General features: G+C 41.4%; 2 protein-coding genes across 3 annotated transcripts; one reads left to right on the top strand and one right to left on the bottom strand.

Moving 5' to 3' along the window:
* Positions 1 to 45851: 45851 nt before the first annotated feature.
* ISLR2 (immunoglobulin superfamily containing leucine rich repeat 2) lies at positions 45852 to 77029 on the top strand. 2 transcript variants are annotated; one of them, XM_072147851.1, is made up of 3 exons: positions 45852 to 45900; positions 55756 to 55837; positions 68864 to 77029. In XM_072147851.1, the coding sequence occupies exons 1-3, from the start codon at positions 45898 to 45900 to the stop codon at positions 70894 to 70896; spliced, it is 2118 nt and encodes a 705-aa protein (XP_072003952.1). In that variant the 5' UTR covers positions 45852 to 45897; the 3' UTR covers positions 70897 to 77029. The 2 variants fall into 2 exon arrangements, with proteins under 2 accessions (XP_072003952.1, XP_072003953.1); XM_072147852.1 differs by lacking the exon at positions 45852 to 45900 and adding an exon at positions 54113 to 54131.
* A 3769-nt stretch (positions 77030 to 80798) lies between these two features.
* STRA6 (signaling receptor and transporter of retinol STRA6) lies at positions 80799 to 143550 on the bottom strand. Its single transcript, XM_072147847.1, has 18 exons — positions 143433 to 143550; positions 140823 to 140944; positions 140388 to 140454; positions 139243 to 139328; positions 139010 to 139149; positions 138169 to 138335; positions 137321 to 137440; positions 101604 to 101671; positions 98976 to 99046; positions 98804 to 98865; positions 98546 to 98708; positions 96100 to 96175; positions 94286 to 94419; positions 94054 to 94171; positions 91451 to 91546; positions 90175 to 90338; positions 89456 to 89572; positions 80799 to 84432 (listed from the first exon to the last, which is right to left on the bottom strand). The coding sequence occupies exons 2-18, from the start codon at positions 140921 to 140923 to the stop codon at positions 84269 to 84271; spliced, it is 1914 nt and encodes a 637-aa protein (XP_072003948.1). The 5' UTR covers positions 140924 to 140944; positions 143433 to 143550; the 3' UTR covers positions 80799 to 84268.
* Between the last annotated feature and the right edge of the window lie 629 nt (positions 143551 to 144179).

Genomic DNA, 144179 nt, shown 5'->3' with positions numbered 1-144179 from the left:
AATGATATATTCCAGTCACTTAACCAATGTATTGGTCATACATGCACAGTCTATATGACCTTTATGTGTGGACACTGCCTTAAAGCAATAGATGACTTTCAGTCTATTATGTCCTGGAACACAAGACTGCAAATGTTATAATCCTATTAAGGTAATCCCTTAATGGCTACCGGTAAATAGAACAGACCTGATCTTCAGTACTGGTATATAAAGCTTTATCTAGTCCACAAATAGGATTGATACAGTGTACGTTATAATATATACACAAGACCAAAACTATTTTAATAGGAAAAGTTATGAATATAGAATCACTCTCACTTATATGACCCCAATATAAATTCTTCCTAAGTAATATGCATCCCCTCCAAGCCCTAATACTGCATCCATTAACAGACATCTACGAGACACATGACACATGGGCTAGCAAACAAAGAAATTATACAGAAAGGATAGAAGCTATTTCACCAAAACTCTCATCATTAGAATTGATGCTTTGTCATCGAAAATTTAAAGAGGTAAAAATACAGTGGTTTTAAGTCAAATAAATAAAGTGTATTATATATATAACTAATTGCCTGTCAATCTGTACCAAGAGGCTGATAGGATAATAAAAATGTTGTATCTAATCCACATCTGCGGGTATGGATGATACTAATACAGAAACTATGAGCTTGACCAGAGCCAGCATAACAGCTAGGGGCTCATATACAATCTTTTTATTGTTTGTGTCTAATTTCTGGTTCATGTACTCTACTTATTCATAGTTCCATGTGTATATAATATGGCAATGTACAGAAGACTGCAGGTGTCTAGACATCAGATGAGTGTAGCAGCCCTGGAAGTCAGCTCTGATGCTATTTCCTTCTATGCTTAGGAAGCAGCTTTCTTCAGGCCGCTCTTATCTCCTGTTAGTAAGCAGTGTGCTGTACTGATAACATGGCATTAGCTGGTACTGGAACTTCTAAGTAATGTACTGTATTACAAGAAGTCAGCTGAGTCACAGAGTAAACAGGGTAACAGAATGTGGCTTATAGTATAGAAAAGATTATTACCTGTTTACTTTACTCTAACTCATTTAAAGGTGTAATACTAGCACATGTTTTGCCATTTACAGTAATATTGCAATAGGGTAAACTTTTTTCACGTAGGCGGTTTGTACCATAAAATACTAGTGCAATATCCTTAGAAAGCTTTGCAATATCCACAATTTACAAATAACCACCACAAAGAAAACATCAGAGTTCCCCAATCAGGTACCTGTATTACAATATACCTACTTACAGCTACAGGCTAGGGTTTTTAAGTATATAGAACTAGGGGCATAATTGTGCCAATACATAAGCACTGGTAAACACAGAGGATAACTACTAGCTGCCAGGCTATATGTGATATTTAAACAAAGTCAAGTATAGGCAGTTTCAGTGGTTATTCAGCATTTACCGCTACAAGGATGTATAATGTGTAAGGGGTGACTACAATGCTGTCTTCATGGCAACCTGAAATATTTTTATACCAGAAGAAGAGGACTGTGGAGGAAAATCTATTGTGTGCTGTCTAGTCTAGGCTGCTGAGGTCTCCTCACACTTTGGGCCCTGTGGCAGCTGTTATGGCTATAACAGTGGTAGTGACATGCTAGACATCTAGCAAAGCTTAATTTTAACAATATGGTGCCCTGGATCCTGGACTAGTACCTACTTCTTTCTCTGGCAATGCTTTACAGACACAGACATATAACTGCATCAGACACTCAATGACCAAAGCAGAGACTTTTTACAGTTACAGTTTTTGCAGTAGTAGAAGATTGAAGAAATCAGGCATTTCCCCTGGCCAATCCTAGTCAGGGCTAGTAGCTACGGGCATTCATTTGCCGGATTGGCTGTTTGGCTGCCAACCCAGCAATATGGCCAGGGGGCTGAACCTGAACACTGAACCCGAACTTGAACGTCGGGTCTGCTCTTCTTTAATGTTGTGCTTTGATCATTATTAGTTCTCTTCATCAGACATGATATCCGATTAATTGAACTAGTATTCTTGAAAGCTCAGCATCAAATATACTTAATTAGGCTCCAAAAGGTATAACCTGATTAGTTGGATTCTTCTCACAAATAGCTCTTCCTATTTGCACACTGCAGTGCTCTCTGGCTTCTGCCCCCTGTATTACAAGACCAGTTCAGTCACAGGCACTTTCTGCCAGCAATCTGTGTGCAGAGACTTACTCTACTAGCTACAGACAAGATAAGGTCTTTATCCGGGAGGGAGTCATATAGCAGAGCTGATTCTTTATGTGTTATAGGAGAGTTAGCAGAGCTGACTGTATGTTTTATTGATTAGGTGAGTTAGCAGAGCTGAGAGTGTCATTGTGTTTTATGTCCATCTCATGGATCTATTCATCTCTCATCTCTGATCTGTTTTATCTCTCTAGATACTAGTAGAATGTTGATAAGCTAAATAAAAGTGTAGATTAACCCTGAACCACGATAATCTAATCACATTGTCAGCACACCGCATCTCATAGCACAGTGGAATCATGAGGTGTCTGCATAGACAAGTCCCCGCTCACACTCTGGAATTTTACACTGACCTTTACTAAAATTATAGGGGCTAAAACAGCAAACCAGTAAAATTGTGAAGTGAGGGGTTAAAGATGATTATTCTTTAACTATCAGTAGGGGATTAAAATCTGAGAACTTTCTTTCATGGGCAAACCCCTTAATAAGTAGGTAGCTAAATATTTTTTCATGGCCAGGAAATCCTTTTAACTTAGCATTTTCATATTTGAATTACAAGATAAGATGTCAAGGATTTTTGACATATAATGTAGAGTGCATTTGTGACATTGAATGGGATAATCTTATCACTGTTTACGCTGAGCATTTCCTAAAATTAGCAGATTTATGGTAAGCCTTCACTTTCCAGACATATATTACGATAAAGACCACAAGAGGTATGGAAGGAAATGATTATAATGCCATTGCAGAAAGACATTGAAAACATAATGGGGCACATTTACTTACCCGGTCCCTGCGCGATTCTCGAGGTGCGTTGTCCGACGAGGATGGAGGTCTGGCGCGATTCAACAAGATTGTGCGCCCGATATCCTGCATGTGTCGCTTCCCCAATCAGGTACGCCAGAGTTCACCTTCTTCTTCCCGGTGTATGTGAGTGCATGTCTTGCGAAACAATTTGAATTTGAAATCCCACGTTTAGTCCAAATCAGTCAGGTTGTGTCGATTGAAAGTCGTCACGATTGCGCCAAAATCCGATCACATATGCCAAAAACCCCTGTTAAATGCGGCGCAAAATGGAAATAGTCGGGAAACCAGATGGAAATGTGGTCCGCGGACCCTTAGTAAATTTTCCCCAATATGTGCAATAAGATTGGTGCTGTGTCTACATTCTAAATGTATTAATGCAGTCTGAACACACTGACAGGTTTAACAATTAAATTGCAAAGTACGAGACTACATTTACACGTAGAACAGGGCTTACATAGTATAAATATGGAAACCATGGGGCAGATTTTCTTACCCGGTCCATTCACGATCCAGCAGCGCAGTGGATTCGGGTCTTCCGGTGATTCACTAAGGCAGTTCCTCCGATGTCCACCAGGTGTCACTGCTGCGCTGCAGTCCGCCGAGGCCCACCGGAGTGCACGATCCTATACTTGGTGAAGGTAAGCGCATGTCTGGCGACACATTCTTTTTAAAAAATGCGGCGGGTTTTCTGAATCAGTCGGGTTTTTGTTCAGCCACGCCCCACAATTTCCGTCGCGTGCACGCCGGCGCCGATGCGCCACAATTCGATCGCGTGCGCCAAAATCCCGGGGCAATACAGGGAAAATCGCCGCAAAACAGAAAAAATTTTGTAAGTCGCCGGTAAAACGCGATTTGGGCTCTTAGTAAATGACCCCCCATGTGTTGCAATGTTCCAAACTGACCACTAACTAAAGTAAGCAAATCACTTTCTAAGGATCCTTCACAGCTCAGCCAATTGTCATATACAGCTGAATACCATTGCTTCTCGTTGGAGCTCAGATACCAGGATGCCTGAACCGCAGCCAAAAATCTTTACAGGCAAATTGAAAAAGTATCGGCCCCAGCTCCGTAATTAAAAATAGTAACTTCCTTTATTATGGCATGTTAAAATTTCAGTTCAGCGTTTCAGACAAAAGAAAAAACACATGTCCCTAGTCAAAGGCAAAAGAAAAATGCATCCCGAAACACGTCAGTTGCTTACTATGGATAATTTTGTTGCTGTATTTTAACATACCATAATAAAGGAAGTTACTATTTTTAATTATGGAGCTGGGGTCAATCCTTTTTCTATTTGCCTGTAAAGTAAGCAAAGATACCCTCCAGATGATGTACAACAAACTCCCACCGGGTAAGCATTAATCGCTTTAAATGGTTGTTATGGGCAATAAAGACATGAATCTGCCCCCTTTACTTTATTGTGGCGTAGCAAAGCACAGCATAGCTGCTGACAAGCTGTACAGTAAAAGTATGACCATGCAACAGATGTGCCTATAATGAAGAATATATGTTGATGTCATCCATGATCATCTAGAAGGTGGTCAACTTCCATCATTCTAAAAAAAGCACTCAAAAACAACACCTTCCCCCTCAATAATCACACAAAAATGAAAAGGAAATTGGGGACCAAAAATAAAAATGTGGCTCCTTAGACTGAGCACTCAGATCAAGCCATTTGGGCGCCGGCAGGGCGCGGCAGATTCATGAAGACCCTGCTCCTGTCTTCATGTATCTGGGGCACTCTGCAGGAGAGTGGGGCACTACTTCCAGTTTGCCTCACTATTAGCAAATCTGGCGCAATAAGTTTAGCTTTTCAGCTTTCATCTGTTACCAACACAAACTTTGCTCATTTATATGTACACAATAATTTTACATTTTCCTCTTACACTAACAGTGTGGTTAAACTATACCCATGTATCTGTACACAGCAAAATATTTCCGGCAATGTCTCTTGATGATGCTTCTGGACATGTTACTGCTGTTTGCTGGCTTTGAACATAGCTTATTGTGAACTTGAAATAACATGCTTATATTGATAACCCCTTGCTGTTCTGAGATCATAAGGCAGGATGTGGTTAAACACGAGAAAACACAGGAAAAAGTGACATCTGGGTCATATGCAACCCCATCTGTAATAATGTGAATGTGTATCTCTGACCTAGCAGTTCATGATTTTCAACTAAATAAAATATCTTTGTAAAGTCAAGGCAAAATAAGTGTTCATGAACGTCACAACCAACTTTCATCTTTATGGGTGAGGAGTGTAGTCCTTCATATAGATAGTAACTTAGTGTGAGAAGAGACCTATGGTTTAAACTGATGTCATCTGCAATTTTGGGTGGAGACAGATACAAATATTTTAGGCTCTAATAAACTTTGGGAGAGGCTGCATCAGTAAACAGAGATATCGCTCTTAGAGCCATGGACTCTGTTAAGCATGAACCAACTAAGTGTACATCTTATAATTTGAAGTTTGTAAATTTATAAATAAATCCTAAAAACATTGGGGGGAGATTTATCAGAAGTGTCAGAGGTAAAACTGTTCTAATTGTCCATGGAAACCAATCAGAGCTTTGCTTTCATTATATAAACAGCTGTGGAAAAATGAAAGTTGTGTTCTGATTTGTAGCCATGGGAAAACTAGAACAGTTCTGCTGTCAGACACTTCTGATCAATCTCCCCAATAGTTCCTTTATACAGAATATTATTGAAGATGCATGGAGGCTCAATATGGACCTATAACATGGACAGAGGTGTACTGGAAAATGATCCATCTAGTGCTTTTATATATAAAAAAAATAGCAGGACATGATGTGGATAGGAACTAACAGCAGAAGGGTATGCTATAATAAAAGTATCATAAGGACCAAGTAGTTCCAAGAGCAGTTGGCCCAGAATTCCATGGAAACATTTCTGCCATGTTCCCTGGACATGGATCCATTTATAGCCACCTTATGTGAGGGGAATAAAACATGTCTTGATATGAAGATACTTGTTTAAAGGATTGTGCAAAACCACTTTTAAACCACTGGCACTGCCACACATATAACATATAAATATCTTATGACACATTGAAGTCCCAAACATTGGTAAGTAAACGTTACCAACTCACGTAAAAGCGCTGTTTTTGCACCTCTGGTGTTGGCTGTGTTCCAAGAGCTCCTTACACTCATTCCTGTTTAGTAACCCCCCTCATATATTCTAACTTTCCCTCCTTCAGCCCTGACATAGCAGGCATGGTCTACTCTGGTCCGCTGTAATGAACTAATGTGCATCTGCCTGTTGGTGTTGCACCATCTAAATCATTTGCGCACAGGCATCAGTTGACGGCCAGATGAGACTGTCAACCCCCAAAAGACCCCCACCAAATATGTCCCCCATAATCCTCCCAGAGCCATATTCTATCAATGACATTTAAAAAAAAAAAAATTTAGGATGGCAAAGTTAGTTTTAATCGATCCCACCAAATATGAGGTCGGATCCTCGTATCCTGGGCGCTGCGGTCGGCTGTATTCATGAGGGGGCCGACTGATAAACCCTCTCCCTGTCAGGGGGGACCTGTAAGAATAGCCGGCAGCAGGGCATATATTGCGCAATCGTTGTCGGATCTCTGCGATACGGCCGCAGAAGGGCTTATTCACAGTGCTGCCCGAATATATATAACGTTCGGTGAATAAGCACCGCGCTGCCGCATTGCAGGGAGCTGGCAGCGATTGTGCAATATATGCGCTACCGGCAATACTTACAGATCCCCCCTGACAGGGGCGTGAAGGGGGTGTGTAGCCCGGCCACCTTATGAATAAGGCCGACTGCCAGGGGACAGGATACAAGGATCTGAACTCTTATTTGGTAAGAGGTCGGATCAATTAAAACTATCTTTGCCAACCTAAATTTTAAAAAAAAAATGTCATTGCTAGAATAAGGCTGTGGGAGGATTATGGGGGACATATTTGGTGGGTGTCTTTTGGGGAGGTGACAGGTCCCCCTTTAACAGAATGTTTCCACTAGTTGTGATATTTCAGTTTTTCTTGTTTACTAAATTAGCAAAAATATCTACATTTCTGTTTTTTTTCATCAAGATGGGGTGCAGAGCGTACAGTCATAAGGAAAAAAAAAGAACTTTTTTGATCTGACCAATTGGCTGCAATGAAACAAATAGTGAAAAATGTAAAGGGGTCAGAATACTTTCCGTTTGGGTATGGTTGAGATGATTCTTTTGGGATGGTTTGTGGTTCACTTTTGTATATTGTTTATTGATGGATATTTGAAGAAAAGGGTTCATCCATTTATGAAAAACATGGTTGTATCTTTTGAACAAATATTAATAAAAGTTTTAAAAAAATTAAAAAAAAACTTTTTGTGCAGCAGCACCTAACGCCTCCCAGAAACTGTTCAATGATGTTCTTGCATCTAGTGCTTTCAGTACTTGCATCCAGTAATGGCAATTAGTACTTGCTTCCATTGCTTTCAGTTCTTCCTTCCAGTGCTTCCATTACTTGTATCCAGTGATTTCAGTAATTGTTTCTAGTGTTTCCAGTACTTGTTTCGATTACTTACATCCAGTGCTACCAGTACTGTACTTGCTTCCAGTGCTTCCAGTACTTGCATCCAGTGCTTCCAATACTTGCTTCCAGAGCTTCCTGTACTTGCTTTCAATACTCACATCCATTGCTTGCTTCCAATGCCTGCAGTACTCATATCCAGTGCTTCCACTTGCATTCAGTGCTTCCAGTACTTGCATCGAGTGCTTTCTTCCAGTACTTGCATCCGGTGCTTCCACTGCTTCCACTGCTTCTTGAAAATGTCTTCTAAAATTAGCATTAAGTTTGGCAGTTTTTTTAATCTTTAGCAAGAAAAAATTGCATTCAGGGCTTCCTGTACTTGCTTCCTGGACTTCCAGTACTTGCATCTAGTGCTTCCAGTACTTGCTTCCAGAGCTACCTGTACTTGCTTCCAGTACTCACATCCAGTGCTTCCAGTACTCACATCTAGTGCTTTCTTCCAATGCTTCCACTACTTGCTTCCAGTGGTTTCAGTACTTGTATCCAGTGGTTCCAGTACTTGCAGTTTTCTGTTGTCAAGGTTGAAGTCTGTACCTGATCTAGCAACAGCTCCATACATCTGTCACTCTCATCTTATCAATCTATAAAACCCTTTTAAAACATTGGGCCACATTTATCACTTTTGTGCGCCTAAGTGTAGTAGTTGCGCCTAAATTCGGGCGCACTGTTTTGCCAGAATTATCACAAGCTACAACCAACTGTGATAAGTATATTTTCTGCCTCTTATTAATCACTTTACTTTAACACAGTTTAGGCGCAGTTTAGGCGCAATGTTAGATTCGGGCACTTACATGTCATCCTGCTACGAGCTCCTCTCTGCTTCTCCCACATCCCAGAATGGAGATAACACTCACAGCAGCACCCAGGTGTGTGACACCCAGCACCCAGTGACCTCCTCAGCAGTGGCTTCTCCTGGAGGGGATCCCCCAGTGCTGGTCTCCTGCTGCACCCCTGTAATTCTGCACAATATCCCCCTCAGACACTGTGCAGAATTACATGGGGGACACTTGTTTTTAGTATCTGCAAACTTGTGCAAACTTCTCTCTCTTGCTGTGAGCTCCGCGTTTTGCAGAATGTTTTGTAAATAGAAGGTGATGAACTGTAAATAGTCTGCAGCTCCTGTCTGTAATGTATCTAATGTATCTATTAGATGTACCAGTGTCTGGCTGAGCTCTGCTGCTAGAAATGAGCTCTTCTGCAAAGGGGCTCAGTGCTTTCTTCTCAGATAACGCCACCTTCGGGCTGGAGTGTTTTTGCGCCCGTTTTTGCGCCTAAATGCAAAAGTCGCACGTGATGAATATCATTAGGCACAGCAAAACATCTGGAATTGAACTTTTAGCTGCGCAGCTAATTTGACGTTTAATCGCAAAGATGGCGCAAAAACGGTGCGCCTAAACGAAAAGGCTCAAAAACAACAGAAAAAACAAGTGATAAATGTGGCCCATTGCTCCTTAGATTTTCCTTTGCCCAGACCTGCTTTTAACTTGTGCCTTCTTTGGCCACTTATGCAAAACTTTAACCCCTTACCGACATGTGACGTACAGATACGTTGCGGGTGATTGGAGAGGGCTCATGGGCCCAAAGTTGAAAATTTCATTTTTTTGCCATTTTGAAAAATATAAAAAAATTCAATAAAAAGTGATAAAAAGGCCATACAGTCCTAAAAATGTTAGCATTGAAAATGCATCAAAAGTCGCAAAAAATGATACCACCCACAGCTCCATACACTGAAGTATGAAAACGTTATTAGCGCCAGAAGATGGCAAAATAAAGGATTTTTTTTTGTACAGGAGGTTTTCATTATTGTAAATGTGTGAAAAAATTATATAAATTTGACATCATTGTGATCGTACCAAATAAAGTAGACATGGCAATTGGGGGCCTCAGTAAAAGCCTTAAAGGGGTGTTCTCATTTCAGCAAATTAGTGTTATTGTTAGTATAATGAATAGTTATGCAATTTTCAAATATACTTTCAGTATCAATTCCTAACAGTTTTTTAGATCTCTGCTTGCTGTCATTCTATAGAAAGCTTCATTGATTACTTCCAGTGGACAGAAATCTGACCATGGTCACACAGGTGCACGGCTCGTTAGTATCACACACTGATATATACTGTCTGTGATACTAAGGATCTGTGCACCTGTGTGACCATGGTCAGGTTTCTGTCCACTGGAAGTAATCAATGAAGCTTTCTATAGAATGACAGCAAGCAGAGCTCTACAAAACTGTGAGGAATTGATACTGAAAGTATATTTGAAAATTGCATGACTTTTCATTATACAAACAATATCATTTATTTGCTGAGATGGGAACATCCCTTTAAATCCAAGCACACAAGAAAAAGACGCAAATGCATTTTCTTACCAATTTTCCTGCATTTGGAAATTTTTTTCCCTCTGTCCAGTACACAGCATGGGATATTAAATACTGTCGCTATGAAGTTCAATTTGTTATGCAGAAAACAAGCCCTCATACAGCTTCTTACATTGAAAAATAAAAAAGTTATGGATTTTTGAAGGTGGGGAGAGAAAAATGAAAATGCAAGAACAAAAAAGAGCCTGGTCATTAAGGGGTTAAATGATAAGTGTTTGACACTTATAGGGTACTGTGCAGTCATTACTATCTGCATGCCCTCACCATCATAACCACTCTAATAATATGGATGACCATATACTTACACAGTTAAAGTTTTAATTAAGAGTCCAACCCCTTTAACGTGTGATCTAGTTATCTTGATACAAGAAATAATCCATTTTACAGAAAATGTAAACATTCTTAATAGGAAATAGCACAGGTTTGGATGCCTTTAGCCTGTTTTCTACAAATGACTGTATATGAAATGGCATTGTCGGAGTTAAACTAGAGTTCCCAGCTGTGCTGCTTTTGAACAAACAGATTAATTAGATACTGTTAGGGGAATATAGCACTAATTATGTTTTTATGTAGTACCTGATATCACCACTAGGAAGCAGCAGATATCTGCATTTCTTCAGTACTCACCATCCATTGTTTTCTATGGTGCTTTACGCTGAGTTTCTTCCATATATAACCACTAGAGGCTTTCTCAAACATTTCTGTAATATATTGTTCTTTAATTCAGATTGTTGTGAAGACTAATCCTAATCTAAAACTGTGCAGTATACAGTCAGAAGCTATGTAATTTTGTTTTGTGTAACACATCTGTACTGCATTGCCAGGGCAAGGGTTAAAATGATCGCTATTATATAGTGAGGTCAGCGTGGAGCTGGCAATTTAAAGGATTCTGTGCCCCTCACAACCCTAGGGGCTTTGCATCAACAAGCTCATTATAAATGCAGAATGGAAATTAATTGGTGTAAAATTCTAAGATGCTTTTTGTGTTGCAAATAACACACTACTTAGTGACTGACATTGTTCAAGGTCGTAGAGACATTTGCTAAAATGTTTCTCTTCCCATTGAAGGCCATATTCAGCATGTGCATTTAGATGAATGCAGTTGTGTATTTAAAGAATATTCACCTAATGGATTATAATTTTATTTTACATTACCGGACTGATCCGCTTTCACCTGAGGTTGTAACCTCTAACCTGATTCTGTCTGTGCAGTGGGCTACATCATTATGTTCTATGAGAGCGAAGAGTTAAATGTCATTGGTCTTTTCCTGGGTGTGTGCCCTGAGTTGACCCTTTGTGTCTTTCTGAGGCATCCTACATGGAAACGTCAACTGGCATTCATTAATATATTATCATTATTTGCGTGAAGGCCAGACTCTAACATGTTTCTTCGTCTGCACATTTTACGGAGCAGGGCTCTGACGTTAGCCAATGGGAACGGATGAATTTATATTGTTTCCTATTAAATATGTGTTTTTTTCCACTATGATTTTCTTTGTGGAATTCTAGTTAGTCTCGACTATTGTTTTGGAGTTAAATAAAAATTAATATTTGTTGATTTACAAAATAGTTCATTCTTTTTAAAATCAAAAATACAATGATATTGTATTCTTATGCAGCATTTATTAGGCATCCTGTAAAAACTGATTTTCAAATGTCTTTCTGTAATATCTATTTAATCTATCTATCTATCTATCTATCTATCTATCTATCTATCTATCTATCTATCTATCTATCTATAATCTATCTATCTCCTATCTATCTATCTCCTATCTATCTATCTATCTATCTATCTCATATCTATCTATCTATCTATCTATCTATCTATCTATCTATCTCCTATCTATCTATCTATCTATCTATCTATCTATCTATCTATCTATCTATCTCATATCTATCTCATATCTATCTATCTATCTCCTATCTATCTATCTATGTATCATCTATCCAAACAAACTGATAACCCTACACTGCGTTTATCTAATTATTCATGTAATTTGTCAATCTATATAAATTTCTATTATTTTTAATTTATCATTTCTATGTATCTTATACATCTACAGTCTATACATCTATCATCATCTCTCTCCTATTATCTATCCACCCATTGTGTCTATCTACTGTCTATCACTAATATGTGCTGCAGTCTGCGTAAACTACAGAAAATCCTGGCAGACAACAGTCTATTTTTTCCTACATATATTCCAATTAACACTTTTCACCCTGAGCTCAGCATCCCACAGGAAAAGGGTTGGAGCACAGGCAGGATGGGGACACAGGAAAGAACAGCTATTAGATTAGAGAAAAGGGAGATAGATTAAATTAGAAAGCTATGTGAAAAGGAAGAAGAAAACAGAGAAAATGTATGCAAAATTGCAATGTTTGAATGAGATGAGACAAATTCTGATATTAGTTGGATCATCCAAACCTAGTATAAAGTGGTTTATTAATATATGCATGGCAGGATGCCAGTCCCTGGCTCATATGCATATGGTGGGAACAGTGTGCGTTGTCTTTCACTGTCCTTTATCTTTTAGCAAACTTTGATCTTTGTACACATGTAAATCTATACATTACAAATAATATTATAGTAAAAACACAGGATAAGGGTACATAGAGACACATTGGGCAGACACAAAGGATAGATATATTAATATCTGGACATATTTACATAATTAAGTATTGTGGGGAATGGATAATAACCTTGCACTATGAATAACATTGGGATACAATGGAGACTATTGGCACCCCCGAACCTGGTGCGCAGTGGTTGGTGATCCAGGTGGGGGCAGGGAGGGAAGTTCTATAGAAGCTGTGGCCATGTTTCACCACAACACCTGGAGCCAGGATCACGACTACCATGATCAGGCTCCCGCACACTGTTACCGTTTACAGTTGTCACGGTAACAGTTTTGTGTAGGACAAAAATGCCTGTCCAGGTGCGAGAACTACCGCCGATTTGGACGTACATTTGTGTCCATGGTCGGCAAAGGGTTAAGATTTATTTTTTGTTTTATACACTGTATAGCATAGATAACATGTTATTTATGTTTAGTCAGCACGATTATAGCAATATCCCATTTACATAACTTTATGTTTGACTAATTTGCTGAATAAAATCGCATTTAGAGAGAAAAAACACTTGTTTTTGCATCGCTGTCTTCTAAGAGGATGAGCATTGGTCTGTTTTTTATAATTTTTTTAGGGTGTTCACTGTACAGGTTTAGTAATGATTTTATTTTGTACGGGTTGTTACGGACATGAGAATATGATAAATGTGCGGTTTGTGTCATGATTTTCACTTTTTTTATATGTAGGAGTTTGGTCATTTATGGGGCATTTAAGGGACTTTTATTACTTTTCACTTTATTTTTTATTTGTACATATATTTTTTTTACTATTGTTCAAAGAAATACACTGACATACTGCTGTATGGCAGTGTATTACAGAGTCAGCAGATACATAGGATGACACACCCAATGAAAAATCCTGTCTTGACAGGATATGTCATTGTGCTGTTGAAGGCAGCTCTGGGGTCTAGGTCCGGACCCCGGGGCTGCCATAGAGACAGGAACCCGGCGCGGGGGATGGGGGTTGATTGGGACTGGGGCAGACCCTGAAGCCCTGTAGACTCTGCGGTCATGTATGACCATGGCATCTAATGGGTTAAACAGCTGTGATCATAGCTATTGGGATCTCAGCTGTTACCATGGGAGCTAGACTGTCATATACAGCCGGGCTCTAACACATCTGTCACCTTTGACAGTTGTCAGGGTGACAGCAAAGCAGCAATGTATGTCCAGGAGGGCAAACTAGTCGCTGACCTGGATGTACATTTTCGTAAAAAGGGGTTAAAAGACACATACTGAAAAATAATCAATATAACACAAAGTATGTAGCACATATAATTACCTACACCTGTACAATACAAAACAACTAAAATTATATATACAACATGCTCAGAGAAATGGGCGAAACTCAGGGTCTCGTTTAAACATTAATGGTTGTAGTGTCTTTAGTGCCCAAATCCACTTCGTTTTACATTGGGCTAAGAGGATGGTTACTTTACCCCTTCTTAGAGGTAATACAATCGATCCCTCGTACTCTCAAAAGAGTGGCATCACACGAATGGTATCTTTTGAAGTGTCTGGGAATTGGTTTTAAATCCACATAATGTTCCACATCTTTTGCTTGTTTAAAGGAAACCTACCATTTGATTTGATGCATTATGAAGCAAACATACATTGAGACTGCTATAGCTACACTGATGCAGGATCAAATCTTGGTTAATCCCTGAGATCAGTGTTTTGCTGAAAAAACAATTATAACATTCAGGACCTTGGAAAAGCTGGATCAGCATGGCTGTCTTGATCAACACTGAGCTTATAATTATGAATGAAGGTTAGTCAAGCATGAGGAGTCAACCTGAGCTTGATCACTCATACACAGCAGCTGGGGGATGGTGCAGCATTTGATTATTCTGTCTAGCAAGGAGAGGAGTGATTGCATCATCTTCTCCTGCAGAGAACAACTCACCTGCTAGGACAAGCGCTGACAAGCGCTGAAGGAGCCATAGAAGGGACAGAGCTTCATTATCATAATGGTTTATCAGCAAAACCACTCAGCTCAGGGATTAACCAAGATATGATCCTGCATCAGTGTAGCTACAGCATTCTCAAGCTATGTTTGGTTCATACTGCACCACATCAAATAGTAGGTTTCCTTTAATGTCCCCTATGTGTTCCCAAACTCAAACTTTCAGTTCTTTTATAGCAAGAGCAACATAAATCTTGTCACACAGCCACATCACAAAATATATGACAGCCCGTGTTGGCACACAAGGTTCTTTTTTAATCCTTTCTCCTTTCCAAGTCATACAATTCAACTGCTCTTTCCATATTTGGACATGCCATGGATCTTCCTCATGGGAAGAATCCCAACCTTGGTCCTCTCGAACCAAAAACATTAATCGGTGTGTCCAAAACTAGTGCAGTCTGTATTATGTGCGGTTTGCCTGTGGCATGTGCAGAATGCGCCAGATTAATCTAAACTGGCGTACGGCCTTTATTAATCTGGCGGCCCCGCCACTGACGGGAAGTGTGCACCATTTTTTGGGCGCACTTTGTTCATGCGGCAAAATTTTGGCACAGACAGAATTGTGGCGTGCGTCAATAATAAATGTGGCACACACTTCGACTAAGCACTAACACAGCCCCCTTAAGTGAACATTTTTTATTTTTATGCAGTCATGACACAAAACTGGCGCAGACATTTTATAAATACATGTGCAAGTAGTTTGCACTTTCTTTTCAGTGCAAAGTCAGAAAACTGGTGCAAACGCTTTAATAAATGTGAACCAATATATGAAAACAATGGCTTGTATAACTCTGCTACAAAGTCCTACATAATATTGTCACACAGTGACCCTTGTAAGAGCATACTGTACCAATATAATAGTGCTGATATCATTAATAAAATATGTAAATATCATTAATAGGATTACAATCCACATATTTGGCATAGTATTGGCCATATTACATACTTCCATCTATATCGCCATCTCACCCTCTCATATAATAGCTTCAAAATGTTTCCACTTTAAGCCACTGTGGATACAACCTCACCGATTTAACCTGTGGTCATAGCTAAAAGCAGTCCCTGGTCCTTACTTTTCATTACAAATGTAAAATTGTAAATAACAAGAGTATCTGCCATTTCCGGTGTAAGCAAAACACAGATGTAGAAGACAGTGACTAAAGAGATTTAGGCAGGCATCGTATATAGTATTATTTTTGCTACCCAAATACTTTCTAAAAATTAAGGTTGATGAAACTCCAACCATGTGGGGACCAGTTTTCCTAGCCTCAGCAGTGCCCTAGGGAAGGGCCCCAAACATCTTAGTTATAATAATAATAATTTATATAGCGCACACAGATTACGCAGCACTTTACAGAGTTTGCCACATAGGTCCCTGTCCCCATGGGGCTCACAATCTAATCAACCTACCAGTATGTTTTGGAGCGTGGGAGGAAATCAGAGGACCCAGAGAAAACCAACACAAACGAGGAGAGAACATACAAACTTATAAATGATGCAAGGAGTCCCTGCATCCGGTGAAGATAATATTATAGTATGACACTGTCAGGGCCGGCTCCAGGAATCAGTGGGCCCTTGGGCGACAGAGTCTCAGTGGGCCCCTTAGCAGTAAACTCATGTGGCGGCATTAAAAACACACAAATTAATGAATAAATAATCCGCTGGTCCAAGAATTAACCTCTTAGCGCTCTACACCGTACATGTACACATTGTAACGAATCCTATGTAAAAATGCCATATACTGCAATACAGTAGCATTGCAGTATGGGGTGGGAGTGATCAGGCCATCTAGGGTTAATTTATCTACAACTGATATATAACTGAGTAAACAGTAAAAATCCTAAAAACAGGCATCACTGCGTCTCAAAGTCAAAGACAGTAAACCCCATAATGGAAGATAGTGCCTAAGTATCCAAAACGCCACTTTTACACCATTTTACATCACATAAAAATTTTTACAAAAAGTGATCAAAAAGTGGCACAGTCCTCAAAATGGTAGCGATGAAAACGTCAGCTCATCTCGTAAAAGATGACACCACACACAGCTCCTACACCATAGTATGAAAAAGTTTTCATTTTTGACAATGTATTAAAATACAATAAAACCTATAAAAACTGAACACACAATAAAGTGACACAAATGCATTTTTTCATACAGTTGCTCCATGAATTAATATACAGCCCCACAAACTTGTGTCAACTGTGACAGCCAGGCTCCGTTAATTAAGAATATACATCCCCCTGCCCCATGAATTAATTAAATGCACATAAAGTACCATATTAAGGGCGGTAGAAAAATAATAAACATTAACTCACCTCATGCACGCAGGTCCAGGGCTCCATTCCGCGCTCCACTTCACCTCTTCTGGGGCCACCGTCTTCAGCGCAGCTTCTACTGTGCGGCAGCAGGGACGCTGGCGGCGTGAGGTCATGACGTCGCCGCCCGGCATCCTGCACAGTGAGCACAGAGGCTTTGCCTGTCAGTGCCCCTGCGATCACCTTGCAGCGCCGCTCCCCGTCACCCACGCCAGCACGCCGGCTCTCAATTACATCGGCAACACAAGGATGCCGATGTAATTGAGTTTTGTGATCGGGCCAGCATGTGCCGTGGGCCCCACTGGGAGCTCTGGGGCCCCGGCACTTGCCCGGGTACGCCGGGTGCTGACGCCGGCCATGGACACTGTTGTACCTAGGGGATGAAGTTACTGCTTGTGTTATGCTTGGACAGTTTGGTCAGTGAGAGGCGGTTACAATGTATTTCAACAACTAACATGTTCTTCTGAAACAAGCCTTATGCATTTTGCCACCTTACATTGAGAGGTGCTCGAGCTTTCACTCCGTTTCCTTCTGAAATAATACACCTTTCTTTGACTACTTCTACCACATGCAACCTTACTATGAAATAAATGAGATTTTACTATGACATGTCTTTCTTAGATATCTAGCAGACCCAAGCTACAGAGAATGTTATCAATTGTACATCGTAACATTTGCAATTACTTTCTCAGTTTTCAGGTTATCAGAAATGAATTTTAGTGCTGTAGGGGATAATGAGAACATCACATTTCATCTTCCTTTCTTCCAATACCCATGAGTAATCATCCTAATGCTTGTAAAACTATTGCCTGATGTAATATTTGCCCTCAATTTGAAACCTGAAAATTTGGGATTTAAAAATAGAAATCAATTGATAAAAATTATGTTTCAATTAAATGTCAGACATCAATAAGCTAAATGGAGAGATTTATTGGTAGTGCACCAGGGTATGATGAAATCCCTGCCCCTCTGTTGCAGCTAGATATATCTGCGTCAGGCTGCGCAGTGTATATATTACTATTCCACGTCCTACCAGGCATATTAATATGCCGCAGCCTGCTAATTTGTGAAAATTCCATGGCTGCAGCAAGTAGGTAGGACGCGGACAGCTAAGCCCCACCAGCCACGCCCCCTGCGTGCCCCTTCACACCCCCTTGGCACGGAGGTGGCTAAAGGTGGAAATAATCGCGATGATTGTGATTATTACAGGTAAAGCCATGATAAATCTCCCCAATTGTTTACATTGATGGCATTTGTGATCTTGTGATGTTGAAAGCTTTGTGTGACCCATTGGCTGCAAAATACATCCCATATAGATTTTGAAAGGTGTTTCTTCTGTGGATCACCCTTATCAATTTTGGGGGGAAAATTCCAACTGGGGAACAAACCACATGGTCCTGGCTGTAGGCACCATCTTTAAGAATTTTTTTTCTAATTTCTAGGAACTGATAAAATGTCCTGCAAAGAATGCAGGTATTTGTTACATTTCATTTACACTTTTGGTGGCTTTTTTTTGCCCTTAGCAGTTCAGGTGTTTTTTTAGTTTCCCATAGAAAAAATACAGGTGAAGAAATCTTCATCTATGAAATTCTAACAAAAAATGTTTGAAAAGAAAGTATGCGTTTCATGCCCGTTTTATAAGTAAAAAGTGACCACAAAAATTGTGTCTGTAGCAAGCCTTACTATGAGATTGCCAAATAGATCACAAAGCATTTAAGCAGAATATCTTGTCCGTATATAATAAGAAGTCATCAATAATACATAGGTTGCCTCATACAGGGTTGCTCTTATGTGGCACAAACCAATGGTTTTATCCAATTAGGAGGAATGTACTACGTCTGAAAGCAAACATATGGGAAATGGAAAAGACTCTTCATCTCAGCAAACTGTAAATAGATTTGCTTTGACTTCATAAAGGTAACTTATGCTTTTCAGAAAATGGCATTATGGGAGAGGATTAAGGCTCATTGCTTTTTGTCCATTGATGGCTCAGATATTTTATAGTTGATATACTTTTAAATCCTAGATGTTTTAACCCCTTGATGACCAGCCCCTTTTTAATTTTTGTGGCTCCATTTTTACTCACCACCTTCAAAAACTCAAAAACTTTTTTATTTTTGTCTTTTTCAGATGCCATCCAATGTTTTTTCAGTATTTTGTATTTTTATATCTACATGGCAGCTATCAGTCCTTTCTAAAAAGGGCGACAGAGTGATCTTCAAATGAACACAGAGAAAACGTACTGTTTCTATGCAGTGCAAAGGATGTAAACCTTGGGGGACCAACTGCAGTGGTTGGTTCTGCAGCTTGATTAAAAAAAAAGATTGGTAAAAATGTAGTGATGAGGACTGTGTGAGTGTGACACCTCTGTTGACCCCCTGCTTCCAAAAGGCTAGTGATGACATGTGTGTTTGTCACATGGCTTGTGTACAGCTCACAAGCTATCCTTTCCCCATTACCAGGCCAAATACCCTGTTGGAAAGGGGGTGGGTGGGGGGGACTCTTCTTGTATACTAACAAGTTGGCTCAATTTATCCAGGTTTTTTAACATTTTTTATCATTGGAAACTTGGGTCTTCCTTGGTTGAGTACTTATAACCCAGTTTTTGACTGTAGTACAGGGGATTTGATTTAATGCAACCCAATTTGCTCCTTCCACTGTACTTCATTACTTTTGTCTGGATGTCAAATGGAGGAGACCAATCTGAGTATGTTTCAGATTTTGTCAATGTCTCCAGCATTGGCTGTACGACTGTGGAATTCAACTACTTTCAGGGTCTAAATACCCTAAGGGATCTTCAATATATCTCCTCCAATTCAAGAAGGAAAAAGGAAACAGGAAAGAAAACAGGAAGAATGGGGGGAAAAAAGATGCCGAAAAAAATGTGGATGTGTGTTAGTGGTTAATATGGCAAATATTCATTATATCCTGGCATCTTTATGTTAGTGGCCACAACAGATCTAGTGCTTCCATATAATCTTAGAAACAACCAATAGTACCCCTTGACATAAGGGGAAGGGAAGACAACATTAAATGAATGAAGCTATACCAGTAAAGCAAAATATGACACTTTATTGTCTTCCCTTCCCCTTATGTCAAGGGGTACTATTTGTTGTTTCTAATATATCTCCTCCTTACAGTGCGGCTATGCAATTTTACATTCGGAACAGTTTCCTGAAGGGGCACATCCATTCTTCTAACTCTCTTTCAAGGTAAGGATGCTTCTTTGTGGCGAATAAGGATGGTGGGTTCAGACCCTATATCAAATATCATTGATTAAAAACATTATCCCCTTCCTTTCATCCATGATTAATCCCTGATTTGTTTCATCAGGCTGTGGGTACCTGCTGATTCTCTAAAATGGATTGCTGTGGGGCTCACAATCTGATTTGGATCAGAGAGTGGGATGAACGGAAGAGATTGTTTAGCAACCCGGAGGGTTGTGTTGATGCCTTTGCATTTGATCTACTGGGTCAGTGCATAGTAAATGCTCCCAGGTATAACTGCCCATTCAAATAATGTAGTACCGGGCATACAGGTGGAAGGAAAGTGTGACCAGTGGTGGAGGGCTCCCCTCGCGTATCATCATCAAAAGACGTCTTCCTTAGGGGTAAGTAGACCGCTGGTCATCCTCCACCACTGGTCACACTTTCCTCCCACCTTTTATAACTTAAAATTATAGTATGGCATATCTATGTGTTTGGGAAATAATGTCTGCCTTAGGCCCGTTCCACACTTGAACTCAGCATGTCAGTTCACTCCCGCGGTGCAGAGTTCGGGCCGTGCGTTCCCGGCAGCATGCGTTGCGAGTGTGATGTGAGTTCATCACACTCGCAAATGTGGAACGGGCCTTATTCTTCTTAGACTGCATAATGCCCTATATTCTAAGCCTGGCAAACAGACACATCTAAATATTTAGTCACTAGCATGTAGCTTGTGTATAACATGACATATTGAGGAAGCATACAAGGAGGGTGGGTAACTCTTTACGATTTCAACGTAAACTATTTTTAATATACTGGCAGTCCCCGACTTAAGAACACCCGGCTTGCAGACGACCCCTAGTTACAAACAGACCTCTGGATGTTGGGAATTGAATGTACTTTAGCCTTAGGCTACAATAAACAGCTGTAACAGTTATGAAAGGTGTCTGCAATTAAACTCTAGTGTTTAATTAAACTCTAGTAAACTCTAAACAGGCTTCAGGAGCGAGACATGGAAGGAGTTTGGGATGCGCATAGTGGGAGGAAAAGGGAGTTAATAGGCCACAGGAAACTTGGACCAAACTTGTAGCTGGGAATCTTCAGCCAGATGTATTTGGATGATAGCCACACCTTGTCACCTGGGAAGAAAACTGGAGGAGACCTGCGCTTCTTATCAGCTTGGATCTTGGTGCGGGCCGATGCCTGAAGCAGTGACTGATGTGTCTGCTCCCAGGTCGATTTGAGGTCCTGCACCAACTCTTCCACCGCAGGAACATCTGAGGGAATGGACAGAGGAAGAGGTGGGCGTGGAATTTGTCCATAGACATAAAGAAAGGGGCAGCATCAGCAGACTCAAAATCCAGGGAGACAAAATGACGAAGGTAACATCCCAAAGTTTGGTTAACTCTCTCTACCTGTCCATTTGACTGCGGATGGTGGGCAGATGAAAAGTCAAAATTCACTTGAAGTTTATTACATAGTGATAGCCAGAAGCAGGAGAAAAACTGGAGCCCTCGGTCTGAGACAATGTGCAGCGGACGTCCAATAAGCCGAAAGATGTGAGATTAATAGCCAGAAGTTCACAATCTGGCCAAGAGAGGACGGAAGCAGAGGAAAAGGCAGACTTTAGCTTGGAGAAGGCTCCTTCAGCCACCGGAGGCCAAATCTTCCGATTAGAATCTTTTTTAGTCAATGCCACAATGGGAGAGACCAGAGAGGAGAAGTGTGGTATGAATTGCGATAGTAATTTGCGAAACCCAAGAATCTCTGTACAGTACAAAGCGGGACTAGCATTCAGGGCCCCAGCAAAGAACCTCTGCAGTCTCCCCGTCGACGACAGGTGAGTGTTGCTGTAACCACGGAAGTCCCAATAGAACGGAGGATGTGGAACGGGGAAGTACATAGAAAGACAGTATCTTTTTATGCAAGGCACCAACTTGCAAACATAGTGGTTCGGTGCGATACTGGACTGGGTCAGAGAGCATCTGCCCACTGACAGATGAAATAACCAGTGGCTTCTCTAGACGAACCACAGAGACCGGAGACCAGAGCAGGATCCATGAGATTCTCTGCAGAGCCGGAGTCCAGGAAGCCTGAGGCTTGAACCAGACCACTGGTTCCAAATCTGAGCAAAACTGTAACATGCAGGCCTGGAGACGCTTTGTTCTCACCTACGGAGGCTTCTCCCAAGAACCCTAGGCATGCGTCTTCCTGGATGCTGAGGACGGACAGGTCAAGTCTCCAGAAAGTGTTCTGGACTAGCCAATAGAGGCAGAGAGTCTCCAGACGTCGTCTTGTCCATTCTTGGGGAGTCAGCCATGCTCTATCCACCTGCATGAGTTCACCAGAAGGAGACACGGAGGAAGATAGAGGTGGATTTTGAAAAAACTGAGCCAGGCGAAGAAGGAGTTGAGTCCTGACCGGCGCTTGATCAAGACATTTCCCTGGATGATTGACTGGATGTCTATCTGAGTAGCCAAGGAGATAAGCTCATTTAGGGAAGACGGCAGGTTCAGTGCAGACAAGGCATCTTTGATCTGTCTGAAAGGTCCTTTTTTTTAAGGTAGCAAGTAAGGCTGCCCCATTCCAGTCCAGCTCGGAGGTTAAGGTACGGAACTGAACCACAAAGTCACCAACAGAAGAGTTCCCTTGGCATAAGTTCAGCAGAGTAGTCTCAGCAGATGACATTCAGGCTGGTTCCTAAAAGACGAATCAGAATTCTGCGAGGAACGTGGGGATGTCAGCCATGACCGATTCTCTCCTGTCCAAGAGGGGCGTAGCCCATGCCAGAGCTTTCCTAGATAGAAGGCTGATTATGAAAGCCACCTTCAACCTCTCTGTGATGAACTGCGTGGGCAAATGAGAGTACTGCGTGATGAACCCCTGGACAACTTGGGATCACCATCGTATTTGGATGGTATGAATAGACGCAGTCTGGGTTCTGCAGAAGGTAATACAGCTGCAGTAGCGGAGGGTACCGCAGGAACCGGATGCAGCTGCTGCCACCGGGGTGACAATAGCTGGTGTAGCATGATGGAGACTTGTCCGAGTTGCTGACCTTGCACGGCAACTTGCTAAGTCTGCTGAGCCTTGATGGTGGTAAGATCAGCCAGATCAGGTAGCGGAACCTAGGCATGATCCATGCCTGGATCTGAAGAAGTGGATCCTCTGTACCACTTAGAGCGATGGTGTAAGCCAACTCCTGGGAGTGGAGTCTAAGTGGCACCTGGTTTTCACCAGAGCCCACAGCAAAGAGGGATGGACTTGCTGCGGCAAGGTACCACCAGGTTGCTCCACAGGCGCTACTTTGCCTGCATTTTTTAAGGGTATTGTGAAAAATATGGCCAGGTCATCAGTGTTGGTACAAATTACCTCTTCCCTCTAGCCCCATCTTGATTTGCTTAATTGTGCTAGGGTGTCATCAAATCTCCAGTTGGTAGAAATACAAAGGATTTCCCCAGCCCCAGCGGCTCCAAGGATCTCTCAGAGGCTTCCCTTCATTTTGTTTGACAAAGGGTAATAAAAATCCGAGTCCAACATGTATGTTATGAACAGTTATGGAGTTATGGTCCATCTCAGCCCAAGGGCAAATACATTTTTGGAATCTATATCACAAGGGGAATGCATAGCTAGGACTCACTAGATTCTAGCATTCTTGTACACGGAGATACAAATATCTCTAAATGAAACCATAACAAATGGGTCAGGTTTGCTATCAATGTGATCTAGGGATTCACCCAGATCCAATGAGACCAGAACCCTGACCCTATGACTTCCGCTTAAGATACTACAAGTTCCCAAAGGTTTTGGATTTAATACCAGGTAGGAGGGTCCATAAAGCCCTCCTGTGGGTGTGCAGGGGGTGCTGAACCTAATATAATTATAGAGGCCCAGGGTCTTTGCCTGGAGAAACAATTCACCATCACAAGCACATGAAGGATCTTGAAGTGTGGCCTATTGGTTTCTATTAGGCCCACACTGGGTAACTAACATACTGTACTGATACTTGTGTCCTTCCATGTATTTTGTACTCTTAACTGCTTAACGGTATACATCTTTTGTGTATACAGTTTGTCTATTGTGCCCCAAGAATCCCCACATCCAATTCTCAGTTATATACATGCTACCGGGTCAGTTTCTCAACCTATATAATCCCGTTATGGAACGTGCTTATATTAAAGGAGAGCTGGTGGCAGCTTATTTGGGTTGATAAGGTTCTTTTTCACTGAGGCTAGTGAAAGGGGTCTTTCAGCCATTCAGGGTTGTGATTTATTGTTGTTCCATGAGTGTGGACAACTCAAAATAATTTCCTGCGCCTTCCAGGAACCCTTGCCTTCTGGGAGTGTCTAAATGATGATCAACTGACCTTGTGTACCCGTCAGGGGTCCAAAATGGCGCGTTTTCTTTTACAGGTATTAATAAAAAATCATCTTTTTCTCTTTTTGGAGTTTGTTTTTATGCCATAATGATTCTGTTTTATTATGCATGCTTGCTGACATTATAGTATCATAGTATCATAGTCATAGTATCATAGTATATAAGGCTGGAAGGAGACGCAAGTCCATCAAGTCCAACCCTTAAGAATTAAATAAATGTTTTATCCCTGTAACCCGTGATATTTTTTCTCTCCAGAAAGGTATCCAGGCCTCTCTTGAACATGTACATAGAGTCCGCCATAACAACCTCCTGCGGCAGAGAGTTCCACAGTCTCACTGCTCTTACAGTAAAGAACCTTTGTCTATGTTGATGGTAAAATCTTCTCTCCTCTAAGCGTAGAGGATGCCCCCTTGTCCTGGTCACAGGCCGAGGTATAAAAAGATCTTTGGAGAGATCCTTGTACTGTCCGTTCAGGTATTTGTACATTGTAATGAGGTCTCCCCTCAGTCGTCTTTTTTCTAATCTGAATAATCCCAAATTTTTTAATCTGTCAGTGTATTCTAGTTCCCCCATTCCCCTAATAATCCTGGTTGCTCTCCTCTGCACCCGTTCCAGCTCTACTATATCCTTTTTATACACTGGTGCCCAAAACTGTACACAATATTCCATGTGTGGTCTGACCAGGGATTTGTATAAGGGCAAAACTATGTCTTTATCATGAGAATCTATTCCTCTCTTGATACATCCCATTATTTTATTTGCTTTAGCAGCAGCCGCCTGGCTCTGGTCACTAAAATTAAGTTTACCATCCACCAATACCCCCAAGTCCTTTTCAGCTTCAGTTTTACTAAGTAATTGACCGTTTAGAACATAATTATACTTTTTGTTTCCATGGCCCAAGTGCATAACTTTACATTTATCTACATTAAACCTCATCAACCATTTCTCTGCCCATCCCTCAAGCTTCCACAAATCCCTCTGTAATGCTAAACTATCGACCTCAGTATTTATTACTTTACACAGCTTAGTATCATCTGCAAATATTGAAACTTGACTGTGTAAACCCACTACAAGGTCATTAATAAAAATATTAAAAAGAAGTGGCCCCAATACTGACCCCTGTGGCACTCCACTGGTAACATCAACCCAATCTGAGAATGTGCCATTAATGACCACCCTCTGTTTTCTATCACTAAGCCAATTACTTACCCAAATACACAGATTTTCTCCTATTCCCAGCAGTCTCATTTTATATACCAACCTTTTATGTGGCACGGTGTCAAATGCCTTTGAAAAGTCCAGATATACAACATCCACAGCGTCCCCCAGATCCAGTCTTGAACTTACCTCCTCGTAGAAACCAATCAGATTAGTCTGACAGGAGCGATCTCTCATAAACCCATGCTGACGCTGGGTTATAAGGTTGTGCACAGTGAGATACTCCAGGATAGCATCTCTAATAAACCCCTCAAATATTTTCCCCACCACAGCAGTTAGACTCACGGGTCTGTAGTTTCCCGGATCGCTATTTGATCCTTTTTTGTATATTGGTACCACATTTGCTATGCGCCAGTCCTGTGGAACATAACCAGTCCTCAGTGAATCTTCAAATATTAAAAATAACGGTTTGTCTATCACCGTACATAATTCATGCAGAACCCGGGGGTGTATGCCATCTGGCCCAGGTGATTTATCTATCTTAGTGGTTGCGAGGCGGCGCCGTACCTCTTCCTGGGTTAAACTGTTGACATTATAAAAAGAATTAACATTATTCCTCATTGTGTCTTCCACCAGGGGATTTTCCTGGGTAAAGACAGTTGAGAAGGCGACATTCAGTAGATTGGCCCTTTCCTCATCTCCTTCCACCATGACCCCCATGTTATTTCTAAGGGGACCCACACTCTCTGTTTTTTGTTTCTTATCATTTATATACTTGAAAAATAATTTGGGATTATTTTTGCTCTCCCTGGCAATATTTCTCTCAGTCTCTATTTTTGCGGCCTTTATCTGCTTTTTACAGGATTTATTTTTCTCTCTATAATCCTCTAATGCCTCATCGCTACCTTCACGTTTTAGCACCTTAAACGCTTTATCTTTCTCGCTTATTGCTTTCCTTACAAGACTAGTTAGCCACATAGGGTTTTTCTTGTTCCTTTTATGCTTTTTCCCATAAGGTATGTGTTTCTCACAGGACTTTTTCAGAATATATAAGAGAAAGTCCCATTTTTGGGGTGTACTTTTGTCTTTGAGAACATTATCCCAGTCTATGCCTTTAAGGTTTTCCCTTAGTTGCTGAAGTGTGTAGGCCTCCATCGGTACACACCTTGATGTCAGTGAACGGCTGATGTAATGGTGCATATGGCAGGAAACAGGGACACAGAGCCAGAGCATCGATTAAAAGAAGAGGAATTGTCAGGGGTCGTCTGATTCTGAGACATATGGACATAAAATAGTCTATGTCTTCTGTTGGTCATCCAATTTTACTATTAGAAACAAGAACAATAGCTACCACATATTTATCAAAAGTGTCTGAGGGCAACAATATTGTAGTTTCTCATAGCAACTACCGTATATACTCGAGTATAAGCTGACCCGCGTATAAGCCGAGACCCCTAATTTTACCACCAAAAACTGGGAAAACCTATTGACTCGGGTATAAGCCGAGGGTGGGAAATGCATTGGTCACAGACCCAGCCAAGTATATAGCCAGCCCCCTATAATATACAGCCTGTCCCCAGTAGTATACAGCCTGACCCAGCCTGCCCCCAGTAGTATACAGCCTTCCCCCAGTAGTATACAGCCTGCCCCAGTAGTATACAGCCACCCCAGCCTGCCCCCAGTAGTATACAGCCACCCCAGCCTGCCCCCAGTTGTATAGAGCCACACTAGCCTGCCCCCAGTTGTATACAGCCACCCCAGCCTGCCCCCAGTTGTATACAGCCACCCCAGCCTGCCCCCAGTAGTATACAGCCACCCCAGCATGCCCCCAGTAGTATACAGCCACCCCAGCCTGCCCCCAGTAGTATACAGCATGCCCCCAGTAGTATACAGCCACCCCAGTCTGCCCCCCAGTAATATACAGCATGCCCCCAGTAGTATACAGCCCAGAATTTAAAAATAAATAAACTATTTACTCACCCTCCGGTGGTCCCGATGCGCAGCGCTGCTCCCCCGATGTCATCGCGGCTCCTCTTCTGGCTTCTCGGCTCCTCTTCTTGCTTCCGCGCCTTCTTCTGTCTTCATTAACATCGCGTTGGGCACCGCAAGTGTTCTCTCCCGTGCGGCGCCTAGTATGACGCGCCGCTGCTGACGGCGCCAAACGCGATGTTAAGGAAGACAGAAGACGGCACGGAAGCAAGAAGAGGAGCCGGGAAGCCAGAAGAGGAGCCGCGATGACACCGGGGGAGCAGCGCTGCGCATCGGGGCCACTGGAGGGTGAGTAAATAGTTTATTTTTTTTTTAGTCCATTTTTAATTATTTTTTTTACATGTATTGACTCGTGTATAAGCCGAGGGGACGTTTTTCAGCACATTTTTTGTGCTGAAAAACTCGGCTTATACACAAGTATATACGGTAATCACAGATCAGCTTTCATTTTCCCATAACAGATTATAAAATTAAAGCTGAGCTCTGATTGGTTGCTATAAACAACTAGAAAAGTTTTGCTGTAAGACACTTCTAATAAATCTCCTCCATATTTATGGAATGCAGACATCTTGATAGTTGCAGTAATTAAAAACTAAAACTTGCACCTAAATGGAGGTTTACACCTCACACCAGCTCAATGTATGCAAAGTTGATGTATACCGCAATTCTCAAGCTCAATAAAAGCTAGTATTCTCGAAAACGATGAAACAAGTATTATGAAATATGTGTTATCCATTGAAATCATATACAGCAAAACACTAGGTATTTTGCTACCAAAGCCTAGTTGTCTGAGTGTGCACAAGAAACACTTGATCATTTTTATGATGCAGCAATGATGAAGTCTTTGCATATGTGGTTCACATGAGCGATTTAGAGCATTTATGGACCAGTAATTTCTCAGAGGAGTAATAATTAGTGATTTTCCAATGCTTGTCAAGTGTGAAGGATACAGCCCCTATAGGTGCTATATATGGCAGCCGTATTTCAATGATGGCACCATGAGGGCAGCTGCAAGGAACTTGATTTTTACAAAACCATTTTACCCAATTGTCTTGTAAAAAAAAGCTGAAAGCTGGACAGGAATCTCTGTGAAAGCAATTCCTTAATGTAACATTTGGAATGAGGCTTTTTTATATGTCCTTTAGTGTTCCCTAGAAATTTTAAGTTTATGCAGGTTTTATTGTTTTACATTGAATTACAAGGCTTGCATGCTAACAGTTCATTATAAGATTGTACATGTAGATGCTTACTGGTGCATCCGTTTCAATTACCAAAAACATTGCTTTCCTTATGAGATAACGGCAAACAACATTCTTTTATTCAACAATCTGATTTTTTTAATAAGGGGATTTCCTGGATAGTCAACAGTCATCATATCCTATTTATGTGAGAAAAAATAATGTGTGATTGTGCATTTCTATTATGGGGCATGTGGAAAGTCAGCCTCGTGGCAGATAAATTATTAATCAGCTCATAAAAAAGCAGTTTTGTTTCTTTTGATCCACAGCACTTGATATGGCATCTTCAAGTCTTTTTGTTTCGCATTTGGACTATTTCACATATAAATTAAACAAACATGAATAAGAAGTAGATAATTGAATGGTTTGGAAGAGAATGGGATGAGATGAAAATTTTAGGCTATTTTATATAAGGGCTAACAAGGTCACACATATATATATATATATATATATATATATATATATATATATATGGACAATCCTCTAGTGCGCCAAAGTTTTGACTCAATAGAGTAGAGCCAAAGCAGAGCCCATTATGTTTACCATAATACAAGCCCATATGATATGATACTGATTTATGTCACTATACACCCTGAGGTTTTCTGGACTGGCCGTGATCCATTCCTTTAAGGCAGAGCAAGGCCATCTTCGAGTGCCTTCCTTAACTTTTAACGTTTTGCTTGTCCAGCCTCTTTTGACTGCTCTGCATTGAAGACATTTCCACCATTCCTCCTTTTTTTGTTTTATTTTTTAATGCTTTTTTCAATATTATTGCTTTTGTCAGTAGTCACAGCTTGGCCTACTTGGCGTGACTGATCTACAAGGACATGTAGCCACTGAGGCATGGTGTTGGCATGCAAGTAATTAACATGGCAAGGTTCCCCATATAGTACTATCATTTGTAAAATGGAAATAAAGCTGTGGTCGACCCCCCACAATTATTTATCCTATACAGGTGTAGAGTCAATACTTTTTTATCAGGTTTTAGACCACAATCCTGTTTCGTGCCATTTGTATGACTTGTCTGCTGCTGTGGACTAATTTTTTGTCAGATTATTTTACAGAGGGTTTATTAGTCCATATATATTATGTACAATTAAAAGTAAATATGGAATTGAATATCATGATCATTTCTTGCGAGATAAGAAGTATAGAATTTAATTCACCATAATAAAATGAATAATAATCAATGATGGCCTACTATGTCTAATAATTTGCTGAAAATATGCAAATATTTGAATAGAAAGGGTATTCCCTATAGGAATCAGTGTAGATTATTGATCCATCTTTCAGGCCTTTTACAGTGTCAAGACATTGGTGATCTCATAATGCTTTCTTCTTTAAGTATAGTTGTTGACCTGTTGTGTTACCTTTTTTTTGCTTAGTATTATTTATTGAAGCCCTTCATGACAAACCCATGTAATTTTATGAAACTGTAATAAACACATACAGTATATAACCTATTGTCATCTTATCTCTTCATATGCGTTTTTTTTATTAGGGCAGGCATTGCTATTAACTCAAGATTGCCCAAGCAATGGATACACTGGATTCAGGTGGTTGAGCAGGATTTTGTTACATATTAATTACATTGATTCTCTAAGCTTTCTGCCTCCTTGTCTTATTGTATTTGCATGTCCCAGGAGTAGCAATGGCAAAGTTGCCATTTCAAGACATTTAGAAAGAACTGCTTAGACATTCAATGAGAAATGTGTTACAGTTGTGTATATCTCAGCCCTGCACATGTAGAAGGCTTATATTATTAACCATTTTGCTGTTGCTTTTTATTATTCCTGAGATCTCAGTTCAGGGGCCTGGTTGTAGAAATCTCAGGCTTTGTTTCAGATTTTGTAGCTTTTGCAGAGCAGAAAAGAGAGGTGGGGGATATGATTGTGAACAGAAGGAGAGACAGAAGGAGGTACGGGGAGAACAGAGGAGGTGTGATTGGCACAGTAGACAGCTATTATAGGAAAGACAAATACAGAGGAGGGAGCTCTGTGTAGAAAGTCATTAAAAAGTAAAAATAAAAGATCAGGAAATTATAGATCAGATTTCTTATTGAATAGTGATTGTGCTTACAATATATAGCAGAAATGAAGGTGTTGGAGGAGTAAGAAGACAACGGAGGGGGAGGGTCAGTATGGTGTCCTTGAGGACAGTCTTATTCAGCACATTCACTGGTGTATCTCTTAATATTTAATTTCTAAAGGAGAAGCTTCAAAGAGAAGTGAAAGAGGAGGAGGGTCATTCCCGGCTAGTATACCACTGGACACGCCGAGGGGGGAGAAGGCTGATTGACATTCTGAGCACTCCAGTATCTGACACATAGCAGAAAATATTGATCTCCCAGAGACTACAGTCTCAGCCGATAAATATTGAACAGGGCAAGACCCATTGAATTAACATTACCAGAGTGTGATGAATTGGGGATATTTGAAATTGTAGAAAACAAGGAAGCCGTATGTTATTTGAATGCAAAAATGGGGAGAACCATTATGTTTGGCAAGTATAAATATCTATCTGAAGCAGGTTAAACAAAATGAATCAAGTCCTATGTGCTTATGTGTTCAGTTCTGCAGATTTTGCTGTACAGAATTTAGCTTCCTTTGAACTAAAGAAAGACTGCATATATGTTATGTGAATTTGTTCTGATGGAAATGTTCATTAGTCTCTGATGGTTTGAGACATTTCTAGATGTAACCTAGGCTTTACATGTTCTAGGAGCTACTGTCCAATAACTATATATAGAGAAATCTTTAGGCCTGGTCAATTGTGCCTGATACTTTGCTTGTTTGGGCTAGAGACCAATAGTGTGCTGCCAGAGAATGTGGTTGTCATGGCTATGTTGGCACTGCTGGCAGAGTAACAGGGAGCTATTTTCTCCACCATGTATATTTGTTTGATGAATTTATAGGATATTTTAGTTTATTATTATGTATTCACTGTGTAGCACTGTTATTTTATTGGTAATTGATACTAGCGTTTTAAGCACTCAGATACAGTAGGATTATGGGGCTTATGTTTAACTCTTTGTGACCGAGGGTCATTGATGCCTGAATGTCCAGGTCAATATTGTAATCATATTTACTTTTTACATTTTTTTCATGACATCTGAGACTTTAACTTCATATGTCTTTCTTTCTTCTACTAACTATGCGGTCAGTGTGCAACAATACATAAGAAGCTTATCAATCCCAATTGGGCTGACTTTCTCTTCTCCATCTCTACCCACCAGCAATACGGTGTCTGAAGAAGGTCTAACATAAAAATTATAAAAACACAGTGCAGCACACTTCCATACCACAGGAGCTAACACCACAGTCCGAGACCGATCCAACAAGTCCCCTTTAAACAACAAAGAAAGGAGTATAAAAAAACTCTGACCGGAGCTCCCAATGATTCCAATACGGCTGTTGTTCAAAATTCCTTCAAAGATCTTCAATTATATTCTACCGATGAGGAAAGTTTTGCAACAAGATGTAGGCCACTATTCAGAATGTCCTTAAGGTGCAGTTTTCTCCCTAAACTCACTCAACAGTGTGGTAGCAAAAACTAAAAGAGAAAGTAGGCACCAAATCGCATAGTACGTTCTTAAAACCTTGGATTTTATTCTTAAAAGTTATACTCACAAGAGTATGTTTAAAATGTGCATAAAACAGTATACAAAACGCATTTTAAACATACTCTTGTGAGTATAACTTTTAAGAATAAAATCCAAGGTTTTAAGAACGTACTATGCGATTTGATGCCTACTTTCTCTTTTAGTTTTTGCTACCACACTGTTGAGTGAGTTTAAGGAGAAAACTGCACCTTAAGTGGCCTACATCTTGTTGCAAAACTTTCCTCATCGGTAGAATATAATTGAAGATCTTTGAAGGAATTTTGAACAATAGCCGTATTGGAATCATTGGGAGCTCCGGTCAGAGTTTTTTTATACTCCTTTCTTTAAGGTCTAACATAGACTGAAACATTAACCCCTTAACGACATGTGACATAATAATACCTAACATGCCGTGTGCGGATACATGGATAGGGCTCATGGGCTGAGCCCTCTCCATAGCCGGTAAGACATTGCTGCAAAAAAAATCAGCAAAGACTTACCGGCAACACTTGTAGTTGGTGCAAGCACTGATCACAGGTTTCTACCTGCTGATCACTGCGGACTGCTTCAAAAAAATGGGCGCCGCCATCTTGCCGAGGATCGTCGATCCCCGTGACGTCATCGGGGAGCAACGATCCATCACTATGACAGCCTCAGGTCTTTTGAAGACCTGAGACTGTCTTGTTTTAACCCTTTCATTACAATGTGCAATCATACTGTGGTCCCACCAGTACCGGCGTTTAAGCTGCCTGGTACGGACATTGGACATGAATACCAGTATCACTTTTGTTAGGATCACCTGCATTTTGGCAGCCTGGTGTCTCCTTTATACTGGCACAAATGGCAACCTGGAAGAAAAACCGGCATTCTGTTGCCCTCAACTAGGAGACCCAAGCTGCCTGGTGCAAGTGATCCCAACTGGTACCTGCACCAGGAGGAGGTGGAGGAAGAAATGGTGGCTGCATATGGGCATTCCCAGGTTCAGAAGCAGCCTCTGCTCCTGGTGATGGTTCCGGTCATAGTGCATTCCGTGGCGTGATCCCCGTTTTGGCTGCAGGTGTGGTGGTTGCTGGGTGGGTGGTTCGGGCCAAGCTGAGCAAGTTCAATGCTTTCATCCCTTTGTGTGATTTGTACATTGCTCTCACCCTGTGCACCTTTGTTGGTGCTACAAGCAGCTCCATGTGGCCAGGGGCACTCCTGCCGGAGGACAGGCCAATCACATAGACTGTTGCTGCCTTAATGTCCTCCACAATGCAGGTCTTGAGTGACGGGACTGGATACTGCCACTGTAGGCTGGGTCCAGGAGCTGGTTCAGGCGGTGGTGCAGGCATTGGGCTGGACAGCGGTGCAGGCATCGGCCGGAAGGCGGCGCAGGCATCAGGCCGAGGGGTGGGGCAGGCATCGGGCCGGACAGTGGTTCAAGCTTTGGGGGCGGGCGGCCTTGGGTGACGGGGCTGGATACCGCCACTGGTGGTGTAGGCCCGGGTCCAGGCTTGTGTCTCTTGCTCCTCGACCTGCCAGATACTTGTTTACTAGAGATGAGCGAACACTAAAATGCTCGGGTACTCGTTATTCGAGACGAACTTTTCCCGATGCTCGAGTGCTCGTCTCGAATAACGAACCCCATTGAAGTCAATGGGAGACTCGAGCATTTTTCAAGGGGACCAAGGCTCTGCACAGGGAAGCTTGGCCAAACACCTGGGAACCTCAGAAAAGGATGGAAACACCACGGAAATGGACAGGAAACAGCAGGGGCAGCATGCATGGATGCCTCTGAGGCTGCCTAATCGCACCATTATGCCAAAATTATGGGCAACAGCATGGCCATGACAGAGTGACAGAATGAAGCTAGATAGCATCTAAAACATCCAATAATTGACCCTGACACTATAGGGGACGGCATGCAGAGGCAGCGGCAGCAGGCTAGAGAGTGGCATGGCGACATACCCTAATTGGACTCAGGCTTCAAACCAATGGGTGGCAGAGAGGAACCAAAGGAGGTGAGCAAGAAGCGCTCAAATAATATCGGTACATGATAAAAGTTTGCCAGTATATTTTGTGGATTACACAGCAGGGTGGCGACAAAGTTAACATGGAAGCCATGAAAACAACCCAAAATTCTGCCTGACACAGCTCGTTTGATAAGGGGACCATGTATGCTTACAGTTCATGCCAGTCGCTGCACTGGCTGCCAGTCTCCTTTCGAATACAGTTTAAAATAATAATAACCCTCATCCATAAAGCTCTGTATAATGCTGCACCCCCCTACCTCTCCTCTCTTATCTCAGTCTATCGCCCAACCCGTGCTCTTAGATCCGCCAGTGATCTTAGATTAACCTCTACCCTAGTGCGGACCTCCCACTCGCGTCTCCAAGACTTCTCTAGAGCTGCACCAATTCTATGGAATGCTCTGCCCCGGACTATCAGACTAATACCTAACCTCCAAAGTTTCAAACGTGCTCTTAAAACCCATTTCTTTAGGCAAGCCTATAACACTCATTAACTGCATGAAGTTTTAACTCTTCTACTAACCCGTCCTGTGTCGTCCTCCCATCTGTTATCCAGCAACCAACAGGCACCAGACTTCTCTGCAGTCCCATTCACCCTGGACCTGGTATATAAGATGACGGCTGAGTGGTTCAAGCGACAGCAATTCCATTTATTATATTTTTTTCTATTCCCTAAGAAGAATGGCTTGACCATTAAATATTCTTTTACCTCGTGTTACCCCATCATCTTCATAAACCGTAAGCTCTGGCGAGCAGGGACCTCACTCCTGTTGTTCCATACAAATGTTGTGCTCTGTTACATTACATTTGTATTTGTTTCCTATGATTTGTAAAGCGCTACAGAATATGATGACGCTATATAAATAAAGATTATTATTATTATTATTATGGAGGCAGTGAACTAGTAGTAGATTAAAGGTGCTGCAACTATGTTAGTTGGATCTTGGGATGGAGCTGGCGCTCTGCAGCCAGGCGAGCTTTCGCCAATCCAAGCCCCTGTCTCTAGGCTACTCCCCAAACAGCACTTCTAAGAACCTTTTGTATAAGATCAAGTGTAGTAGCGTTCTTATAAGTTTAGGATATGGCGGGTGAGGGGAATGTAAACAGATGCGCAAGAAGCGCTGAAATAATATCCCTAAATGGTAAAAGTTTGCAAGTATATTTTGTGGATTACACAGCAGGGTGGCGACAAAGTTAACAACTTTGATGTGGAATGCCCTGTAATAGCTCTTGGGCGGTGTGCCTTTTATCGCCTAGGCTCAGCAGTTTCAGCACCGCCTGCTGTCGCTTAGCGACGGCACTGCTGCTGTGCCTAGAGCTACCGACTGATGGCGCCATGCCCACGGATGGTAATTCGGAGGAGGAGGAGGTGGAGGAGGGGTGGGAGGAGGTATAGTAGGCCTTTGAGACCTGGACCGAGGTAGGCCCCGCAATTCTCTGCGTCGGCAGTATATGACCAGCCCCAGGGTCAGACTCGGTCCCAGCCTGCACCAAGTTAAGTGTAGTAGCGTTCTTATAAGTTTGGGATATGGCGGGTGAGGGGAATGTAAACAGATGCGCAAGAAGCGCATGATGCGCATGGAGCTGGCGCTCCGCTGCCAGGCGAGCTTTCGCCAATCCAAGCCCCTGTCTCTAGGCTACTCCCCAAACAGCACTTCTAAGAACCTTTTGTATAAGATCAAGTGTAGTAGCGTTCTTATAAGTTTAGGATATGCCGGGTGAGGGGAATGTAAACAAATGCGCAAGAAGCGCTGAAATAATATCCCTAAATGGTAAAAGTTTGCCAGTATATTTTGTGGATAACACAGCAGGGTGGCGACAAAGTTAACAACTTTGATGTGGAATCCATGAAAACAACCCAAATTTCTGCCTGACACACCTCGTTTGATAAAGGGACGATGTATGGAGGCAGCTATATGGACGACTTTTGGAGGTAGCAATGGAGACAACGTGTGGAGGCTGCTATGGAGACAATTTAATTTGGATAGTGCCTGTATGTGGCAGTCCCAAACATTTTTCAAACCAGAGGAGCAGGTAGGTGGCCCTCCAGTAAAATGGAATAGATTGAGTGCCTGTATGTGGCAGTCCCAAAAATTTTTCAAACCAGAGGAGCAGGTAGGTGGCCCTCCAGTAAAATGGAATAGATTGAGTGCCTGTATGTGGCAGTCCCAAAAATGTTTCAAACCAGAGGAGCAGGTAGGTGGCCCTGCAGTAAAATGGAATAGATTGAGTGCCTGTATGTGGCAGTCCCAAAAATTTTTCAAACCAGAGGAGCAGGTAGGTGGCCCTCCAGTAAAATGGAATAGATTGAGTGCCTGTATGTGGCAGTCCCAAAAATGTTTCAAACCAGAGGAGCAGGTAGGTGGCCCTGCAGTAAAATGGAATAGATTGAGTGCCTGTATGTGGCACTCACAAAAATTGTTTCAAACAGAGGACCGGGTAGGTGGCCCTCCAGAAAAATTAAATGCATGAAGAGCCAGTGGGCCCTGTCAAAAAATAGCCATTTTCCTCTGCTTTACTGTACAAAGAGGAGGAGAAGGAGGAAAATGAGGAGGAGGAGGAGTGGATCAATTATTCAGGTTGAGCTTCCTTCACCTGGTGGAGATTGGAAATTCTGAGAAATCCAGCCTTTATTCATTTTAATAAGCGTCAGCCTGTCAGCGCTGTCAGTCGACAGGCGTGTACGCTTATCGGTGATGATGCCACCAGCTGCACTGAAAACCCGCTCGGACAAGACGCTAGCGGCAGGGCAGGCAAGAACCTCCAAGGCGTACAGCGCCAGTTCGTGCCACATGTCCAGCTTTGAAACCCAGTAGTTGTAGGGAGCTGTGTGATCATTTAGGACGATGGTATGGTCAGCTACGTACTCCCTCACCATCTTTCTGTAAAGATCAGCCCTACTCTGCCGAGACTGGGGACAGGTGACAGTGTCTTGCTGGGGTGACATAAAGCTGGCAAAAGCCTTGTAAAGCGTACCCTTGCCAGTGCTGGACAAGCTGCCTGCTCGCCTACTCTCCCTCGCTACTTGTCCCGCAGAACTACGCACTCTGCCGCTAGCGCTGTCAGAAGGGAAATACTGTTTCAGCTTGTGCACCAGGGCCTGCTGGTATTCATGCATTCTCACACTCCTTTCCTCTGCAGGGATGAGAGTGGGAAGATTTTGCTTGTACCGTGGGTCCAGGAGAGTGAACACCCAGTAATCGGTGCTGGAATAAATTCTTTGAACGCAAGGGTCACGGGATAGGCAGCCTAGCATGAAATCTGCCATATGCGCCAGAGTACCAACGCGTAAGAATTCACTCCCCTCACTGGCCTGACTGTCCATTTCCTCCTCCTCCAACTCCTCCAACTCCTCTTCTTCTGCCCATACACGCTGAACAGTGAAGGACTCAACAATGGTCCCCTCTTGTGTCTCGCCAACATTCTCCTCCTCTTCCTCCTCATCCTCCTCCACCTCCACCTCCTCCGATATGCGCTGAGAAACAGACCTGAGGGTGCTTTGGCTATCAACAAGGGAATATTCTTCCCCTGTCTCTTGTGACGAGCGCAAAGCTTCCGACTTCATGCTGACCAGAGAGTTTTTCAACAGGCCAAGCAGCGGGATGGTGAGGCTGATGATGGCGGCATCGCCACTGACCATCTGTGTTGACTCCTCAAAGTTACTCAGCACCTGACAGATATCAGACATCCACGTCCACTCCTCATTGTAGACTTGAGGAAGCTGACTGACCTGACTACCAGTTCTGGTGGAAGTTGACATCTGGCAGTCTACAATCGCTCTGCGCTGCTGGTAAACTCTGGATAACATGGTCAGTGTTGAATTCCACCTCGTGGAAGGTCTGTTTCTCAGCACAACAGTCGGTGAGCGGGCAGTTGGAGGCGGCGCTGCGCTGCCCTGAGAGTGGCAGCATCTGGGCTGGACTTCCTGAAATGCGCACAGATGCGGCGCACCTTCGTGAGCAAATCAGACAGATTGGGGTATGTCTTGAGGAAACGCTGAACTATCAGATTTAACACATGGGCCAGGCATGGCACATGTGTCAGTCTGCCGAGTTGCAGAGCCGCCACCCGGTTACGGCCGTTGTCACACACAACCATTCCCGGCTTGAGGTTCAGCGGTGCCAGCCACAGATCAGTCTGCGCCGTGATGCCCTGTAATAGCTCTTGGGCGGTGTGCCTTTTGTCGCCTAGGCTCAGCAGTTTGAGCACCGCCTGCTGTCGCTTAGCGACGGCACTGCTGCTGTGCCTAGAGCTACCGACTGATGGCGCCGTGCCCACGGATGGTAGTTCGGAGGAGGAGGTGGAGGAGGGGTGGGAGGAGGAGGAGGCATAGTAGGCCTGAAACACCTGGACCGAGGTAGGCCCCGCAATCCTCGGCGTCGGCAGTATATGAGCAGCCCCAGGGTCAGACTCGGTCCCAGCCTCCACCAAGTTAACCCAATGTGCCGTCAGCGATATATAGTGGCCCTGCCCGGCAGCACTCGTCCACGTGTCCGTGGTCAGGTGGACCTTGTCAGAAACGGCGTTGGTCAGGGCACGGATGATGTTGTCTGACACGTGCTGGTGCAGGGCTGGGACGGCACATCGGGAAAAGTAGTGGCGGCTGGGGACCGAATACCGAGGGGCGGCCGCCGCCATGAGGTTGCGAAAGGCCTCGGTCTCTACTAGCCTATAGGGCAGCATCTCCAGGCTAAGCAATCTGGAGATGTGCACATTAAGGGCTTGGGCGTGCGGGTGGGTTGCACTATATTTGCGTTTCCGCTCCAGCGTCTGGGGTATGGAGAGCTGAACGCTGGTGGATCCTGTGGAGGATCGTGGAGGCGACGATGGGGTTTTTGTGGCAGGGTCCTGGGCAGGGGGCTGACTAGCAGCTGACACAGGGGAAGGAGCAGTGGTGTGCACGGCCGGAGGTGAACGGGCTTGTTGCCACTGAGTGGGGTGTTTAGCATTCATATGCCTGCGCATACTGGTGGTAGTTAAGCTAGTAGTGGTGGAACCCCTGCTGAGCCTGGTTTGGCAAATGTTGCACACCACAGTCCGTCGGTCATCCGGTGTTTCCTTAAAGAACCTCCAGACTTCTGAAGATCTAGCCCTCGCCGCAAGAGCCCTCGCCACGGGAGCTTCACTAGTTGACACATTTGGCGCTGATGCACCAGCTCTGGCCCTGCCTCTCCGTCTGGCCCCACCACTGCCTCTTCCAACCTGTTCTGGTCGAGGACTCTCCTCCGTCTCAGAAGCACTGTGTTCACCCGGCCTCTCAACCCAGCTTGGGTCTGTCACCTCATCATCCTCCGATCCCTCAGTCTGCTCCCCCCTCGGACTTCCTGCCCTGACAACAACTTCCCCACTGTCTGACAACCGTGTCTCCTCATCGTCGGACACCTCTTTACACACTTCCACTACGTCAAGAAGGTCATCATCACCCACAGACTGTGACTGGTGGAAAACCTGGGCATCGGAAAATTGCTCAGCAGCAACCGGACAAGTGGTTTGTGACTGTGGGAAGGGTCCAGAAAACAGTTCCTCAGAGTATGCCGGTTCAAATGCCAAATTTTCCTGGGAGGGGGCAGACTGGGGGGGAGGAGGCTGAGGTGCAGGAGCTGGAGGAGTGGCGATTTCGGTGACATGGGTGGACTGCGTGGAAGACTGACTGGTGGTGGACAAATTGCTCGAAGCATTGTCAGCAATCCACGACATCACCTGTTCGCACTGTTCTGGCCTCAACAGTGCTCTACCACGAGTCCCAGTAACTTCAGACATGAACCTAGGGAGTGTAGCTCTGCGGCGTTCCCCTGCTCCCTCATCAGCAGGTGGTGTCTCACCCCGCCCAGGACCACGGCCTCTGACCCCTGCAGTAGTTGGACGCCCACGTCCCCGCCTCGTCCTCTACCCCTAGCCCTCGGGTTAAACATTTTTAAAATGAGAGTTATAACTTTATTTTTTTTTTTACTTTTTTTTGTTTTTTTTTGTGTTTTTTGTTTTTTTTTGAGTTTTTAAAACCAAACAATGCTATCCTATTGCTATGGCTATTTTCTAGCCAAGTATCAAAGCACACTACTATGCCAGATGAGATGACACTGAGTTAGTGCCTAATTGAAATCCAACCCCTACTAAATTTTCCCACTTCGGTCTTTGCTATGGATATGTGCGTCACTAAGCGCAGAACACAGTGGTCGCAAGTCTCACTACAAATTGCTCAGAATTGGCTAGTACATGCACTGCAGAAAGTACAGCCACCAGCAGATCAACCAGAAATCAAATATATAGAACGCTACTGTAGGCGTAAGTAAGCTCTTTGTATTCTCCTATGGCTATTTTCTAGCCAAGTATCAAAGCACACTACTATGCCAGATGAGATGACACTGAGTTAGTGCCTAATTGAAATCCAACCCCTACTAAATTTTCCCACTTCGGTCTTTGCTATGGATATGTGTGCCACTAAGAGCTAAACACAACGGTAGCAAGTCCCCCTGCTAATTCCTCACAAAATGGTACTAGATGCAAATTAAAATAAAAAAAGTAGAACGTTATTGTAGCCCTAAGAAGGGCTGTTGGGTTCTTTGAGAATCACTCCTGCCTAACAGTAAGCTAATAGAACACCCTAACGCTTTCCCTGACCAGCAGCAGCTCTCTCCCTAGCGGCATCCAGACACAGAATGATCCGAGCAGCGCGGGCAGCGGCTAGTCTATCCCAGGGTCACCTGATCTGGCCAGCCAACCACTGCTATCGACGTGTAAGGGTACCACGTCATGCTGGGTGGAGTGCAGAGTCTCCTGGCTTGTGATTGGCTCTGTTTCTGGCCGCCAAAAAGCAAAACGGCGGGAGCTGCCATTTTCTCGAGCGGGCGAAGTATTCGTCCGAGCAACGAGCAGTTTCGAGTACCCTAAGTTTCGAGTTCGCTCATCTCTATTGTTTACCCTGCTGGATCTGAACCAAGGTCCTAGTGAGTGAGCACAACCAGGAAGAATATAGGCTCTAATCGCATGGATAGATGCATCAGTGGAACATGTATAAAGACTTCTGAACATTAGAGTGTGTGGTTTTTGGGGGGTTCCCTGGTGACAGGTTCTCTTTAAAGACACTACATGACATTTTGTTTAGTTTTTCTCACGATGTATTACGATTTCTGCTATTGGGTTTATAACAATCAGGTTTCAATTGCTCAAAGATGTGTCAACAAGAATCCAGTGATAACATGTAAAACATATCTTTCTCTACGTAATGAAAGACCCTGAGATTGTAATAAATCCCTGAAACTCAGGGTCGGATGCTGAATCAAGGTTTGAGTAAAATGATTCATGATTAAAAGTCATAAAGTATACTGTAAGTGATAAAGTATATAAAACATTAAATCATGGCTTCAAACGTGCACTGTTAATTCCTTACCCCCATTGCCCTTTTCCGTTATTTGGTTTCCATTTTTTGCTCCTCATCCTCAGAAATCATTATCTTGCTTATTATTTTCATGTACAGATCTGTATAGTCACTTGCTTTCAAATTGTCCTTCCTAGCAATGGTATTTAGTATTCCATACATCATTTTTCATACTTTGCTGTACGGAGCTGTGTAAGGTGCTCTTATGTGTGCATCAAGATGACATTTTGGGGACTGTATGACCTTTTGATCACTTTTTATTTAAAATTTATGTGAAACAAAATGTTGAAAGTGCATATTTTGACATTTGGCCACTATTTTCTGCTATGGGATTCACCGCGGGTAATAACTGTTTAAAGGGGTTGTCCGAGAGTTCCGAAAAAAAACTATAGGTGGCCGGGAGCGGGCTGCTTAAAACAATAAAGATGTACTTACCTTCCGGTGCCCTCCGCTATCCAGCGCTGCTGTCGCTCCGGTCCGGGCGCCACGTAAACAAACATTGCCGTCTGAGCAGCACTGCATTCAGCTTCCGGCCAGCCGTTGCCGGGTACGCCTATCCGCCCTTATACACAGCATTGTGTATGGGGGCCGGAAGGTTGTCGGGTCCGGCCGGAAGCTGAATGCAGCGGTGCAGAATGTTTGTTCACATGGCGCCCGGACCGGAGCGACAGCAGCGCTGGATACAGGAGGGCACCGGAAGGTAAGTACATCTTTATTGTTTCAGGCAGCCCGCTCCAGGCCACCTATAGTTTTTTTTCAAAACTCGGACAACCCCTTTAAATATTAAATAGATCATGCATTTTGGGACGCGGGGATACCTAACATGTTTATGATTTTACTTTTTTTTATTTATTTTTATATAAGTTCTAGGGAAAGGCAGGTGATTGGAACTTTTAGTTTTTTTTTTAATGTGTTGAAAAAAAATGTAAACTTTAATAATTTATTTTTAACTAAGGTGTTTGATCACTCCCACCATATACTGCAATACTACTGTATTGCAGTATATGGGGATTTTGCACTGTATTGGTCTGTTATTTACAGAATAGAATAGAATACTTTATTGTCCCCACAGGGGAAATTGTTACATATACCACCTAAAGACAGGCCTGGGAGTTTCACAGAAACTCCTAGCTGTCTTGGCAACCAATTGTCGCACCCCAATGATGTCACGGGCCATTATGCAGCAAACACCCATTGAGAATAAAGAGGGCTCATCCCGTGAGCCCTCTTCATACTCCCCCTCCCACAACAGGACGTTCAGGACCGTCCAAATGTCGAAAGGGGTTACTATTGGGGCTGCAGAAAACAACCATATATTATATTTCATTTTTATGTTGTAAAAACTGCTTTTTATTTATACATAGAATATATATGATAAGTGGTGTATTTTATTCTCTGTTACCTAGAAAATGTTTATTTTTATTATAGTGACGGTGTTCAAGTAGATTCTACTGCATCTTGTACCTTTCAAATGGACCATAGAATAAAAACTTTTATGGGAGCTATTCTTTAACTTTGGTGTTTTCATAACCCCTTTGGTGAAATCCTAGGCTTGGAATTGGCTTATATATTTTTATAGACTCCAATTTATGTACAAAGAGTCTTTATTAAAGGTGTTAATGCACAAAGTTTTTAAAAATGTAATATATATTTAACAAAACCCTTTACTCCAGTGTTGGCTGGCCTGTTCAGTTCACTGTTGCAGCTAATCTCAGTGTTGACCTCTAAAAAAAGGATATGCTGCCAAAACAATCACATTTAGTTGCTCTATAACAAGCATCCCAATGTAATCAGAAAGTCTTCTTTTTGCTCCATAATTATCTTCTACATTAAAGATATTGCAGTTTATATGTTTGCACAAATCTGTGATCTTTCGCTTGCTGTTTTTCAGTGAAGTGAAGTGTGATAAGAACAATTCAGATGTTCTCTCATTACCATTAATAATTTATGGTTAAAATGAAGTGAATCCAAGTTGCCCTAAATGTTGTTGCCTTTAGTGCTGGCTGAACAAAAGTATCTGCAGATCTTAAAGGTGTCATACTGTTGAATACTTTTATACTGAATATGAGATTTAAAAGGGTTATTCACTTTCTAGAATTAGAAAGCAAGGTCTGGTGCTTTTACATTTCTAGATACCGGATACAGAAAACCCTTTTACAAATGGACACTTGGTAATGGGGCCCAAATCTACTCTAACCAACCTACCAGAGGTCTAGCTATTGGTTCAAGGGGTAGCATAATACATCTGTCAACCTACTGTACATTACTAACATACAATGACCATATATTGGTATATACAGGTACTACACAGGCGCTGTAAAGACCATTTCAGTGATTACAGTAAAAATGTAGTTACTTACAGTTGTATTCTGATTCTGATTGAAATAGTTCACTTTAACTGTGTCTTCCATCCATCCCAGACTGCCATGGCAACTTCATCCATTTGTGACTAGTGTCTCTAAAGATCGCAACAAAATATTTTTCGGCTCTATGCTCTTCTTAATGTTTTAATTGAAAAATTTAAGTCTTAGGCCCCTTCCACACTAGCGAGTGTGATGCGATGAACTCGCATCACACTCGCAACGCAAGCTGCCGGGAACGCACGGCCCGAACGCTGCACCGCGGGAGTGAACTCAGCATGTCAGTTCACTCCCGCGGTGCAGTGTTCGGGCCGTGCGTTCCCGGCAGCTTGCGTTGCGAGTGTGATGCGAGTTCATCGCATCACACTCGCTAGTGTGGAAGGGGCCTAAGGGAGAACCTTTAAGAGGGTCCCAGACACATTTAACAAATATTTTAACAACAAAGAGAAAACAATATAGGGTAAAGGATGGTATTTGGATGGTTGGGATAGAGGATACAACAAGTGTGACCACTTGGGTCTGGTGTGAATTGTCTGTTTAGATGTACCCAGTCCAGTAAGTGCGCAAAGTCCAACCACAATTACTTTGCAGTCGGAAAACAAAATCATTGAGGAATTCCTATTACAGGTGCAAAATGGAAAGTTTGGGGGGGGGGGGCAGAGGAGAAAGGGAAGAGGGAGGGAACATAGGGAAGTACAACCAAACTAACTGAACTTCAGCCTAAACCCCATCAACCCCTTAGACTCACCCCTTAGACTCACCACTTTTAGGCGCAACCTATTGCAAAAGCCATTGTCCAGGGTAGGCTCAGGTGCAACAAAATTACAATCTTTCTATCCTTTGGTTGTTGGGTTGGTGGCAAGGACTCTATGATGTATAACAACTTTGAAAATTTCACCATTTTCAGTAAGTTGACCCTCCCAACAATGGAGAAAGTAAGGAGCTCACACTGCTTTAAATCACAGCTCTGTGCTATTTTTAAGCACCCGGCCCAACCTTTCCTCTGCACAATAATCCCCCAATTCTGTAGCTATAAAACATGTCCCTATGTGCTACCTTAATGCCCCTGGGTGTCACCTTTAAATCCTCTAATAAAGCTAATTCTGCATTTTATAAAGCCCTTTATATAAACACTTCCCCCTTTTATGATGCCCTGGGTTTGGTTTTCCATTTCCCATGACCTCCTTCTTATGCAAGCTATGCCACTTATTGTGGGATTTCCATGGTTATGTGACGAAAACCCTGGTAAAGTAGCCAAACAGCATCTGCATTTGGACTTTGTACACGGCAGTTTTGAAGCTGCATTTGGGCTGAAAGGTGTTTGGACCGAACAGTTTATATGTCTCCGATAGCACATATTTTCGATATGCAATAACTAGTTAATGGTCCCACAGAAATGGATGGGAGTAGCTTACTTATATCTTAAGGTGTGTTCACATCAGCACCTACATCTATCACTTTTCGAAGTTTTCATTCTATAGAGAATTATGAATTAAATCATGGGTTAAAAAGTGTATTGTTTCTTACTGAAAACAAGTCAAGTATACATGTATTTTCCATATAAACACTTTCAGGCTGGACAGAATCCAAGTGATGACATGAGAAGAATATCAGGAACTGTTGTCTTTGCTGCCGGAAGCTGAGATCATTCTTCTATATAATCACTTTTTCACATTATAATTTCAGACTTTGAGTTTACAAGGATTAATGGTAAGTCCTTCCTGGAATTCAGTTTATTGCTTTCATTGCTGTTTAATTTCATTGACTGGTAGTTTGCAGTGAATTGTATAAAAAGAGGCCAGATTTGTCTCATATATAGTATAGTTATTAGTCTTTCTCATATTTCCCTCTGTTATGACTGTGCTTTCATGTATAACATGAGACACCAGTTCATCACACTCTCTGCTCTCTATTTTCCTGACTCGCGTCTCTTCCAATCTTTATGAGGTCTCTGTATATTGCTCTTTATATTTATCTCTCCCTGGAGCTGTTAACATAACATTGGTACGATCATAAAACAGATTGTTACAGGCACGGCCCCACATAAAGATCATGTACTGTGAAGACTCAGATGTGGAGAAGCTGCTTGCCACTTATCATCTAAATGGTTACACACATCGTATACCCTTTATATTAATGTCCTATACATAAAATAGACTTCCAGTTTCCGTTTTTCCCTATTATGCAGCATGATCTATTCCTGCTGGCGAATATTCGCTGTAACATATTTGGTGCCTGGCTAAGCTCTTTCACAAGCTATTGATTTAATTAGATTTGTTTCTGAAACGCACATCAGATTGTTGAGGAATGACAGATTAAAGTTTATAAATGGATTAAATTACCATTAAAGGGATTTTCAAAATTATAATAAATCCAAATAAATACCCTGCTAATAACACACACATATCTATGCATCTAGGCAGCGCTATGGACTATAAATTATAGTTTTGTTAACAGTTTAGTTATGCTTTACAGACTGAATTTTCTGGCGCACAGGTTATTTCTGGTGCAGACCCCCCCCTTATACCGAGGACATGCCCCTTTGTTGTAGGAGTCGGAAAACAGCCTAAAATTGATCTAAAATCTTCACTAAACATGGTGCACAGTATTTCATGTGCAAATAACTCTAGTTTTCTGGCCTAGACAGATTGATAAATCTCCTCCAATGCGTCTGTATCAAACCAGCCATGTTTTTACTAATCCTGGACAAAGTTTTCAAAACTGCCTATGCGATTTAGTTTTCATTAAATTATACTACCATTTACAATTACCTCCGTGTGGTTATTTAGATATATTCACCATGTTGTGCAGACCCTGTGTGTAGGAGACACAACCCCTTCCTCTCTTTCATTAAATCATGGACATTTGGAAAATGAAGCATTATTTTACTGTCCATAAATTTATAGACAGTTTATATAATTTCTAGTTTTGTCCATGTTTTATTTCCTTAGAAGAACACATCTATACTGCTTCTCTTCTGAACCCATTTTAACAAATGTAGCCTACTCAAATAAAGGTTAGTAAAAGTCATGCTCCTCTACACTAGCCATACAGATATCCCATCCATCACCTATGTTAGGTGCAACATTTCCCCTAATTAATACAGGAGAGGTCTGATCTTGGAAATCCTATTTGAGAAGGGAAGCATTGTATAGTAACAAAGAGATTTTCCAGCTCTACATCTACATTTGATTGATGAGGACCTCCTAGACTAGGGCATGTGTCTTTGTCCAAGCTCTGACAAGTGCTATTAGCAGTGACTTTGCTATAATAATAAAGTAGTAGGGCAGGTATAGGATGTGGTAAGGGTCCCCAACTGTTCATTCATAAACAATTAGTGGAATTGTTCCTGTTCTAAGGAAAAATAAGAATGTGTTAATAATTCTCTATGAGGCTGGAGGAGTGTGTACAGTTGTAAATGTGTGTTGTGTATGGTTGTGTACAGATTTCTATGGCTGTAAATGCTTTCGATGTGTTCTTATAAACATTCCAAACATACATTTCTGACCTTCAGGATTTTCTGTATTGTTTCTTTTTTTCCCCTTAAACCCTTTTCAGTTTTTGCATTTCCATTTTCTACGTCCTTCCTCCGAAAAATCAGAACACGTTTTATTTTTCTGTTTATAAAGATGTATGAGGGCTTGATTTCTGCATAAAAATTGGGACTAGTAGCACCATTTTATGCAATTGATAAAGAAGCTGGAAATAAATTCATGTGAAATTAAGGAAAAACGCATCAACCACTTTCTCACGGGTGCATTTTCTCCACAGCTTTCACCATGAGTTCTATTTGACACGTCCCCTTTATTCTTTGGGGCATAATGATTTCCGTCAATATGGCTGTGCCATTGCGCTGCTTTTAAATGGTTAATACCTGTGATGTTACTGTCCTCTCTATACATCCTTAACTATGTAATGGCGTAATAGTTCGTCATGTGTTAAAGGGAATGTAGCCTATTTTTTATGTGATTTATTAAAACCAGAAATATGCATCACTTTTCTCTAATCTGCTTTTATTTTCTCGTTGTAGATTTTATTTCTACTACCTTTTAGTCATAATTATTGGGACTTCCATCTTGTCTGAGTTCTAGTAACAGCATTTCATTACATTTTTACAGGAGCCTCCTGGACATAGGCAGGGATGGACTGAAGTAGAATTTTTGAGTTCTGTAAAGAATGTTTTTAGGCAGACAGGAGATGTAAATAAGTTATGAAATCAACTAATATATATATATATATATATATATATATATATATATATATATATATATTAAAGTATTAGGGGCAATGAAGTTGTTATGTTCAGTGAAGCATTCTTTATATATTTAAATTGGCCTTCATGTAACAATTCAAAAACCTTGGTATTAAAAAAAGAATCAGAGTAAGTTCACAGTAAGGGAAAGATTTCATAAACAGTGTTAAACTAATCTAATTGTTTATAATAAAACATTATAAACATTATAAAAGTTGATAATTTTCATGTACACTGAAATAGTTTACCAAAAAAAAGAAAACAAAATGCCCAACACAGCTGAATTGATTGAACAGTAAAAGTTTTAGAACGTCGGAATGTTTCAATATAAAATTAGACAAGAAAATCTACCATCAAAACCCAGCATGATAAACCATAAATCATAGATCCATGCATGTGACTGTGGTAATATTCTTATATTTACTATCTATAGCCTCTTCCTTCTAAAATAAACTTTTGAAATTATGCGAATAAGTCTGAGGGGTGTCTACAGAACCTCTAAGTGATATATTTTCATTTATTGTTACAATGAGAAGGACATGTCTCCCCCTCCATCTGGCTGGAACACTGTAACTACCGTATTTTTTGGCCTATAAGGCGCACCAAAAACCCTTTAATTTTCTCATAAATCAAAGGTGCGCCTTATATATGAACTTATACAGAAATGTACTACAGACAAGATGTACTGTACATTTACCAGTGTTTAATAGCTCCATCCCCAGAAATTTCCTGCACCTTCCCACACAGTATACAGGGTCCCTAGCTCCTGAAGTGCCCTGGCACCACAACTAACATTGTGCCCATCCTGCCCTCCCCTAGCACGAAGAGACCGGAGCTGCCATAGTGCCGACCACGAGGCAATCATCATCATCAGTAAACAATCCCCCATACCTGACAGCCCTGTAACAGGAGAAAGAGAAGGAGCCACAGGGAACCCCACAGGAATAACACCCTGCCTGAGGAGGGAAGGAGAAGGGGCAGAGGGAGACTGCTTAACCCCTGCTGCATCACCCTGCATTAACCCCCAGCAGCCCATACCTCTGAGATCGGAGCTCTCTGACACGCTGAAGACAAGTTTCCCGGGAAGTGTAGCTGGCTAGAACTGTGCACAAGTCTGGTCATTTTTAGGTACTGCATTTGATCCTGCGCCTTATACTCCAGTGCACCTTATATATGAACCTAGATGTCTTAGCAAACATTTATTAGAGGTGCGCCTTATACTCCAGTGCGCCTTATAGGCCGAAAAATATGGTAATTTTATTTTTAGTAGGATAACAAATATAAGAAGATTGCCACAGTCATAGTGTCTGAATCTATAAGTAAGTGTCCCTGGTTTATCATGATGAATTTTCATGGTAGATTTTGTGAGAGATATCAATTTTTTTTTTAAGAGACTGTATATACTTTGCATAATTGTAATTGTGTTGACCCATAGATCGCTTCCAGGTGAAAAGTGTAAAAATCAAAAGGAAAAGTTAAAGGAGCAATATTAATAACATTAATAATGTATTAACCCCTTAGCAGTTCTCGCTAAGCACAGTACTAGTACATTGCTGAGCTGATGCCGGTTCAGCTCTGCACCGGAGCTGAGCCGGCATCAGGAGTTGCGAGATGTCAGAAGTAATCTACCCCTGACATCCCAGAGTAACACCCGTGATCGGAGGGGGCTCTGAACGAGGGTGTTTAAACCCGCATGACCGCGGCATTTAAACTCCCTTCTGGGGGTGTCTGACCCATGATCGCCTCCCTCCCCTCGCACCAATTGTTCCTATGGTAGCCCCTGCCTGTAAGATGGCATCTATGATGGCATCTTAAAGGCACAGTGTTAGCCTATGTATGTGCATAGGCTGACACAGCTAATACCCTGCAATACATCAGTATCGCAGAATATTATCATGAACAAGCAATCAGATGATGTCCCATGGTGGAAGAAATAAAAAGTTAAAAATAAGTTATTCATTAATAAATATATTAATACATCAATAAAAATTCCCAGAAGCCCCATAACATATAAAGAGACATATAATGCACAAAAAAGTCTAAATCATAGATTTTTTCCCATATTATGGTTTTATTTGGAAAATTTAGTAAAATATAAGAAAAAATATTCAAGTATGGTATCCCTGTAATCGTATTGACCCATAGAATAAAGATAACATGATTATTGAGCTATACGGTGAACACCAAAAAAAATGCTTTTCTACTCCTACATTCAAAAAAAAGTTCATAAATTTTCAACAATAGGCGTTACTAAACCCAAAATGTTAACCCTGGAAAAAGCATCTCATCCCGCAAAAAAATGGGTTGTTTATACAGGGAGTTATACAGGGAGTACAGACATTTCAAAAATTATGAAAAAGTAAAGCAGACATATGGGAAATGTTTATTCAGCAATGTATTTAGGTTGTAAATCTATCTGCCTGAAAATGTGATGATTTCGAATTTTGAAAATGGCAAATTTTTCAAAAAATTCATCATTTTTTCTTTTTCGTTTTTTGTAAATAAAAGCAACACTTACCAGCCAAAATTTACCACTAAAATGAAGTACAACATGTGAGGAAAAAACAATCTCATAATCGCTTTGATAAGTAACAGTGTCCAAAAGTTATAACCATGTAAAGCAACGCAAGTCAGAATACAAAAATTGGGACGGAGCCTTAAGCTACAAAATGGCTACGTCCTCAAGGGGTTAAATTATATTTATGTAAATTGTTATTACAGGTAATACATTTTAGGCTCCATTAATATTCATGCACACAGGACTTTTTTGTTTGTCAAAATTATAAACATTCAAACAGAAACCCTACAGACGATATTATACCCAATAGGACCTTTCAGCCTTATTTGTGCTCTCCATTGTAACACACTATGGGATGCTGCACAGTTTTTTTCCTTAGCATGTGATTTCCTGTAGAATTGTATTCTCATCCATTTTCTTTTACATCCATATGTCAATCGTTCATCAGTAAAACCCTAAGGGGGCAAATTTACACTGGATGCAGTTGTGATGCGGCTGGCCACATGAAGTAAAGCCCATGAAACAAAGTTTTCAAATTATACAATAAAGATTATTTTTAACCCCCTTACTTTAGAATTTTGCTCAGATTTATTGCTGTTTTAGCTCCTATCACTCAGTGGGGGTCCATGGTGGTCAGTGTAAGATTCCAGAGGATTCTCTGGGGATTCTCTAAGCAGATACATTATGATCCCTGTTTGCTATCAATGTGCTTAAATTATAAGAGTACAGGTTTATAAACAATTTTATTTAGCTTCAAAACATTCACTATTATCCAAAACATAGAAAAAGATGGATGAGACAGATCAGAGATGATGAGATCCATGAGATGGATATAACACACAATGACACTCTGCTAACTCACCTATAACACACATTGTCGCCTCCTTTCCTTGCTTTAAAGATCGTATCTTATCTGTAGCTTGTAGAGTAAGTCTGTGCATGCTGCTTGCAGGCAGGAAGTGTCTGTGTGTATCTGTGTGTGTGAGCTCGTCTTGTAATGGAGGGGGAGGGGCAAAGTTCACACTTCATCGAGCGGACAGAAGAAGCTATTCATGAGAAGAATCTGTTCTGCCTGACCTAAAAAATCTAAAGATTTGCGGTCGGATCCCGGGGGAACTAAAACTGCACTAAATTATCCTGAGTATATTTAAGAATCTTGTCTTCGTGGTAATACTGCTTTAAGGCTCTGTGCCCATATTTTATCACAAAATGATTTAGTTACAGTGTTATATTTACAGTACATGAAACTGTAACTAAATAGCAATTTTGTTATAAACTATCACCACAGTGACTGAATTAATGCTGCCGCACTATCTATTTGCACCATGATGGTTTACATTAAATAGAAGACAAAACAATTGGTTTCTCAACATTATCAGTAAATAAAAACTTACTAAATACAAATGTCATTTGCCCACATTTATCAAAAACAGCCCTTCACTGGGTGCAGTTTGCTCGTGAAGTTTGCAGGGTTCACCAGAATCAGGGATTATGGCGCCCGTTCACCATGAATCTGGCACCCCCTGCAGTGCTCCAACTCTTTTTTTGGTACACCTTTAACATGGGGCGTACAATTCTGACTCTGCATGATAAATTTGGCACACAGTCCGACTGTGCACCACAACGCCACCTTATGTGCAGAAATTGGTGGCGAGTCAGGTATAATGCAGCCGCGACACAAATGAGTCCTGTGCAACGCATATATGGTGCAGAGACTTCTTAAATACATGTGCAAGCTGTTTGCACTAGAAAGAACAGGCAAAGTCCAACAGAGAATTGGCGCTGGGGCTTTAGTAAATGTGGGAAATTGTCTTTTTTTGCAGACCCATAGACTTCACGTTGTCCATGAGCGCCACGCTTTCAAAAGGATAGGCGCTAATTTTTCTCCACAGACCAGGGATCAGGTAAAAAAACAGGCTCAGCACTTGAAGGGTTAAGACCAGAGTGGTGAAGCACTCCAAAACTTTACTTGCTCATTATAAGTCGGTAGGATCTAATACACAGTGAATCTCCTGGCATCATGCATCATGGCATCTATAAAATCAAAGCCACCAGGCTAGTGTGAACAAAGTCTGACACATTGATGTGGTTGTTATCATTCCTTTTTACACACCCTTCACTGGCTGTTTTCACATCCGCAGACTCTTATACAGCCTCTGGATATCTCCATCTTTTCACCATCCTACCTGTGTGTCTGTTACTCTCATCACCTCTTTCATGCTAGTGCTACCACTCTCCACTCTACTCCACAGTAGATTATTCAGGTGTAAAAAAGAAGGAATTACATATCACATTGTTGAGTCTCAGATCCCCAGAGCTGAGAGGCGCAGACACTTTACAGATCTGCTTATTTTCTGCATGAGAGACTAGATATCAGACACACACACACACAGTGAGCACATCAGGAGAACATGTTCATGCACTCTGGGTGTGCCCTGCATACAACCAATAGATGGCAGAAAGAAGCAGCATCTGGCATTAGTGAGAATACCTGTTCTACAACACTCCACAGACCTAGGCACATCAAGTGATGAAAAGACCACACAACCTAAAAATCACCTGTACAAATCACCTGCCACAATCTCTAGGTAACTACAGTTCCATTCAGAAAACCAAAAAGAGATGGTATAGAAACAATTATGTAAAAACTTTACTGGACCTATTTAATTTCACAGTTTGATAAATATATATAAAGTAATTAAACATCATAAAAATCATAAAGATCAGCATGGGTGTCCCATATTGCCACAATTTCTATCCATGACCTTAAAGGAACAAGGCAACCAAAAGTAAAATACTGTTTTCTGGCTAATGCTGGGTCTCTGTGTGTGGTACCTGAGAATATCCCTAGGGTTCACACTACAAAAGAGAGAACCCATTCATCATGCATGGTATAAGTATGAATGGCTGTTGGTTTGTGCTTGGAACTAGCAATGGACACAAACATTTGGCCAATGGTTTAACTCCTTCTCATATACACATTTTAATAGAGATTGCATATTATTTCAAAAAGGAGTGGAAAAGGCGTGTGGTAGACACCTCTGACAGTGGCTTATCTCCAAGTAGAACCAAAAGTTTCTGTATGAACCTCTGTTCTTCATCTGCTTCATTTTCTTTATAGGATTTGGAGACCCATAAAGACAGAAGAAATTAGATCAAGATATTTTTAAAGTGGGTATAAGGGTCCTAATATACATTCTAGATATTCATCCATGGGTGGTGCACATCATGTTCATAGGTTTATTCCCACTGTACTTTTGCTTGGCAAAGTAATATTAAGTGACAATGAGTACTTAACCTGTAGCTCTACAGCTCCTGTAAAGGTAACTTCAGATGTTTCTCAGTTGTGTCCTTTTTTTAAACATCTATGTTATATAGCATATATTACACCTAATTGGAACTGACCAGTCTGCAATGCACAACTATATTTCACAAACTGTGTATTTCAGCTTGTATTTCACATACTGTAAATCAATACCTGTATTTCACAAACTGTATATCATAAACTGTACAGTACAGTATATGCATATACTTGTATATAATAACCTGCAGAGCACAACCTGTATCTAGCAAAGTGTACAGCAAGGGCTGTATATCATAATCTGCAAAGCCCAAGATGTATATAAGACACTGCACAGCTCAGCCTTGATAAAGTATCCAACAATGCACAGCCTGCATGGAAGAGACTTTAGGACAAAGCCGGTTAAAGAAAGATCCTTACATGACACTTGATGAAAATAATGTTCTGCCAACTTGATGATGATAGCACAATTAGCCTTGCTCAATTATTCCATAAAATAACGTACAAGAGATAATGCAATATGTCCTCCTTTATTAGTCTCTGTCCCCAAGTCTGCTTGTATCCATTCTGTCTGACAATATAACATATCAGTTTTCTCATTGTGTCCGGGGCAAAATCAAAGCACCAAACGCATGAACACCGAACTGGTGTGTGTAGTAACTTGTTAATACATACATACATATAACAAATCTGGTGCTAAAGGTGGTTTGTCTAGCACATATATATATATATATATATATGAAATGTGTGGCTATATTTATATATGTTTATATATTATATAGCATGAATAAACATGTCTTTGGTGCATACAGTGTTGTACGCAGATGGAAGAAAGCACATGCAGAAGACAGGCAGGCAGGCATGGAGGGCTACCAGTGTGTGCTGCCTATGTATATTCATACCCACACCCTTATTACACTGCTGCCTATTTTTCCTTGTCTCTGGAGTATTCTAGGCTGTCGAGAAATTAAAATCTGGTAACAAAATCAATTATTTATATCTCTTCCTGGAAGGAATGATGAATAAGGTGGAAAAAAAATTATGTAGATTTAACCCATTCGCCACCAGGGTCTTCCAGACATGTGAAATAAGAACTATCTAGGTGTGTGTCTAGCATGAATGACTAATCTGGTGGCTAGCAGCTATTTACATTCAATTACCCTGAGAGGGATGTAAAACTGGAATAAGGGGAGAGATGTAGGTGCAGAACACAACTGCAGAGGGAGGGGTCCGGGACATGTATGGGGTGGAGGGACATTCTCTGGTGTCATTAATGTTTCATTTTATTTGCTGAGGGGGGTTCCTGCAGCTGTAGCCCACTCACAATCTACAGTAGTTGGGGTGGGGTGTGGGAGTGGACTAACCAGTGCACAGTTTACTGATGGGAAGCTGAGAACACCCACAAAACCCTAGTTATTTCCTTCATGCCCTAACACCTGCTGCCAATGTAACCCCTTACCCAGCCTATAATTATTGATACCCCTTTTCTGCCAGGTTGTAAACTTTGGATACCTGTTACTGAGCCCTACTGGAGATACTGGAGCCCTGACACTCACCCTGGAGGCGCACACAGGAGGTAAGTCTATGCTCTCTAGGAATTTATAGAGCTGGTGAATGCAGATTGGGACTGTATATCTGTATATAGAGACCAGATAGAAGGGACATAGCTTAGTGATTGATAGGAGCTAGATGTTCAATATATGTACATGTTCATACATCACAGAACATAGACAGCCTCTCCCAGCAATGCAGACTGAGGCTTTGCCAGCGATCTGTGTGTGATAGTGATCTGTGGAGGGATTACATTGGTACAATCGGGGCAGGCAGCTGCAGGATCTGATTCTTATCTTATCCTCTGAGGAGATTTTACTCCCAACAAAAGCAACACGTTGAGGCTGCAACAATGTATTCCTTCAAGTGGCCGAGAATTAATCAGCCAGAATTTACTGCAGCACCGAGGACAGCTCCTGATGAAGTCAATGAGCCTCCACTGCTTTATGCCTCCCATAGGAGAGGACCCTGAGTGTGCTTTATGGCTGACCACATTCACTTACACATCGTATCTATTCCTGTATGTGGCTATGTCTACATATCCAGTGCATACAGTAGCCATGTACAATGTATATTGCATATTGTATGTTATCTACATACTGTACATATGTGCCCATGTGTATGCATGTATTTGACTGTATTCATGAAGAGGACCCCAAATGTGTTTTACGGCTGGCTTCATTCACTTACACATCGTATCTATTCCTGTACATGACAATGTCTACATATCCATTGTATAAAGTAGCCATTTATAATATTGAATTCTGTATAAATGTTCCCATGTGTATTTATGACTCTCTGATGGGTAGCTACATTCATAGTGTCTATTCATAAGTGTATATAATATATATGTATAATATAAGTTATTTATATATTTATCAATATTTCTATATCTGAATATGTCTACATATCCATTGTTTAAAATGTATAATTTTGCACACTGTACACACCATATATACATGCCTATGTACATATATGTATATGTGCCCATGTGCATATATGTATATGAGTGTATTAATATTTACATACTGTATGCAAACTATGCACACACTTTACATGTGCCCATGTGTATGTATGTATATAAATGTATTAATGCATGCAATTTGTGTGTCTTTGTATGCAGGGATGTATATATGTGTATATGTCTCTATCTATCGATATATATATATATATATATATATATATATACATGTGTGTGACCATATCATCAATTAGCAAAGTCATATATTTGCCCCTACATGCATATGGACATCGCATGTATATGTATGAGGATGAGGAGGATCCATGCATGCACGTGCCTATCTATCTGGCTATAAATCTGTGTCACAGTATTCATCTAACCTTTTATACAAATATCTCCTCGATTATCCCTCTGTAGTTTCTGTGCCCCCCTCCTTCCATCACTCTCCCTCTCCCCCTCTGCTCCTCTGTTCTCTCTCTGTATGTTTAATGCATGTATAATTCCCTTGCATATCTGCATTAGTTTCTTTCTCCCCTCTCAGCATGAGACCACTGGGCCATTCAGAGAAGGACTGGCTGGATCTGTGCCCCCCCAATCTGCTCTCTTTGTGGCTGCAGCATTTAAGGTTAATTTAGCAAATGACTGGGACAGGACACAGAGAGCATGAATGGTGCGATGTAGAGCTGGGGAGCAGAGTTAAGAAGAAAAACAAGGATTAAGGGAACAGCACATTTTCTTGCTAGCCTCAGGCAATGTGTCAACTTTTAAAGGGTTTGCTTTTTTATGGAGATGTGGGCACCAGTGTGTTTTCTCTGGGGAAAGAGGAAAAGTCATTATTGAAGTGACATTTACTAGGGCAGGTTACATGAAAAGAGGAATGTGAAAATTAAATCAACAGGAGGAGAAAGAGGAGGAATGATGGGCGTACAACTAATGGATTGTGGATTAAAATAGGGCAAAGGGACATTCATTTTGATAAAGATGAATTTAAAGGGAATAGGTAAACTGGATATCAACCCCATGATATAAGCTGTCACAATGGTGTCAGCACCGCATAAGGAGCGCCTTCGGACAAGATGGGGTGTAAAATGAAATTAGGAAATTGTAAAGACTGAAGGAATGAAGCATAAACACATGATGATGATGATGATGGGTGGTGGTGGTGGAGATGTCTGTGATGGGAGTGTTTTTCATTTTAAGATGGTAGCCAGTCAAGTGGAATCTTCAAGTCTTATTCAGGAGCATGTGCCAAGGTCACAGAGGACAATGCAAGAGCCCACACTGAGCACTCATAGAAAACATATGGGCACATATGGAAGCTATCATCATGTCCAGGACTACAAAAGAGTCATATGCAGCAAGATGCATGAATGCTGCATGGAATAGATAACACACAAGTAAGATAAACGGACACAGATAAATACCCACATAGATTCCTGCATACCCCATTTTATGTATATACTGAATAAATATAGGTGTGAACATGGATGCAGCATGCATATATACAGCGGATGTCTAAAACAGAGAATAGACGAATCAGTAGACAGATAGATTACACTATACCGACTAGATATAGATTTATAGTAAAATGCAGGTTACTTAAAGTAATAAATAAATAGTGAAAAATCGACCATCTTTCACAACCGCTAAAATAGGTACTATATTCCTATATGAATAAGGCATACAACAAAACCTCCATTATTTTATCTAAAGAATATATATATATTTATATATAATCTAAATATTTATAATATATATATATATATATATATATATATATACATATATAATCTGTCTAGTGTGTATATATATATATATATATATATATATATGTATATATATATATATATATATATATATATATATATATATATATACAGTATATACCATAACATCAAACACCTCTTGTGAGGGTGTACCCATATTTTTTATCCACAAACATGCATTATTTATTTAGATATAAATTTATTCCGATCTACTATGAGATATAACACACCAATATATAGCTGAGGAGACTGTAAAGAAACTATATTGCTATTAGTTTATTTTCCTCTGTTTCTGTTAGATTCATTTTCGTCACGTATTCCTTTCTGTATACAGACATTACTACATTTTGAATAAATATATAACATTGTAACCAGGCAAGAAACATATATGGAAATGGTAGAAATTAATAGATAGATCTTTTTCCCGGAAAATTGGTTATCATGGTATTTAAGAACAAAATAAAAAAGAAATTAGTTATAACTTACCGACCAGGTAAAATAAAGCAACGGGAGAATTATTGTTACATTTCAATAATACAAAATAAGAAGAAAGAAAGGATGAAATAAAGATAGACAGATTGACTCAAAGATACCATAATAGATAATATTATCTCGATTTGTAGGTTCTAACATAACCTATAATTTAGATAAACCTCATTGAATTAAGAGGCAATATTACATATATATTATTTGATATTTTTGAACTAATTATTTTTTATCATAAAAACACTTACCTACCTTGCTAGTAGCTTATTTTTACGAATTTTATGTCTTTACTACATGAAAAAAGGCTACAGCAGGTAAATATCATGGATAGCGACTACTCAGGTTACTATTATGATTTTATTGTATTAATCATCGCTAGCACTGGCTTTAAATCTGTAACCCTATACAAGTTCTGATGAATTAGGTTTTATCGCAGAACATTGTGCTGTGATGTGGATGAAGCATTCAGAGATGGTGTCTAAGGTGAGATGCTCTGCAGGGTGCTCTGCATGTCCTTCCATTAGCTGCACAGTGATTACACGGCTGATAAGCTGCAGTCATCCTGGACAAGATAATAGAGACACTTCTCTCAGTGACAATGTGCCCTGCTCCCTGTAGCATGGAGGGATTAGCAGTGGATGCAGGCAGGGAGGGGGAGGCTGCCATTGTTCTCCTGAATGTACACATTCCACAGGCACCTGTTGTCCTGACATGTCTTCTCCAAGGCTGGAGAACTCTGGAGTGCATGCCTATTGCTTGTTCAATGTCATTGACCATGTTATGTTGTAACAAGCATTAGTTCTGAGGGTACAATGGTTCTGACACATGTAGTAAGAGGATCTGCATAGAAACTGTGACGATTACTAAAATAACAGTTTTCCTGTAACATGTTATTGTTCATGTGTCTGTTGACAGAAGGGGTCCATGTTACATTAATAAATAGAGATGATGAGTTAATATATTTGTCTACTAAGTTTTTTAATTGAATATAATTTATTGTGATTTCATCCAATTGTTAAGCCTTGACATTCTGTCTATTTTGACTTATGGCACACAGGACATCGATGCAATATAGTAACTGCTGTTTTACAGAAGCCACATATCTTGTACTCTTCTGTGGAATATGCAGCAGATTTACATCTACATTTAAGTACAGATTAGGAATAGACTGTCCACACCTATGTGCAGTTATATTTAGGCTATAGGCACATTTAGCATAATGGCCATCTAATTTACCACTGTGGTAATTACACAAACCACTACACAGGCATCAGAAACCAGATGAAATGTACTGGTTTCTGATGACTTTTATCACAACTATTAAATAATATGCAGCAGATAATAACAAATATGCAGTGGGATTTTCATGAATCCTGTAAACTACATTACTACTGTATTCTACTGCTGGTAGTTAGTGCCTAAATAGACTTTGTAGCCATTCCCCCATCACTGTAACCCTCCGCCCCAGTATACACAAGTTACTTTATTCAGTTATTGCTTTCCATCAGTTAGGTCATGTGACCTCATTGTGTCCTGCTGTGACTTACATGGATTTGTCCTTGATGATGTAATTGTTTGGGCTGTACCATGGGGGTGGGAGGGATTAGTCCTATTACAGCTACTGATGGATAATACATGACTTGAGATGACAGTAAAGCATCCTGGATGTACACTTACAGACTCCTAAATGTTCGAGGAACATATAGTGAATAGGATTATCACCCTGTTATAGACAGAGATGGTAGAGTCTGTAGCTGGCCATGTGATGGTTTTCTGATGCATCATGGGTAATAGATGCAGAGAGGTAGAGAAGTCATAATGGTGTCTGATAAGAGCAGATGGTGAAGTCAATGGGGCACATTTACTAAGGGTCATGCGCTGCACTTTTGTCGGACTGTGCACGCTCTTTATCGCTAAAACGGCTTGCACAGGTATTTAATTAGTGTCTGCGGCGGGATTGTTTTGCACACGACCCTTTTGTGGCCCAGCTGCGCTGGCTTCGATGTGACACAAATTAGGGAGCGCGCCGGCTGATTTGTACTGAGCACCGTATTTAAGTTTCGAATTGCGTTGCACGTCCTATGTTAAAGGTGCACCACAGAAAAAATGGTGAACTTTGTCGGACCAGTGCAGGGAAGCGCCAGATTCATGATTTCTGGCGGACAATCTTAGTGAATCATCACACGCGGCATTATAGACGGACAATTCACTTTTAGTTAACTCGAGTGACCTTGTAAGTAAATGTGCCCCAATGTCTCTTCCGTTCTACCGTTCTTTACTTCTTAGGCTGGATTCACGGCCGTAGCTCAGGCCTGCACGCTCGCCCTCTCAATAGAAGACAGTGCCACGAGGTTGTTCTTATGGCCCAAGATAGAGTCTGCTCTATCTTTTTTTTGCGGCAATGGCACAGCACGGTGAGCACAGGTTGTACCTTGGCCTGGCCCCATAGGCGCCTATGTGGACATATATCAAGCCGCAATATACTCCCTCCACAAAGGTCATCTGAATGCGGCCTCATTTGTACTTTGTAATCATGTAAGCGGTGCCGGGTTGGAACGAAGTGTTTTTCTGCTTTAAGATGTTTTTCTCTCAGCCTCTGACATAACTAGGTGAAACTAGACAATGGAAGTTCAAAACTGGTGGAGGAAATGACCTAATGTACCTGCAGATATTTTTTCCTTCCATCTTACAATGAATAGTAAAAATGGTACATGACTGATATTATTCACCATTATGGATGTTATTATAAGTTCACTGTAGCATGTGCTTTAGGCACTATAGGGGTCATTTATATAAGGCTTTTCTCTTTCTTTCACGTATATTTGCAACTTATTTTCCGCATTCGCACATTTGTGCCAAAATTTGTGACTTTTTTATGTGCCTAGCAAAGTTAGACACACAATAATTCTCAGTGTTGAACCTGATTTATCCTTAAAATCCAGATGGCATTATATAAAAAAGTCACAATTTGGGCCACAAATTGCGGTAAAATGGCACACTTTTGGCACAAATAAACACCAGTCCCAAGCAGGAGTAAGCAGAAGTTTAGAAGGCAGTTGCAGAAGAACAACAGACACACAACGCTTAATATATCACCTTCTATAGCTAAGTTTACAATACTGTTCAAACCTCCTCTTCCTACGTCCGTTCACAAAACTAAAGAACGGAGGTTTAACGGAGGTATAACGTTTCAATTAAAAATTCCATTGTTATGAATGTGAATTTTATGTCATCCGGTATGTTCAGTTTGGACAGAAAAAATTACGGTGACTGCAATACTTTTCCTCTGTTTGAAAAAAAAAAAAAAGGCATGGATAACGGATCCCTGCCTAATGAAACATAATGGATGACATGTCAATGGGATTTTAAACTGATACCTTAAACCTCAGTTCTTTACCTTTTTTTTAAAGGAGGTATGGAGATTTTAACGGCAGTCTGAACTTAACCTAACATAAATGAACCAAGTCCAGAACACAGAAAAAGCAAAATAAGACAGGTACAAATGTCCTGACTAAAGATAAATGACCCCCTATGGCTGCTATAAATGCACTACAACTGGTCCAATAATAGAATGCATAATCTACTATTGTACTGACACATGGGCCACATTTATCAAAACAGTGCCGTCTGTGCAGAGGGTGGAAGATTGTTCAAAATTGGCGCACAATACACCCTGCACTGCTTGGGAAGTTTGTACCATTATTTTTTGGTGCACTTTGTTCATACTGCAGAATTGTGCCGCACGTCAGGAATAAATGTGTCGCAAACTCAGACTACGCACAAACACGTTCCTTTAGGTGAACATTTTTTCTGTCTTGTCAGACACAGTACAGGCGTGTTATAATTACACGTACAAGAAGTTTGCACGTTCTTTTCGGTGCAAAGTCAGACAGAAATCTGGTGCAAACCTTTTAATAAATGTGGGCCTGTGACTGGTATTATACAGTCAGTATGACAAATACAGTTACTGCATGTGGTCTCTGTGGGTCCTTACAGATTGTTATATATTATGGTATACTGAGATTGGTTTATTTTGTGTTGACAATATGTGACACCATTATTTGGAAATTATGGGGCACATTTACAAAGAGTAGTGTAAACTGCACTAAATGCAATTTTCCTGTGTATAATGCAGGGTGCGCCAGATTCATGATTTTGGAGCACGTTTTTCATTAATCTGGCGCTCCCTGCACAGCCTCGACAGAGTGCACCAACTTTTAGCACTTTTTAGCAGGCTTTTTCACAAATTATTTGCTCCTCACCTTCAAAAACCTATAACTTTTTCATTTTTCGGTGTATAGAACTGTGTGAGGGCTTCTGTGTAACAAATTTTACTTCTCAGCGAAGTGATTTGTTATTCCTTGCCATGTACAGGGAAGCTGGAAGAACATTTTAAATGTGGTGAAATTGGTGAAAAACCCAATTTGCATCACTTTCTTGTGCGCTCCAAATGATACGTCTACTTTATTCTATGGTTCAGTCTGAATCTGAAAAATAGTGCCGCCATCTTCTGACCCTAAAAACTGTTTCATACTCTGGTGTAAAGAGATGTGAGAGGTGTCATTTTTTGCAAGATGAGCTGATGTTTTCAATTCTCCCATTTTAAAGACTGTGCAGCCTTTTAATCACCTTTTATTACATTTTTTATGTTGTGTAAAATGGTGTAAAAGTCACGTTTTGGATATTTGGGTGCTATTTTATATTACGTGATTCACCGCCGGCAATAAGTGCTTTTATATTTTAAAAGATCTGGCATTTTGGGGCATGGTGGTTCCTAACATGTTAGTTATTTTTACTGTTTATTTCATTTTATATCAGTTCTAGGGAAAAGGGGTGATTTAAATTTTTAATATTTTATTATTTTTTTTAACTTTTTTACATTTTTTTTTTTACTATTTCTTAGACCCTCTAGGGTACTTTAACCCTAGAAGGTCTACTGTATTGTAGTCTGCAGTATTTTTTTTATAGGATTCATTACAATGAGCCACTGGCTCATTGTAACAAATCATCAGAAACCATGCAGCCTCAGGTCTGACGAAGACCCAAAGCTGTTATGGCAACTGATCGGCGCCCATAAAATGTCTTTTATATGCCTCCAACATCTTTGCGGGTGCTAGTGATAGGTGTTTTCTGCAAATCCCATCTCTGTATGAAGAAGGCTCATCCCATGAGCCCTCTTCATACACCATTTATATCTCGCTGACTGATATAATAGTGTAGAATAGTGCAGCGGCGAAATAATTGTGGTGCAGATACTTCTCAGATACCTGTGCAAGCAGTTTGCACTTAAATGAATGTGTAAAGTCCGACAGAAAACTGGCGCAATATTTACACAAATGTATTAATACTGGTGCTCAATATGAGTGGATCACCTGCACTTTACACTTTGAGCAGAGCAGGTCATATTGATAAAGCAACCACAAATCGGACTTGGTGCAATCATCTGGTGACCCTGGGGACCCCACTACAATGTGTACCCTAATGGTGGTGATTTTTGTGAACTTCATATAATTTTCAGCCCGTAGCAGTCTTAATACTTTGTTGTTACAATGTTTAATGATTTCCGCGAAAAGCTCATCCCGGCTTCATTAGCATATTTTTTATGTGTACACTATGAGCATAGTCATTTAGTCGCCTACACAATTGTTCCAATCTCCATCTCCGGAGAACAGAACATGATAGCTCTGGATGACTGCTAGGCAACCTTCAATGACACATTATATAAGGAGATACATACAATGTCATCAGGTGAAAAATAGTTTTGTTGTTCAGGTTTGCATTAATGAGGCATTTGATGTGTATAGGTAGGAATTAAGAATGTTTACCTGATATAAAGATGAGGTCACTTCAACTTTGTGTAAATTCATATTTTTCCATGAAACAACTAGATGGTGAGTCAAAAGTCCTATTTTTTAGATTGTGCCTGGAACAGGGCCCTATCTTGAAAACTGCCATGTTAGATCAAGGGCAAGTTTTTCTAAAGGGAGATCGGTCTTGTAGAAAATCAAAGAAGAACAGACTTGTCTCAGAAATGGATAGCCACAAACAGATTATCTCTTGTGTTTCAAAAGTTACACACAGATTCTCCATAGATTCTCATGCAGGGTTATAATTACTGTATCCAGAATTCAGCTCTGTGTTTTGCAACAAGTACAACATGGCAAATAGCTGTGCACCATATGGAAGATTCCCAATTGTTGTTGCGAATTTCTGTGTTAATAACCTTTGAACCGCAGGAAATCTGACTGCAGAAATTGATTTCTAAGACAGTCTTCTCTGACATACTATAAGGCCATTTTCAACATGGTGGCCACATTACAGACATAGCCTAAAAGATACCCCACTCACCCACTACTTCGCTGGGCTATTCAGATATGTAAAATTCTATTATATTTATGAAATAAAAGGCTGTCTTGGTAATTTTGGTTTCAATGAGTTTTATTAAAGGAGTTAACAGTTGAGTGAGATTGCAGAGGGCACAATAAGCCATGAATCTCTGCACAAAGGTTACAGTGGTAATAAAACAATACAAAGGTGCCTTAACTACACAAAAATGCAAAACATATCTATGCTGTCCTGAGATTTTGGACTCATTGTACACTTTTAGATAAATGAAACTTTAAACATTTACAGAATGTTCCAACAGAACTGCCCTAGATAATACAGTAAAGGGCTTTCTAATTATACTGAGACTATTATTTCTCATGGTCTTGCTCGCAGTGAATTCAAACCCTCTTGGATGGATTTCTTTAATTTATAGGAAATGCTATTCTTGTATTTTTTATTATTAAAGCCAAACGATTCCATCAAAATAGGATTTTTATTTAGGAAGTGATTGACTCGAGGATCAAAAACTTCCAAAGCTGAATTTTTAGGGGTGCTAGAAGCAATTTTTGCCAATGGCAAATGTGTAAGATCTGTGTGGTATATCTTGTGGCCAGTTTTAGGAGATCACAGTACAAATATAAAAACTAAACTAGTGCAGACCCTAAAGTCTGGTATATTCATTTTTTTTCCAGGAATCCTAGAAAACACCTTTAGGGTGCGGTCACCGGTGCCGCTAGCGCTGCATTTCCAAACACAATGCCAGGGCACAGGGGCAGGCCTTGGCCTGATTGCATACGCGTTTCCAGTGTTGACTGGCGCATGTCAACTGCATTCTTAGTGTGGGAGCAGGGGGTAACGAAAAAAAGTTCTCTGGCTCTTGGTTTTAATTGTTACTGCAGCCTGCCAGTTTTCAGGCCATGGAAACCCTTATGGTGGATTTTCAAACTTAGCTTTATGCTATATATTTGATATATTTTTTTTCTCTAAAAAACATTTGACAGATTTTCTTCTTCAGAAATGCACTTGGAAATACTCAATGCACACTGACATTCAGAAGAGAAAATGCAAAGACATAATTCCTTTTAGATTCTCTTGAAAATAATACAAATGCCACATACTTATTTTTTGACTGTAAGAAGCACAATATTTAAGTTATGAAAAAGCTTACTGTGTAGATACACAAGAAAACTATAAAGAATAACTAAAAGATTAAAATACACATATTTGAAAGTACCAATAAACTTTCAGTTACAATTTACAACTAATGTCTTAATACTGAGAGCCATGCGAATTTTCCACTTTAATAATATGGTACAGTACAGTTATATTTTATGGTGGCCTTCAAGGTGCTTTCATAATATGGTACTGCCTAGCTGTCATGTACTTTCGGCCCCATGCACTCAACTCGCCTATGTGCATGACACATACTTTGGATACAAAATTTGTTATTCTGGTGGCACTTTCCAAGCGCCAGACAGTGGGGTGCTGATGGTTGCCTTCCAATCACTGTTGGAAACAAAAAGTCAACCTACTGCAACCTACAGCAATCTCATGTTCGTGACAGACTGCCTTAGAATTTTTTACCATGTATCAAACCCCTTCAGGACACAGCCTCTTTACAGCTTAAGGCTCAGCCCCATTTTTTGTATTCTGACATGCATCACTTTATATGGTTATAACTTTTGAACACTGTTATTTATCAAAGCGATTCTGAGATTGTTTTTTTCCCACATGTTGTACTTCATTTTAGTGCTAAAGCTTGGTTGCTATGTTTTGCGTTTATTTACAAAAAAAAAGAAATAATGATGAATTTTTTGAAAAATTAGCCATTTTTGAAATTTGAAATCATCACGTTTTCAGGCAGATAGATTTACTACCTAAATAAATTGCTGAATAACGTTTCCCATATGTCTTATTTACATTTTCATCATTTTTGAAATGTCTGGATAATTTATTTTGATGTCACGTGGCTTACAAATAGAATATCGATTTTCCGTATTTTCAGAATTGACTATTTTGGGGATAAATAATGTTTTGAATGAAATTTTAGATATTGAGCATTAAAACAACTCTACATAATCAACCCATTTTCAAATCTGCACCCCTCAAACTATTAGAAACAGCTTTTAGGAAGATTGCTAACCCCTTGAGATTTTCTTAGTAATTACATCAAAATGGAGGTGAAATTTAGAATGGTCAAATTATGTCGGTTATACGTTCATTTAGCCCTAAAATTTACATATTTCCAAAAGATAAATAGAGAAAACCCATCTTTAAATTTGTTATGCAATTTCTCCTGAGTACAGAGACCCCCACATGTGGCCGTTACTTGTTTTATTGGCGCACGGCGAGGCACAGAAGGGAAGGAGGGACCTACATCTACCAGGATTTTAGTTTTCTCAATGGCCCATTTTGTAGGCTATAAAATTTTCGCTTTTTCGTTATTGGGGCCATATGACAGCATTTTTTTTGCGGGGCGAGATACTTTTTCCAGTGTTACCATTTTGGGGTTGGTATCCCCTATTGTTGAAAATTTATGAACTTTTTTGGAGTAGAAAAGCATCAATTCTGTACTGGATTTTTAACTTTTTTTTTCGTGTTCACCGTATAGACTAATAATCATGTTATCTTTTTTCTATGAGTCGATACGATTACGGGGATAACAGACTTGAATATTTTTTCTTATGTTTTACTAAATTAAATAAAACCCTAATGTGTGGAAAAATGTATCATTTTTGCAACGCCGTCTTCCAAGTGGCATAACATTTTTCCTTTTTTAGCTACAGAGCTGGTTAATAGTTTGTTTTTATGGTACATGTTGTACTTTGCAACAGTAGCATTCTGAAGTTCGTATGTTTTGTTGATCACTTTTTATTGCATTTTTTGTGGGATTCTATAGGTAATTTTTGGTGGGTTTTTACATTTTTTTTTTGCGTTGTTCATTGTACGAGTTCAATAATTATTTAATTTTATTATAAGGATTGTTATGGACGTGGTGATACTATATATGTGTCTCTTTAGATGTTATGGGGCTTATGGCCATTTTTATTGTTTTATTACTTTATTTTTTATTGAAAACTTTTTTTAAAATTTTTTTACTCTTTCCACCATGGGACATGAACAAGCAATCATCTAATTGCTAATCATCTTAGGGGAGCGCTAAGGAGTTAAAATCTCTGGGCTTGTAAATTCTATGTGTGATTTGTATAGTAAAAGTAAAAGTACTGCTGAATTTACTACATGCAAAGAAATATTTTGGGCTCTTCTTATGAATGAAGAGCCTACGGTCACTTCTGACCTCACTTTCATTGAAGTAGTGAGACAGAGACCAGGAGCTCTGGAGCTTAAGTTGCTGAGCCTCAAGCAGCCTATGGGCAGGTCAGTGCTGGGCTAATCACTAGAATTTGTAGTAGCTTTCACAGGAAGAGCAATGTGTTTGAGGTATATGTACAACTAGAACAGTTTGAGTATTTATTTTTCCCCTTACTATATCATATTTTTTATCTTGCAGGTGGAAGGATGGATACTTTCTTCTTTCTCTGTGTTGCTGTGTCTCTTCTGAGGACAACATTCAGCTGCCCTGAGGCATGTTCCTGTGTGGATAAATACAATCAACAGTTTGCTGACTGCACTTACAAAAAGCTACAAAAAGTTCCAACAGGATTCCCATCCAATGTCACCACTCTTAGCCTTTCAGCCAACAAAATCAGCTCTCTAAAGAAGTCCAACTTTGTAGGGGTGCCACAGGTGACATCACTGTGGTTAGCCCACAATTCTATTAGTTCAATAGAAAGGGGTACTTTGACCACTTTGGTCAATCTTAAAAACCTGGATATTAGTCATAACCAATTGGTGGAATTCCCATGGGAGGACCTGGCCAGCCTCCCTGCCCTACAGCTGCTAAAAATGAATAACAATCGCATGGTGAATTTACCCTTGGATGCTTTTGATAATTTAAAAGATCTGAGGTCTCTCCGCATAAATGATAATCAATTTACTGTGATTCAAGAAGGAACCTTTAAGCCTCTTGTTTCTCTTTTACATATTCAGATCTACAATAACCCCTTTCAATGTACTTGTTCACTTATGTGGCTGAAAAAATGGATTGAAGAAGCTCAGATTACTGTAGCAGAGAAAGATAAAATTGTATGTAATACCCCTAAAGAGCACCAAGGAATGAATCTTACAACAATACCAGAACTATTGTGTGGATCTCCAACAGTGCAACTAAGCTACCACCCTAATCTTGATAGCACTGAGTTATATGATGGATTTACTCTCACACTGAACTGTCTGGTCAGTGGAAGTCCCAAGCCAGTAATTCAGTGGAAAGTTAGAAATTCATCCCAAGAGACTGAGATCAAACCCACTGACATGTCTAAAGCAGAGTTATCTGGAAATTTTTTGGTTTATCAGAATGGCACATTGGTAATACCTCACCTTAGCAAGAAATTACAAGGCACATACACTTGTATTGCCACCAATGAGATGGGTAGTAGCCAAAGTTCGGTTAATGTCTCAGTGGCAGGTAGTCAAAAATATCCCACAAAGGATATAGATCCAATAGCAAAAAATATACCTACAGATACTAAAAAAGCAACAGGTAAGGAACTGGGAAATAGTGTTATAGATAAAACAGGGGAAAAAATAAATTCAGAGCTTCCAACAGCGTCAACTGGAACTGAGGATAATAAGGTAAATACTCTCGAAAACTCCAAATCCAATGCGAAGAAATGTGGGCCAAGTGTAGGAGGCACGCATGTTTCCAATCATGCATTCAATGAGAGTAGTAACTTGAAACCTCATGTCTTTGATCTGGGAGTAATAGCTCTGGATGTGTCAGAAAAAGAAGCAAAAGTACAAATAACTCCATATAATACACATTCTGGTAAACAAAACCTAAAGATGCTATACCTCTGCCAGGAAAGTCCAAAAGGATTTGCTTTAGTTCAGTGGTCAGAAATTGAGGATCGAGTAAATTCCTACTGGTTTCAAGGGCTAACACCTGGCACCAACTATTCTGTATGCCTAACATACAAAGGAGAAGACTGTCAAGTGCAGGTGGTTTTTACCACTAAGAAAGAAGTCCCATCTTTGATCATTATTATTATTGTAAGCATTTTCCTACTTGGTTTGGCCACCATACCCCTTGTGGGAGCCACTTGCTGTCACCTACTTTCTAAATATCATGGTAAAAATTATAAATTAATCATGAAAACCCACAAACAAGATCCAATGGAGAAGCACATGGCTGCTGATTTTGACCCCAGATCTTCTTATGTGGAATCTGAAAAGAATTTTGATCCTACTGAAGCTGGAGGAGAAGAAGGAGAAGCAGATGTAGAAGCAGCACCTATTGAAGAAGAAGTTGAGAAGGAGATTGAAGGGAGTGTATTAGATGAAGTTCTTCCAAGCTCTCAATCCAAAACTAATCAGGAAGATTTTGAAGTGGGATCTGAGTACAGTGATAAGCTTCCACTAGGAGCCGAGGCTGTAACCATCTCAGAAGAAATTAATGGGAACTACAAGGAACCTGCCCGCTGATATGTCTTGAGTTATCAAGAAGTCACTTTCATTCAATCCCTTTAGTTTTTCAGTTAATGTGTTCAAGAGTGAGATCTTCTACTATACACTTCATCATTATCCCTGTGATCCCCACCAAGAATAAACACTTAAACCATCCTCCTAGGGTCTCCAGCAATGTGCTCTTATCGAGAATTTACAGGTGAAAGGAGGAGTGGAAAACATTCACACAAGTTAAGACATGCAATGGATAAACTTTACCAAAAACTACAATGGCAGTGTTCCTACTACTGTATGTTAGCTGGAGAATCAATGCTCAAGAGCGCTAAGCCTCGAGGAGAAGTCAGCCCATTCTAGCAGTAGAATGGTTGTATAACACTGCACATTTGTATGCATGCCCTGTGTGTCGCATATCTGTGTGCATCAAAGTGTTCATGTAGCAATGTCTGTGAATATGCCACAAAAAGTGGTCTTTAGGTTAGTCTATAAAAAGTGTATAAGTGTTTTGCCAACAGCTGAGTGCACAGTGCATATATATCTATAGGTAAATGTATATAAAAGAGTTTTTCTACAGAGAGCTCTCCTGACAATGCATGGTATATACCTGCATACAAAACAGCATACTTGTGCACACACTGTATACCTAGCACCCTAATGATTTGCAATTTACCTTATTTTTCAAGCAAATGACACATATTTGCACATTATATGATGTTAACATCTAAGGATCTGCATATTCGAAAGATCAAAATGCAATTCTTTGGAGTCTCGAAGCCACAGATATGATGACGCTATGACTTTTACTAGAATGGACCTATAATTCTACTACTACAGCATACATTATTGTTTTTCATCAAATTACTGACTACAGCTAGCCACTCATTTTAGACTCATCCATAAACCAGGACTATATATCTATTCCATAATAGATGATCAGAGCATGCTCCATCACCACTTAAAATAGAAAATCAGATCTATGTGAATCCCAAGGAGATCTAATTACATTAAAACCAGAGGATTATGGAAGAAAAATGAGTTGTATGGGATGCACCTGCTCTGTGTCTTCTCTGAGCTAATACATGGTATCCAACCTTCTATCTGTGCCTCCTGGGACTATATCAGTGTCCCCCCTGCCGAGTAAAAAGACACACAGTTAACCTCTTACTGCCATGAAGAAATGACAGCACAATACAACTATGACATAAATTCACTCTTATCTAAAGTCAGTGGGTATAAAAGTGGAGCACCAGGGTCTTCAACATATAATCTCATGAATGAACTGAATCTGGAAGTCAGCTTTGGACATAACCTATAACCTTTGGACATACTATGGACATGTTTTGTAGTTTGTTTTCATTCTTTTGGCTATAAGTGCACAAAATCTGTGATTATGTCCTAAATAGGAATTTGTTTGAAAAGTTAGAAAATTAAGATTTTCTTATTATACTGAATTGTTATGCCTTTTTAACCCTAAACCACTTTAAGTAATGCTATTTAATTTTCTATTGCCTTATGGTTTAAGATTACAGATACTGTTGTTATCACCTCTTCCGTCCAATGTTACAATTGGATAACTCAGCAGGGGGAAAACAATTTTGAAGAAAATGTTTTATTACAAAATTTGATCTACTTTTGAAGGATGATTACTGGGCCCACAGACCCAGAAGTTTATATTCTTATTATGAACCTTACAATCCTTGACATAGCTAGAGTTGCCAGTGACTGGCACCTGAAATGTGAACTTGTTACTGCAGGTATGTACTATAGTAACAGTATAACTACATATACATAACATCTGTATAAGTTTATACTGTACATATTCATGCACTTAATTGTAACTTTCTCAGTGCCTGAACCATAGCCATTGCTAAAGACATACAAGATTTTTACCTTGGTACTTGTCTGTTTTGTTGTGGTTTGGTACTTTAGATGTTCTTGGTGTTTTATTAGTTTTTCTATAGTGGTGATTTTTTTGAATACTGGGGTAATAATGTAAATGCTACATGGGACAATTTATGAAAACATAGTGCTCATTATACTAATTTTTAAAGAAGATATTTTAAATCTAGATGGTATCAGTAGGACATCTACACAATTGTTTTTGCGATTCACAGCACATTTCGCGTGTACGCAAATAGCATTTCCATTAGGACAGCAGTACTTACTGGTATTGGCCAAGTAGGAAAGCAGATTATAAGTGGCCTAAATAGGTTTTCCAGTTATTAGCTGTGTGGGCATCTACAGGCATCTCCTATTTTGTTTGTCTGAATTAGGAAGATGAGTAAAATTAGTATGCCCATTTTCAAGTTATAAATAGTTTTACTAATCGCTGGAAACCCTGTTGAGTAGTAGAAGCACTTAGCACCTTCCAGATGTTTCTTTCATTTTCCAGTGTGGTGTCATCATCCATAAAATCAACTGAGATACTATTTGGTCATATGAAGTCACTTGGACAGAAAGTTTAGCACTAAAGCAAATTTCTCCCAACCTCAGCACACCCCCTTTGCTGTGATTGGCATCATGCACTAGACTTCAGAAGATCCAGTAAGTGATGTCCTTGGACAAAAGGCTTTCAATTACAGTGAAGGGGGAGTAATTCTAAGGCTTGGAGAGCTTGACTTCATTCAGTGCTAAACTTTACACTGACAAAACAAATTTACATATCTTCAAAGCTGATATTTTGGATGATACCACAATCCTGGGTCATGAAAGAAACATGCTGTGGTAGGTGTTTATTTGTATGCAGGGCCGGCTCCAGGTTTCAGTAGGCCCCTGGGCGACAGTGCCTAAGTGGGCCCCTTTGCAGTGCCAGCATTAAAAATTCAAAAACTAAAATGGTCTCCTATTGCCTGAAATATTCCCCATTTTATCATCCCAAACAGTCGTGTCATGGTCAGGGCAGTTTTGAGGTTATTTAAACAACAGGGCGAACCTAAAAATGTGTGCCCCTCCACTCTGCCAAGTAATAAAACTGAAACTGCAACTCGGCTGCTGCAGAACCTCATAATACACATCACTGCTGCTGCAGAACCTCATAATACACAGCTTAGCTGCTGCGGAACCTCATAATACACATCACTGCTGCTGCAGAACCTCATAATACACAGCTTAGCTGCAGCGAAACCTCATAATACACATCACTGCTGCTGCAGAACCTCATAATACACACCTCAGCTGCTGCAGAACCTCATAATACACACCTCAGCTGCTGCAGAACCTCATAATACACACCTCAGCTTCAGCAGAACCTCATAATACACACCTGAGCTGCTGCAGAACCTCATAATACACACCTGAGCTGCTGTGTAACCTCATACTACACATCACTGACACAGAACCCTCTCTGCTTCTCATGTATATTTGGATGATTCATATCATTCACACATCCACACATGTAGCAAGACATATATACAGGCAGAGAGCTACAGATACATGAAGACAGGTATAGATATACATGCAGACAGCTACAGATATACATGCAGACAGCTACGGATATACATGCAGACAGCTATGGATATACATGCAGACAGCTACAGATATACATGCAGACAGCTACGGATATACATGCAGACAGCTATGGATATACATGCAGACAGGTACAGATATACATGCAGACAGCTACGGATATACATGCAGACAGCTACGGATATACATGCAGACAGCTACGGATATACATGCAGACAGCTACGGATATACATGCAGACAGCTACGGATATACATGCAGACAGCTACGGATATACATGCAGACAGCTACGGATATACATGCAGACAGCTACGGATATACATGCAGACAGCTACGGATATACATGCAGACAGCTACGGATATACATGCAGACAGCTACAGATATACATGCAGACAGCTACGGATATACATGCAGACAGCTACGGATATACATGCAGACAGCTACGGATATACATGCAGACAGGTACAGATATACATGCAGACAGCTACGGATATACATGCAGACAGCTACAGATATACATGCAGACAGCTACAGATATACATGCAGACAGCTATGGATATACATGCAGACAGCTACAGATATACATGCAGACAGCTACGGATATACATGCAGACAGCTACAGATATACATGCAGACAGCTACAGATATACATGCAGACAGGTACAGAAAAGCATGGAGGCACACACACTGACAGACAGATACATGCAGACACACATGCAAGCAAACACATCATCACACATACAATACACTCACTGTATGGATCAGTCATACACATCCATACATGTCACATACCATCACACACCCTGTGCTGTCTGCAGCAGCCCTGGCATCACACAGAGGAGTCTTCAGGCTTCTCCTCCTCCTCCTCCTCTTCGTCCCGATCTCTGAGCTGACAGATTTCTGCTTTACTGCAGCTCCGTGTGAAGAGGAGATGGGGGGAGGAGGAGGGGGGATTAACCTGTAATGTGCTGCATCACACAGGTAGCTCTGTAGTCTCTACCTGTGCTGTGCCTTGTCCCAGAGGGAAGGGACGGTGCAGGACACAGCTCGTCCTCACAGGAAGTGAAGAGTGAACATGTGCACAGCGTGTGTGGGCCCCCGGCAGCTCTCTGGGCCCCGGCACTTGCCCAGGTATGCCGGGTGCTGGAGCCGGGCCTGTTTGTATGACAACAAACTAAGTGGTATATTAAGTCAATTTCTTAGTATGCAATTTCTTAGTATGGGTGATGCATGACTTATAGTCAATCTGTTCCCTATAATAGTTAAGTGAGCCCCCAATTAAACATGCAATGTCCAAAGCCATAGTTGTGCTTAGACAGATGATTGCAGCATGGCGATATACATTCATTTATAAGTTATATAGATGTACATCACATACATAAGTCATGACCTTTAGCAGGGGAAAAAAACAACCACTATTTCTGACATGGGATATTATTAAATTTATTGTGGTGGAGAACTCAGTATTGATTATTAAAATAAGCACAAGTGAATCTAATACCCATTCAATGCAGACATGGGCTGATACCAAATTTCTAAGTGTTTTTATTCTTATTAAACATTGCACAAACATCTGCTGTACAGTATGAAGTAAACTTGGAATGGACCCATAATCATATTTACTGATATGGAGAAATGATATCACATTGTTGCTACTGCCGGTAAAGTATCTTGAAACTACAATTAATGTGGCGGACGGCTTGTGAAATCACCCTATGATAAACTTACCACTGGGTGTGTCACTGCTGAGACTCATCCAGCAAAAGAGAGTAAACTGGTAGAGGTGTTGAATCCCCCTGCAGCGCCTCAACAGATGAAGTTATGTATTACACAGCCTTAATTGAAATGAATAGGATGTCTGTGTAATGCTTTATCTATTGGCTCCTCCAGGGAGAGAAGCAGCCTTTGTAACCCTTTTTACACTAACTAATATAGTGTTTCCTAATTCGTGCATTGAACTGTGTGAAGAATAGAATAGATTTACTTTGAACACAATTTAAATACACAAACATAATTATTCTGTAAAACTTTTCTAAAACTAAATCTCAGTTTAAATGGGAGGAGAAAAGTTGCAGTTTGTATATTGTATAGCTGTACATTAATTGTACTTTTCCGACAAATAATGCTTTTACTACTAAATTATACAAGTTAAAGAAGATTCACTCGCTATATATTATGATAAGTAGTAATAGCTTTTAATTTCCTTTCTAATAATTTCCATAATTAAAATCTATAATAGTCTAAGAAAAACAAACATATTACAAAATACTACAGTGCACTAGAACAAGTATCTGCAATTGTCCAGAGTGCTGAATTTATGGCCCAGTTTTTTCTTTGCCAACAATCAACCGGTGTAATATATGTTAACATGTACATTACTCCCTAAATTGTTATTTTATCTGTAATCATTGCTATTTTGGAATGTTTCTTTTATAACCTCTTTATATCAACTCTTTATAAATAACTATTTGTGTAAGTTACAAATCTGCCCAAAGGCTTGCTTGAAGCATCATTTGCTCATCTCCATGTAGTCACTTTGATATTTTTTTTATTTTTAAATTGACTATGTACTATGTACTAAGAAATGTGTATTGTTGTTAGTAAGATGTTTGTCATTGTGAGATGTTGGCTAAGAATACAGAGGCACTGAAATATGATGTCTACAAATCTAATAAAATTCTGTAAAAACAGGAGACTGGAAGTGGATGTTATTCTTCAGTGACCTCCTACGTGAACAGCATATGTTTACCTCCTCTGTGTTTTTCTATTTTCTATCTAGTTTTCACCAAGGTCTTTTATTACCTTTCACTCAAACAATCGCATCTCAAAACTATGACTATGTCTCTGAAATTACATGGCTTTATAGCTCAAGATAGTCCACATAAAAGAGTTTAAGATGTCATCATGGAATTCAGTGTATGTTTTATCCTGACACACAATTCACAAAGCCTTTTCAGGAGTGGAAGATTAGACATGAGTGGATTTTGATGGATTTTGCCATACATTATACATACATAACATTTTGTAACTTAACCCTTAAAGTGTATATCTAGTTTTTATATAGGATTTGGACTTTCACAACTTTTTGTTATGAATCTACTTGTCAGAAGTCTTCCTTAGCAGCATAAAAGTGGGCAGGGTCTAATTTCTTCAGTTGCTGAAGAGCAGTGTCTAATTTATACTGTCCTCACTTCCTATTCAAAAATGTGTTCTCAACAGTTAATCCAATAAAGATTCAACAAGCAAGTCCACCGAGCTCCACCTACAGTATACAATAGTTATATAGTAACAAGCCTGGCAGCTGGCACCATGTGTAGGGTCCAGGAGATGCATCACAGCACAGAATAAGGAGAAGAAAGCAGCAGGGAAATAGTTACATGAAGTATACATTTTCTGGCATGTGTGATGTTAAGGGGTAACAGGATCCCTGCTGCATAGTTCCACCATTAAGAGATTTGGGGGCTGCTTGTAAGAAGCTGTAGAGGAGTCCATAGTGCAGTCTGAGCTGCAGGAATGGGCAAAAAAAGCTATGCAAGAGCACAGACTGGAACAAAGAGCATTGCAAGAAAGTCCTGTTCCCAAAGAGTTGTACAGACACAAGAGAGATATCAGCATAGGGATAACATAGTTTTGCCTTCTCTCCAGAGTGTCGCAGAAACCCTTCCCATCAAGATGGTAATCCAGTTTTTCTTGCACAAATAGGATAGGGAGTGACAAAGATAAGCAGCACACAGTGAGGAGATAAAGCCCAGACTACTGCCCTGATGGGTTACTCTGCAGAGGATAGCAAAGGAATGGATGCTTATTGGTAAGGAAAACTTTGTCCAACATGACAAGAGCAATTGATTTGTGCAAAAAAAAAAAGTCTTATAAGAGGTACCCTTTAAATCTAACATTTCTGTTCTGAGATTAAAATTAAAAAATTGGGACATTCATCAGAGCACTAGAATAACCATTTCCACTGACCCATCTACATTTAAAGGGTAAAGTGAAGGGCATAAAATATATGTCACAAATGTTTGATCAAGAAAGCCCAAAGTGTTGCAAACAACAATTTTCTTACTTTTTTGTTACTAAGAATCTGTCATGCAGGGTTCAAAAATTCCATCCAAAGTATGTTGCCCTCTTTCAGTTTTAGTAGTTTTGTTTTTTTATTTTTTATATTGCTACAGGTTTTCAAGCAGTTTTTTTATATAAAGCAAGAAGTGCTTCTTCTTCAGTATAAAGGAGAATTATAAGTGCTTCATTTATATGTTCTATTCCATTGGAATTTACAAAATCAAAGAGAGAATTTACATGTGGCACATTTTGTTGCATGCACTTTTGTGATCAGGCTGTGCAGAGCTGCGAAATCTCTGTACGCTATATAAATAAAGGAATTATTATTATTAGTTGGAGATACATTTAGAAAATTTCTGCAACATGATTTGCTACATGTAAATGTCCGCTAATTAGAAATTCATACATAAAACAAGGTTAGAAACAATGACATTGTGTGTCTTACCAACTAAAAGATTCTTAAGATTCATATTAGTGATCATTTCTACTAACGAAAAGTACCGTAATCTGTTATTAGGAATGATCATTGTTGCTCTTCCAATATTTCCTATTTTATTGCATATTTCTATTGGACTTCATGTTAATGTACACTGCTTACCCTTTCATCGTTCCTTGCACATGGGAAATTAAATGAATTGGAAAAGGACACTTTTTTTTTGCTTCAGGCCTCAGTCTCACACATAGGATTTTACAGTTTCTTGCACAGGAGCTGAAACCTGTCAGCTGCAGATTGCTATCATGTTGCTCTGTAACTCCTGCCTTAAATGATCCCCAAGGGCATTGTCATCGTGCAAGAGCTGGCAATCTAGATCCTTTTTTAGGAGTAACCTTGGCTTCTCCCCCTCTCTCTTCTCCAAATTTAATTTCACTCAGTCTCTCAATTACTCTGTCAAATACAGAAATGTTCAATAGATTGTGTGAAGTCTGCATATGATGAAACTGTGGCAGATGAACAATTGCTAACAAAGCACTTGACAAGAGACAAGGAATTTATATAAAGACATGGGTGAAGAAGAGATTATACACTGATGGATGAACTGGTCACGTGTCATGAGCTGAAATTATGTATATTGTTCCTGTTAGTTAATACACATTTGATGGGATTTTTTTGCAATGTTTATGAATTTCTATGAGCTGGTCATGACATCCTTTATAGCAAGAACAGAGGATGCCTACTATTAACAGGCTGCTAAGAAGCCATTGGGCCAGATTTACTAATCCAGATATAGACAGAACAAACTCCAAAGGAATCCCCTGCCGTTGAACATTTGCTATTTACACAAACATTCCCAACAACTCCAGAATCTCTTCCAAAACTTCCAGCATGGATGACCTTTTTCTAGCATGTTACACATGTGTTAGAAGTAGTATTTGAGGCCTTCACACTATATGTGGAAAAATGTTCCCTCATGCCAAAAAAAAATAGTTGCAAACAAATTGTTCTTTGCATTGGTACCTATTTTGTTTGTTATACAGAACTCCCTACATACCCATTTTTGGGACAAATTCTTCAGTGAATGAGTATCAAAAGTCTTATCAGGATTTATCTACAGATCACTACCATAACAGATGAATATCGGATGAATCAACTAAATTTGTGGAATCTTGGTCTTGTGTCTAGACTGATAAATGTGGCTACACATTTCCTGAGATGTACAATTGCACATTTCTTGTAGTCCAGTAAGACAGTAGAAGGTGATAGTCACAATTTCCTGTTATATAACATTGCTATTTCCAATGAATCAGTCTTCTGCCCTTACAGTTATCACTATTGCATCTGATTAATCACACAGTATTCATGGTTTGCGTAATAGTCTTAGTCATGGCACTTATGTCTTATTTTCGGTCTGTGTGTACCCCTCCTCTTTTCCTCCCTCCCATCCTTTTTGAGTCTCTCACTCACGTTCCTGCGATTTCCAGCATTGCTCTCCATGTCACTGCACACATCTCTCTTTCTCTCTCGCTTCCTGCATATCAAACTCCCCACCACTCTGTCAAATCCCCCAGGCTGTGATACTTGGAAAAGCTTTTATCGGAGGTGTGATTATTATCTGACCTCAATCTGACAGCTGAGGAAGGGGAGTGTGGTGGTGTGAGTGGAGGGAAATTGCTAAGGCCAGGAAGGTGTTAAAAGGACAATGATTAAACATAGTAACATGGAAAATGAATGCAATTAGCATCCAAAAAGATGAAGCAGATATTAAAAGCTATAAAGTGATAAAGTTAATTAAACTAATCTAATATTTTGTATGTTGTATTCTGTAGACTCCAAAGAGTGTTTGTAATAAACCATCGTAATAAATAATGATAATGAATAGCAATAAATAAAGTCTAATAATAATACATAAATCATCATTCATCTCCAAGCTATATATGGACTTAAGAAACACCACAATTAGATTCATTTAAAGTTTAATGTTGCATTCTCAGGTACAATTTTGGGCAACATGACTCTACAGGCCTTATAGAGAACCTTGCATACAGTACTAATAAGGGTGCAAGAGCCAGTGCATTGTGCCCTGCCAGAAGGTTACAATGTCATCTGTGTATATAAGGTGACTCACAATAATTGCCTAAAGTTCCTAACCTAAGGGCCCAGAGTAATACTAATAAATGTAGGTGCTTATTGAAAACAAAGCAAATGTATCATGCCAGGACCTTGACATATTGTAATATCTGCCACTCAGCTTAGAACTGAGTGTAAAGGCAAGATTTTTCATTCTAAATATTTCTAAATATTTAAAACAGTGTGGAAAGAAAAAGGTAGTTTTTTTTTTTACAAATTTTCTATTAGATTTGTAAAATAAATTAATTACAATTTTTCAATGATGTTGTTTTTGGAATATGTTGTAAACCTTATTATGGAGAAGACTTTGGTTTTCTCCAGTAACATTGCAGAAGTAGTACTGTAGTTCTGTTCACAATATGTTGGACTATATCTTAAAAAGGCTTTATAACACCACTATAAAACTGATTGAGGGGATTAGAGATTGGGGTAGATACAAAATAATAATAAAATGTGGTCTCCCAACTTTGGTTCCTAGTTCTTGCTGCATGGTGCCCAGTCTCCTTGTGTACACTGCTAGCAGCACCAGATGTATGTAACAGCAGCATTGGTGGCATTCAGCAGTGTGTCTTGTGACCATAGCATCATTTTTGCTTTACTATGAAACTATGTTACTAAATAATAGTTTTGTTATGAATTATCGTCACAATTCCTTAATTGATGCATGCGGCCACATCATAGCTGTGTCAAGATGGCAGCACCATCTATTTGTAACATAAGTCGTGTTGAAACTACAAAATTTTGATAGCGTACACATTTTAAAAATGGAGTAATACATAGCATCAATGAATCAACAGAAAGTTTGGCTATAGAATTACTTTTACTGTAGAATTACAGATTGGTATCTGTATTACAACACATGTATTTCTTAAATTAGGAATGCAAACAAATGTTTTAGTTATATATTTAATATACTTATTCAATTCTTCATTCAATCTACCTAAAAGCAGAAGGTGAATGGTTAAACCTCAGATAAAAATTTCAACCACAGATACTTTACTAAACATGGATAGAGTGTTATTGGCCGGCTAAAATAACTGTTGATTGTTATATTTTACCAAGATAACATTTGACATTAAAAGTAAACATTTGTATCATCTTTAGTTAAGAGTAACATTGGTAAATTACTGTCTAAACCAGTGATTTTTAACCTTTTTTGAGCCGCGGCACACTTTTTATACTTAGAAAATCCTGGGGCAATCCACCAACCAAAATAGCACAAAATGAAAACAGTCATATTATACATATAGTTAATAATATAGATTCTAAATTTATTTTTCTCACTCAGTGTGAAACCTGGGCCTGTTTCGATAAAAACAAAAGGGATATCCAGGCAGGAATGGTGGAAAGACACACACAAAGCTCTTCCTCAACAGTTCTCAGTTTATCCCTGTTTTTAATATATGGTGCTGATTATTATGTGGCTCATATACTGCAAAATAAAGGGGTACAATGAGAAGTACTATGGCCATGAGGCCAGAGTACAAGTGCCAGCTCATATACTCAGCATATGAGCTGGTACTTGTAGTACTCCAGCCTCATGACTATAGTATTTCTCATTTTACATTTCTCATTGTTATATGCAGTATACTGCTGGAGTACTAAAAGTACCAGCTCATATGCTGAGTATTCTGCCAACAGTTCATATACTCAGGCAAAAGCTCATATAGTCAGCATTATTGGTGGGCATTACCTTGGCGGTGGGCAAATGTGAGAGTCTCTCCGCTCTCAGGATGATGCGCCGGCCTCGGTGACGTCATTTTGACGCGCGAGGTTCAAAGCTTGCGCATGTGTTATTGTACATGTCTCCTACATTGTAAGAAGCCGTGACTGCGCATCGCTGCGCATTGCCGGGAAACAAAACACAGGGGGCACCATAGTTTGGGGAACTTTCCCCGTGGCACACCCGACCATGTGTCGCGGCAAACTAGTGTGCCACGGCACACTGGTTGAAAATCACTGGTCTAAACCTAGTAAACATAAGTACAAAGAAGTCATAGTTGCACATGGACACATCTGACAATACAAGCCACTTTCACAACAAGTTCTCCTTTCATTTCTGGCTGTCCAAATATGGTAAATCCTTAAGAGAGAAGATATTCTTTATATATGGCTATGAATTAAGTGGCCAAAGGGGTTGGCCACTTAATTCATGTTTTTTTAAATGTGTGTTTAAATGTAAGAGGGGATAAATGTAAGAAGGGTAGCTTTTTATGACACCCTAATTCAGACTATTAATCTATCTTTTCTATACATCTTGACACATGTCTTAGCAGTTACTTACACAAGTATGGCCTGAGCTATAACCAACTCAGTTAGGCAGATTAACAATTGAATCAAGAATTCTCCAGCTCACCTAGATCTGCGGTCAAATCTTCATATGGCACAGATCCAACTCCACGGATGAACAATGCCTCCTCTGACAGTTTTCTGAAGTGAACCCCACTGCCCACCATATTTATTATAGTCTCTGCCAGAAAACAGGAGACTAGAGCTGAAATTAAATAAGACTTGGTGGATTTCCCCCTGCCAGTGGAGCTCAATCTTAAAAGGTTTCCCCCAATGAGTTTCCACAATAAATTGCACAATTGCACAATACCCTACATTAGTGAACAAAACCACTAGGGATGATCCAACCCAGGTAGGGGCAAAATAAGACCAAAATAAGGAAAAAAAATACTGAAATTGTGACTGAGAATAAATAAATATGTGGTCACAATACTTTATATTAAGCACTGAACCGCTTATTTTTACCTTGTTTCTAACTACACAACAGAAGGTACCAGTGAAATTTAAATCAATCTTGACCAGAATGGCAAGCAGACCCGCAGAAGACTTCTCCTTTTAGTGTCGGCACATATAAGCACAAAAACATGGTCATCGATTTTTAGCAGTGCATATGCTATTTTGTCAGGCATCATTTATGGTATTATGGCACAAAATGGATTACAAAAGCTCCTTAGATACTATGATGATATCACACATGGAACATGTTCTACATGTAACTACTGTAATATGTCAGTAGGAAACACACACATTTAGTAGTAGATACAAAAGTTGAGGCAATCTCAATAAGATTACTGCAAACAACAAATAAGGTCATAAGAGTCAATTAAAACAAGTCATTGATAGAAACAAATGTGAAAACAATGTTCTAGTGGAGAAATAAATTTAACAAAACTACAAATATAAAGGGGCCCCCATCCCCCTACAAAACCTCACCCTGCCCAGCAGTGCTTCTAGGGGATAGGAGGGAAGGGAGGTAGACTATGTTATTGGACTGTCCCTGGTTGCCGGCCAGGTCCTATTTAGAGTGCTGTGGAGAGCCTCCATTGATGGTTGTGGTTCCCCGATGACTTAGAAGAGATGGGTTGTGAATTAGAGTATATGCAAGACCCCAGCGAGCTCTTGCTAAGTGAGAACGTGCTCCCTTCAGGGATCGACCATCTGCTGGCATCAGATGAATACCTGCACAGAAACAAGAAGCTCTTAGTAATACGTGGCAATTGTGAAGTGAAATTATTGGTAAAAAAAAGCTACAATGAAAAAAAGAAATTAAGTGAGTAAAATAATTACAATGTTGGGTTAAATAGTGTACAGTATAGGTTACATTTATTTTTGTCAACTTTGTCGCAAATGTGGAAATGTGTACTTGTACAAAACAAATTAGACCAATTCTGCAGATGTTTTTAATAGGAAGAAGATGTTGGTCAGTCAATCAGCATTGAAAGGGCTTATCTCCATAACCTAAAAGGATTGAACAGCCAACATCTGCTGTTGTAGGAAAGGGAAGATTAGATGGTTGGTTGCTTAGTAAGTAGGTTTATCTAACAATAGCTTAATATTTCGATGTTCAAAACAAACAAGAAATACTTCAAAGGCAATGAAGTTAGCACTGCCCCTTCTGCTTCTTATTCACTAGCAGTTGAGCCTGCTGACTACACCATTGCATCATTTTAATCATTCAGCATGTGGAGCTAAACTTGCATGATAAGCAGTCTTATATCAGAGTAACTTTCTTTAGAAGCAAAAGAATAGTGGCACTCACCAGAAAATGAGTTCAATTCTTTATTTAGCACATAGATGCAGAGGGATAAAAAACTGGACGTACAGAAGGCTGGCAACGAGCCGCTTCACCCTATCAGCGCTTTTTGCATGGCTGTACTAATTTCAGAAATGTCTTTCTTAGCATTCTAAATCATTTTAGAAGTTTATATAAGTTTAATTCATATTACCTGGCTCCCTGCCAGCTGCTTGTGGGGGTCCCGTCTCAGTCTTCTGTCCTCCAAGCTCATGCAGCTCCCTCACCCCTCCCTACTTTCTGTCGTGTAGGCAGGCAGGGGAGGAGGGGGATGGTGTAGAGGAAAGGAAGAATGAAAGAGGGGACACATGCACACACAGACTGCAGCTGCCCCTCCCCAGGGAGGGAGCTGCATGAGTTTTGAGGACAGAAGATAGACACAGACTCACAACATACAGCTGGCAGGGAGCCAGGTAATGTAAATCAAACTATTATAAACTACTGAAATGATTCAAAATGCTGACAAAGACATTTTTAAGGCTATTGGAACCTTCAACAGCTAAAAATGACATTCCTGGTGACAGGCTTGCTTTAAAGACCTGCTAAAATGTCACCAATTTTTCCCTTATGTATGTGTATTGAGGCCAAAAACATGTTGTTATACTTATAGATGTTGGTTTAGAATTCATAAATAGGGTAATACCAATGCTGAATGAGTTCTTACATTCTCAAAGTAGAATATTGATCATGCCTGTTTGTACCCAATATAGTTATTCAGATTGATCCTAACTACATTAGCATTTTGTACACGGTGTATTATTTTTAAGAAAGCATAACATCAGCACCGGAAAGAAGAGCAGTAGCTCTGAATTAATTTATATATCCATGCTAATAAGTAAACTATATTACTAAGACGCTTGCCTGCACAATTGTTAGTGATAATATCTGCACTTATATTCAATGTCATATTACATTAAATTCACTTCAAATACAGTACAAATTACTGTACGAGGCTTTACGCTGTCATGTTTTTTTTTTCTTCCTGTTTGTCATGCTTTATCTGTAGATGCTTATATAAGAAAAAATAGCATATGCAAATGTGCTTATACTCGAGTCAAGTAAAAAAATAAAGTCAAAACTCCCCTTTCTGATGACAGCCGTAGGTTCCTTTTCTGTCTCTGATGCTCCGGTTCCACCTCAGGTCCTTTGGATCCTCTTCGGGTTTTTCCGCTCCTCTTTGGCTCCTTTTCGGGAAGTTCCGCTCCTCTTCAGGTCCCCTCGCGATGCCAGCGGCTCACAAACATTGACATTGGCAAGCGGCTGACGTCATTCTGTGTGCCGGCCGAGCAAAGAGACCCGAAGAGGAGCCGAAGATGAGCGGAAGAATCCAAAGAGGACCGAAGGACCCTAGGCGGCACCGGAGCATCGGAGACAGAAGAGGACCTACGGGGGATGTCGGAAAGGGGAGTACAGTGTTATTTTTTTTTCCTACTACAGGGGCTGGGCAGGCTGTATACTACAGGGGCTGGGCAGGCTGTATACTGCAGGGACTGGGCAGGCTGTATACTACAGGGATTAGTCAGGCTGCATAATACAGGGGCTGGGCAGGCTGTATACTACAGGGGCTGGGCAGGATATATGCTACAGGGGCTGGCAGACTATATAGTACAGGGGGCTGGCAGACTATATACTGGGAGGCTGTGACCAATGCATTTCCCACCCTTAGCTTATACTCGAGTCAATAGGTTTTCCCACTTTTTGTGTTGAAATTAGGGGTCTCGGCTTATACTCGGGTTGGCTTATACTCGAGTATATATCCTATCTATAGGGAAAGTATCTTACAAATTAATATGTATTTCACAGGTTTTTTCTGGGTACATGGGGGGGGGGGGATATTTTTAAATGTGCCACCAGAGCCTCTTAGTATACTGGATAGCGCACCGAAACAAATCTCCATCAGGTCAGACCCATTGGGGGTCATTTACTAAGGGCCCGAATCGCGTTTTCCCGACGTGTTACCCGAATATTTCCGATTTGCGCCGATTGTACCTGAATTGCCCCGGGATTGTGTCGCACGCGATCGGATTGTGGCGCATCGGCGCCGGCATGCGCGCGACGGAAATCGGGGGGCGTGGCCGAACGAAAACCCGACGTATTCGGAAAAACCGCCGCATTTAAAAACCGAAAAAGTGTCGCTTGGGGACCGCTTACCTTCACCTGGTCCGAGGTGGTGCATTCCGGCGCGTGGAGATGATTTTCAGCGCAGCAGCGCCACCTGGTGGACGGCGGAGGAACTACCTTCATGAATCCCGGCCGGACCCGAATCCAGAGCAGAGAACGCGCCGCTGGATCGCGAATGGGCCGGGTAAGTAAATTTGCCCCATTGAGACCAGTTTTGATTTGGTGGAGATTTCAGCCATAGTTGCCCGTTTTCCAGCGGGAAACTATAGTAAATATGGCCGGCCAACCGTGCCAAACCTACTCTGCTTAAAATCAAGGAAATGGGGCTTTATACATGCCTTTTCCGCCAGAAAACTGGCAGAGAAGGCATAGTATATCTGACCCATTTTCTTCAGTTTTTTTATTATATAGAAACTGGTTTCTTTTCCTTTTAACCCATACTATCATCCTATTAATGAGTTTGCTGTATTTAAGAAGGAGCAAAGGCCTTGTATAAACCAGGATGCCTACAAAAAGGCACACATTTATTTTCCTGATAAAAAATATAAATATAGTTATTTTACCTCTTATAGTAACACTGTTATGCGCTGATATGAAACAATACAAGAATATACAGGGTGTATACGGTGAAATATTTTTAAAAAATCTATCCAATTATACCAAACTTGGTCTCCTTCTCTCACCCTATAGTGGTGGGGTGGGGGTGGGGCAACTTAAATGGAAACCCCCATTTTCCACTGCAGATATAGATCCCCCAGGAAAAAATACATAGATTCAATCTACAATTCAAACCATTTTCATTTATAGATGGCGCTGTGATTGATGAAAATCTAAATGGATAAAAAAATATTCAAAAATGGGGATATCTCCAGAAATACACATTGAATTAAAAAACAAAACAAAAATTATTTTCACCCCCTGGGCGTGAGATGTGGGGGGAGTCTTATTTTTATGCAGAAATTACATTGGGGGTTGTTTATTATCGACTTTCAAATGGAAAACTGGTGGAAGTTGTTTTCCCCCTTGCGCCTTATATATGGCGCCACAATTTTGGTAGTTTTCCAACACTCACAACTTGTTCTTTTTTTGGCCGCAAATTGTGGCACCTCTTAATACAACATACTTCTATTTTTCCTACTCGTTTTGTGGCGTAATTTTTGGAGCACAATTGCAGCAGCTAAAAGCTGGTCAAGAGAATTCTATTTCACTTTCATGAATGGGGAAACTTTTTTCCTTGCGCCACAAACTTACATCCCACTGAAAATTATAGCACGCCACCCAGCACCCAAATTCATAAATGCCTGCCCTTCAGCGTAACCCGAATCTGCAATAAAAGATGACGGTTTCCATTTAAGATTTTAAAGTTGCCCCATGCCCCACCCCAAGATTGTGAAAGTGGGGGCTGAGTTTGGTATCATTGGATAGATTTTTGAAAAATATTTGACACAGTTTTTAAATACGATGAGTTTTTTGCTAGATATTGCCCCCTCCCAAACTTTTTGTTACACCCTGTGACACCAATGTGCTTTTCAGCATTCCTCATTCTAATGGAAGAAAACAGGTCTGGCAGTGTTTACCCCAATGTGATTTAAAACTATACTTACATATTTACTTCTATTAGTTTGTAGAGTGCAATTATTCCAACTGACTTGGTTAACCCTAAGAAAAAGTCCTTTAGAACTTCTACTTTAGAATGATTCATTTTAAAGATCAGTAGTTTTTAATTTGTCTCAAATAGGAAATGTTTGCAAAAAAGGTATAAGGTATACTTTAGTATAAAAACTTATTTCACGTGTAAAGTAGGCACAACAGGCTTAATGATACAAAAAATTTGTATCATTTGGGATTATGCTTATCCATAAAATTAACCCGTAGACTGCTTGCTTGGCCCTTAGAGCGAGTGAGTACAGGTAAAGCTAGGTTTACAAAAATTGTTTGCCATCTGTTGTCATCTGTTGCTCATAAAGTGGTATACGTCATCTTGTTTCTCTCGCTTTTCCCTGAAAACGGGATGAGAAGCAAACATTGCAGTAGTGATGTCACTGTCCTTACATGGGCAGTGACATCACTGGTGACCTTGCAGAACCATGTATATGCTCAGCAGAGGCTGGAGAAGTTTGCTATATGGATGCATCCATCCCCATAGGTTCAGTGGCTGCCGTTGAGCATATACGTTGCTCAGCAAGAGGCAGCGGCTTTAAAAGACGTAGTTTGCTACGTATTTCATTCCAGTGTTTTCCACAGTAAGCAATGTATGAAATAGACACAAATAACCTAAAAATATCTCACCTTCCTCCAAGTCAGGCTTCTTCCAACTAGGGGGCTTCAGGAGCAAACAAAAAGCTATAACCAGTGGATGACACTCACTGACTTCCAACACCAGAAAATTGCAATAGTTCCGGTAGCCTGCCGCAGCAAATAAATAAATCAATTGGTACAATACATAAATGAGGTCAACGAGAACATAAACAAGATTAGGTATTTTTTTAATGTAATAACTCTATACAGCAAGGAAATGGGAAAGAGGAATATGATTCCTAACAATAAAGATAGAACTTTACAGAAGTATATAATCAATATTACAACAAATAGCTTATTGCAGGACAAAAGCCACACGGTAGAATGAGTTTAATGTAGTCTACCAGCTACCAAATTAAAATATAAGTAAATCTTTCCAGATACCGATTTCCCAATTAGTTGTAATTTTAGAAAAATTTCAATTTTTTCTTAATGAAAATGAGTTTCTCATTGCACCAGTGGTGGGTCACTCCTGCTGGAGCATCTGTTTCCTTTTTTTCAACACCTTTTTTCTAGGTCAATTATTCCCCTGAAGCCCTGTCCCTGGTGAACTAAGAAGCTAGTTGCATGATGAAAAATTAGAATTTTCTCTAAAATTACTCTCTAGTAAAGTGCATGAATGAAAAAGCTTTTTATAGTGCTCTACACAGTGCCATGCTGTTTTCACCTGTGGGCTATTTGGTAGCTGGTAGACTCCCATAGACACTTACCTGGATCCCATCCTTGTACACTGTGTTGCAGTAAACTCAAGTCCAGACGACAGAAGTGGATAATATTGAAGAGAACTGAGACTACAAGCCTTGCGATTGAGAGTATTGCCCCGCGTAAAATATTTACTGGGAGGAAGAGATATGTAAAAGCGAAGAGACTTCTCCTAAAAGATTAAAACAATCCCAGTTAGATAATCTACTAAAGGTGATTTAACACACAGTGGCCCTGATTTACTAAAGCCCCTGCGCCAGTTTTCTCTCTGACTTTCATTTGCAATTGCACATGTATTTAGGAAGTGCCTGAGACAATTGTGGAGCCACTGCAGTGTACCTGATGCAACACAAAATCAGTAGGACCTTGCAACACATTTAACATGCAAAGTCCAACTGACGTGTGTTGCAAGCCCCATCTTAAAGGTGCACCAAAAAAAAGGTGTACATAGTGCAGTTTGCAATGTTTCTAGTAAATGTTGGACAGTGGGTCCTGTAATTTTTCATGCCTTGTTTGCCAGAAACCTGGTGTAAAAGTCGGTTTTGGGTGAACTGTTTTAGCCAAAAATACAAGTACATCCAACCACATAATTACGCCTTCATATTTTAATTAAAACTGCATTAAATTCTATTATAGGCATTGTAAGAGTTTACTAACAAAGGCTTGACTAAGCTGCACTGCTGTTCATTTAGTCTTGTGCCATGTATTCCCTTTAACTCCTAGGTCTGGAATATGGCATAAACAAATATAATATGTAACATTTGTTTGAAGAATGACTTAAAAAAATAATTACATCACAGCAGCCCGATTTGCCAAAGGAAAAAAAAAAGCGTCAAGCGTCTTTATCTGGGTGATGAAACATACATTCTTGAGATCATTTACAGTAGACTATGTTCAGATCTCAGACATTCATATCCTGATGAATGAGAGAACTGTAACCACATCTTTTCATCCAATGAATCAGATAAAGAGATTATGTCTACACTTTGACTTTTAATAATAAAACTTCTGGAAATGTGAAGGCATACTACATGAGCCCTGAAAAACTGAATTTTATCTTAACTATAATGCTTGAAGTTTTAACTCTATCACACCTTATAAAGACCAAGTCAAAACTAGTAGAATCTTAGGAATAAAGTATCCATTTACTTAAAGTTTTGGGGTCACCCAATGCTTCCTCACTTCTGAGTAAAATATATTCTTTTTGCTGCTGAGTTTGCTACACTGTACATCATTTGGATATCAGAACACTTCTGTACTGAGATTCAGGAAAACAGTATTTACCGGTTAGTAGTCTGCCTTGGACTTCCTCGAGAGAAGATAAAACGTGAACAAAGATGCTGAACTACTGTGACAAGGAACAGCAGCAGCAAGTATGGCCTGAAATACAGAGAAAAGCAAGTTATGATATGCATTAAGTTAAAGTAAATCTAAATCAAATCTAATGGAAATCACACATTATAAACCAGGGACACTTACTGATAGATTCAGAAGCAGCAATTTATTTTTATAAATTATTCTGATGAGCCAGAAGGACTCTATGGGGCGTTACCAGAGCCCCTTCATGCAACAGTTTCACAGGCTGTTAGAATGTCTGACCCCACTCACACCTTGGCCTGCTATCATCACACACAGTCGTAGGGGTGAAGTGTTTCTGCACAGTGTAACAGTCTGTTAAGCCACCACACTAATTTTTAGAAGGAAAGAGGCCATGCATTAGCAAATATACAAATATAAACAGATGGCTACATTCACTGTGCCTGAATCTGAGAGTAAAGTGTCCTTGGTCTATCATGCTTGGTTTTGATGGTAGATTTCCTTTAAAGGGGCATTACAGGAATAAGTATAATTCATATGCATCTCTTGTTTGGTTACAAACCCAGAAACCCAGTGCTGCATGACACGGTGATAACCACTGTTATCCATAATATGTTGGTCCTCTCTTATCATTAGTTCTTATTATTAGTTCACGCTTCTGCTATTCTAGTATGTGCATCAATGCCCTGCTTTTAATACTGCAAGACTTTTTCAGGATATCTGTGTTTTGTAACATACTGTGCCACATTTAGCAAAACTAGTGCAGTCTGTATTTTGTGTACGGTGGCATAACAACAGCTGTAGCAGCTTCTACGGGGCCTGCATATCACAGGGGCCCTGGATGGAGGCTGAAACCAAAATCTATAGATGCCTTCTCCTGTCCGTTCCTGTTGACATGAGTGGCGGAGCACCCTGGGCAAGCTTCCACCCACCTCATCTGTGGCAATCCTGCCTCCCTACCCGGCACCCATCTATCTCATCTGCGATCGCCCTCATCCAAGGCCATGTGCCTGCCCTCAGTCTTCATCTGTGGCCATGCACCGACCCTCCATCCTCATCTGTGGCCAAGAACCAGCCCTACGTGGCCATGCGTCGGCCCTCTGTCATCATCCCCACACGTCACCCTCCTCATCTTTGGCAGTGCACCTGCCCTTCGCACGTAGACCCGCTGCCATAGACAATGCCTGATCATTGGCCCTATCATTGTCCGCCCCTTGCATGTGAGGCCGTCTGATCTGTAGCCGTCCGCTTCATCCGTGGCCCCATCTGTGGCCAGCCTCCCTGCTCATCTGTAGCCACCTGCCTGCCAGCCAAGCAAAATGTGCATGTATATATGTGTACAGGTGTGTTTATATGCATTAGTGTTTATATGCTATGCTGTATGGGTGCTCATGATGTGTATGTGTGTATTTTCTATTTATACTGTATGTATGTGTATTCACTTTGTTTGTGGGTATGCTGTATTTGTGTATTTACACTGTATGTATGTGTATGCAGTATGGGACACATTTTTCACAGCTTGTACACCTGAAAACAGGTGTACAAGCTGTGATTTAGCAAGGAGGTAGAGTTGCCTTCTGTGTAGTGGGCCTGCAAGGGTTATTCCTGCAGCGCCTGCACATTGCCATAGCAGGCTTTTGGCGCAATACTACACCAGGTTAGATGTGGTGCAAAAATGATGTATATATACTAAAGGTATGTAGATAGTGGGGGATATTTATCAGGGCTTCTTTGCCACATCAGTGGCGTAGAAGCCCTGAAATAATCACAGATTCTAGCTTAATGTAGCACTTGCAATTATTTTCCCCAATCCGCCACCTTCATACCGGAGGAACCTGAAGAGGGGGGCACGTGGTGTGGAGTGGCGCACTAGCTGCAGCCAGCAAATTTTCATATATGATAATTCACCGGCTGCGTTTATTTGCATTTGTATGCCAAATGTACGTAAAGAGAAGCGCTGTGCAGGCCCCGACTGGATCCATCAAAAGGCCTGTGTATGATAAATAACCCCCAATGTGTAATGACTTTGCACGTTCTTTTCAGTGCAAACTGCTTGCACGTGTATTTAAAGTGTCGTAAAGGGGCGTTCTGGTGCAACTTTTTTTGATGCACCTTCAACATAGTGCAAGCAGCACAATTCTGTCACGGTAATAAACGTGGCGCATGGTTTGACTCTACACCGAAAAGTCCAATTTGGTAGCGCAGCAGACACAGTGCAGCTGCAACACTTTAGAAATATATGTGCAAGCAGTTTGAACATTCTTTCGGTGCAAAGTCAGACAGAAAACTGGTGAAAACACTTTAATAAATGTGGGCCACTGTGTGTATATGTCTGTATGTTTAGGTGTATAAATGTGTATTAGTGCATAAATGTGTGCGTATGAGTGAATAAATGTATGTGTGAGTGTGGAACTTTATGTATGTTTATATAAGCATATAAATGTGTGCACAAATATATATATATATATATATATATATATATATATATATATATATATATATATTTTAAGGGTAGGGGGGTACCTTTTATCTCATCAAAGGGATTCCTGTGTATAATACATTATACATACCATATTTTTTCTAGAATGGGAAGAATAATCTGGAACTTTCCATAACCAATTGGAATAATGATTAAGAAGGTAATTATCAGGTGAACAAGGAACAGGAACACATGCTGCTGGATGAGACCTTTAGGAACAAGAAACCAAACACATGCTCATGTACCAGTACATTTTCCTGATCAGCATCATCAGTTTACTAAGTAACACTACTAATACTAGAAGTTACATTAAGAAAAACTACCTATACAGGTGACCGCAGCTTGGTAACTAATGTGACTCATCCAGCTGGCAAGAGCTGGTGGAGATGGATGAAGTGAGCGGGGCTTTAGAAAGACCTGTGAGACCTGACCAGCACACAAAGACTGCAGCGCCCATCTAGAAAAACACCAAATGGAAAGTAAATAAGAACATAGAAAAGAGAGGACATGTAAAAGGTATGGTAGATCTGTAACAGGCAAATAGGGGGAAGAAATGTACAACAAATTTCAGTCTCAGTACATAAGGTTAGTCCTCAAAGAGGTTTTCTTAATAATAAAATAGAAGTTCAAAAGAAAAAGAAAAATCCTATTTTATCAAGTCCGCTGTCAAGTTGTTAAATGTTCAACTGATATATATATATAATCTTGGCAATTACAAAATGTTAAAACTTAGAAATTCAAATGAATAAAATACATTTGAATGTATTTTACTAAACTATTGTGTATGATGTGGTTTACAATATTTCATCTTTTGCTGCTTGAGAATTACACAAAGATTCCTTGTTACTTATTTATGTAGATGACTGTTTTACAAACTTTCTGTTTAGCTGAGGGCCGAGACAGAGAAAATGAGGGGTAGATGGAGAAGCATTCTGCTGCACTGGTGGTTGGCATGGAGTTGTTGACTATGTACATTAGCAGCTGCTGGGTTTTGTCATACAAAAGGGACTGTGTCATGTGTCATCACTGAGACCCCAACCGCAATCTGCAATTTGTTTGGAGGGAAAACACCATTGATAACTGGATCCCCCCTAATCACATATCAGAGGTCCAATTCTCCGTAGTAAGAATGAAGCGCCAGATCGAGCATTACCCCTGCCACTCCATTCCCTGTCTATGGGACTGTGGGAACTAGCTGAGTATTATAAATGGATGCCTCCTGAAAGCACAGAGTCCCAAACTCTCCCCCCCCCTTCCTGATCAGCAGGTTAGGCCCTATCCTGTGGATGGGTGGGGAAAAAACCCATTTAACCTCCCTCTTCCATCCTCAAGGAGGGATTGGTTATCTGGTGGCAACATAACCAGATAAATTCTTAGGTTTTGACAGGAGGGCCTAAATACTACAAGAATTTGGTATATTAGTACTGTAGTCAATTCTTTAAAAGATCATATGGTCTAATTGTCAAATGGGAATAAATAAATTACGAAAACTTTTAAATAGTATATTAAATAAAATAAGAATAAACATAAACATGACTCCTTACAAAACAGAAGTTATACTGTGCCCACTGAGTAGAGCCCAGACTGCTGTTTGGAGTTATCATATCACCATATTTTTTTTAAATTTAATTCTAGTTGCCGCAGTCGTTTATGCCACTTGTGTTCCTGAATTTACAGGATTTCTTTAAACTATTCATCTGGAATTGCTCAAAAGTCCTTTTAACAACTTGACAGAGGAAGAAATAACTTACTATCAAGCTTCCATCTTATGTAAATGAGACTAAGTCTTGACACACAGGCCATAAGTAAGAAAAGTGTTGCTGATGGATAAAGCAGATCCTTTATTGCCTCCCACCATTTACAAATTAGTGCAACATCAGCTGACTGGACAACTTTCATATGTGTATAGCGCCACCTGGGTCTTTCTAAGTGAAAAAGAATGGGACATTTCAATGCCCTATACATTTATCCTCTGAGTACAGAGGCCACCACAGTGGCTTACTCCACTCTACCCCTTTGCTTAGATGTGCGTTTGAGGGTTGGGAGGAATCGCTTGGTTTCTATTTGGTGTACAGGACACATTTTGAGACAATCCTTTGTGTCAACTCAAGTTCACATTCCTGCATCATCATCTTACCTGTGTTTGACTAGGGATCGCAGCAGCATTGTTACTGTCACAATACAGGACAACACCAGGGCAGCAATGTAACACACTGTAGATAAGAAAATGCAAATATATTAAATATCCTCACAGAAAAAAAAATGTCTGCAATTCCCTGAATATGACCATAGGCAATGGTTCTTAGCGCAATCTTTTCATCAGACATTCAGTACATGTTTTCCACATGGCCAGTCAAGAGCAATTATTTACAGGAAGCCACTGCCAAACTGAGCAGAAAGCAGAAAAGCAGAAAATTTCACAATTCTATCAAACATGAGATAGCCTTTTTGCCGTAGAAATGTATGTGCTGTGAAAATCATGTAAAAGGGATTCTATCATCTTTTATGGACTCTGTCTATAGCCATATCTGTGTCCATGATAAGGATGGGTTTACACAGTCAGACAATAAACAATTGGCAAATTGCTAATTATTTAGGTTGATAAACTTCATTAATGGTTACCACATAACTTAGACTGTATTTTTGCTTCACAAATGTCAACTACCATTAATATGGACTGGTGATTGCAGTACATTTTATTTGGTGAAAATCACTGTGATGTAATGGGTGAATGCTGCTGTTCCTATTCTAAGCATCTTGAAAGGAACTGAAAGAATGAATCTCCATAGATGTTAATGATGATTATTGTTCTGCAGGCCCAAACTCAAGGTGTCTAATATCTATTCACAGAACAATTTTATTTAGTGCCCCCCAAAACTCCGAAATTTGAATAAATAGTAGCTTTGCAATGTATGTTAAAAAAATCACTGCACATTGTTCATGTTCTTCTGGACCAAAGACATAAGGGTAGATTTATCAGATATAATTCTGTCATAATTTGTATCTAAAACAACTTGCACCATATTTATATAGGGTTTCAGACAGTTTTTCAACACTTTTGCCATTGGTGCAACAAAAGGGGCATGTCCCTGGGAATAAAAGGGTAAAAGGAGGCATGGCCTAAGCTGCAACAGAAGTGCACCAAAAATGCGGTTAGTAAATTCAACTCTTTGTGAAGTCACCAACCAATATACCTGCAAAAAAAAAGGAATGGACATTGGCCCTTGTAATTCTAAAGTGTAGGTAACCCCCATAAAGGTATGGAACACACTATGGCATTGGATTAGGCACAGCTGCTACCACTATCTAGGAGCATTAATAGGGTTAGCAGCCCTTGTGACACTACTGAACTCCACAAATAATGTACAGGCAGTCCCCGACTTAAGAACACCTGACTTACAGACAACCCCTAGTTACAAACGGACCTCTGGATGTAGGTAATTTACTGTACTTTAGTCCCAGTCCACAATGATCAGCTGTAACAGTTATAAATGGTGCCTGCAATTAAGGTTTATTGTTAATCCTGGTTCTTATGACAACCCAATAGTTTTAATATCCAATTGTCACAGAGACCAAAAAAATTTTGTTCGGAGTTAATATTATAAAATATACAGTATCGACTTGAATACAAATTCAACTTAAGAACAAACCTAAAGAACCTATCTTGTATGTAACCCGGGGAACAGCTGTTTTCAGCAGCAGTATGAAAAAACATTATCTATATTACACTACCAGACTGCTGACATCACTATGGGGCAGATTTACTTACCCGGCCCATTCGCGATCCAGCGGCGCCTTCTCTGCTCTGGATTCGGGTCCGGCCGGGATTTATGAAGGTAGTTCTTCCGCCGTCCACCAGGTGGCGCTGCTGCGCTGAAAATCATCTCAACGCGCCGGAATGCACCACCTCGGACCAGGTGAAGGTAAGCGCTCCCCAAGCGACACTTTTTCGTTTTTTAAATGCGGCGGTTTTTCCGAATACGTCGGGTTTTCGTTCGGCCACGCCCCCCGATTTCCGTCGCGCGCATGCCGGCACCGATGCGCCACAATCCGATCGCGTGCGCCACAATCCCGGGGCAATTCAGGTACAATCGGCGCAAATCGGAAATATTCGGTTAACACGTCGGGAAAACGCGAATCGGGCCCTTAGTAAATGACCCCCTATGTCTTTCATGGGGAATTTTATGAATCAGATCTATGGGAAATAATGTGAGTGCAAACCATGATAAGAAAAAAAATTTAATTCCCAAGAATTTTGCAGAACAAAATTGTAACTTGATCCTCTATGATAGACTGAGCAAGGTGAAGTAAAAAAAAAACAAACAAACCCATTGCTTCTATTAGCTGACTAATACTGTACATACTAACTACAGTGAAAAAACTTTCATAGTACATTCATGTAGTTTCCTTTTAGACAATGTTTTGACTTAAAATTTTAAACAGGTTTACTAATTATGAAGGGCAATAGCCATTAATATCCACCACCAGGTTTTGATAGCAGTTTGAAACCAAATTTTTTACACTATAAATTTAATAAGAATTAATTGATCAATGAGGTCTGTAAAATATTCTCTATATATTACCTTCCACGGTCCAGATATAGTACACAACATAGTCCACTGCTTTTTTCTTGTCTTCATCAACAATCAATCCAAAGCCAGCTAGCATGAGTATAAAGTCTGCATCAATAGCGCTACGGATCTTTTGCACTGTTGGCAGGAATCCGACCAGGAGAAGGAGGGCCAACTGTTGGTTGCAGGAATTAAATGTGAGTTACATATATTCCCCTTTCCCCTCATTTTATACAAACACATGAACTAAGACCAATCCCTTAGTTTTACCTGATAGACTGATAATGCAGATACAGTAACTGCCAGTAAAGATCTTTGTGATAAGCGAAAACCTGTGTATAAATAAGACACAAATGACTTCCATAATCATATCAGTGGCTGTGACCTGCAGCTCTACAGTCCATGTACTATGAGACCCTAAGGGCAGCATGAAGTTCTTTACCTGTATTAGAGGAACATAGATAGGAGCAGAGATTAAGTGACACCTGTGAGCCAATACTGACTGAGTCTTTACTATAAAACAGACAGAGAAAGTTAGATCAGTTAGTAAATGAAAAGCATACTATGCTGATAGAAGATTTTAATTGGTGATCTCATTTCACAAAATCATATTTATCGAATTTATTGGATCAGATTTGATTCCCTTTAAAGGGAACCTGTCACCAGGAGACCCATTTTTAGAACTCTCCCAGTCCCCACAGAGCATAGTACATACACTGCCAAAGAGTTTTTGTATAAAAAATAGGTTTTACAGAAAAAAAGATATGATATATAGTACCTTTCAAAGCCATGCGCTCTGTGACTAGGCACTATGCACCTGTCAGTGGCTATAGAGGAGCAGTTTCCCCCCCACCCTTGGGAAACCGCTCCTTCATGTGTCCTTCAAAAATATGAAGGACATTTTGAAGAGGGAGATGATGTCACGCAGGCGGCGTGCATAATTAGCAGCCTGCAGTCCCAATGCTCCGGTCAGCTAATAGGTGATCCTGGTGTGTCAAGACTATAGAAGACAAGCGCTGGGATCAAGATAAGGAGTAGTGTAAGTGATAATTTTTTGTAATACTGGTTGAATTCCTTTAAGTTTTTTTAAAAAATGGGATGCTTGGATGCTGAATTATCCCGATCAGGAGTCTATGTACCAATGTGCAGATGGAATGAGAAGAAGGGGAGCTAAGACTTCATTGCTTTTATTTTTAAGAAATTATTGTCGATTAATTGCCATTTATTTTATCCATCACCGAATCTCGTCCTATTGTACTGTCAATAAAAGAATACAGTACAATATATTTCCTTCCAGAGGAAATAAATATGCTGAGACCACAAAAACAGAACATCTTATGATGGTCAGAAACGTTCTACTATACCACAAGTCAAGATACCGTAGAAACAATTCAATATTCAGATTAAGTTTGTGCAACATATTTAGATTAGTTTTTTCTAATTTATTCTACTGGTAACCTTGTAATGCATTGACAATTTGCCCCCCCCCCCCCCGTCACTGTGGCTACTGGCGACTGTGGGTCCAGCACTATGACTACTTGCTACTTTAGGGGCCCATATTGGCTATGCCGGTGTCTCTGGTTATTTGACTGTATGTGCAGCTTTGTGGTTTCCCTGAAATGGCTGATTATAATAGGGATACTGTTTAAATGTAACTAGAGTAATAAATAGTACAGTAATAAAATGATATTTAGCCTTTTAAAGGCAACCATGAGGCTGTTGTTGACCCTGGTGAAAAGGAGTTTGACACCCCTGTCACCAGGAATGTAATTTTTAACATGTGACAGGTTCCAATAGCCTCTGCTATGCTGATCTTAAAAATGCTTTTGTCTGCATTCTGTATTTAAGCTTAGGTCACTTTACCTAGCTCCCTCTTAGGAAAGGGACTGTGTCAGTCTCCTCTTCTCCACACTCATCCAAATCCCTCACTTATCCCAACTTCCTATCATGTGCACTGAGCAGTCAGGGGAGGGGGGTGGTGTGGAGTAGAGGAAGAATGCATGAGGAGACACAGGCACACAGTCTACAGCTGCCCCTACCCTGGGATTCACCACACACTGCTGGCAGGGAGCCAGGTAATGTGAACTTAACTTATATAAAGTACTGAAATGATTCAGAATGACATCAGCTAAAAATGCCATTCCTGGTGATAGGTTCACTTTATTCATGTACCTCACTTAGCTATAAAATTAAAAAACCTGTAAACATATTGGTAGGGTATTTATGGGCTTTTATTTCTTAAAGGAAACCTACCACTGCCAATGGTAGGTATTAGCTGTAAACAACGGGCACCAGCTCAGGGTGAGCTGGTGCCGGAGCTTACCTTTGCTAGTGTTTTAAACCGCTATATCGCGGTTTAAACACATTTTGATGAACAGACCCTAAGCAGCTTCGGCGCTGCGCGCGGCCGTGCGCCCCTCCATAGAAAGTGCCGGAGGCGTCACACGCGCGCGGCCGCACGCAGCACCGAAGCTACCTCGGGTCTGTTCATCAAAATGTGTTTAAACCGCGATATAGCAGTTTAAAACACTAGCAAAGGTAAGCTCCGGCACCAGCTCACCCTGAGCTGGTGCCCGGTGTTTACAGCTAATACCTACCATTGGCAGTGGTAGGTTTCTTTTAAAGCCCATGTGAAATACGAAAGCTTTGCTGTGATTGGTTATTATGACCAACAAAGACTAATTTAATTTTGAACGTTTCATTAATCTGCACTATTATTTCTCATTAATACTAAAATAATCTTTAAAAAAAAACCTGGAATAAAATACAAAAATTATGCCATTTTAAAGGTTGTTTGTGCTTGAGAGGAAACTGAAAAAGCAACAAATTGCTTTTACTGTAAGTATATGGTCATTTTTGAAGTCTTATGACATTTTCAGTACAGTCACTATGAGCCTCAGGGAGTGAGTGATAAATAATCAAGAATCCATGACTACCGCCTAAAATCATAGTGCAACAAATCTGAAACATATGTTAGCGATTGAGCGAGCTGGACAAATCTGACAACAGAACAAATGCACATATTTGCATAATATCCATCTTCTAGTGAATTTACTTTACATGAACAGACCTGCTTTTGAATGCCTTGCGCCTCAGAAGATTTTTCACAAATTTGAGGTAATAATTTCTTTCAGACATCTGACAAAAGAAAAACAGAAAAATATAATGTTCAATACACAACATGCATACAACGTAAACAGAACTTTTAATCTGCCACAGGTATTCAAGATGCCAAAGCATAAAACAAGACATCAATATTTGCATAACTGAGGTCATTATATAAAACTATGAGGCCCTGCATTAATCGCAAATGCTAACTTATTGCTAGCACTTGCGATTATTTGCCCCAATCTGCTACTTTAATGCCAGTGGGGCGTGAAGGGGAGGGGGCATGACCAGCCGAGAGGAGGGCGCGGCTGTCAAGGATTGGGCCAGCGTTGCTGTCCCTGTGCCAGCGCAATTGCTGCTACTGGCGACTTTTCACATGTGAAAAGTTGCCTGCTGCATTTATTTCTACGCCAGCCCTACCTGGCATAAATTAGACGTTGGGCGGCACCTTGCCCGATACATCAAGGGGTGCGAAAATGCAGCGGTGGGCATATCATATGCCCGCGCACTGGTGTATAATAAATATCCCCCATAGTTTGGATCTGTACCGTTCTGTTTCATGATACCTATGCTCCATACCTATCCTAAATCCACCAGCTATGCAAATCATGACAAGTTCTATCACATGCCATAATAATAATGATACCTTTATTTATATGGCGCACAGAGATTCTGCATCACTGCACAGAACTTGCCAGATCAGTCATTTTACATTACAAATACTGCAGACTATAACAACATGGTACCATGTGTGGCACATGGAGTATCTACAACATAGGTTCAGGCCACTAGTGGTCACCAAAACCACCCACCAAATTTTATACCGAGAAGGATCTGCTCCCATGAAATCCTTTTACATCTGTTCCTGCTCTCAATACACATGTACACAAGGGCCATTGCAGGACCTTTGAAGGTGCTCTAAAGGTCCTGAAACCGCAGTTGGAAAACAAGCAGAAAGGATGCATCCTATATTCATCAAGAAGCTTGATTCTAGTTCTATATGTAGAAAGTGAACTCCAGGCTGTATTATAGGGGCTATAATAGTCATAAAGCCCAGGGCCCATGGTAGTCTTAATCCAACCCTGGCTACAATTCGTTCATGAACTAGGATGCTTAGGATAAAGAGTTGGCTACAGTACACACAACATAAATGTGTCTTCTACAGTATAGCTTCTATATTATTTTACATATAGTAAGGGAATGTTGAGTTATTCTTGGGATAAAATATCAGTAAACATCCATACATTCAGTATTCCATAAAAATCAAGAGACTCCAGAAAAATGTGTATTGGAAGTAATATGTGCTATAAATGCAGGGAGACTAGCTGCAGTGGTAATGTCTGCCCAGCAACACAGGACTGGATAGTCATGCAGAAGATGTGACAGCACTGCAGATCATTGTACATACAGACACAGAAATATATTACAGGATGGTTAGATGCTAGCGGTTGTTGCCAAGATCAGGTTGCAAGTCAAATCCAGCAGACTTTTTTTTATGAAAATGATTTCAACTTTGATGACCAAAATAACCAGATTCCAATTAGTGATGTACAATTAAAATAAAGCACATGCACCCTCAGGACCCATGCACACAAATATTTATGGCTATAACCGGGAGCTAGCATGCGCATTGTACACGTGTGTCACTCTACCATGTTGTCCCTGGAAAACAGATAAAGCATGCTTTAACTTTTACTGGAAATACAGAGCGGCTACACGTATGGCTGTATGGAAAGGGGAGGGGTGAGGAGAAATCTATAATAAGGTCCAACTACTATCTGGTGTCTTTAACTGTTGCATGTGCAACATCCCCCACCGGGGCCTAGCCTTTTCTTGGGGCCTGGAGTCAGCCGGGGCCCGCAGTACCTGAGTGGCTGGCGGTTGCGGCCTAAGCATGCTTGTGTCACGGTGCTCGGTATGGGGAACCAGAGGGCTGTCCTACAGCCTGGCAGGTCTCCAGCAGGGTGGTGTTGGCAAGAAATGATGAGGGAGAGACTGCTGTAGCGGATCTCCCTGGGGCAACCCTTTGGTGTCTAGAGTATTAGTCTCTGTGTGGTGGACAGGGTGCCCGTGATGGTGACAGCCGGAGTAGCAGGGACCAGACGGAGGCAGAGGTTGAACAGAAACACTTACAGTTCTTTATTGGAACCGACAGGAACATCAGCAACGTGCCTTTAACAGAATGGTGGAGTACTGAGATGCAGTTGGAGGAAGCCACAGGAGGTAGATCGCCAGCTTGGATGCAGAGGGCAGGCTGGGAGGTAGCTGTGTCCTAATAGGAAGCTTCAGCTTGTCCTGGAGTGCTTCAGGTATCACCCTTGAAGGTAGGATGATACCCCTTTCCTCACTAACTCTTATCTATTAGCTTCACTCTTCAGAGGCAGGGGCTAGGCTCTTCCTGCTCTGGTATGGTATGCTGGCTGAATAGAGTCTGGACTGGGATAACCCAGTCTGCTTCTTCTCATCTGAGCTAGGCTAAAACTAGTCTCTTCTAGTGTCCTGCAGACCCTCAGGTCTGCCTGGAACTGAGCTCTGGAATATCCCTGGCCAGGGGTTTTGTAGCCCCTAGGTCAGGTGGTGGCTGTTTCTCCAATTACATCTCAGCGTACATTGGGCAGAATGCAATACAAGTGATTGGACGACAGATCTTGCATCATACAAAACACTTAACTCCTGCCTTGCCAGGCAGGATCTACCACTGCAATGTCCCCTGTGTGATGTAGTGACATGCTGTGGGACATATTCGCAAGCACTCCTTTGCCTTGCATCGGCAAGGGTGTTGCATACCCCCGGGGCAATTGAAAGAGCCGCCCTCGGCTCGACTACGGATGGTTTGGGGCGCAGAGGTAGATAGGGGTACTACTATGAAGTGCAGGCTACATGATATGTAGGGACAAACCGCCCATGGTCCTGGAGACAGGCACCTGGGTTGGTGTCGGACTAAGACACAGATATGTAAATGCTAAATATGACAGTTGGTCGCTAACGCCATTTAACCAAACTGTACAGTAGGAAAGGTGTGGTGTCATGTACTGTAATCCACTCCTTGCACCAGGGCCTGTATATTTGTTATATAAACACTTCTTCCCTAGCGACAAATATATAGTGTGTGTATATATGCATTACATTGGCATATGTGACACAATAAGACATTGTACAATGTACAAGTACCTGCCGACTAACATTCTTACCCTTGTATGAGTGGCATCCAGGTGCTATCTCTGTAACACCCCCGGTCCCCGAAGGACCCGCAGTTTACGGACTACCCCCACGTGCAAACCTCGGTTTGAGGGATAAGGTAGCGGTCAGGGTTTTACATAGAGACGGTCCGACACAGCCACACTACAACCTGAAAAGCCTGTCAAAAGTTAGTGCAAACTACTGGCAAACTCACATTGGCTTAGGAGCCCAATGGGTACACATCTTGAACGTTACAAATGTTACAAAGGTAGGCTACACAGGGTAGCAGAATAAAATGTCTCTTTACCTGAAAAGGAAAAGGCATAATAGTGCATGCAGAATGTCCATACCTAAAAGGAAGGCATTAAGTGCAATATAAGAAGTCAATAAAGTAGCAACTTTTCCTTGGAGTTGGCAAAAGTCTCACAGAAGGTATTTAATAGCAAAGTCCATCTTCTGGGTACAGCCCTTGATGTGGGGAAAAGTGCAATAAAGAAGCAAAGGGTCTCCTCTATGTGGAGAGAGACAGAGTCCTTTGTAGGAATCTCTGCTGTGGCAGAGGAAGGGTGCTATCATAGCACATGACAGTGGAAAATCTCTTGACTGAGATAAATAAGGGTAAGAGTCTCAGGACAGTTTCTGGCTCTATAGGGTAGGGACAGAAATAAATATTTACAATATGCACAGTACCTGAAGAGGGCTACAGCCCATCAGGGGTTAATCAGATGCATCTTCGCTGGGTTCAGCAGGGACAGGATCCAAAGTCAGCAGGGAATCCTGTGCATCCTCAGCGGGAGTAGGAGCCGGCTGGGGACACCCGGTGGCAGCTGCAGGAACTGCAGGAGCAGCAGCATCCTCCTGATATTCAGGCGGAGGGGCGCTGTCACCCGGGGTGTCGGCTGTTCCAGCCGGGGGCTCAACAGAGCCAGGGACCACGGAGGGGTCCAGAAAGAAATAAATGGGATCCTGCGGCAGCGCCGCGGCTCCCTCCCGCTCCGATTCTTCTGGGGCCGGGTCGTCACCCCACTGGTAACCGGCAGGGGGAGAATAGTATCTAGTTGGAGCCTCCGGACAAGGCTCACCAACCGGGATATCCTCTCCCATGGAAGAACTGCGGGACCTGACAACGCTCCCTGCCGGGGAGACGGTGGGGGTGGCGCCCTGGATCATGCCCGGCCCATGAATAGCAATGGGGCCCGTACTCACGATCACCGTGGATGGAGCATTCATGTGGGTCACCACCCGGGGACTCGCAGCCGAGGAAGAAGAGGTATTCGGAGACTCCGGCCACTCGTCGTCCTCATACAGCTCATCGCACGATGGGTAGCGGTCCTCATCGGAGTCTGGGATCCGGATCACGCCAGCTGCCCACGGCCCTCGAGGTCCCTCCTGCAGGGAAAATTCGATACACTCCCCCGGTCTCAAATTGTGAAGTGTCTCCGGCAAGTCAGACGTTTTGACGGACCGGCGGGGGATAAATACTTCCAGTCCGGTATAGTCCTGAGTGGCAAAGCCATAGCCACGCTGCCGGTCGAAGTACCGGACCATGCCGGTGGTGCGGTTTTTCTTCACCCAGGCTCCCTCTTTAGACCGGCCGGCCATGTAGCGCTGGGCCTCCTTTTCTCGGCGTCGCTGTTCCGAGACAGCGTCTCGGAGTTGCTGGCGGAGTGCCTCACCTCGGCCTCGAGGCTGCGGGGTAGGTCGCTCCGGTGTAGGCTCGGGTCTCGCAGGTTGTCGGGCAGGTGCCGGAACTGGAGCAGGAGCAGCCGGAGGGTCAGGAACCACCACAGCAGGGCTGGCAGGCTGGTCGGCAGGAGCAGTGGGCCTCGATGCAGGTCGCACGGCAGCAGTAGGCCCAGGTGCTGGCTATACAGGAGACGGGGCCTCCCCACGTGGCGCCTCCACGTGGGCCCGCGGCACCAGCATGGTAGCCGGGAGAGGCACTAGGAACCGCCCGGGTGGTACTTGGCACTCCGTCACCATTTGGAAGTACGTCCTGGTGACGAAGGCCCGGGTCAGTCCACGATGCAGCCGGTACCCAGCGAAGGGCCTCCGGACCGGCTGAGCAGAGACCAAAACCATGGTCTCCAGAACCTCCAAGAACTCGGGTTGCTCCACCGCAGGAAATGGCCGAGGACCCCACATGGTGCTGACCTCACTGTCCAAGATCCTCACGAGTTCTGGCGTTTCGTCAAGGCGGGGCAGGAAGTCCGCTTCGTGCCAGAAGGAGGAGTCTAAGACCTTCCCGCCAAGAGCTGTGGCGGGCTCTATTTTTTGCTGCGCCACAGGAGGCGGGGTTCGCACCCTTCGCGCGTGGGTGGAGCTTGGTGTGTCATCTGGGTTTCCCGCCAGTGAAGGTTTTGGCGGGCTGGAATTACTTGCTGCGCCACAGTTCTCTGAGGTAAAATCTTCAGGCGCGGCAGCGCCGGATGTAGCAGAGCTGACACAGTTCTTTGCAGGGTTTAACCTCTTGAGTGCTGGAGCGGTGCTCGACAGCACGTGGCAGCAGTAATACAGTTCAATGTGAAACACACAAAGTCACTTGGGCCTATACCCGAATGGCAGCAGGGTTAGGCAGTACAATCGTTTCTTAATAAAGTACAGTCTTTAGTGCCAGGATAAGGCACAGAAGTATATATCATCCTGTTCGTGACGCCACTTGCAACATCCCCCACCGGGGCCTAGCCTATTCTCGGGGCCTGGAGTCAGCCGGGGCCCGCAGTACCTGAGTGGCTGGCGGTTGCGGCCTAAGCACGCTTGTGTCACGGTGCTCGGTATGGGGAACCGGAGGGCTGTCCTACAGCCTGGCAGGTCTCCAGCAGGGTGGTGTTGGCAAGAAATGATGAGGGAGAGACTGCTGTAGCGGATCTCCCTGGGGCAACCCTTTGGTGTCTAGAGTATGAGTCTCTGTGTGGTGGACAGGGTGCCCGTGATGGTGACAGCCGGAGTAGCAGGGACCAGACGGAGGCAGAGGTTGAACAGAAACACTTACAGTTCTTTATTGTAACCGACAGGAACATCAGCAACGTGCCTTTAACAGAATGGTGGAGTACTGAGATGCAGTTGGAGGAAGCCACAGGAGGTAGATCGCCAGCCTGGATGCAGAGGGCAGGCTGGGAGGTAGCTGTGTCCTAATAGAAAGCTTCAGCTTGTCCTGGAGTGCTTCAGGTATCACCCTTGAAGGTAGGATGATACCCCTTTCCTCACTAACTCTTATCTATTAGCTCCACTCTTCAGAGGCAGGGGCTAGGCTCTTCCTGCTCTGGTATGGTATGCTGGCTGAATAGAGTCTGGACTGGGATAACCCAGTCTGCTTCTTCTCATCTGAGCTAGGCTAAAACTAGTCTCTTCTAGTGTCCTGCAGACCCTCAGGTCTGCCTGGAACTGAGCTCTTGAATATTCCTGGCCAGGGGTTTTGTAGCCCCTAGGTCAGGTGGTGGCTGTTCCTCCAATTACATCTCAGCTTACATTGGGCAGAATGCAATACAAGTGATTGGACGACAGATCTTGCATCATACAAAACACTTAACTCCTGCCTTGCCAGGCAGGATCTACCACTGCAATGTCCCCTGTGTGATGTAGTGACATGCTGTGGGACGTATTCGCAAGCACTCCTTCGCCTTGCATCGGCGAGGGTGTTGCACATGGAAACCAGCCTTTCTTTCCAGTGTTCCAATTGTACTGTGCATTTACAATGCTGTAGGTCAGTGGCAATATATGTTACTCTGGGTTTATACGTCATCTTATTGATTAAACGTTTTGGTTGCGAGAAAAAAACTGAAATTCCTCAACAAAGTAGAGTTCACTGTAAGTATATTAAAGGTTGGTTTTTTTATTAAGCTGGGTGTACAGAGCTGTCTGCCACTGAGGCCTCACACTGAGCAGTATTCACACCTGCTGCAAATGACAATCCCAAAGCTTGTAAGTACCACTATGTACAACTCTAATACACTATCACAGAGCCAGATCCTGCATTTTACTTTGACCAATTGATATGTGACTAAATGGAAGGTGGCTAGATGACTCTGCCGCCTGATGGGGTTCTGACTCTATATTGTTCAGCGCTATAATTAAAACAGCAACAATCTCTACCAAGGCCGCAGAACATTACCAGCCACATCATTATCAAGGCAGCTAATTGCTAAGAGCAACTGCAACACAAAGCTTGCTGTGTTTCCAAGGAGAAATCCCCTGAATAGCTAAGACCTTGATGTGTATAGATACGTGAAAGCTATAAGCCATGGCAACACAAACACATACAATAACACCTACGCAATTTATATAGGAAAAATACTTCATAAGGCTCACACTATTGGAATATGAACATATTTTCATGTTCTAACTGCAGTTTCTAGTCACCATGAAAGTCTATAAGCCTACAGTTTAAGCCTATTTTCACACTGTGTTTGCAGTCAAATTACAGCATATATAGTTCAGCAGATGTTTATAACCAATAATAGAAAAAATATCCAGCATCCAGGCAAATAATAGAAAGAGTCAGTGGCGTAACTAGTAGTGGCTGGGCCCCATAGCAGATTTCTGCATGGGGCCCCCTTCCCCTTTAAAAGATATATGCAAATTTATACAGACATATACACACATATAAAGTTCTACACTCATACATTCACTATCCTATACTCGCATCCACATACATACATGTATACACTCATATGCATACACAAATACATTTATACACATATATACAAACTCATACAGTATATGCACATCAAATTTGCACACTTGCTGTATACTACATACACATTATATACATATAGTATGTATATGTATACTTATACATACAGTATAAACACAACATATACATACAGTGTTTACATACAGTACATACAGCATTTACACACATACATTTAGAATATATAGCATATACACACACATATAGCATGTACACACATACAGCACATGCATACATTCACATACATTCACATTCGCACCATATACAAAAACACACATACAGCATTTATATATTATATATACACACACACACAAGCACTAGCATATATATACACATAGACACACACACACACAAGCACTAGTATATATATATATATATATATATATATACACACACACCCCCAAACATAAGCATATATATACATACACATACCCAAGCATATATATATATATATATATATATATATATATATATATATATATACGCACAAACATAAGCATATATATACAAAACACACACATTAGCATATATATACAAAACACACACATTAGCATATATATACAAAACACACACATTAGCATATATATACAAACACATGTAAATAATAGTACTTACTTTTTTGATGTCCAGCGTGGCGGCTGTGTAGGCCATCAGCTGGGTGGTTCGGCGTTCGGGCGGGCAGGTGGGTTCGCGGGCGGTTGGCAAGTGCGGGGGGGCGGCGGATGGCAAGTGCGGGGGGGGCGGCGGATGGCAAGTGCGGGGGGGGGGCGGCGGATGGCAAGTGCGGGGGGGCCGGCGGATGGCAAGTGCGGGGGGGCCGGCGGATGGCAAGTGCGGGGGGGCCGGCGGATGGCAAGTGCGGGGGGGCCGGCGGATGGCAAGTGCGGGGGGGGGCGGCGGATGGCAAGTGCGGGGGGGGGAGGCGGATGGCAAGTGCGGGGGGGGCGGCGGATGGCAAGTGCGGGGGGGGCGGCGGATGGCAAGTGCGGGGGGGCCGGCGGATGGCAAGTGCGGGGGGCGGGCGGATGGCAAGTGCGGGGGGCGGGCGGTTGGCAAGTGCGGGGGGCGGGCGGCAAGTGCTGGGGGCGGGCAGCAAGTGCTGGGGGCGCGCGCGCGGGGATAGTGCGGTGGGGGCGGGCAGTGTGGTCGGAGGTTCCTTGTGCCGGCGGCTGGGAGGGAAGTTCAGTATTCGGGGTGGGTCAGTCACAGGGTGGGTGGTCGCTCCCCTTTGTCGGCCGGCGTATGGGAGGCTGTTTGGGAGGGAGTAGGCGGGTTAGGCACATGCGGCCGTGCGTCCCCGGGCCCCTTAAGTTCACGGGCCCCGTAGCAACCGCTACGGCTGCTACGGTGGTAATTACGCCACTGGAAAGAGTCAAAAATCCACTTTATTGAAAAAACTATCAAAAGTCACTATATCATGTGTCTGACGCATTTCGGACCAGCTTGGGACCTTAGTCGTAGCCTAACACAAATGGTATAGTGCAGACCAATAAAATACCTAAGTGTAAACATAATGGGGGTCATTTACTAAGGGCCCAATTTGCGTTTTCCCGACGTGTTACCCGAATATTTCCGTTTTGGGCCGATTTTCCATGAATTGCCCCGGGATTTTGGAGCACACGATCGGATTGTGGCGCATCGTTGTAAAACTATTGTTTATGCCATAGATTATTCTTTCTACAAACCCCGACATATGCAGATTGGTTAAAGTTGAAGAAGATTTGGTCCCCATAGGGCAGCCCTGATATTGAAAGTAAAACTTATTATCAAAGAAAAAATATTATTACTAAGTAGAAACAACAAAACAACTCAAAATATAATCAAAGTAAAGGAAAAAAATTACAGTCTTTTGATATATAATGCCTGACTGATTCTATGGCTAGAGAATGATCGATACACATATACAACGCTGTTACATCACATGTCACCATTTGCTTGCCATTGTATAGTGTCCATAACTTTTAGGACCTCAAATGTATCCTTTCTGTACAAAAGGTTGCTCTGGAGTTAATGGGGTAAATGGGGATTGGAGATGGTGGCAAAGTTTAATGCAGGCAACGCACATCCACTTATATCGTGCACCTGATATCCTGCAGGTCCGCTGGAGTTCACCATCTTCTTCACGGTGCATGTAAGTGTATGGCATGCGACACAATTTTAAAGTTAAATTCCACGCTCTGTCCGAATCAGTCGGATCGTCAGACGGCACCCCCCCATTTTTGTTGCATGAAAGCCAGCGCGGATGTGCCAAAATCTGACCGCATGCAACACAATCCCCTTCTAAATCCCTGTCCCAGCAGCGCGATCCCCCAAAACGCGGCCACAGGGCCCTTAGTAAATAAGCCCCAATGTATCTATAGACTACAAAAAATATTGAGGGCAGTGGGGGAGATTTACTAAGACTGGCGATAGTCGCAATCACGGCTGTTTAACCCTTTAGGAGCCACAGTTATGGTGATCTTGTTGTTTAAATGGTACTTACCTGAGCCATGAGCACCCCCTGCGCCATTCACAGGGGGCGCCAATCGTTTCCATGGCAGCCCTGATAGTCAGCTTAAAAGCAAAATCTCACTGTCAGGCTCCAGTGGTAGTGGACCCCCTGGACCACCGTGGACAATAATACAAGCCGACACTTGGGACCAGGATCTAAGTGGCACTCGGTTTTCACCAGAGCCCGCCGCAAAGTGTGTTGGTCTCGCTGAGGCGTGGTACCACCAGGTTGTTCCACAGGTACGACTTTGTCCGCGGTGGAAGCCAAGGTGAGGTACAGAGTCAGAAGGCAATCTTGTGGTCGGGGATCTACAGGAGGTCAAGCCAGGTGGCAAAGATTCAGGAGTCAAATGCAGAACCGGGGTCACAATGGGAAATCCAAATACTAGCGCAAGGCAGGGACAAAAGCTTTCTCAAAAGCATATGAGCACGAAGGAATGCTGGGAGAAGCCGGCTTTTATCTAATTCTGGGAAGTGGCAAGCGCCAATCAGTGGTTACTGGCCCATTTAAATCTACAAGTGCCGGCGCACCGCACCCTCGGAGATGGGGACAGGCACGCTGGGTAGCCGGGACAGGAGCAGGAGTGTGGAGAGGTGAGTGATGCCGTGAAGAGCTTGCGCCGCAGAGAAATTTTGAGGATAACTTAAAGGATAATTGAATTTCCTGTTTCCAATTAATTTGTATAATTGAAAGCACATATAGGGGCACATTTATTAAGGGCCGTTTTCTGTCGCCATTTGGATGTTCTTTTAGGTGTAAACTGCTTGCACAGGTATTTAAGAAGTGTCTGCACCACATTTGTGTTCCATACAACCATACAACAGCTGCCTTAGGGATCATACGAAACAAATTAGGGGGGGTTCTGGTGCTCAGTCGGAACATGCACCCGATTTACCATGCAAAATCTGACAGAATTATTTAGCACGCCCCACGTTAAAGGTGCACACACAAAAAGAAAAAGTGGTGCACTCTGTTGGAGCAGTGCAGAGAGCCCCAGATTCATGAAGAACGGGTGCCAGAAATCCTGAATCCGGCGCACCCTGCACCCTGCACAGGGAAACTGTATTTAGAGCAGTTTGCACTGTTGTTAGTAAATGTGCCCAATAATGTACTGTATATTTGAGGAAGGAGTGGATTTCCCTAAATAGGATGTGAGTGTGTGCCTTCACACGGAGACATTTCATAAAATCAATGGTCTAGACACCGTGATTAAGACACCAAGAAGAAATCAATTCTTTTCTCTGAATGGTTTTCGCTTTTTATCAATCATTGCACAGAAAAGGCAGCTGCAATTAGTGATCAATTGACCTATTTCACTAGTCATTTCATCAGCCTCATTGTTATGGGGGCCAAAAGCAAAAGCGGTAATTTTTTATCCTACTGTCCTATTCAAATGGAGCTTACAAAGCAAAAAGCCTCAAACAAAGGACGGGAATTATAACATTAATATATTCCTACTAGTGTAGTAATTCAATGAGATTTCTTATTATAAATTTTACCTTTCCAAGAAACTTTCATGGTTCATGCAGTATTGATTGAGCCACATAAACCATTTAATTGTACTTAAAACCCATCTCATGATAATGGATTTCAACAGCTGATCACAAAAAACATGAGAATTGATTTAGGATTTCAACTAGGAAATTGCTTTACATTTTATAGAATAATGGAACAAACACAACAAAATTTAAGTATTAATGGAATAAGCTCAGGCCCCTAATGAGGCCTCTAATTTTACAACCAAAAACTGGGAAAACCTATTGACCTGAGTATAAGCCGAGGGTGGGAAATGCATGGGTCACAGCACCTCCCCCCAGTATATAGCCAGCAAGCCCCAGTAGTATATAGCCAGCCAGCTCCCAGCAGTATATAGCCAGCCTGCCCCCTGTAGTATACAGCCAGCTCCCAGTAGTATATATCCAGCCAGCCCCCAGTAATATACAGCCAGCCGGCCCCCTGTAGTATACAGCTAGCTTGCCCCCACCAGTATACAGCCAGCTCCCTATAGTGTACAGCCAGCCAGCCCCCAGAAATATACAGCCAGTCAGCCAACCCCCAGTAGTATACAGCCAGCCTGCCCCCTGTAGTATGCAGCCAGCCTCTGTAGTATACAGCCAGCCTGTCCCCTGTAGTATGCAGCCAACCTGTCCCTTGTAGTATACAGCCAGGCTGCCCCCTGTAGTATAAAGCCAGCTTGCCCCCTGTTGTATACAGCCAGCTCCCTATAGTATACAGCCTGCCAGCCCCCAGTTGTATAAAGCCAGCCCACCCAGCACTTAAAAAAATAAACTTATATACTCACCCTCCGGCGGCCTGATGTTCAGCACGGCTCCCCCATGTCGACGCGGCTCCTCTTCTGTCTTCCCGTGGCTCCTCTTCTGTCTTCAGCCTTCTGTAAAAGCCATCAGAGACGCGGCCAGGCGCTCTGCCGGCAGGCACATACTATGATGCGGCAGCTGTTGACGTCATAGTATGCGTCAGCCTGAAGATAACATGACCGCGTCTATGCAGGCTGTTACCGAAGACAGAAGAGGAGCCGACATCGGGGAGCCGCGCTGAGCATCGGGCCGCCGGAGGGTGAGTATATAAGTTTATTTTTTTATTGACTCGTTTATAAGCCGCAGTGAGGTTTTTCAGCATATTTTTTGTCCTGAAAAACTCGGATTATACACGAGTATATACGGCAAAGTCATTTTTTAAACTCTGCACTAGTCTATTGTGACACAGGCTAGCGTAGACAGCAGCAAGACACACATAATGCCAGATACTGTACATGCCCCATGTACAGTAAGAGGTTTTTTTTGTCCAGTGCTATAAAAATATAACAAAAAAGCATCAATATTCTCCCCTCAAAGCAGTCCTATAGCAAGCATTCGGCATGGTTGGGCATGTGCCTATTCAAATGATGTTGCTGGTGGTACTCACAATATATTGAGAATCTTATGCTATGTTCATGGATCCCACACAGGGTAGTGCGCAATGTGGCTCTGACTGTGTTCAAGATGTGATGTAGTGTAAGTAAATAATTCTTAGCCTGGTCTTGCACTTGGTGCTTTATTCGACTTGCATATACTACACAAGAGATGGCAATAGGAGAAGTGAGGCCTTAGGTAGGCTGGCTGGTGCACATCAACTAACGATCAAACCAGCCGATAAAGGCGGGGCGATCGTAGTGATGGACACCACCCAGTATGTGGAGGAGGCTTTGCGCCAATTAAATGACACGGAAGTGTACACTAAATGTTCATATGACCCTAAATTTGATATTCTCAAAAAAATCAAAGTGGTGGTTGATAACGTATATGCCATGGACTTGATAGATGGTAAACTTCATGCATTCCTTTTGACACAACACCCTATTACACCGGTACTGTATCTGCTCCCCAAGGTACACAAGAACCTTAGAAATCCTCCCGGCATACCCATTGTAGCAGGCATGGGCTCAATCCTCTCACCACTATCCATGTTCTTAGACAAAATATTAAGAAAAGCAGCCATCTCAACCCTCTAATATGTTAGGGACACCACAGATTTTATTAACAGGCTCAGTACACTGCCAGTAGGAGAGAATGACATCTTAGTCTCCTTTGATGTGGTGAGCCTATACACAAGTATAGACCATGAGAAAGGAGTAATGGCAGTGGCAGATGCCATAAAAGATTGGCAGATGGATGCCCATAGTAACTTTATCATCTCCCTTTTAGAAATAGTACTCCAATACAACTATTTCCTCTTCCAAAGTGAATTTTTTGTACAAAGACGTGGCGTTGCCATGGGGTCCAACGTGGCACCCACATACGCCAACATTTATATGGCATGGTTCGAAGAGAAGTTTGTGTACCCATCCAGCCATTTCCACCATGTGGTTGGCTGGATGAGGTTCATAGACGATATATTCTTTGTATGGAAAGGGAGTGAGGAGGAACTGTCATCTTTTGCACATGAGATTAACCTACATATACCTGAGCTACAATTTACCATGGTGATTTCTAGGACATCTTTACAGTTTTTGGATACAGTGGTTAACATCAGTAATAACCAACTATCCACTGATTTATACACTAAAGCTACCGACAAGAATAGCTTGTTACTACATAGTAGCAACCACCCAAAAAACATGTTGGACTCATTACCATTTAGTCAACTTCTGAGGGTACGTAGAATTGTTGCCGGGGAGGAGAAAGTGGACTTAAGACTAGACTCTATGTGCACCAAGTTTGAGAAAAGAGGTTATCCCCGCTCCGTGTTGGCACGTACCAGGACTAGAGTTAAGAGACAGGAGAGAAAAACACTTTTACAACCTAAACCTAAACAAATGGAGGGTACTAAACGTATTCCTTTTGTGTCCACTTATTGCCCGGTGAGTAAAAAAGTGGCCAATATCCTACAAGACAGTTGGCCAGTTATACGGGACTCTTTACCTAATGTAGCAGAATTTCAAAACCCCCCCATGATGGCGTACAGAAGACCCAAAAATTTAGGAGATCGTCTGGTACATGCTGACATGCAGATAACGGAGAGAGTTGGGACTGGGAGAAAGGGTTGCTTCCCCTGTCTCAATTGCTGTAATTGCAACAACATGTCAAAAGGTGATACGTTTTGCCATCCAAGGACTGGAAAACGTTACTACATTAGACAGCACTATATATGTTCATCTTCGTTCATCATTTATGTGATTCAGTGCCCATGTGGCCTAGTGTACGTGGGCGAGACTACACAGGAGTTCCGCCTACGGATAAACCAACACAAATCGACAATTACAACATGCAAAACTGACTTACCCCTTCCAGACCATTTCACAAAAAACCAACACCATATTTCACAACTCCGATTTTGTATTATTGATGGGGTCCAAAAACATCGGAGGGGAGGCGATAGGGAAAGAGCACTAAAACATCTTGAACTCCAATGGATATATGAACTTAATACTCTGGAACCTCATGGGTTGAATAGAGAGTTCAAAATGGGCGGGGTCATTTAGGTTCCCAACTGGTATATGTCTGCATTTACTGTCTGTATTGTACTATGATCTCTAAGCTTTGTACCCAGTGACTTTGGTTTACTGTGATCTCCGATTAGGAGATAAATCTATGTTGTACTCTGTTGAATTTTTAACAACTTTTTCTAATTTTTTCACAGTTGTTCTCACAGATTGTGATTTTGTCACTTCACCATGCATAAGCTTTACTCCTCATGGGTGAATGTCTCCCCTTCGATCATGAGGATCTATTCCCCCTCGGTATTGGCAGATATGATTATAATATATCTATTTGGATACCCTCTTTTTCCTTCCCCCCTTTTTTCTGTAGCTTGGGGGTGTATGTGTGTACTTGCATGTTACTACTTGTGATTAATATACAGATATGTTCTTTCCCGCATTTGGGATTTTGGAATAATCAGCTATATCTATAGCATATATTGGACAATATATTAATATTAATTAATATTACTGATACGCAGAACTAGTCTGTATCTACGAACACATGCCACCAGACACAACCCTTTACGTTCAGTCCAGTATGGCCCGTACATAGGTATTATAAACTGGGGTTTCTTCTGTGCTGGTCGTGATATGGTCCCGTTTGGTCCGTCTCAGCCAGCCCCATGTACCATAGGAAGCCTGTTATGGATGCTCTAGATGAATGCATAACCCCGGAAAATAATAATATAATTTTTTTGACGTTCTCCCCTTTTTTATATAGGGTGTCCTCTTAGATATTATTTATTATACTGTTGCTGCATGGCTAGAGGCATCCTCTGTGCCACTCATTGTACAGGCCAATGATAATATAATATCGGCACCGACAATGCCATTCATACTATTACTATGAGTATTTTACTTACCGCATTTGCCTCTTGCATACTCCATAAATAGGACGCATCACATGATCGGAACTAACATCATGGATTCAGGTGACTAAAATCACCATGACAACTTCGCTAATTACGCATGCGCGGCTGAAGCGCACCCGGACTAGCTCCATGGAGACGCATCCTCTTAACAACGCACACAGGATGGGGAGACACACCTCTATGCAATCACCATTGGACACCAACTACTGTTTATTATTGTTTATTTTAATGAATTGTGAAGCTTATAGCATATAATGGGGGTCATTTACTAAGGGGCCGATTCGCGTTTTCCCGATGTGTTACTCGAATATTTCCGATTTGCGCCGATTGTACCTGAATTGCCCCGTGATCGGATTGTGGCGCATCGGCGCCGGCATACGCGCGACGGAAATCGGGGGGCGTGGCCGAACGAAAACCCGATGGATTCGGAAAAACCGCCGCATTTAAAAAAAAATTTGTGTCGCGAAAATTTCACTCACCTTCATCCTGGATCGGCCGGTGTATTTCGAGGCATTCCAGCGGACTTCAGGGCAGCAGCGCCACCTGGTGGACGTCGGAGGAACTGCTTTGATGAATCCCGGCCGGACCCGCATCCGCTGGATCGCGAACGGACCAGGTAAGTAAATCTGCCCCATTGTCTTTAACATTCACTTGTCGAGTATAAAACTCCCTTTTAATATATTGTTTATGAATTGTATATTTAATTAATCACTGATTACGTCACAAAGGAAATGATGTCACTGAGGAAATGATGTCACTGAGCATTTATTGTATATATATATATATATATATATATATATATATATATATATATGTACTGGCGTTTGCCATTTTTATGCTTGATAAAGATTCATTGCGAATCGAAACATCGCGCTTATCATGTTTGGATGCACATGTAAATAAATCTTTTGGAATCTAATTAGAGATGAGCGAACATACTCGTCCGAGTTTGATGCTCGTTCGAGCATTAGCGTACTCGAAACTGCTCGTTGCTCGGACGAATACTTCGCCCGCTCGAGAAAATGGCAGCTCCCGCCGTTTTGCTTTTTGGCGGCCAGAAACAGAGCCAATCACAAGCCAGGAGACTCTGCACTCCACCCAGCATGACGTGGTACCCTTACACGTCAATAGCAGTGGTTGGCTGGCCAGATCAGGTGACCCTGGAATAGACTAGCCCCTGCCTGCGCTGCTCGGATCATTCTGTGTCTGGATGCCGCTAGGCAGAGAGCTGCTGCTGGTCAGGGAAAGCGTTAGGCTGTTCTATTAGAATAGTGTTAGGCAGGAGTGATTCAACAAGAACCCAACAGCCCTTCTTAGGGCTGCAATAACATTATACTTTTTTTTTTTTTATTTGCAGCTAGTACCATATTGTGAGGAATTTGCAGGGGGACTTGCTACCGTTGTGTTTAGCTCTTAGTGACACACATATCCACCTCAAACACCAAAGTGGGACAATTTATTAGGGGTTTTATTTCAATTAGGCACAGTCTGCCAGTTTCTTTTTATTTTACGTTTATTTTTTCATAACTCAGCGTCATCTCATCTGGCATAGCAGTGTGCTTTCATACTTGGCTAGAAAATAGCCATAGGAGAATCCAAACGGCTTACTTAGGCCTACAATAGCGTTATATATTTTATTTCTGGTTGATCTGCTGGTGGCTGGCCTTGCTGTAGTGCATCTACTACCATATTGTGAAGAATTTGCAGTGAGACTTGCGACCGTTGTAATTAGCGCTTAGTGACGCACATATCCATCGCAAAGACCGAAGTGGGACAATTTATTAGGGGTTGGATTTCAATTAGGCACAGTCTGCCATTTACTTTTTATTTTACGTTTATTTTTTCATAACTCAGCGTCATCTCATCTGGCATAGCAGTGTGCTTTCATACTTGGCTAGAAAATAGCCATAGCAATAGGATAGCATCGTTTGGTTTTAAAAACTAAAAACACAAAAAAAAAAACACAAAAAAAATGTAAAAAAAAATTAAAGTTATAACTTTAATTTTCAAAATGTTTAACCCGAGGGCTAGGGGTAGAGGACGAGGGCGGGGACGTGGGCGTCCAACTACTGCAGGGGTCAGAGGCCGTGGTCCTGGGCGGGGTGAGACACCACCTGCTGATGAGGGAGCAGGGGAACGCCGCAGAGCTACACTCCCTAGGTTCATGTCTGAAGTTACTGGGACTCGTGGTAGAGCACTGTTGAGGCCAGAACAGTGCGAACAGGTGATGTTGTGGATTGCCGACAATGCTTCGAGCAATTTGTCCACCAGTCAGTCTTCCACGCAGTCCACCCATGTCACCGAAATCGGCACTCCTCCAGCTCCTGCACCTCAGCCTCCTCCCCCCCAGTCTGCCCCCTCCCAGGAAAATTTGGCATTTGAACCGGCATACTCTGAGGAACTGTTTTCTGGACCCTTCCCACAGTCACAAACCACTTGTCCGGTTGCTGCTGAGCAATTTTCCGATGCCCAGGTTTTCCACCAGTCGCAGTCTGTGGGTGATGATGACCTTCTTGACGTAGTGGAAGAAGTGTGTAAAGAGGTGTCCGACGATGAGGAGACACGGTTGTCAGACAGTGGTGAAGTTGTTGTCAGGGCAGGAAGTCCGAGGGGGGAGCAGACTGAGGGATCGGAGGATGATGAGGTGACAGACCCAAGCTGGGTTGAGAGGCCGGGTGAACACAGTGCTTCTGAGACGGAGGAGAGTCCTCGACCAGAACAGGTTGGAAGAGGCAGTGGTGGGGCCAGACGGAAAGGCAGGGCCAGAGCTGGTGCATCAGCGCCAAATGTGTCACGTAGTGAAGCTCCCGTGGCGAGGGCTCCCGCGGCGAGGGCTAGATTTTCAGAAGTCTGGAGGTTTTTTAAGGAAACACCGGATGACCGACGGACTGTGGTGTGCAACCTTTGCCAAACCAGGATCAGCAGGGGTTCCACCACTACTAGCTTAACTACCACCAGTATGCGCAGGCATATGAATGCTAAACACCCCACTCAGTGACACCAAGCCCGTTCACCTCCGGCCGTGCACACCACTGCTCCTTCCCCTGTGTCAGCTGATAGTCAGCCCCCTGCCCAGGACCCTGGCCCAAAAACCCCATCGTCGCCTCCACGATCCTCCACAGCATCCACCAGCGTTCAGCTCTCCATACCCCAGACGCTGGAGCGGAAAAGGAAATATAGTGCAACCCACACGCACGCCCAAGCCCTCAATGTCCACATCTCCAGATTGCTTAGCCTGGAGATGCTGCCCTATAGGCTGGTAGAGACCGAGGCCTTTCGCAATCTCATGGCGGCTGCCGCCCCTCGGTATTCGGTCCCCAGCCGCCACTACTTTTCCCGATGTGCCGTCCCAATCCTGCACCAGCACGTGTCAGACAACATCATCCGTGCCCTGACCAACACCGTTTCTGACAAGGTCCACCTGACCACGGACACGTGGACGAGTGCTGCCGGGCAGGGCCACTATGTATCGCTGACGGCACATTGGGTTAACTTGGTGGAGGCTGGGACCGAGTCTGACCCTGCGGCTGGTCATATACTGCCGACGCTGAGGATTGCGGGGCCAACCTCGATCCAGGTCTTTCAGGCCTACTATGCCTCCTCCTCCTCCCACCCCTCCTCCACCTCCTCCTCCGAACTACCATCCGTGGGCATGGCGCCATCAGTCGCTAGCTCTAGGCACAGCAGCAGTGCCGTCGCTAAGCGACAGCAGGCGGTGCTCAAACTGCTGAGCCTAGGCGATAAAAGGCACACCGCCCAAGAACTATTACAGGGCATCACGGCGCAGACTGATCTGTGGCTGGCACCGCTGAACCTGAAGCCAGGCATGGTTGTGTGTGACAACGGCCGTAACCTGGCGGCGGCTCTGCAACTCGGCAGACTGACACATGTGCCATGCCTGGCCCATGTGTTAAATCTGATAGTTCAGCGGTTCCTCAAGACATACCCCAATCTGTCTGATTTGCTCACGAAGGTGTGCCGCATCTGTGCGCATTTCAGGAAGTCCCGCACAGATGCTGCCACTCTCAGGGCAGCGCAGCACCGCCTCCAACTGCCCGCTCACCGACTGTTGTGCGACGTGCCCTCAAGGTGGAATTCAACATTAACCATGTTATCCAGAGTTTACCAGCAGCGCAGAGCGATTGTAGACTGCCAGATGTCAACTTCCACCAGAACTGGTAGTCAGGTCAGTCAGCTTCCTCAAGTCTACAATGAGGAGTGGACGTGGATGTCTGATATCTGTCAGGTGCTGAGTAACTTCGAGGAGTCAACACAGATGGTCAGTGGCGATGCCGCCATCATCAGCCTCACCATCCCGCTGCTTGGCCTGTTGAAAAGCTCTCTGGTCAGCATGAAGAAGATTCCCTTGTTGATAGCCAAAGCACCCTCAGGTCTGTTTCTCAGCGCATATCGGAGGAGGTGGAGGAGGATGAGGAGGAAGAGGAGGAGAATGTTGGCGAGACACAAGAGGGGACCATTGTTCAGTCCTTCACTGTTCAGCGTGTATGGGCAGAAGAAGAGGAGTTGGAGGAGTTGGAGGAGGAGGAAATGGACAGTCAGGCCAGTGAGGGGAGTGAATTCTTGCGCGTTGGTACTCTGGCGCATATGGCAGATTTCATGCTAGGCTGCCTATCCCGTGACCCTCGCGTTCAAAGAATTTATTCCAGCACCGATTACTGGGTATTCACTCTCCTGGACCCACGGTACAAGCAAAATCTTTCCACTCTCATCCCTGGAGAGGAAAGGAGTGTGAGAATGCATGAATACCAGCAGGCCCTGGTGCACAAGCTGAAACAGTATTTCCCTTCTGACAGCGCTAGCGGCAGAGTGCGTAGTTCTGCGGGACAAGTAGCGAGGGAGAGTAGGCGAGCAGGCAGCTTGTCTAGCACTGGCAAGGGTACGCTTTACAAGGCTTTTGCCAGCTTTATGTCACCCGAGCAAGACACTGTCACCTGTCCCCAGTCTCGGCAGAATAGGGCTGATCTTTACAGAAAGATGGTGAGGGAGTACGTAGCTGACCATACCATCGTCCTAAATGATCACACAGCTCCCTACAACTACTGGGTTTCAAAGCTGGACATGTGGCACGAACTGTCGCTGTACGCCTTGGAGGTTCTTGCCTGCCCTGCTGCTAGCGTGTTGTCTGAGCGGGTTTTCAGTGCAGCTGGTGGCATCATCACCGATAAGCGTACACGCCTGTCGACTGACAGCGCTGACAGGCTGACGCTTATTAAGATGAATAAAGCCTGGATTTCTCATAATTTCCAATCTCCACCAGGTGAAGGAAGCTCAACCTGAATAATTTATGCACTCCTCCTCCTCATTTTCCTCCTTCTCCTCCTCTTTGTACACTAAAGCAGAGGAAACTGGCTATTTTTTGACAGGGCCCACTGACTCTAGCTATAGTACTCTATGCATTTAATTTTTCTGGAGGGCCACCTACCCGGTCCTCTGTTTTAAACAATTTTTGGGACTGCCACATACAGGCACTCAATCTATTCAATTTTTCTGGAGGGCCACCTACCTGCTTCTCTGGTTTGAAAACTTTTTTGGACTGCCACATACAGGCACTCAATCTATTTCATTTTTCTGGAGGGCCACCAACCTGCTCCTCTGGTTTGAAAACTTTTTTGGACTGCCACATACAGGCACTATCCAAATTAAATTGTCTCCATAGCAGCCTCCACACGTTGTCTCCATTGCTACCTCCAAAAGTCGTCCATATAGCTGCCTCCATACATCGTCCCCTTATCAAACGAGGTGTGTCAGGCAGAAATTTGGGTTGTTTTCATGGATTCCACATCAAAGTTGTTAACTTTGTCGCCACCCTGCTGTGTTATCCACAAAATATACTGGCAAACTTTTATGATTAACCGATATTATTTCAGTGCTTCTTGCGCATCTGTTGATTACACTGCTGTGTAATCCACAAAATATACTGCCAAACTTTTACCATTTACGGATATTATTTCAGCGCTTCTTGCGCATCTGTTTACATTCCCCTCACCCGCCATATCCCAAACTTATAAGAACGCTACTACACTTAACTTGGTGGAGGCTGGGACCGAGTCTGACCCTGGGACTGGTCATATACTGCCGACGCCGAGGATTGCGGGGCCTACCTCGGTCCAGGTCTCAAAGGCCTACTATACCTCCTCCTCCTCCCACCCCTCCTCCACCTCCTCCTCCTCCGAATTACCATCCGTGGGCATGGCGCCATCAGTCGGTAGCTCTAGGCACAGCAGCAGTGCCGTCGCTAAGCGACAGCAGGCGGTGCTCAAACTGCTGAGTCTAGGCGATAAAAGGCACACCGCCCAAGAGCTATTACAGGGCATTCCACATCAAACTTGTTAACTTTGTCGCCACCCTGCTGTGTAATCCACAAAATATACTGCCAAACTTTTACCATTTACCGATATTATTTCAGCGCTTCTTGCGCATCTGTTTACATTCCCCTCACCCGCCATATCCCAAACTTATAAGAACGCTACTACACTTAACTTGGTGGAGGCTGGGACCAAGTCTGACCCTGGGGCTGGTCATATACTGCCGACGCCGAGGATTGCGGGGCCTACCTCGGTCCAGGTCTCAAAGGCCTACTATACCTCCTCCTCCTCCCACCCCTCCTTCACCTCCTCCGAATTACCATCCGTGGGCATGGCGCCATCAGTCGGTAGCTCTAGGCACAGCAGCAGTGCCGTCGCTAAACGACAGCAGGCGGTGCTCAAACTGCTGAGCCTAGGCGATAAAAGGCACACCGCCCAAGAGCTATTACAGGGCATTCCACATCAAACTTGTTAACTTTGTCGCCACCCTGCTGTGTAATCCACAAAATATAATGGCAAACTTTTATCATTTACCGATATTATTTCAGCGCTTCTTGCGCATCTGTTTACATTCCCCTCACCCGCCATATCCCAAACTTATAAGAACGCTACTACACTTGATCTTATACAAAAGGTTCTTAGAAGTGCTGTTTGGGGAGTAGCCTAGAGACAGGGGCTTGGATTGGCGAAAGCTCGCCTGGCAGCGGAGCGCCAGCTCCATCCCAAGATCCAACTAACATAGTTTTAACTGCAGCACCTTTAATCTACTACTAGTTCACTGCCTCCATACATGGTCCCCTTATCAAACGAGCTGTGTCAGGCAGAATTTTCAGGTGTTTCACCAGATACATAGTGGAACTCGGCGCGTCTGTCGCCGCCATGCTGGAGACCTGCAGTTGCAATCATAGAAGCGCAATATGGATGCCCCATACTGTCGCTCTTAATCATGGAAGTCCTCTCCATGGCTGCCTCCAAATGTCGTCCCCTTATCAAACGAGCTGTGTCAGGCTCATTTTTCGGGTGTTTCACCAGATACGTTATGGAACTTGGTCACTATGTCGCCACCATGCTGTGTTATCGACTAAATATACCGTCAACCTTTTGTTCACAGAGGAAATAATTTCAGCGCTTCTTGCTCACCTCCTTTGGTTCCTCTCTGCCACCCATTGGTTTGAAGCCTGAGTCCATTTAGGGTATGTCGCCATGCCACTCTCTAGCCTGCCGCTGCTGCCGCTGCCTCTGCATGCCGTCCCCTATAGTGTCAGGGTCAATTATTGGATGTTTTAGATGCTATCTAGCTTCATTCTGTCACTCTGTCATGGCCATGCTGTTGCCCATAATTTTGGCATAATGGTGCGTTTAAGCAGCCTCAGAGGCATCCATGCATGCTGCCCCTGCTGTTTCCTGTCCATTTCCGTGGTGTTTCCATCATTTTCTGAGGTTTCCAGGTGTTTGGCCAAGCTTCCCTGTGCAGACCCTTGGTCCCCTTGAAAAATGCTCAAGTCTCCCATTGACTTCAATGGGGTTCATTATTCGAGACAAGCACTCGAGCATCGGGAAAAGTTTGTCTCGAATAACGAGCACCCGAGCATTTTAGTGCTCGCTCATCTCTAAATCTAATCCTTGGTGCTGTGGCTTCCTCCATGAATAGGAGAAGTGAGTTACATGCTCAACTGCATAGGAAGGATTTTCTCTTAAAACCTCAATGGTATAATACCTCTTTACATATAGAATGTATGTGTATCTCAATTTGCAAGAACATTTCATTTTGGAAAAATTAATAGCTTTTTTAGTTTAAATAATAATAAATGTGATAATAAAGTGAATAGATTACACTGCTTCTAAAAGAACTAAGGATCCTTTGCAAAATAAAAGTATTTTCCAACATAATTGTTATGACTGTTAACCAAGACACGCAAATAGAGATAAACTATTGGGATTTTCTTGGCAGTAGTAAAAGGAGTATACCACCTCCCCCAAATGATATAATCATTTATAGAGAAATGCATATTGCGGGTCGCGGGCTCACCAGTGCCCCTCTGTCCTCACTAGCGCGTTGCTCATGCATCTTACCTGTCTCGGCTCCTGCCTCAGCTCCACCCACTGTGCTCGCGGCTTCCTGACTCCTAGGGGGCGCACTAGCCCGCTTCTCTATGTTTAAAGGGCCAGCGCGCCATTAATTCACGCTGGCCATTTTCAGAATTCCATATAAACCTGCCTCTTCTTGCACACCCTGACGGATATTTGTGCCTTGTGTCTCAGATAAAGCTGTGTCTGATGCCTTGTGCTGATTTTGAAGTTTCCCGTTGTGACCCCGGTTTCATTCCTGACTATGCTCCTCTGCCACCTGCCCTGACCTGTTGCTACGTCCCCGACTCGGACCCTGTGCCGCCTGTCTTGACCTCCTGCTTGTCCCCGACTACAAGATTGCCTACCGTTCCTGTTACTCGACCTTGGCTGCCACCACGGACAAGTCGCGCCCTTGGAACGACCTGGTGGTAACACGCCGTCAAAAGTCCAACCAGCTTTGTGAGACTCTGGTCCCAAGTGTCGGCTTTTGTCATTGTCCGTGGTGGTCCAGGGGGTCCACTACCACTGGAGCCTGACAGTGAGATTGTGCTTTTCAGTTGACTATCAGGGTTGCTATAGAAACAATTGCCGCCACCTGTGAATGGCGCAGGGGGTGCTGATGGCCCAGGTGAGTAAACAACAAGGTCACCATGACTGTGACTCCTAAAGGGTTAAGCAGCCTTGACTGTCGCTATCGCCAGTCTTAGTAAATCCCCCCACTGCCCCCAATATTTTTGGCAGTCTATGGATACATTGGGCTTATTTATTAAGGGTCCCATGGCCGCATTTCCGTCAGCTTGTGTCATCGTCCGCGGTGGTTCAGAGGATCCACTGCCTCTGAGCCTGACAAATACCTTTACTATTTCTGTCCATTGTGCTATTTCTAAAAAAAAATCCTATTTTCATGTGTATGCTAATAAGGCAGATAATGTACCAAGGTTGTGTACTTTGCACCCTGAGCACTGTAATTCCTGCCACTACACTTTGTTAGATAAGCTAGAGGTTTGTCTTAGGTTAGTAATGGGAGGAAAGGGAAGTGATTTAGGCAGAAACAGCAATGCCCTCAAAGGACACAATCTTTGTTCACCAACTGTTTCATTAGCAAATGGATTAAACTAGGAATTTCTTCGACATGGCATAATGGATAAAAAAAATAAAGGTATTGTGAAATTCACAATGCATTTCTCCTCAACATCCTGCCAGCAAATTATAACACTCAGTGGAGGTGGTGGTAGATTCCCTTTAATATAAAATGTTGCAGCCTATATTTACATTCCTTTTTTTTATTAGAAAAAAAACCATGTGGCAACAATACAACAAAAAATGACAAAAACCAAAAAAAGTTGAGGCATGTGAGAACAACAGTGACCCTGGAGGCTTGTGTTTTGATATATTGCTATATACACTATGTATCAGCATCACAGAATTGAGATCATATTAGATGTTATTAAACTGATACACTACAAATGTAGAAATCTGCTTCCACTACAAATGCAAGAAGTGCTGTAAAGCATGTGCACAGTGTGAGCAGAAGAGCTGATGTTAGAGAGGTGAGAGGGATGTGGGCAATGCTGAATTGACAAACAGGGCTCCCTGCTGAATGTCCATGACAACCATCAAGAAACTAGAAAATTTCAGCCACCTATCACTACTTGCAAATTGAAAGCGAAAGGAATATTGAGAAAAATCATTAGAATGTGTAACAAGATCCTGTGTAGGAAACAGCTCTCATCAGTAGGTCATGTCAGAATTGTAGTTTTATTACATTTTTTGGCCATTTCTCTCTAACTTCTAGATTAAATTCTTCTAATAGCATTTTTCTATTTACATTTCTATAGACTGTTATGTTGCTATTCTGCCCTCCACTTCGTTTATGTGGCCCACAAGTTCTGCTGCATATAAAAGCCTGATTTAGCTTTTACATGCAACATCACAACATCTGTGATGTTGCTACGCAATAACAATGTTACTGTGTAGCAATCCCAAATAGGAGTGCACCCTACTGCACAGTTCTGCGGCTATCAATAATATACACAGAGGTAAGACAACACATATCTCCAAGACCTATCTACCAAGTACTGTCTGCAGCTTTGTATGGTCAAAACTGACCCAATACTCCCTTTAGTCCCTTAACCTAAGGATGTATGAAGAAGGCTCACAGGCTGAACCCTCTTCACACATGGTGGGTGTTGGCTTCATACATGGTGGACATTATGCAACCAACACCCATCGCTGAGGCCCACAGTCGCCAGCTTGAGGGAGTTAAATGAAATCTACCATTTGCTTTTATGCATTATGACCCAAACATACCTTGAGAATGCTGTAGCTACACTGATGCAGAATTATATCTTGTTTAATCCCTGAACTGAGTGGGTTTGCTGAAAAAAACTATTATAAAATGATGAGAATTGTTTTTTGAGCAAAACCACTAGAATCAGGGATTAAGCAAGATAGGTTTCTGCACTGGTGTAGCTCCAGCATTCTCACGGTATGTTTGGTTCATAATGCATAAAAGCAAATGCTAGATTTCCTGACATTTACCTGACACTGGAAAAGCTGCCAGTGGCAGGTAAATGCCGGCATCTTAAATTCTTTTGTCGCTTCCCATGACATCATCAGGGATGGACAGTCTGTTCCCATGGCAGCCTGGAGTCTGTATGTCATTGGGAAGTATCTATAACAGTGTGACAGAGGCACTAGCAATTTCTCCATATACTGCAATGCTGTAAATTTACCATTGATAACTGTTGATGCCACTGGGTGTGACATGTATTAATGAGCTATATTTTTGCACCATTATTTTCAGCAAGGCTCTGTCTATATACAACTAATATTTTAATGTGTACTTGGGAGGACAGTATGAATAGTAAAAAGCAGGACCGGAGTTTATATAAAGAAGCTAAAAGATTATGAGCAAGTGCAGAATCTAAGATTGTTATATGCTACGCAGGGTAAGATGTTAATGGAAAAAAGATGCTATAATCACTAAGGTAACGGCAGCAGAAATTGAAACAGAACCTCTCCGCAAATGTCATCTGTGAGTCACTGGATTTAATGTAACACCTAACAATTTTATAGCGATTACTTTGTGTTATGATATTCTGATGTTATTCCTTTTTGAAATATATGGCCAGGCCTAATTCATTTTGACTATAGAGCTGCAGCCACAGTACACAACCATACATTGAGTACTACCGAAAGTCTTTTTGAAACCTAGGTCCCATTGACACCCAGGGATGATTGGGGTCAGTGCATGTATGGGGCACAGCCTGGTGACAGATAGAATGGTAACCCATTTGTTGGTAGGATCATATTTCTCAAGATAAATGATTAAAGCATGAGACAATCCAGAATTTTAAGAAAAATGCTCCAGAATTGTTGTTCCATCGAGAATATAAGCATTTACTGAAAAGATAAGTCAAGATAGAAAACATATCCTTGTGAAATATTCTGCCTTTAACTGTATCTGGTTATTAATACATTGTACAGTCTACAACATAATGCTTCTTATGTCTATTGTTTATGCCTCTAATGAAAGGAATTCTCCACATTTAGCACATTCTTCACAGGAGGACAGGATGTTTATTGATGTTGTCCCCTACATTATTCAAACTGAGCTTGGTTCCAGTACTGTTTTTTGTAAGGCACTTGGAGTGCTGCTGTATTCATGTACTGAGCTTGGTTTTTGTGCTTTATTTATGCACTGACCTTGGTTCTGGTGCTATATTTATTTACTGATCTTGGTTCTGACACTGTTTGTATGTTATGAGCTTTGAGCTTGATTCTGGCACTACATTTTTGGGTATTGGAAAGGGTCAAAGAATTTGAGCTGTTCATTCCCATACATTAGTGCTTCACGGTTTATAAGTAAGTAGTAAATGAGTTTAAAATAGTTTGTGTAAAGCATGTTCCTGTATCCTTATAAATTATATTAATCGTTGAACCTCTTGCCTCAGGCAGCACCACCTGCAGCAAAATGGGGGCAGCATCAGGGGTGCAGTTACCTATGTAAAACAGGACCTGTCACCTAAAATAGTGTCTCAGCATGGGTATGGGATACTGCAATGAGAACCCACTTACTTAAATTAAATAACCAGATATATTACTACTGGATGTGGTGGAAGGGGTGACACCTCTGCAGCAGAGACTTTATATTCTTCAGTGAGAAGACATTTATTCCCTATTCCAGAGGCATAGGATTTGTTTGAGAAAACATGACAGGTGGATTTGGGACACAAAACCGCCCACAGGTCCTTATGGGGTGTTATACTTAGCTAGGTGTGGTTGCAACCAGGCCCAACAGGCTTAGGAAGTTGTCCCTTTCCCATAAGTGAAAGCTAGTCATATAAACCATACATTATAGTTGGGGGTCTGGCACAGACTTCACACTGGGGCCCATCAGCTTTAAGTCATGCCACTGATGATGAGGCAAATTAGACTCATATCTGAAGCTCTCGGCGTCTCCTCTCTCAATGCGTCAATGAAGCTGGAATAACACCCCAGCATCAAAGTGCTGGCTGTGTAACTATAGCGCTGGTGCAGTGACACAGCGCCAGGGAGAGAGAAATACACTGTGCGACCCCACTGTGGGGTCGCACAGTGTATTCCTCTCTCCCCGGTATGGTAACTAGACTTTGGCTCTTTTTTGGCTCTTTACTTACATGCTTGTACTCAGCTGCTCAATATTGGGCCATTTTACCATAGTTTCCTTGCCGATTCTCATTGTCTGTCTTTGATACTTTTCTTATTTATTGGCTGGTAATACACTGTGTTAATTCATGGTTCCCATTGTGTCGCTACCTCCCCATTTTTGTGATGATGATTATTTTATGTGATGAACTAATAAAATCTATTGAATATTTATAAATAATCTGTGAATGTATTATTTATTTGTATGTACAATTTTTGGATATGACATATTCAGAGCATCGGATTGAATAGTGGCACCCAAATTTGTTGCCCTTATCCTTAGCTCCCCACCTGTTTGATTTGACTAAATATTTGTCTATCTAACCATTTATCTATCCTGCTTTTTGTCCATGTATCTACTTATCATATCTATCTCCTATCTATTATCTACCTATCAATCTTCTATCTCTCTCTACTGTCTCTATCAATTTTTTATCATCTATATACTTTATATTTATGCATATAAAAATCTGCCTTCTTTCATATTTTTCTTCAATCATCTGTCTATCTCCTATAAAATTCTCCTACATCCCTATATTACAGATACTTACCATACTACTGTGTAGCTACAAAGTGTTATTATTGTGCAGGGATAAACTTATTACCGTATATACTCGAGTATAAGCCGACCCGAGTATAAGCCGAGACCCCTAATTTTACCACCGAAAACTGGGAAAACCTATTGACTCGAGTATAAGCCGAGGGTGTAGTATACAGCCAGCCCCCATGTAGTATACAGCCAACCAGCCCCCATGTAGTATACAGCCAGCCCCCAGTAGTATACAGCTTGCCCCCAGTAGTATACAGCTTGCCCCTAGTAGTATACAGCTTGTCCCCTTGCAGTATACAGACTGCCCCCAGTAGTATACAGCTTGCCCCCAGTAGTATACAGCTTGCCCCCCGTAGTATACAGCCTGCACCCAGTAGTATACAGCCTGCCCCCAGTAGTATACAGCTTGCCCCCAGTAGTATACAGCTTGCCCCCAGTAGTATACAGCCTGCCCCCAGTAGTACACAGCACAGCCCCCAGTAGTATACAGCTTGTCCCCAGTAGTATACAGTCTGCCCCCATCAGTATACAGTCTGCCCTCAGTAGTATACAGCAGCCCCTATACAGATAAAGAAATAAACTTAATACCCACCGGCGCGGCTCCCGGCGGCTCCCGGCGGCTTCCGATCCCCATCGCGGCTCCCGGCGGCTTCTTCACTCTTCTCTGGCCGGGAGATCGAGCTGGCCATCGCACACTGTGATACCGCGCTGTCGCCGTCATCCGCGGCGACAGCGTCGCATCACAGTGTGCGACGGCCAGCGCAATCTCCCGGCCAGTGAAGAGTGAAGAAGCCGCCGGGAGCCGCGACAGGGATCGGGAGCCACCGGGAGCCGCGAGGAACATCGGGGACACCGGAGGGTGAGTATTAATGTATTTATTTTTATCATTGACTCGTGTATAAGCCGAGGCGAGGTTTTTCAGCACATTTTTTGTGCTGAAAATCTCGGCTTATACACGAGTATATACGGTACATAAAAAGTAGGACTCTGAATGGCGCACATAACGGCGGATTAAGACTGCCAGGGACCCTGGGCTATATGAATATTATAGGTCTGGAATTACTTCATATATATGTTAAGCTTCTTGGGGAATGGAGGATGCCTCCCTTCTGCCTGCTTTCAATCTGCAGTTTCAGGACCTTTTGAGGACCTTCCAGGTCCTGAAATGGCTCTTCTGTACATGTGTATTCAGAGCAGGAACAGACGTAGCAAATGGAGCAGAAAGTGCAGAAAATAAACTTGGTCTTCTATTGCATATAATAAACAATATTATAATTCAACCCAAACATTAGATGCACAATGATATAACACTACACAATTAATGTACTTGGGTAGCGAAGACAGTGATGTCATAGTACCGGGATAATGCACAAAAGAGTGGTCTTCAAATACACAGTGGAAAACATGAGGCCACAATACAACAAATCTCTGTCCTCTCTGTAATATGGCCTAAAACATGAAGTTACAGCAGATACAACAGATATATGCATACATGAGGTCATTGTACAGAAATAATAGCAGAGAAGAAGAAATGTACACAACAGGCTTTGGAGGTTTATGATATGCAATTAATGTCTCACTTTTCTATGTGCACTTGCTATTATTGTTCTAGATGTTCGCCTGGTAGAAGCTTTGCATTATCCTTCAAGAGAGCATTAACACTTATGAAACAGCTGCCGAAGCAATTTTCATGCCCCATGCAGCACAGCCTGTCACCCACAATAGGTATAATGCAGCAAATGATGCATACATTATGCCAACAGGACTATTAGTAAATGTACGGTTAGAGTGAAAATGACTGATGTATGTATGCTGCATCTGTTCAGAATATAAATCATCAGGAAAGAAATAGCAATTAAATAAATTTAAAGGAAAGAGTTAAAAAGTCTTGACAAGGGTTAATACTTAAAGCATGTAATATTGTAAGTGACACAAGACACAATAGTCAGCTTTATCCATAGTGCTGCAGGATCTCATCACACTAAAAAATGTAACCTTGCTTCCTTTAATTAAATATATAAGGAAGGTGGTTCACTATACGCTTGTATTATAGTTATAAAAAGCACATAGTACTTATGTAAAACTAGATCAAATTTATTAGTGATAGAATTCTCACAAATTAGAGCATATATGCCATAGAAACTGTTCATTCAATTTGTTGTATTTACTTTTGAAGCCTTCTCTTAATGGAAGAATGGCTTATCTGGAAAGGACAGTTGAGGTCACAGCTTAAAGGGGTTGTACCAAGTTTGCAAGTAATCACATATCCAAATCAAAAGGGCTAACAATCTGTTCGGTGAGGGTCCTTTGACGCAATACACACAGATCACAAGAACAGGATCCCCAGCAATCTGGAGAGCCGCTCCACCCATTAGTGAGAATGGAACTGCCATTGCTGGGGGTCCTGTTATTGTGAAGTATTTTGGACACTTTTTACAAAATGTACAAAAAGAAGCATGCTGCTAGTGTGGCCTATATGTCTTTCTAAGCATTGTCTTATTGTTAGACAGTATGTGACAACACTTTGCTGATAGGTTCCCTTTAATATATTGGCATTAATGACTTGAAAGCAGTTTGTCTATTGCATTGCAAGGGTTAAATGGTAGGTTGCGTTCATTTCCATGTATATTCATAAATAAAGGACAATATTGTAACATTGTACACATCGACTATAGTCACATCACCTGATAATTAATCAGATAAAGTCTGTGTTAAGTAACGGCCAGTCACCATGGGAACCAGGCTGATTAATCACATGGGACAGATTTTTGGGACAATGAGTCTATTCAGTGGAACTTCATTCCCCACTTGAAATCCCTTTACACGGACACGACTTAGGTAACATCTAAAGTGGGCTGCAGCAATGCCAGCTTTCCCTCAAACACAATTTGCCAGGGTTTTAGCACAGTACAGTTATGCATCTCAGGAGCATAGTCAGCAGGATTACCGTAGGTCCAGAATGTGGAATTCTTATAAAAGCTCCTATATGAAAATGGGTGAACGGATGTTCCTGTGTATGTGCGTATACTTGAAGGCTGTCAGTCACCCTGGCTCAATGGATAAGACTCTTAGGCCTCTTGCACACTAGCGTTGCGTTTCACGTCAGGGTGCAATGCGTGAAAAACTGACGTTTTGGCTGCGTTTTTGTTCCATTTTTCCTTGGAGTAATTTGCGTTTTTGCGTTTTTCACGCGCGTGTTGTTAGCGTTGTTTTTGCGTTTTCGGCGCATTTTTGACGCGCGTTTCAATGGGAGACTCGAGCAGTTTTCAAAGGGACCATGATTTGGGATTAAAATGTGTTATTTAATTGAAAAATAATGTCTTCTGATAATTTGCAAACATCTGCGATCTATTCTTCACTGTTCCGCGCGTATATTATCTCCCGACAATTTAGCAGATGTGAAGAACAGTGGAGAATAGAATAAAATCATTGTACACAGTGAACACAGTGAACACAGGATCATTTAAGATAAAAACACAGTGCAAAACACAGTGCAGAATAGATTACAGATGTTCGGCACATCTGCTTACTTGTCGGGAGATACGCGCGGAACGGCGCGAACAAAATAGCATGTGAAGAACAATATATATGTGTGTGAAGAACACATTGCAGATGTTTAAATACATCTGCAATGTGTTCTTCACACATATATATTGTTCTTCACATGCTATTTTGTTCGCGCCGTTCCGCGCGTATCTCCCGACAAGTAAGCAGATGTGCCGAACATCTGTAATCTATTCTGCACTGTGTTCTGCACTGTGTTTTTATCTTAAATGATCCTGTGGTCACTGTGTTAACTGTGTTCACTGTTTTTATTCTATTCTTCACTGTTCTTCACTGTGTTTTATTAATTAAATGATCGTTCGCGAGCAGGGGAAATAATGTTATTCTGGTCACCTAGCAACCCTTACGTTTAAAACGCATTGCACTCGCATTGCACTTGCAATGATTGCGAGTGCAATGCGTTCTTGATGCATCTCCATAGACTTGAATGGGGCGTGAAAATTGCGCGTGACTCGCAAAAATAGAGCATGCTGCGATTTTGACGCGCGTGCAAACGAACGCAAGCACGCGCGTTCAAAACCACGCTAATGGAGAAAGACCCATTGAATACAATGGGACAGAGTGCAATGCGAGTTCTGAGCGTCAAATGCACGCGCAGAACTCGCGCGTGAAAAACGCCAGTGGAGAAGGGGCCTTATACTAGAAGTGCTGTCAAAATGTTCTCCACTTTTTACAAAGAAATACTGCTTCAAATCCTATAAACCTATATGTCACAGAGCTCAGGCCCTCCCTATCTCTTACATAGGGCATAATAAATACTTCAGGTTCACATTGGCATTGCATGTGCCAGTGAAGTGATTTAATTGGTCATGAATACTATACAAGATAGCAAGTAAAACTCAATATTAAAATCTCAGTGGCGTCTGAAAGAAGACACAATTCAGATAGTTTTGTTGTTTTAAAGTCTAAGTTCATTTTTGCTACTCTTGTTGGGTGTACATTGTACACCCTCCTGGGGAAACAGACAGGAAACCTTCTTTAACAAGTAAACCAATTGAATTACAGTAATATGCAGTGGGAGAAACCCTGTTCTTCTGCCTATTCTTGTTACATTGGCTGGACCATTAAACAAGCATTGTCACCTCTTTTGTCACCCTTACTTCCTAATAGATTATAAGTTCTTGTGAGCAGGACCCTCATTCCTTTTGACTATGTTTAAAATTGCTCATATAATTTTCTCTGTACAGGCAGTCCCCGGTTACATACAAGATAGGGTCTGTAGGTTTGTTCTTAAGTTGAATTTGTATGTAAGTAGGAACTGTATATTTTATCATTGTAATCCCAGACAGAACTTTTTTGATCTCTGTGACAATTGGATTTTAAAAATGTTGGGTTGTCATAAGAATTAATATTAACACTAAAGCTTCATTCCAGACACATTTGTTAACTGTTATAGCTGTTTATTGTAGCCTAGGGCTAAAGTACAATAAATTACCAATATTCAGAGGTCTGTTTGTAACTAGGGGTCGTATGTAAGTCGAGTGTTCTTAAGTAGGGGACCGCCTGTATATGTCTGGCAGAATGTGTAGTGAACCAGAATACTATGGTGCTATATAAAGGCTTATTGTATTATTATTTTTTATATCATTTATTAATCTTTTGACTATATCACTAAATGATCCCATCATCTCTTGTTCGTCTATCTCCCTCGCCCAGATTCTTGTATATTTCCTCCTTTATCAGAAACTAGTGCCCCTAAATTACAGCTAAGTTCAGTAACTGTTCAGTAAATGTTCAGTAAATACAATATACGTAATAACAGAAAGAAACCTTATGACTATTTTAGCTATGTTCAGTAAATACTATATAATAACAGAAAGAAACCTTATGACTATTTTAGCTATGTTAGCTATGTTCAGTTAATACAATATATGTAATAACAGAAAGAAACCTTATGACTATTTTAGCTATGTTAGCTTTGTTCAGTAAATACAATATAATAACAGAAAGAAACCTTATGACTATTTTATACAGTAACATAAACTAACACATTAAAGCACATTTAAACATTAGAATACAAACACTTTTTCCAGTGTAAAATCCTATAGAATCCAACAACCCAATCCCTCCATTAATACCCACAGCAGGACAGAACTCGGTTGGTGCCAGCTCACACTAAACCCTCTATTTTTATACAGAGCAGAGAAATCTTGCCAGACATCTTTTCAGTCTGTCAGTCATTCTTAAACACAGCATGGCACATTACATACAGTATAAGCCTCTATTCCAAGAAAGAAATCTAAGCAGAATGAAGATTGCTACCTACCTGCTTGGAGTGAGACGGCTGGCGTAGATTTTGAAGGAGAAGCATAGGGTAGATGATACTTAGCACAAGAAGACAGAAGATCTGTGGCAGTGTTGCCAATAAGGAGTAATATCTGTAGAACTAGGTGCAAATACATGAAGAGAACCTTAATGTTAATGTTATCTGTGGTACCAATTACACCAAAACTCTGTAAATCCTTCACAAATGATCTTCTTTTTCTAAAGATTAAAAGTTTCTAAAGCTAAATGTTTAAGATGATTCTCCAATAAATCCACTTATTTAAATGGGATTTTTCGGGCCATCTAATATGTGTAGAGGTAACCTGGTTATCCCCTAAGATATTTTATTCTGTTCCCATTCTCAACCATCGCTACTAAGGCGTTAAAATTCATATATTTTATACATATACAGACAGTCATTGGATTTTGTACAAGATAAGTTCTTTAGGTTTGTACTTGAAAGTCAGAACAGGTATATTTTATAATTTTGTACTGTCATGGGAACAAGGATAATTAATAAAACTTCATCACGGACACCTTACAGCTGATCATTGCAGCCGGGGACTAAAGTAAAGCATCCAGAGAACTTCACCAGAGGTCACAGTGGGCCGAAAGGTTTATTTGTAACTAGGGGTCATCTGTAAGTTGGGTGTCCCTAAGTCAGGGACTGCCTGTACTCATTATACATTTTTGTACAACATGTATACTCCAAAATGGAAAAAGATTACATAAACTGTGATTTTTGTTTAGCACTTTAGAAATTCTATTAATATAACTCTACTGATCTAGCAATGTGCACATCACGTGTTTCTTTCCACTAACTAGCAATCATTTCTTTGAATGTCCTACCTGTGGTGTCTGTGGGCATTCTGCCTTCTGCCATATCAAGGCTCCACAGTGCATCCATGATAAGATGGTGCCTGCTATGTACCCAGGTATTTTCTGCACATTATAACTTGACAGAAGTGGATAGTACAGTGCAGGATAATAGAAAAGGGCAAGGATTTTCCAAAGATCTGTAGATATACAGTATTACATAACATGAGGATATAAAAATACAAAGAAAAACCACAAACACAAATTCCAATACTGAATGCTTAGTGTATCCTACATCACATGTTGTAGCAAAGTGATTTCATTGCTACTGTACATTTTTTACATTTTAAAAAAATAATAATATTAATGTGTGTTGTTTGATCACAAATATTCAAACAATATAAACAATCTAGAAGTTTCCATATATTGAAAATTCTACCTCATAGACCAAAAGCTCAGGTGAGCTGGGGCCTCACTTCTATTGCTTTATATGACAATGTTATTGCCCTGTAATGTCTTATTTTATTAGCATATGTCCCCCATGATGTGTAAAGCATTGTGGAATATGATAGAACTATCAAATAAAATAAAGATTTATTTAGTTATTTATGTAAATACCTACATAATTAATACTAGGGTCGGTAGGCAGAAGCATACATTATTATATATTAGAACATTAAAGGACAATTAGAAAAATATAATGGACACTTCATTTTATCTTTATTTTCTTATAGTTAGTTACCCTATGTCAAGCTGTAGGAGCCAGTTGTGATTGTTGTTGCAGCCAACCCATAGTTATGCAATTACCCTTCAATTAAGGAATAAAACTGTAAAACTTTATGAAGACAGATATGAATATTTAAAGCAAATTTACCTTTGTGAGACCCATCACTGTTTGCAATGAAATTGAGAGTACTAGAGTCTAAAAACATCCGAAAGATCGAGGAAAACAGCAACCCAAAAGCTGCGCAGGGTACCCAGTTGTTGCCAGAGTCTTCTAGGAGATTCAGAGGACTGCAAAAGTAAGTATAATAGCGAAAAGAGAGTGAGAGTGGGAAAAGTTTTTTTTTTTTACCAGGGAGTAGAAAATACATGACAAGAAAATACCTGAGTATACCAGGGATGCCCCAACAGAAGGAGGTGCAAAGCTTTCGTCTTCGAACCAGGAAGCTTAGAAACAGCAATATACACAGCTGGAAGTAAAGGATATATGTGGTGCATAATAGTTACATAGTTAGTATGGCTGAAAAAAGACATATGCCCATCAAGTTCAACCAATAAAGAAATTAGAATAAATTTGATAATCAGACGAAAAAGTCAATCAATCTTAGCTAGTAGAATTTAAAAATAGTATTTTAAAAGTAGTATTAAAAAATCTATTGGAAATATTTCTGGGTGTTAACACAGTAAATGATAAGGTCAAACTCAAACTCAACATCTCAAGAGCTTTCTACAATGCCCTCCATGATCACTGGATCACCAATATACAGGGCTTGGTTTTTAGATGCCAAAAAGTTGCCCTCATTTAGTAGGAAATATTCCATTGTCATTGGCCAAATTTGTGATAATTTATAGAAAATATAGATTTATTCCTGTACATGATAATGCACAGATGGATCTTAGATGCAACTTATTGGGGGTCATTTATCTTAGAATTGTATCTTGTTTTTGGCTTACTTTTGGAACTTTTTATGGTACATTAGAGACTTTTCCACTCGCCTAGCAAAATTATCCACACAAGTATTTGCATATGGTGCAAACAGAGGTTAAAAATTCCCAAAAAATTAGAAAAAAATCTTTAGAAGAATTTGCAGAAGAGTTTGAGACTTTTGTGCGACTTTTTAATAAAAAGTTGCAAAAAAACCCCACAGACTCAGCTGCTTGGTATAACAACCCCTAAGTTAAATCAAACAAGTCCAAAACCCGGAAAAAAACAAACAAAAAAAAAAGGCACACCAATGTCCTGATTAAAGATAAATGACCCCCATTGTGTTGTATTCATGTTGTATATTCTTTTAAATGACCTTAATAAGAGTAAAGGCCAGAGAAAACTAATAGTAAGCGAAATAGTTTAAGTTAGAACCAGACCATCTAGCTTTAGAGGGATCCATACAGGCCCTCAGTTACCTCATGTGTAAGTACTATAGATGAGGGATAATAGACAACCACAATGTTGTCACCTGGTATGTCCGAGAGGAGCAGAAAATATAATTTGGACGTAAACACAAAAACAAGAAAAAATATACACTCACAGATACAGGTGCAAGAATAAGGTGGTATAATCCATCAGACAATGTTGGGGAGCATGGTAAGATAATTCTAGGAGAAAAATAATGAAACATTGGTACGGTATATTTTACAAGTGGTTCTTCATGTCAGGCGCAGTTAACATTTGCATCATTATCCCTTTTCCCATCATAGGAGAGTATAACTGAAACTAAATATGGAAAGTGAGTGGAAAGTGTTCTGTTCACCTTTCATTTCCAATTAGGATGTCAAACTTTTGTAATGTCTCCATTATTAACAACTGCTAAAATAATGTGGGCTGCTACAATATTTCTACAGTTATAAATAATGCAATGGCACAACAAAAGGGACATCACTTGGATGTGGACTTATCCTCAGTCATGCATAAGATATTTTTTTATTATTGAAGACACTATTAAAGGCAAAAAAGTTTTACTTACTCATGAGGTGGCAGTGTTGGTTCTAGGGGATCATCAATATACCAGTCATCATATAGAAGGTCATCTTGTCCTGGTTCAGGGCTCCCCTCTAGACTTGACATATTGCCTCCTACTTACTGCTCCTGTAGTTGGACAAGAAGAACTCTACCTTATATAGCCTCAGCTGACTGCCCCGCACAGCATCCTTTTGTTTAGGGGATTACATACATTCCCCCAGGATCAGAAATTGACAGCGTAATAGAAAGTTTTGCATGGGATGTCAGAGAGACTTGTAGAAAACTATAGAGTTTAGAAAAATGAAAAATACTTTGTCGATAAACAGGCAAAATGTATCTAAAAAAGGTGAGAAGTCATATTGTAGACCTATGGCACTTATAAAACATTAACTTTTCCAATTCTTTTCAGATGCCTAATTCCCTTTTTAGTGGCAAACCAACTTGACTCACACCAGCTCATTAGTAATCGGAGAGTACTAATTTATACAATCCTCCATGTCACATGAGGACAGACCTCACCAGTGATGTCCTAACAATAACTCTGATTGTTCAGACTTACTCAACCTCAAAGCTTTGTTATCATCCAGTTATTGAAGATTTTATTACTTATATTTATTACTGGCAGTGTCTTTTATGTATCTTGGGGCACAGGCCTGATATGATCTACATCAATACATTGACTTTTCTTTGATTTCTTTTTTTACTTTTGGTGAGTACCTGGAATGTATGGTAATTATGTATAGAAGATCCCAAGATGGGAGTAAAGTAAGACGTAAGATCTAGGATTGACATCTAGGATTGAAACTCCATTTCATTCTGTGTAATAACAAAGTTTGATGTTGTATTGGCTTTCCAGTGTACATTTCCACTGTGGTCAAGGGTTTAAATCTGGTGTTCCCTAGAAGGCAGCAGGAGCAGAAGTTATCACTTTTACAGCAGGCATGGAAAAGTAAAGAGGCTTGGCATGGAAGCAAACAGAGGTGTTAATGGGAATTCAGCTTCACCAATTCCAACTCTTTGGATCCTGAAACACATATCATTCTACTGATTTCAGTGCATTTTTTATGTAGCCCTTACCGTTCACCAGGAAGCATTTGTTTCATTGCGCAATATTTTAAATATGCTCTCGACTGTCAGGTGGGCGGGGTCAGGCTGCCATTGTTTTGGAATGCTATAGTTTGTGGGATTTTATGTAGGTGTTACTTGATATCTACAATGTATGCACATGTATAATCCTTTTTATCATTTTGCTATCCACCCGGAATTTAACATCACATGATGTCCAGTAAAAGGGAGGTTTAAATACCTTGAAATAACAACATGTACCGGTAATGGTCTCCGACTAGTGCTTTTGTGAATTATTAAAGCACCATTTTTATGGTATAATATGTCCAAACACATATTTGAGATACATATTAGGATTATTCTTTGCTTTCCAAGCTACAATAGATGACTCAATGAATCTCTTAATGTTAATCCATATTTGCCCAGTATTATTGCTGTTCTTGTGGCAACTCATGAATACTATTGGCTATGTAGAGCTAAGTTATCTCTCAATGCCTACTACTCCTACTGCCTAACTACTTACATCTCATCAGTAATGTAATGGTGGTCATTCTGGAAATGAATTGATGCTTTTTTGTAAATTTATGAGTTACCTTTACATTACCCCTATCCATCACCACTAGGGAGCAGCTCCCCTACTATTTAATGACATCCCCCTCCCTTGCTTGTGGGGTGAAAGTAGTGCTAGGCTTTTAATAAAATGGGTTATAATTCTTTCAACACTGAATGTTGGGATGTAAGACGATCAATGGGTGAGAGAGAGAGGAGGGTGAAGAGTATGTGGGGTTATGGAATACAAAAAAGAACCTAAAATTAGTTCTATGATATAAGCTAACTGAAAACATTTAATGAATTCAAATAGTTTTTTTACATATTAGCATGATCAGAAACAGCTTGTATTTATACTTTATACCAGATTTCTAAGTTAAGCAAAAAATCCATATACCGTACTATAGACACTCAAGAAAAATGCAAATCAGTGTGAACAAAGCATTAATGAAAATGATTTTGCATTGTTATTAATAAACAAATTAAGGCTACAGAATGGAGGAGAGCTCCTAGATAAATACAATGCAAAGTCATGGACCAATCCACTCAGACATACAGACACTCAAGCCATATGGAAAGGATGCTACACAATAACAGATAAAGCAATGATAGACAAGGGTATAACTGGCTACATGTTTCTTTGATTGAATAATTGTAACAGTAATGTAGCCAAATTGCATTCATTGTGTCACTCTGACCCTTACACCAGGACCTGGAAGTCCAAACAGGTGAAACATTAAGAATTACACCTTGTTTCGTGTACTTGGATATCAGGTTCTGTACTAACAAATGACTTAAGAACTATCATATTTAAACGCCCCCACTTCATAGAGACAGCTGATTCTGATTTCCTCTTATTACTTTCACTTGTAAGTCATGGCCAGTTCTCTGTTTTGAAGCTGAACATTCTGAGAATATCCTGAAAAGTTTCTAATAATACTGTATCCACATTTGTATGATTTGAATATGAATCCAGATTCCAAAAAAAAAAAAGACAAACCTTTGATCCTATAATGGATGTGGCCTCCCTTCAGGTGCTGCAGTAGTGGAGACACCTGTATCCTGATAGAAGGAAAATATGTGCACGCTCTCCTTATTCCTCTGGTCTGGAAGTGATGAGGGGGGTGATTTATCTGAGATGAGGAGGTGGGGGGGAGCGCCCAGACAGAGCAGGCAAAGTTCAGTGGGAGGGGGGAGAACTTTACACCCCGCACAGCAAGAAGGTAGTGGATGTTATCCAAGGAAAGGGGGTGTGGATGTTGGTAGTGGAACTCATAAGACTACATCAGCAGCATTAGTAACTTCCGGACATACCTCTAGTCTTTGTGTATAACATAGAAACATTTTATTGTATACATGAGTCTTGTCCTTTTGATCCACCTGATACTGTTATTGTAGCTGGGTAATACTCTGTGACAGCTTAGTTAATAGAACACTGTGTTCATTAACCAGTTATTTCGCTGCTATTAGTTTCCCATATAATTATCAATTGAATGGCTTTTAGCTGTATTTTGATAACTTATTTTACTTGATGAAGAGGATTCCCAGAGCTAAAGTTACTTGCAGTTATAGGCCCTGATGCCTACTCTAGTAGACAGGTTCAATACACCGACTATATTACCAAGTCTGAGCACCCAGTATGTTCCCTTAAGTAAATTTTGACTGGAGTTAATTTTTTTGGTTCAAATAAAATGTATTAAAAACATCTATATAAAGTGCTCGTTCCCATTCTCATAGTTCTGCATTT

Source organism: Engystomops pustulosus, chromosome 4 (genome assembly GCF_040894005.1).
Source record: "Engystomops pustulosus chromosome 4, aEngPut4.maternal, whole genome shotgun sequence".
NCBI lineage: Eukaryota > Metazoa > Chordata > Amphibia > Anura > Leptodactylidae > Engystomops > Engystomops pustulosus.
This window is presented reverse-complemented; position numbering and strand designations above follow the sequence as displayed.

Bases quoted from the DNA above. Each gene is read 5' to 3' on its own strand.
- ISLR2 (XM_072147851.1), top strand. The intron at 55,838-68,863 runs GTAAGTCTATGC...TTTATCTTGCAG, and splicing joins CCTGGAGGCGCACACAGGAG to GTGGAAGGATGGATACTTTC.
- STRA6 (XM_072147847.1), bottom strand. From the start codon at position 140,923: ATGTCAAGTCTAGAGGGGAGCCCTGAACCAGGACAAGATGACCTTCTA. The intron at 137,441-138,168 runs GTAGGACATTCA...ATTTGCACCTAG, and splicing joins AATGCCCACAGACACCACAG to TTCTACAGATATTACTCCTT. The intron at 98,709-98,803 runs GTAAAACTAAGG...TGCAACCAACAG, and splicing joins CTGCATTATCAGTCTATCAG to TTGGCCCTCCTTCTCCTGGT.